Consider the following 127905-nt stretch of genomic DNA (forward strand, 5'->3'; position numbering starts at 1 on the left):
CCGATTGCAGAGGATGTTGAGTGGCGCAGCATCTGTGGGGCAGAGTCGGTCACTCAGTGGAGTCCTCTGGGTCACGTATTTGTCCTCCTACCGTAGTTTTGTCTCTGGCTTGGTGTATTTACTATTGCCCCACCTGTCCCTTTTGGGTCACCTGCCAATCACCTCAGCCAATTGCTGCCTCATTGCTGCAGGCACAGGAAGGAGTGGCTGCTCTCAAAGCTCTGTCCTCATTACCTCTCCGGTGACTACAGCCACCTGCCCCCACCACCCCACCCAGGACTCATTACTTCTTTCTGCAGAACAGTGACTTCTGGTAGGTACATCGAGGAATGAGGGAGGCCCGAGGCAGGGCATTGGAAAACAGGAATCTAGGGCAATGCCCCTGTCCCTTTGTCCTGCACCCAAGCCCAAGTTGGAGAAAGGGACCAAACAAAAGGGATGCGTCCAATTCTCACGCTGCCCTGATGCCTGCCCTCCCCATCTCCGCTCCTGCTGTGGTGTGGGCTCTTCTGTGAGCCCATGTCCCCAGAGTTCCAGATGGGGCCTTCAGCAACCCCACCTCCGGATTCATGAACATGTGGGGAGATTCTAGCCTTGCCTCCTGTCGTGGCCCGAGGAGGCCCGAGGAGGCCCGAGGATGGGGGAAGGCGCAGGTACCCCACAACTGCTTTTTCTCTCAATCCTCCTGCCCACCTGTAGTTGGGGGAATTTTCTCAAATTCTGTGAGACATGGGTGAGAGGAGAGTCTGGAATGAGTTCTCTCAAACTTGTCTGTCTCACACCTGGATGTAGATGAGACACTTGAACCTAAAATTTAAGAATTTGATGGGAGAGAAAATGGGTCCCAGTGGGTTCCAGAGATGAGGATGTTGCCCTCTGGTCCCTGCTCCTTCATCGTCAAAGCTGGAAGTGTCTTCCACTGGACAGTTTGCAAATGCCCCAACCAGATTTCCCTGTTTCGTTTCTTCTTTCCTTTCTCTCCTCTTGCCCCTGTCTTCCACTTCATTTTTCCCCACTTCCAGAGCCTCTCATTTTTTCACACTTCCTATTTTTTCTTGTTTCTTTTCATTCCTTTCTCACCTTCCATCAGCCTCCTTCAATCATTTTCCGTGGTTACTTTTATTACCTTTGAAGGGTGGGAAGATTGTGGCTGTTTCCTATGAGTCCCCAAAACGCAGTGGTGGGCCACACACTTAGCTCTCCTGAGCAGATTCACAGGACGCAGGCCTCAGTTCAGCACGCTGGTGACTTCCTCTCCTTGACTGAGTCACCAACTGTCCCAGCTCTGGGCACGCTGGACTGCCTCTGTGGCTGGAGAAGGCCATCTGTATTTTCCTTATTTACTGTCAGTGACATTGTGAGGACACAAACAGGAAGACTTGTGTTTTGGCAAGGTCATTAAAAATGGATACAATTCCTGTTAACCAGTTTTCTGGGTCTTGGGGATCCATGCAGACAGCTAGGTTAGTGGTCTTTCTATAACAGTAAGAGCAGAAAATTTTAAAAGAATGGCAGAGAAGCCAATCTGTGGCTTAAATAAAAGGCCACAGGTTTCTTCTGGTGTCTTGGGAGGCAGCAGTGTGAAAATGCCATGTAGGGGTCTGGAAAAGGCAAATGATGGGGAGAGGTGAAAAAGGAGAGGCCCCCAGCATGGATCCCTCCGGCCGCTCTGCGATGCTTCATGTGCTGGCTGGTCCAGCCCAGTCTGATTCTGTCCCCATTTCCAGCATCCTCCTAGTTACTCCTGCTGCAGCAGGCACCCTGCTGCCCAGGGCACTGGCCTGCGGGCCAAATCCAGGCCCTGTTTTTGTAGGTTCAAGTACTGAAAGCCATAATGACCTATTTAAATGGTTGAAAATAAAATCAAGTAACATTTTGTGACATGAAAAGTACATGTAATTCACATTTTAGTGTTCACAAATAAAGCATAGTTCAAACACAACCATGCCCATCACTGACCTACTCCCTATGGCAGCTTGCCCCTACAAAGACAGAGTCGAGTAGTTGCAACAGTTTTTCCCACAAAGCCTAAAACGTTTACCCACTGTCCCTTTGCAGAAAAAGTTTATGGACGCCTGCCATAACCCACAGACGTGAAACTCAGACTGCCACTATGTTTCAACTTTGAATTAGTTGCAAATTAAAAAGAAATCAGGATATGTCTTTCTGGATCTCCGACCAAATAGGGACTGCCCTCTTTGAAGGGTGCACACACGCTTACTGGTTCACCCCAGCCCTTCTAAGTTCCCGTCCCCTTCCCTTCACTAAGATGGACAGTTGGTGGCTTACACCAGTGGTTTTTCAACCGGAGTGATTTTGACCCCTATCCTCCAGACTTCAGACGTTCGGTGATGCCTGGAGAGATTTTTTATTGTCACTGCTGGGAAGGTGCTACTGGCCTCTAGTGGGTAGAAGCCGGCAATGCTGGAAATCATCCCTACAGTGCACAGAACAGCCTCAGGACAAAGAATTATCTGGCAGGAAATGTCAGCAGTGCCGAGGCTGAGAAGTCGTGGCCTGATCTACCCTCTCCCTTCTAGATCCACACACGGCATTCACATGAGACTCAGCTCTAGGCGTCCCCTCTTTTTTCTAATTTAAAATGTGTTTGACTTTACAATGATAATCCTAACAGTTTTAAGTAATAATTGTTTACATCATGCTTAATGAACTCCCGACATGATCTGTGTGCCCCTAAATGCATTTTCAGCTAATTGCAAATCATATATTGAATACATTATGTTCTCCCTTGACTTTCAGTTACTTTATATATAAAAATTCATGCATGAGCAAAGCCTTTTAAATGTCCAAAAAGAGCCCCATGGCATGTCTGCATGGTGTGATTTGCTAAAGCATCCCTTGGCTGAGAGGATTAGTTTAAAGGTCCTCCTAGTGTAGAGTACAATGCAATAAACATTTATCTTTTCTTACCTTTGTCCTATGTCTTTGGGGCTGTTTTCAAAAGTGGAATTGCTGGGTCAGAATTTTATGGTTGTCACACTTTGCCTGACTGTGTCCCATCAAAGGTTATGCTGATGATCGGGGCCGGGAGTGGTGGCTCACACTTGTAATCGCAGCACTTTGGGAGGCCCAGGTGGGCAGATCACCTGAGGTCAGGAGTTCACGATCAGCCTGACCAACATGGAGAAACCCTATCTCTACTAAAAATACAAAATTAGCTGGATGTGGTGGTACACGCCTATAATCCCAGCTACTTGGGAGGCTGAGGCAGGAGAATCACTTGAACTCAGGAGGCAGAGGTTGCGGTGAGCCGAGATCGCACCATTGCACTCTGGCCTGGGCGACAAGAGCGAAACTCCGTCTCAAAAAAAAAAAAAAAAAAAAAGGTTATGCTGATTTACAATATCACCAGACACATCTGATGGATCCTTTGTCCTTTTCCACTGAGAATCAGCTGTTTACCACTGTGAACTTGACTTTGTCAATTTATTGGGAATAGATAATGAAACTTTATAGTTATTTGTGTTGCTTTAATCCTTGTGAAGCTAAACTTTTCCCATTTTTATTTTGTTGCCATGTCCCTGTGTTGACATAACAGAATGTTCTCTGCCTTCACGCTCCTGGGGACATTGAGAGACCAGCTGAGTTGCTAGAAATAAGAGGCCCTTAGCACAGCAGGTAGACTTTGCCATGTGGTTGACTATTTAAAATACTCAGTTTTGGCAGGGCATTTGAAAAAGCAATTTCACACGGGTGTATTTTGTTAATTGGTTTTATGTAAATGTTGATTATTGACAAGGCCTATTTGTAATCAAAGTGTCGGGTATGGTCAGTGTCTTGTGCTCTTATTGTGGAGGTCCTGAAGAGTGGAGTATGACTAAGGATAACAGCAGTCCTCATTCCCTCGGGACACTGGGGTCAGTAGGGAGAGAGTTTGCCCTGAAGCACGAACAGCTCTGATCCATGCTGGAAGAGTCCCCAGACCACAATAGCCCTCGACACAGCCCTGTGCTGGTGAGAAGAATGGGGTCTCCCCCATTCAGGGAGGGGCAGAACCTGCTGTCAGCAACCCTCCTGCGGCTGTCTGGGGAAGTGAGATGCATGCGCTATGCATTTCATTTTTAGGAATAGAATTCTCTCGTCCTGCCCAACTTCAGTGTAAGTGTGAACTAAAATGCCAGTAAGGTGTCCTGTGCTCTAGACTTTAAAGTAGAAATAAAAATATGCAAACTAGAAAGGACATGCAGAGTATTGTGTCTAGGAAGACTGAATCTGTGGACCCAAGAGAACCATCTCTGAAGACTGGGTATGTCTTCAGAACCATCTCTGAAGACTCTTTTCCACAATATGGACCATGTATGGGTGCAGTCTGTGATGCACATGCATGAGAACTGTTATTATGGTAATGGGAACAGTTTTTAAAATGCTTTTGTATTTGGACCTTTCATACAAAAAAGCCATAGTACCATTTTCAGGTAATGCTATACTTCTATATTAAAGTTTTACCTACTCAGCCAGGTGCGGTGGCTCACGCCTGTAATCCCAGCAATTTGCAAGGCTGAGGTGGGAGGATATCTTGAGGTCAGGAGTTTGAGACCAACTTGGGCAACATGGTGAAACCCCGTCCCTACTAAAAATACAAAAATTAGCCAGGCAGGGTGGTGCCCGCCTGTAATCTCAGCTACTCAGGAGACTGAGGTAGGAGAATCATTTGAACCCAGGAGGCAGAGAGTGCAGTGAACCAAGATCGTGTCACTGCACTCTAGCCTGAGTGGCAGAGCAAGACTGTCTTAGATAAAGTTTTACCTACTCCGCTATCTAAAATGAGACTCCACAATGTAAATACGTGAGAAATCAGGGGAGCCTGGTGACTGTGGGAAAGGGCTCCAGGGGACCAGGACTCGGCAGGACATCACATCACACTTTTTGCTGCAGGAAATGACTCTTGTCCGCATCTGGGGCCCACGCCCCGGGCTCTCATTGTCTTCCTATTCCAGGCTCCTTCCCGCTCCTGGAGCTCCCTCCGGTCTCGGTCTAGGTCTCGGTCTAGGTCTCGGTCTCAGCTGTGAGGCTGCGCCGCGCCCGTGGAGCTCCCTGACCTGTTCCTGTTCAGGCTCCCAGGAAACCTGAGAGCGGCAGGTGCCTGCTATTTCCTGTCTCCCGCCCACCCCTCCGTGGCCTCCTCTGTACTTTCAACTTCTCCCTCTCTAGCCATTTCCTCCCCTCAGCTTCTAAACACATCTGAGTCACTTCCATTAAAGAAGAAAGAAAGAGCCCAGTAGGTGTTCCTCCCCCTCTGGCTGCCTAGGGACTCTCATCACAGCACAGGCCATGGCTTAGAGGGAACCGGGTCCACAGCCCATCTGGCAGCTTTTCCAGGCAGCTGAACTTGTTTCCATTTTTTGGTAGTGAGAGAATTGCACCGCTAGAACTTTCCAGAGGTGTGGAAAGCAGGGGGTCACTCTGAACTCATTCTGGTTCGGGACACTGACAAGTTAAAAAAAAAAAAAGGCGTAGAAAGCAAGCACTTGAGAGCAAACCATTTTGGGACAAGGAATAAGGACACCAGAACAGACTGGTAAGTACCCAAATATATGACAAACATCCACCATGGTTCTTAGAGAAAGCCTGGGGCAGGGCATATTCACATGCAGCAGCAACCCCTGTTCATCGCTAAGCTTATGAAGAACCATTTACCGGCACTGGGTACCAGGAGCTGTGCTCAGAGTGTGGCACGCACTACCGGGTAAGCCTCACAGCCACACTGTGAGTAGGTAGCTCTGGCCAGTGGCAGATGAGGAGGCTGAGCTCAGAGAGGCTAGATGACTTGGCGGAGGCTCTGGGGCTCTGAGCAGGAAGTGGGGGGTTGGAGCCCAGGCTTTTGCCTTACCTTGTGCTTTTCTTCCTCCGGAGAGTAAGATGACCAAGGGGTCAGGGAGATCAAAAGAAGTGAAGACTCCACGGGGTGCAAGGCCCACAAGGACCTCCTTTTGGTGAGAGGGGTAGAACATTCCCCACCCCCTCCCCGGGTGCCTGCAGAGCTCTTGAGACTGGCTTTAGAGCCAGAGAGGTCTAAGAGAAATGCTGACGGCAGTCACGGGGGTGGAGAGGGGCACCCTGTCCATGTTCGCAGCCCAGGTGACAAGAAGACAGAGGCCCCCAGGGACCCTGAGCTTCAGAAGGGTTTACAGTGGCTCCAGAAGCAAGCAGTCCCATGACACTGTAGCATCTGTAAGCACCCCGAGGACCTGGGCAGGGCAAAAGCAGGTCTGCAGAAAGAGTGAATGTCCCGTAACTGTTGGAATAAGGCACCATGTGGGTACCTTCCCCCTCCCCCACTCCCCCGGGCGACAAAGCGAGACTCCCATCTTAAAAATAAAAAGAAGTTACTGGCTCATGAGCTACACTTTCAAAGCATCCACAGTTAGTAAGATTCGTGTCCTCATGCCCCATAACACATTTCCATAAGCTCAATGTCTTCAACCACAGGAATTGATGATTTCACAGTTGTGCAGGTTGGAAGTCACCCTGGGCTACAGTCCAGGTGTTGGCAGGCTGTGTTCCTCTCTGGAGGCCACAGGGCAGAGTCTTCCTTGCCTCCTCCAGCTCCTCTAGGAGGAGCTGTGCAGAGCCAGCAGTGAGCATCTTTCAGTTCTGCAGTCACACTCTGCGTGCAAGGCCTGGGCCGCGCAGCATGAAGGCCCCAACTAAGGCCTCCCTCTCCATGTGGGGACTTGCTCTCGAGCTGCCAGGTTTGTCCACTTAGGAGTTCCTGGCCCATAGAAAACTGTGACCACCTAGTCTTGTGTGAAATCAGAACCCAGTGGGAGCTGGATGGGAACTGAGCCCAGAAATCCTCCAAAATCTCATCTTATTGTTGTCAAAGCTATAGGGCCAAAGGATCTAAGGCCTATAAAACCTGGCCCTAGACCTGTGGCCCAGGGGGCTCACTAACAGTGCCCCTAAATCTAGACATCCCAGGTCCCTGGCCCAGTTGGGTTCCCACTGGACTGGCCTTGCTCTGCAGGGACAGGCTCTGAGAGAGCAGGATGGGTGGGTCCCGGGGTAGAACCAGGGCCGTCTTGGCTGACTGGGCCTAGGGAGGAGGCCCCAGCCCATTAGAACCTCAAGAGCAGGCCGTGGGAAGGGGGAATAAGGGGAGGCAGGGCCGGTCCAAATGAACGTCCATCTGAGTTCAGAATTCTTAAGGATTAGCAAGTGCTGGGGTTTGCACAGGGCTCAGGGGTCCACGAAGGTGCACCCCAGTTAGTGAAAAGCCTAGGGCACTGGTTTAGTCAAAACCACCACTGCCTGTGTGTACCTCACACATCTCCCAGGGGCTTGATGATTTCACATCTTCCTTCATAGGAAACAAGCCACAGGACACAAAACACTTCCAGTTGGCCTTTTGAAAGAAATAATATGTATTTACTTAGAAACAAACTTGCAATTTTCTCTATGAGTCAGCAAATGCTAAGGGTTCTGGACATCAAACACCTCCCAAGACACCTTATCAGCTAGACTTTCTTGTCCTTCAGGAAAAAACATGAGTTCCAGGAAAAATGACAGGCTTGCGGGATGCTGATTTCCTTCCTGATGGTAAGATAGCAGCCTCCTCAACTGATGCTTTTGTGACCTCTCAGGCCGGTTCCAGAGAACACCTTACTTTAACCCCAGGGAGAATGCCGTGTCCAAAGGCATCTTCTCTTGAACCTAAAGCAAAGTTTTCCATCATATATCAGAATTTTCACTCCTTCCTAGATCCTTATCCCCTCACTACCCCTTCCCCACCAAAAATATAAAACAAGAAATAAAAACAAACAAAACCTTTTTTTCTTAGAGACGTGGTCTAACTTTGTTGCCCAGGTCAGAGTGCAGTGGTGGGACCATGGCTCACTACAGTCTCCATCTCCTGGGCTCAAGGAATCCCCCCACTTCAGCCTCCCACATAGCTGGGATTATGCCGCCACACCCAGCTGATTGTTTTGTTTTTTGTAGAGATGCGAGTCCGCTTTGTTACTGAGACCAAACTGGTCTTGAACTCCTGGTCTCAAGCAATCCTGCTGCTTCAGCCTCCCAAAGAGCTGAAATTACAGGCATGAGCTGCTGTGCCCAGCACCAAATCTTCCAAAAACAAAACGAAATGAAAGCCCCAGGAGTCCTACTGCCTGAATATCATCCTTTGAGTCCTCCCTAACCTCCTTGTCTGGGAGAGCCCTGAGTGAAGGAGCTCGGGACGGTCCCTTCCCAAGGCCTGTAGCACAGGCAACCCGTCCCTGTGCTGCCAGCAATAGAGTGGACTTGCAGGGCTTCTAGATGGGCACCGTCCCTGTAAAAGCATCTTAATGCCGAGGCTGGGCGCGGTGGCTTACACCTGTAATCCCAGCACTTTGGGAGGCCGAGGCGGGCAGATTACAAGGTCAAGAGATCGAGACCATCCTGGCCAACATGGTGAAACCCCGTCTCTACTAAAAATACAAAAATTAGCTGGGTGTGGTGGCGAGCGCCTGTAGTCCCAGCTACTCGGGAGGCTGAGGCAGGAGAATTGCTTGAACCCAGGAGGCAGAGGTTGCAGTGAGCCGAGATTGTGCCACTGCACTCCAGCCTGGCGCCTGGTGACAGAGCGAAGACTCTGTCTCAAAAAAAAAAAAAAAAAAAAGCCTCTTAATGCCTTAGGCTGAGTCCTATGTCAGAGTCAGGGCTTAGCTAACTTAACAGGTGGGAAGCTAACTTCACTCATGGCAGACCTGGCAATCGGAACCACCGTGTGAGGCCAGATGCAGTGGCTAACACCCGTAATCCTAACACTTTGGGAAGCCAAGGCGGGAGGATCACTTGAGACCAGGAGTTTGTGACCAGCCTGGGCATCATGGTGAGACCTCTCTACAAAAATAATAACAATAATAATAATTAGCTGGGTGTGGTGGTGCATACCTGTAATCCCAGCTACTTGGGAGGCTGAGGCAGGAGGATCCCGTGCACCCAGGAGTTCGAGGTTACAGGGAGCATTGATTGCACCACTGCACTCCAGCCTGGGTGACAGTTAGACCTTGTCCTAACAACAACAAAACCACAGGATCATGGTGTGTGAATTGGGGTCAATCCTCAGTGGGGCAGAGCCATCCTCAGGGTGTGTGAATACAGATGGTCACCCCAGGTTCCTCCCATTCCCTACCAGCCTTGGAGGTGGCGAGTGAGGGGCCGCAGGGAGCAAGTCAGGGATAACGTCTCTGGGGCTTTGCACACTGTCACCCTAGCTTCCCTGGCCACATCTTCATGGGATTAGGACACCCGCCCAATGACAGACCAGGAATTCTGTGGTTTATTGCTCCCCTGGAAGCCTGCGGATCCACAGCAACAGAGCCCTCTCTGCTAGGGCTGGCAGGGCCATCTGCCTCTCCCACGGCCGCTCCTGTGCCTCCCAGCTCCCTACTCTGGTGGCTGGTAGGGCCCTGACTGGCTAAAATGATTGGCTGTATGTGACTGAGGGGTTTATTGGGATGTGGGACCTACAGTGCTAAGCCCCAAAAGTTCCAGGCCAGCTGTGCTGGTGGACCCTGGTATGCAGCTCCTGGACCCACACGATCCTTCAGAGGGATGCACCAGTGCCGGGGTCATCTTGAGTGTAATGGACGGGGCTGTCCCAGGCCAGCTTGCGCCCAGCAGCTCTGCCCTCAGGGAGCCCCTGCCATGACTAGGGCACAGCTGGGGATGGAAGGGTGGCTCTCGCTGGCTGCTTCCTTGGCAGGCTTGGCCCCCAGGTCTAGCTACCTCCCCTAAGGCTCTGGGGCTCCTCCCACTTTTTATAATGCCTCTCAAGACACTCTGTCCCCCTCAGTCCACCCAGTCATGTCACAGAGAATCGACCCAGGAGATACTCCTTCCTTTTCTTACAACAGCAACCCGCTGGGCTGTGTCCTTTCCTCACTGTTCAGCTGTTGTCCATTTTAACCACTTCTCACCATAGGTGGTTGTGGGATGCAGTCTTCAGAGGTTGCTGTGTCCTGCCTCCTGAGATGACCTGAGCCTAAATGCAGGCTGCCCCATCTTCTCAAGAGGCACTGGTGTCCACACACCTGTTCCTCCCAGTGGCCCGGAGCCCGGACAAGCCCTCGGCAAAGTTGGCTGTGTCCGTTCCTGTCCTCATTTGGAGGCTCCAGCCGCCTCAGATTGGATTGGTCACATGTCCCCCAGCCCTGCTACACACTGGAGAATGGGGTGATTCCTAATGATGGCTGGCTGGTCTGCCTGGGCTTTGGCTGATGTGTAGGGCATGTGGGTTAGTGAAAGTGGGTGGGGACAGGGCCACAGGTGTCTAAAGCTGGGTCCCCTAGAGCTCATAGGCCTCAGGGAGCCTGCAGAGGGCAAACACAGTGACACTTCCACATTTCACATTCATTATACATCGTTTAGCCATACACATTTTGGAAGGGTTTTTGTGTCTGATTTTTGAAACTGTTTTACTCTATGTAACTTTGTTTTCTGATTTCTCAGCACTCATCTCGTATCTGTAGGGATCCTCATCTCATTTGCAAATGGTATACAAGTATCACATTTATAAATTCTAAAATAATAAAGCCAACTGTATTAGTCTGTTCTCACACTTCTAATAAAGACATACCCGAGACTGGCTAATTAATAAAGGAAAGAGGTTTAATGAACTCAGTTCCACCTGGCTGGGGAAGTGTCACAATCATGGCAGAAAGCAAAAGCCATATCTTACGTGGCAGCAGGCAAGAGAGAAGAAGAACCAAGTGAAACAGAAATCCCCTTATAAAACCATCAGATCTCGTGAGACTTATTCATTATTATGAGAACAGTATGGGGGAATTGCCCCCACTATTCAATTATCTTCCATTGGGTCCCTCCCACAACACGTGCGGATTATGAGAGTGCAATTCAAGATGAGATTTGGGTGGGGACACAGCCAAACCATGTCGCTAATGAACCCACTTAATTAAATATTCTTCAATTTTGAGATTTTCTTTTCTTGGTTATTTGTCATCAGTTGTTTTCTTCAGGTCAAGTATATTTTTTCAGGTCCTCAAAAAACTCACTGGCCTGGGAGCCTGCCTCTCTGGTGCCAGGTGGATAGAATATCTCTGGCTGAGTGTTGTTATGCAGATGCCCTGCTGGCATCTAATTGGAGACTGCTGTGGAGTCCACTCAGGGAACTTCTACCTACTTGGAAGCAGTGTGGTCCCAGGTGGAGAGCATGCGGTTGGGGCAGCTTGGGCTGTGGGTGGAGAGGCAGGAAGGCACCTGCAGGCTGACAGGACCCAGCTGCAGTTTCCCCTAGTCCCAATAGAGCTGGTCCTAGACTGGGTGTTAAATGTGATGCATTAACAGGTGATCCTGATGGGCCCTTCTGGATTTTGCTAAACTGAGGTCCGGTGAGTGAGTCTGACACTTTGGGTGGTTCTGCGTTCAACCATCACCTGGACCCTCCTGTGAACACCTTCCCACTGTCGCCGCAGATAGTGGACCATGCCCACAGTGTCACAATTCTGAATGCTGTATTTGTATTGGGATGGGGTTAGGAATGGAATCTTAGGTTAAGTCCCCCAAAAGCAACGCCTGCGACAAACATCCAGGTGTAACTAATTCATCAAGAGCACATTCCCAAGAGAAACAGGTGAGCAAGTAAGGGAGGCTTGAAAGGAGGGGAAGACGCCAGCAGGGTGGGGTTCAGGCAGGGTCCGGCAGGCCAGCTCCAGTCTCGTCCCCAGACGATGCCAGAGGTAAGTGACTCGGTCCTCGGTGTGTGTCCTCCCCAGGCAAGGGGCCCGGGCTGTCACACTCCTAAGCTCCTCAGTAATTACCAACAGCTATCCCCAAAGGGTGTGAAACCCCCAGCACCTTTGACTCTGTGCTTGGAGGCCAGGAGTCAGGCTCAGGTAGCCCGAAGGAAGAGCCGTGCAAAGGTAGCTGCAGGTACCCACAGGGGAAGCAAAGCCCAGGGAAGGTGGTGGAGATGGGGGCAGATCCTGCTGCGGGATTCGGCAACACAAAATGCACAGCATGTGTTTACGTAACACGCACCTATGTGTTATTCAAAGACTGTGTCATTTAACCCCAGCCTGGCCGGCTCTGGAGTGGGCGCTCCCCTTTTTTTTTTTGAGACGGAGTTTCGTTCTTGTTGCCCAGGTTGGAGTGCAGTGGCGCAATATCAGCTCATGGCAACCTCTGCCTCCTGGGTTCAAGCGATTCTCCTGCCTCAGCCTCCCAAGTAGCTAAGATTACAGGCGTGCACCACCACGCCGGCTAATCTTGTATTTTTAGTAGAAACAGGGTTTCTCCATATTGGTCAGTCTGGTCTCAAACTCCCAACCTCAGGTGATCCACCCGCCTCGGCCTCCCAAAGTGCTGAGATTACAGGCATGAGCCACTGCGCCCAGCCTGAGGTACCCCTGTTTTGAAGGTAGAATGTAGTCATTTGAAGCAGGAGCACTGGGGTCAGACTGAATTTTGAGCCCCAGCTTTGCTACCTACTCCTCTGTTGCCTTCCATGAGTTCTTCAACCTCTCTAAGCCTCAGTTGCTTTATCTGTAAAATGGGGTGAAATAGTAGCACCGCAACAATTGAGGCAGTGCAATGAAGCAATGATTCTACCACTTCATTCTACCATTGTCTGCTGCACAGAGTCCTTGGCACATAGCGTAGGTGAGTAACAGCGGTGCTTGTCATCATCACAGATGAGGTGATTGAAGAGAGAAAAGCCCGTGCTGTTTCTAAAGGTGGCTTTGCGTTGGTTTTTGTTTCTGTGTGGGTCCCTGTGTGATGGGGGAGGGGTGGACTGGGGAGGTATGAATCTGATGTGAGTGTCTGGGGCAATAGTCCCCTATTTTCCAACCCCCTCTCAGGGCCACCTTCCTGATACTGTCCACAAACAAGAAGGAGTCTGTCCAGGCTGGAGGACCCCAGAACCTCATGGCAGGCCTGGGGAGGAGAGGCGGTGGTGCTGGAATAAAGGAGGAGGCATGGAGGAGAAGCTGGGCAGAGGATCGTCTACAGTTGTCCAAAAAGAGGAAACAAGTGATTTCTCGGCTTTTTGCCTTTAGCGCTTGCCTGGAGACGCCACTGTTAGGGTCCCAGGCCAGTCCCACAATCTAGAAACCCTCCCTCCCCACGTCATAGACACAGCCAGAGTCGTGGCATGGGCGCCGCATGAGTCTCCACAGGCAACACACAGGCCTCCCCAGGCCAGGACGCTGCCAGCCCTCAGGAGGGGAGGTGCCACCTGGTTTCTGGAGCCTCAGGCCTCCCTCACCCCCTGCCGGACGCTTCCCCTTGGACATGGTGTCCCCAGGCTTGGCAGCAGCTCCCCCCTCTTCGCCTCCCTGGCTCATTGCCCCTCTCTTTCCCTGGAGCCTCCAGCTAACCGGTCACCGCATCTGGCAGCGTTGCTCCTGAGCTGGCTTTGCTTTCCTAGTTTCCTCCTGGCCTCAGCCCCCTTCAGACTTCACCCAGATCAGAGAAGCGCTCCTGAGCAGTATCCCATCCCAGGCTGACCCTCTCTTGTCTGTTCCTCCAGTTAAGTGCTACAGTAATCTCAAAGGCAAGAAATTTGAGAACTAGAATAGTCCCCATCTCATGGGCTGAGTGACCGAAAGCCCAGCTCCGCAGCTGATGACGTCATCACCAAGCAGGGCCAGGACTGGGGCGAGTCTAGGGCTCACAACAGAAGGAGGTGCTCACTCTGGGGGTCTGGCAAGGGTACCGAGGGCCTCCCAAGACTGTGTGCCCTGGGTACCTCCCTTGTCTCACCCACTGTGTTTCTTACTTTTCTTTCTGTGCTGTGGGAGGTCCTTTGACATCACCAGATTGTGACCTTTTGTTTATTGTGGAATCAGGAGAAAATCTGACACCTGCAGAATTATCTGCACAAAGATAGCCTTCTTGTTTGGAAATGGGGCTGGTTTACATTCACACCTGACTCTACTGGAGAAGACAGAAACCTGTTTGATGTTGCCTTAAATGCAGTAAAAAGGTTGTGGTTGGGCTGGCACAGTGGCTCACAACTGTAATCCCAGCACTTTGGGAGGCCAAGGCAGGAGGTCTTGAGGAGGCCAGATGTTGAGGCTAGCTGGGCAACGTAGCAAGACCCCGACACAAATTTTTTTTAAAAATTAGCCAGGTATGGTGGCACATGCCTGTAGTCCCCGTTACTCGGGGGGCTGATATAGGAGGATTGCTTGAGCCCAGGAATTCGAGGTTGCAGTGACCTAAGAGCACATCACTACACTCCAGCCTGGGCCACAGCATGAGACTGTGTCTCAAAAAAAACAAAGGTGGTGATTAGACATCCGTTTTAAACCTGTCTCAATTAAGGTCAGAGGTCTATGATTAGGTGCCTTGGGCATTCATTTCTGTCCTGGGAGTAGGAAAAGTATAAGATTACCTCCCCACTGGCACTTGAGCATGGATTGCAGATAAATGCATCTGTGCCCCTGCTGGGACCGATGGAGATATGGGACTGAGGGGTCCTCCTTACTTGAAGTCACACCTTTGGCAAAGGGGTGGAAAGAGGGCAGGGAATATCTGGGTGTTGCTCAGAGGTCAAGAAAAATTCTTCTGGCCAGTCCTGAAATATAAGTCTCATTGTAACCATAAGAATTATAGTTTAGTCTGACCCAGAGAACTGAGGCAACTTTAATTTGAAAACAGTTTGCACACACTGCTGGCTCTCCTCATCACCAGTTCATGCCTGCACGACAAAATTCTACAGAAGATGCTTTTCCTCCAGGAAGGCATCCTGGATGAGCATAGCTTTTCGCCTGAACATACAATATTTTCTGCAAAATCTTTCCCTCAAAGAGAGGGAGTCCCTTAGTAAAGTACTTACAAAGTTTCTCATATCAAAGTTTCTCTCTTATTTATTCATGTATTTATTTTATTATTTTTCTGAGACAGATTCTCACCATCACCCAGGCTGGAGTGCAGTGGCATGATCTTGGCTCACTGCAGCCTCTGCCTCCTGAGTAGCTGGGATTACAGGCACCTGCCACCACACCCAGCTAATTTTTGTTTTTTGTTTGTTTGTTTGTTTGTTTGTGGCAGAGTCTTGCTCTGTCACCCAGGCTGGAGAGCAGTGGTGTGATCTTGGCTCACTGCAACCTCCGCCTCCCAGGTTCAAGCAATTATCCTGCCTCAGACCCCCAAGTAGCTGGGATTATAGACACCCACCACTGTGCCCAGCTAATTTTTATATTTTTAGTAGAGACGGAGTTTCACCACCTTGGCCAGGCTGGTCTCGAACTCCTGACCTCATGAACCACCCCCCTCGGCCTCCCAAAGTGCTGGGATTACAGGTGTGAGCTACCATGCCCAGCCTAATTTTTGTATTTTTAGCAGAGATGGGTTACCATATTGGCCAGGCTGCCAATATGGGAGGTCTCGAACTCCTGACCTCAAGTGATCTGCCCACCTTGGCCTCTGAAAGTGCTGGGATTACAGGCATGAGTCATCGTGCTTGGCCCTTCTTCATCGTTTAAACACAAAAGTTCTGTTTTCGAAAGACCCATTCACCAAAGTGACCTCATCCAATGTTAATTTTTAATTTTGGGCGGCACATGGAGATCACCAGAAGGAATTCGCATAAAAGGAGACAAAATCATAGAACAGAGATTTAGTCATTATTCCTGGGATGTGATCTCAATATTAACTATGTTAGATTTCTGCATAAAGGTTTTTAAAGGCCATTTTAAAAAGCAAAATGGTAAGAGTTTACATTATTGGGATAAGGGGAAAGTCTCTTAAGATAAAAGTGGATACTTACAGATTTAATGCTGTTTTCTGTGACAGTGTCATGTGTGAGAGACGTGTTGTCTCACACACAACTAGATGGAAATGGTAGGAACAAGCTCCCAAAACCGGTATTGATGATTCACAAGGGGATCCGGCAGTGACAAGGAAGGACCTCGGTGTTCAATTGCAGGTGAAGAGTTGGGTGGAAAAAATCTGTTCTATATTTCTGCATTGTTCCACATTTTTTTTTTTTTTTTTTTTTTTGAGATGCAGTCTTGCTCTATCGCCTAGGCTGGAGTGCAATGGCATGATCTTCTTGGCTCACTGCAATCTCCGCCTCCCAGGTTCAAGTGTTTCGCCTGCTTCAGCCTCCTGAGTAGCTGGGACTACAGGCATATGCCACCATGCCCGGCTAATTTTTTGTATTTTTAGTAGAGACGGGGTTTCACCGTGTTAGCCAGGATGGTCTCAATCTCTTAACCTCGTGATCCTCCTGCCTCAGCCTCCCAAAGTGCTGGAGTTACAGGCATGAGCCACTGCACCCAGCCCATATCATCTTATTTAAAATATGGACCATAGGCAGACATCTGACTAATCAACATCTATAAAGCTTATACAGTTAATTTGTCTAAAAACTTTTCTTAGGATCTTCTCATTGAGGAATTGGGGGATTGTTTTATATTTGGGGCCACCTGGTGTTTGGCCAGGCGGTAAGTCGTAGCCTGGTTTGTGAGGCCTGAGTCTACTTGCACTTTCTGATGTGTTCTTAAGGTGGAGCCTGATCCTGGGTGTTCACTCCATCTTCCTCGTTAGACAGTAACTTCCCAAAGGCAGGGCTGTCCTTTTATAACCCACAAACCCAGCATTTTCTCCTGTGCTGTTGGGAAGATTTGCTGGCCTCTCTTCTCTGGACCTCATTTTCCTAGTCTCCAGGATGAGGAGTTTGGACGAAATGATTAGTAAGGATCCATCCTGACTTTCATTTTCTCTAAATTTTTGCTTTTGGATTGAGTATATATTTTGCTTCAAATGAAAGCTCTTGCCAGGCATGGTGGCTTCTGCCTGTAGTCAGCACTTTAGAAGGCTAAGGATGGAGAATGGCTTGAGACCAGGCATTTGAGACCAGCATGGGCAACATAGTGAGCCCCTGTATCTACAAAAAAGAAAAATTAGTCAGCCATGGCAGTTCTGCCTGTAGCCTGAGCTACTTGAGAGGCTGAGGTGGGAAGATTGCTTGAGCCTGGGCAACAGAGCAAGACTCTCTCTTGCAGGGAAAAAAAAACTCTTGCCTGTGGTCAGGGTGGGATGGGAATCAGGAAATGATCCCAAATTGGAGGTAGGAAGGAGGCAGATTCCTGGCTGCCCATGGCACTGTGCAACTCTGGATTAGATGAAACTTGAGACATTTTAAACATTTATTTGAAATTAAAAAAAAACTATCTATTCACCCACTTACCTCTTCATATAAGCAAGCTCTGCCAAACATGTATTACACCAAGCACTGTGCTGGGCCTGGAGAGGACTAAGCCACAGCCCTCTCTCCAGGAGTTCAGCAGTAGGTGTCAGGATACAGAAGGCCCTTAACTCAGGGGGAGGGAGAGGGGGAGAATGCAAGATTTCCCTGAAGAGGTTATCTATTTGAGTTGATTTTTGGTGAACTAGTAAGAATTTCCCAGCTAAACAGGGATTGGTGACTGGAGAACACTCTAGGAGAGGAAATCATGAGCATGGGTTAGGAGGTTAGAAGAAACAGTATGTTCTGGAAACTATCAAGTGTGGAGCTGGGGGCCTGGAAAGGTCCAGCCAGGCCCCAAAAGGACAGAAAGCAAAGGTGGGGAATGAGGTCAGTGCAGCGGGTCAACAGCAGGCGGCCCCCTCTGGGAGTGGCAGGAAATGGAAAGGAATGGCTGGTGGCACTGTGAAGGCGAGGCAAGCTGGGATGGGGGCTTGCGCTAGGTTGCGGGCCCAGGTAAGTCTGTGGACTGAACCACCTGGGGCAGGACCGTGGTCTGAGCTCTCAGGAAAGGCCCCTGCCCTAGATCCTCCTGTCACTAGCTGCCGTGGGCTGGCTTCCACCATTAGTCTTTCTTTGGCCATAAGAATGAGACTCTAGGGGTCCTGTGAGAGGGCATTCTCAGGAAAGTGGGACATAATGATCTCTCTTTTACGTGTTGCTCTATGGGGTCAGAGCGAAATGTATGTGCTAGTAGGGGGTGGGGAGCTGGCCTCAGAGTAAACCTTGAGGGCATAAAGAGAAACACTGCTCTGGGCTCAAGGCTCAGTTAGGATGCCTCAAGGTAGGCAGTTGCGGGGGTGCTGTTCAAGGGCATGAGGTGCCCCACGTTCACCAACAAGGGTGGTGGAGAGGGAGATGACAAGGGGAAGAGAACCTCAGAAGAGTTAGAAGGGTCTGGGAAGCAGGTGTGCATTCTCCACGAGTTAGCCTGTGCACGCCAATCATCAAGGATTTTGCCGAAGGTGGTTGGGTACAATTGGTGTACACATCAAAGAATGTGGACTTGGGATCAGGTTGGAGTTGGAACTCCACTGTTTGTCCACCACATGACCCTGGGCAAGTTCTTCAACCTCTTGGAGCCTGTGTTTGTAAATAGTGCTGGTATTTACCTCCTGTTTCCAAGGATTTGATAACCCACAGTAAACACTTCATAGAGGGCATGTATTTGCTCACCTTTGACACCCTGCTACAGCGTGTGGCCCCCGGCAGGTGATCAGAAAGGTCTGCTGGTTCATTTGAAGAGGTGTGGCCTCCCACCCCAGCAACAATGTCTAGTCTCGACTCTCACTGTGGCAGTTAGTTTCTTGGGGGTCCTTTCCACTGATGCTGGCCACATAGCCCTGGTGTTCCTATGTCTAGATTGAACAACTGGCAAAATCCACAGACTGTGACCTGAAGAGTGGCTGACTTCATTCTCTGAATGCTTATGCAGAATGATGGTTTCTATTGTCAGAATCTCCGTGCCTTTTTGTTTAAATATTCTCCTACGTGCCATTCATTTGAAAGTATTCTCCCTCTCATGGAATCTTATAGAACTGGAGACTTTCTTACGAATTCATTTAAAAGCCATCATTAGTCAACAGGCTCTTTCTGGCTACGGGCAAAACTGCAGGGAAAACCTTTTACTACAGGGACAGGACCCAGATGTATACTTAATAGTTGTGTCCTGGACCTGTTACTAAGTGAAGAGTGTTCTAGGAAAGTGGGCCTGGACTGAGGTATAAGACTTCTAGTCAACAGGCCGTCTCATTCAGAGTTTCAACCAGTACTCTGGTGGATAAACCACTTGTGGCCACTGAATTACTCTGGCTAGTCTGTCTCAGAAGGAGCATCCACAGCCAGGGCTAATGAGACAGTTGAAGAGAGAAATATTTTACCTGAGGCTTTTTGTTTTTTTTTTGAGTTTTATTTTTGCATGTGTGGATTACCACCATATATCTTACTGTGTTATCCCAGAAAGACTCCAATTTCATACAGAATGCACAGATGTTTAAATAAAAAGTCATTTGAGTAGATAATTCTCACTAAAAGCTAAAAAATGAGAAATGACACTTCTAGATAAACTTTTTTGACATGTAAAATGACATACCCATAGTTACAGAAAATAAAAGAATCAGCCTGGGCTGGGCGTTGTGGCTCACGCCTGTAATCCCAGCACTTTGGGAGACCGAGGTGGGTGGATCACGAGGTCAGAAGTTCGAGACCTGCCTGACCAACATGGTGAAATCCCATCTCTACTAAAAATACCAAATACATAAATATCCCGCTGTGTGTTGTGCATAATTAATAAAATCAGGTTTGAATGTCACAGGTTTCTAAAACTAAGCTCTGGCTTCACAGCTGTTGAAAATCTTCAACAGTTGGGGAAAATAGCTATATTTAAAAATAAATACTGAATTTTGAGTTGAAAAGTTGAATTTCCTCCCTTGATGGAGACAGAATTTTTAAGCTTCGGAAAACCCAAGTAGTCTTTCCATGGTCTTTCTAGGTTGTCCAACAGCCAACCCCTATCAGCAGCAGCAGGGACTCGAGCTGTTCACCCTGATTCTGAGTTGGCTGAGCTTCCTGCTGCTTTCACACGTTCTTCTACCTCAGCTCCTCTTTGCTCATATTCTGTTCACTCCATTAACTAGCCCAAGCACTGGACTTAAGTATCAAACTGCTTATACATAGTTATAATATGTTTCATATTTTAAAGTATAAAAGTTTGTATTAAAGAAAAAACATAAATGGAAAGTTAAGGAATCCTGAACAAGAAAATTGTTTCTCTATCTTTGGGATAGGAAAAGAGAATGCTCTAAAGGAGTTACATAATCTTTTCCAAAGCAGGATGGACTGTATACATCACACAAATTAGGATAAGATGACATATTCTCCTTAAAGAAATCTGGCTTGAGCCTATACAAGCCAGAACCAAATAGAAGATTTTAAACAACAGAGCACATAGCCCAAAGGTGACAGGTTATTTCTATAAACTCTGGTATGTATGTGAAGGACTTACTGTTGGCTGGCTTGTGGGCTTTTTGACTCACTGCATTTTTTTAGACAAAATCACAATGTGAAGGCACATAAATCTAATAGTTGAGATTTTCTTTTCCTTCCTGGTTGACTTGCTGACTGATTAGTTTCACATACTACTTAGTAACCTCAAGAGGGAGCAGGAGGATGCCGTGTATCAATCTGCTTCAGTCTTACCGCAACAAGGATGGAGACTCCAGCAGAGTGGGGTGGGCATAGACAGGCCACGAGATGGCGCAGCACCTCCATACTTGGGCCCTTGACAACCAAGTAGGTTTCTTTTTTAAAAAAGTCCATTAGGAGGTAGGATGCTGGGATTTCAGACCTCAGGCTATTGAATAGTAAATCTGGAAAACTGGTAAATAAATCTGCTATCTCCATTCTATGTTATTAAGGCCAAGATAGTGTATTGGTTTTCTTTTAAATTCTATTCCATTATGTCAAACATTTAAAAAGTCACAAAACCCACAAGAAACATCTGGTTTACACTAAGATGCTTATTTACCTAACACCATTCATGATAAATGCTGTTACAAATATGCATAGTCGGATGATAGTAACCACATACAGAAAAAATCTGAACAAGAATTTATTAAAATTTACTTAAAGGATTAGAGCTGATATATAATAGAACATTTAAGATAACATTTGGAGTTATGTCAATGTAAAAATGATAGCTGTGGTTACAATTAGCACATGCAATTCACTGCAAAGGTAAAAATACATACTATACTCTAGACAAGCCTTCCAAATGAAGTTAGAGTAGGTGGGGTAACACAGCAAGTGAACACGAAAGGATTGCACTTGGAAGAAAATGGGATATACCTAATGCGAATCACTGCATTGTCCTACTAGCAAATTGCACATTTTTAGGGTATAAACAATACACACATACATTGAGACTAGAGAATTTTCAAATTATCTACCTTTAAAATATCCCTTTGTTTCTGACGCATCACATTATGGTATTAATGTACCAGCACTTGAAACCTGTAGTTATCGTTCAGACAAAGCTTGTGTTCAAGAGATAAAAAAAAATCTATCACTTTCGGCCTTAAATGCATCTCATCATGATCCATCAACTTTAATAAAATGGGTAATGAAGAAGTTAAACTAACCAGTTTGTATACTGACTGATAAAAAGCCCTTTAGGAGCAGGCCAGGCACGGTAGCTCACGCCTGTAATCCCAGCACTTTGGGAGGCCAAGGTGGGCAGATCACCTGAGGTCAGGAGTTCGAGACTAGCCTGACCAACATGGTGAAACCCCATCTCTACTAAAAATACAAAATTAGCCAGGCATGGTGGCACATGTCTGTAATCCCAGCTACTCGGGAGGCTGAGGCAGGATAATTGCTTGAACCCAGGAGGTGGAAGGTTGTGGTGAGCCGAGGTCGTGGCATTGCACGCCACACTGGGCAACAAGAGCGAAACTCCATCTCAAAAAAAAAAAAAAAAAAAGGAACAAATGAATAACAGAAGGGCTCACCCTGCGCTGCCACCTTTTAATTTTTAATGCAGTGTATATGAGACTATCATGCTGATGCACATACTAGTAGCATGTATGATGGAAAAAAAAAATTAATGCAAAAGAAAGATAATACACTTGGCTTTGTAAAGTTTTGTTTTGACTTTTATCTGTCTGAATTCTGTTTAAGTCTGAAAAGGAACTGCTGCCAAGGACTAGTCCAAAGAATTAGGCTGTAAGCCTGCTAGTTCAGACCTTCTTTAAAATCTATGACAATGCCCAAGTTTAGGCTAACCCTAAAGCGCTTGCCATTTTATTATTCCATATTCTTTTAATTTACAGTAAAGTACAAACATTTTTTTAGAAAGTAATCTTATCTGAGTAATATAATCTAACAATACCTATAATAGGATATCCCAGTAAATTTTTTTAAACAATTGAGCTTTTGTCTTATGTAGCTTATAACTTTGATATTTTACTCATTTCAACAAAATAAAACTCCACTGAAACAGAAGTGTATGGTTTAGGAATATGTTCTTAATAACAACTGAGCAAAATTAGAATGACGTGGACTACAATAGAATGAAGGACAATCTCTCCTGCTTGATTTACTTGATTAATATGTCAGTAAACAGAAATATTTTAGGGAATTCTATACGATTATTCTACTTCTACATTTACATGCCATGGTTTTAACTAGTTAAGTGGGTAGAAAAAAGACATTTTTAATTGTCTGATTTCCATTTTTCAAACTAGATGCTCTACTTTAAATATGAGCTTTAATAAATGTTTTATAAGTATACTTAACTAATCTTTAACTTCACATTAACAGCTAGGGTCATTAGATGACTTCATGTGGTAAAATCCCTTATCAAGGAATAAGGCTGAAATTAAATGAACAATCAGGTAGAGAAGAGATATTAACATAAAACATATTGCTTTTTTCCCCTGCTGTTACTCAATTCCCGAGTACTGATTAATCCATACTAAAAAAAGATGATAGTATTAAAATTTTAGGTTTTAATGGTACAAAGTGTGAAGTTTTAAGTAAGTTTTCTAGTAATTATTCAGTATTATCCCTTTGAGAGATGAGGGTGGGATACCACAGACACTAGTAACTGACATTATAATATCATCAATTATAATATCATCAATACATGTGACATTTGGGTCCTTTTTTTTAAACCCTAAAGGGAGCAACTGCAGAAGCAGTAAGTGAACTAGTTTTGTCCACAAAAGGTTTTCTGATGTGCTAGTAGTATTACTTTAAACAACACTTTAGACACTGAAGATTTAAAGGGATAAAGCCACTAACTTTATTAGACTAGTTTTTACATCAATAAACCAGATTTGCCTACCTAAAATACAATTGACATGCATCAACACATAGATTATTCTAAGACATGCTCGGGAAAGTAATTTTGAATGTGAAACAAGTTTTATGATTTATTTTCTCCTTAGGGCAGAAAATGTACATTACAATTAGTGCTAAAATATATATTCATTTCCAGAATGAATTTTTGCACAGTAATCATATATCCATTTAATATATATAAAGTGCTTTTGGGGATGGGGGCATTCACTCACTGTACCATGTTTTATACAGACTTCAACATGCAAATTTGTTTCTATCATGGCCTTCAATGATCCTCCGTTCTCATTTCCTTGGATCATGAGTTCACACTGTATAACTGACCCTGAAATGTACAAACTTCACACTACAATATTCTTCATGACACTGTGTTATGAGAAAAGTTGCAGCTGAACATTACAATCATGTGACTTATTTTAAGAAAATGGAAAAGGTATATATTTCCTGACACACATAGCAAGACAAATCCAGCCCAGCCTTTGATGATCAATTTAAACGGTGGCGATGCCATTATCTTTTTGTGTGAATTTGGGTCTCTCTATCCCTATACTTCTCTGTGCCTGATTTTCCTCATCTACTTTGAATTCGTCATTCTATTAATCTACTTTTGCCTGAAGTGGGAAACTGGATATATCAGAATAAAGCATCTACTTTATTTCATAAAGAAGATCATATATGTGAAAGAACTTTGAAACGATCAGGCATTATATAAATGTAAGAATATAAAAGATAAACAGGAAGTCTAATGTGAATAATATTCTGAGAGTAAAAAGTGTAATTATATTTCAATTATAAATGTATACCAAGTTTTCTTAGCTTTTTATTCTCCAATAACCTCTAGAAACTATTCTAAGCCTGCCTGGTTTTTGTAACTTAAATATGGCTGAAAAACCTGTTTCCTCTAAATTCACTTGATAGCAGTAGTCAATCACTAATAACGCTTGTTAATTTCCTCTTACTTTCTTAGCCCCTGTAGTTAGCCTTGGCCTTCATGTCACATATGGTGATTAGGGGACAGCTTAAGTACACTAGTGGCTTCAGCAGTAAACTCAAGGCCTGGGCCACTTCTCCCCTGAAGAAAAAAGGTTTAAAAAATGCCTAAATCACAATGCAGAATTAAGTTCCACCCTACCTCAGAACTGCAGATATTAAAATACCACCTCTTTATTAAGTCTCTCTACAATAAGGATATTTGCTAAGATCAAGATGTACATTTTTGGGGGTTCTGTTGTGGTAAACATTGCTCAAGTTCTTAGTTTGCTTCAAACATTTACTAAAAAAAAATTTAATCTTTGCCTACTTAAAAATTAATTAAAAAATACTCAAAACACAATTTAAGCTAAAGATATATGCTAAATAAAGTACTTCATCTACCCAATTCTCTGAAGACTTAAGAAAGGTCAATGATGTTTATATATAAACATTAACAATTTAAGCCTTTAAAAATGGCAATTTTTTAAATGCTTGAGATAGTTTGGGGGACCCTTAGCTCTTGTCATGGCACTCTGTTGAGTTTGTAAAATGGATATTTAAAGAAGTTGTCAATAATAAGCAAATTTTTGAAAACTAGTGAGATATTACTAATTATTGAATAAAAAATGTAATCTGCCAAGTTAAAGCTCTAGAATTCCTTTTCTCCAGTAATAACTGGCAGCATCACTACCAACCAATGAAAGGGACCTACAGAATATTGTGTACATTGATACACACGAGAGACTACTACTTTTTTTTTTTGTCAGATTATGAAAATAGGGCTCATATAGTTTTGGCCTACGGACCTCTTTTTAAGTTACTTTAGCTGAAGTAGATGATCTAGACCTTGCTCCTCTAATCTTTTATATTAACTGTCCCTAAGCCACTTTGATGACTATTCTAATCAAAATCAGTATAGCTGTGCTCACTAAGCATATTCCTGCTTCTTATTTAAATACCTTCTGTTTTCTATGTAGCAAAACAAAAAGTTTTACTTTATAAATTTCAGGTAAGCTTTCTATTTTTCTTCAGTGCAAACATCCTGAAACAGCACAAAATTATTTAGCTAGTCTGAGGATAAAGTCAGTTTATGTAGTGCTTAAAGTAGAATCCCAGATATTCTGGAATGGAAATAGCTCATGTAAAAGTTCAGTTCATTTTTGTCCTTAAGGGCAAATGATCATTTTCACAGAGTGAAGACTTTTTAAAATCTGAATTCACAGATGATAAAATAATTTTAGCTTTACTCTTACAGGTACTGCTGAAGTGTAACAGGAACCGCTACTCCTTCACTGAGGCATGTAGCCGCCTTGCCGTACAGTCTGTGGTAAGTAACTTTTAGGCATTCCTTCATCAATCGCAGCCTCCATCCCAACTGTTTCAAATCTTTCTACTTGTCCCTCAGTACCTGGACCAAAAGCATCTGCTGCAGAAACTTCCTGAAACATTCTCATTTGCCCAGATCCACAGGATTGTGAAATATGATCTGAAATCTGTTGTTTAAGTCTGACAAAATCTTCCTCATTGACTGATGAAACTTGCTTTGACCTTTCAAAATGTGAAATATCTGGACTGGATTCATGCTGACTGCAGTTCTGTTTGAAGTACTGTTGCCTGGGCAAAATGCCATCACCACCATCTACATGATCTACTAATTGAAGATCTTCTGGCCGCTCCTCTGAATCTAACAAGGGCTGGGTGGACTCGGATCTTGAGAATACTTGGACTGATGGAACTTGGTGTCTGTAGCCACTGTGTACCACAGTAGAATACTGGACAGTGCTCGAAGTGTTTTGTGAAGACTCATTTTCATCACTGCTAGAAATGCTTGGCCTAGAAGATGACATGCATGAAGACCCCCCAATACCACTGCTGTGTCCTTCGGTATTAATTTTTTCCTTTTTGAATAGGTCCAGTGATTTCAGATCTTCTGGAAAAGGCTTTTTGTCATTCGCTTCTATTTCCACAACACTTACATCAGTGAAATTGCCATCTGAATACATTTGATCTTTTGAATTAAAATTGTGCTAAGAAAGAGAGAAAATTTATTATTTATGGGATATGTTCATTTAGAAACTCTCATATGTATATGGCAAATATTTGTTAAACCACAGAGCTAATGCATCTCTGAAACTTCCCAGTAATTTTCAGTGGTACAGAAATGACCTGTATTATGTCACTAGGTCAATGTCAACCACCCAAAATGCAGATACTGTAAAATGAGTCTAAGTAGTCTAAATCAATATTGTTGGTGTTACATTTTGATAAGCTAATGGTCTACAAATAGTATTTAATTTAATTTCATGCCTAGACTAGGCAGCCTAGGATTAACTGGACAGAAAACTATAAAATGTTAAGAAAATCAAACCTGAAGGATGGAGATTTTGTGGAATATAAAAATACACAACACATTTTAATCTGTTAATATAAACTTAAAGGACTATCGGAGGATAACAAATACAAACAACTTCCCCTTTGGGGCATATTTAAAATCCAGAGTTTAGCGTAGGTTCCCAGAGGTCATTTCATCAGTGTTAAAATGATAGACCTTTGAACTTAGTTGTAATATTCAATCCAAAATGCTTGCTTTGAGATAGCATCACATAGCAGTTTTAGCACCTTAAGTTTACAGCTTGCAAGTTCAACTAAACATCTATGATGTTTACTAAACAGAATTTAAAACATCAGAACAAATATGCTATGATGGTGATAAATGTCTAAAATGTGTCGTACATATTTTGATTAAAATTTTCATTTATGTACTATTTTCATTTACTTTTTGATTCAGCTTGAATATCTTTTGGTACATTTGTAGATACTCAATATATATACTAACACGTCTGTATATTATAAACAACTCAAAAGCATTTTCTCTTACCCTTGGAGGAGTGTGAGGTGACCACTGGGCAATATGACTCTTTGAAGGATCTGGAACATTAGGCCAGATGTGTTTTTTAATTCTGAAGAGAAAAGAAAAATGACCTATGTAAAACCACATGTAATAAACAATGAATAGCCCCTATTTCTAAACATGTTCATCAAAGACTCTTACCAACCAAAACAATTACCTAAATGAACAAAAATACGTACTCTACCCCAAACAAAAATTTTTCTTGTAACCAACAGAAAAATGCTGTTGAAAATGCATATGGATTGTAATGTATTCATAATGAATAACAAGGCTAAATTTAATAATCAGTGTTCAGTTTTTTAAAAACCTCTCAGAATTCTGCAATTAAAACCACTTAGAATCTTTATCCAGGCCACATGTTGTGGTATTCCAATTAAAAGACTCTATATAACAAATTAATGTTCCCACTGATACCAAATTATTTTTAATAAAAAAAGCCTAACAATATTTAAAATTCATTTAACATATCCATATACTCAAAAACCTACTGAAATATGTTTTCCTTATAGTTAATACAGTTCCTAGCTCAAAGTCAGAGGTTCATAAGTGCAGAGAAAATGAGTAATCTCGAGAATAAGTTCAAATATAAAAATCAAATTTAAAAAAGTGACCACTGAGAATGATGCTTCTGGTAAAAGAGTAAGATCCTACCAGACTGACTCTCTTTAGGAAGTATCTATGACATTTGGACGTAATATAAAAAGCAGTAAAGCTGACAACCTAGACAAACCCATGAATGCATTCCTTGAAAGACACAAATTACCAAAATAGAAGAAAAAGAAAGCTGTGATATATTTAGAAATAAATTGAATTTTTAATTAAAAACTTTCCCACAAAACTCTGGGCAAAAGGAAACAGTACTTATACTATACAAACTCTTCCAGAAAATAGAGGAGGTAACATGTTCCCATTCATTTTATGAGGCCAGTATTATCCTGATTTTAAAACCAGACAGACATCGCACACAAAACATCACTCATGAACACAGATGAAAACATTATTAAACTGAATGCAGCAAAATCCAAGGAATGCAAGGATGGTATATGAAAATAAAATTCACTATACCCATGGAAGGAAAGAGAAAAACCATATGATCATCTCAATAGATTCAGAAAAAGCATTTAACCAAATTGTGACATGCATTCATGATAAAAATTGCTAGCAAAGCAAAACAGAAATAAAAACTTCCTCCTGGAAATAGTAAAGGGGAAAAAAAAACCCACAAAGCAAAAACTTCAACCTACAGCTAACATCACGTGTGATGGCGAAAGACTAAATATTTTCCCATCTAAAATTAGGAACAATGCAATGCCCTTATCCCTTCTGGTCAACATTGTACTGGAGGTCTTAGCCAGTGCATTAAGACAAAAAAAAAAAAAAAAACTAAAAGCATAAAGATTAGACCAACTATAATTACTCGCAAGAAGCATGATTGTGTATGTAGAAAATTCTAAGGAATCACAAAAGCTACTAATAAATGAATTTATCAAAGTCTTAGTATATTTTTAAAAATCTATTGCATTCCTATATAAGAATTAGAAAATATTTTTTACACCTTCCATTTATAATAACAAAAAAAATACCTTTTGTTATGAATTTAACAAAAGCTATATAAGGCCTGTCCACTGAAAACTATACAACACTGCAAAAGTAAACTAAAACTCAAATAAATAAACCCGGTTCACAGATTCAAAGACTCAATAGTGTTAAGACTGCAGTTCTCCCCTATATATTCAATAAAATCTGACCTACAGATTCAATAAAATCCCAATTAAAATTACAGATTAAAAAAAAAAATTGATAAGCTGAATTAAAACATGTATGAAAAGGCAAAGAACCTAGACAAAATAACTTTTTTTTAAATATACTGGAAGAATTCTACCTATTTTCAAAATTTACTATACAGCTATACTAATCAAGCAGTGTGGTACTGGCATAAGAACAGATATATATACATTGATGAAAAAGAATTGAGTGTGGAAATAGATATAGACTTATAAGGACAATTGCTTTTGGCAAAAGTACCAAAGCAATTCAATGGGGGGAAAGACAGTCTTTTCAAAATAAATGACAATGGAATTAGATATCTGTAGGAACAAAATCAACCTTGACCCTGACCTCACACCATGCACAAAAATAACTTGAAATGAATCATAGATATAAGAGCTGAAACTACTGAACTTCTGGAAGAAAACATGAGAAAATATTTTCACACTGGGTTTGGTAGAGACTTATTAAACGGGACACAAAACTCAGGAACCACAGGAAAACTGATAGACTTCATAAAAATAAAAAAAAAACAACTGCTTTTCTAAAGCCACAGTTAAGACAAAAAGGCAAAGCATAGACTGGGACAAAAGTTTGTAAAACATATTTGACAATGTTGTAACCAGAACATATAAAGCACTCTTATAGCTCTATTATAAACAAATTAACCCAATTTGAAAATGGGTGAAAGATTTCAATAGACATATCACAAAAGAAAATATGTAAGTCACACATGAAAAGATCCATTACTAGTCGTCAGAAAAATGACAATTAACATGAGATAGTACTACACACCCACTAGAATGAAAGAAGTCTGACAGTGCTAAGTGTTGGTAATAACAGAACATCGTTGGTGGCAATGCAAGATGGTCGGTGTAGCGTATACTTACCATATACTTATGAACATTACCATACAACCCAGCACCCTCACTCCTAGTTATTTGTTCAAGATAAAAAAAAAATGCTCACAGTTTTGTATGTGAATATTCACAGCAACATTATTCATAATAGCTAAAAATTAGAAATTACCTAAACTTCCGTAACAGAGACGTTTTGATATATCCATACTACAGAAGACTGTTCAGCAATAAAAAGGAAAAAAGTAGCCCAGGTGCCGTGACTCATGCCTGTAATTCCAGCGCTTTGGGAGGCCGAGGCAGGTGGAACACTTGAGGTCAGGAGTTTGAGACCAGCCTGGCCAACATGGTGAAACCCCATTTCTACTATAAAAACACAAAAATTAGCCAGGCGTGGTAGGAGGTACCTGTAATCCCAGCTACTCAAGAGGCTGAGACAGGAGAATCATCTGAACTCAGGAGGTAGAGGTTGTAGTAAGCCAAGATCATGCCACTGTACTCCAGCCTGAGGAACAAAGTGAGAATCCATCTCCAAAAAAAAAAGAAATACATGCAACAACATGGATGAATCTCAAAAACATGTTAAGTGAAAGACATACACAAAAGATTACATGCTATTTGATTGTATTTATATAAAATTCTTGGCTGGGTGTGGTGGCTCACGCCTGTAATCCCAGCACTTTGGGAGGCTGATGCGGGTGGATCACCTGAGGTCAGGAGTTTGAGACCAGCCTGGCCAACATGGTGACACCCGTGTCTCTACTAAAAATACAAAAAATTAGCTGGGTGTGGTGGCAGGTGCCTGTAATCCCAGCTACTCTGGAGGCTGAGGTAGGAGTTTGAACCAGGGAGGCAGAGGTGGTTGTGAGCTGAGATTGTACCATTGCGCTCCATCCTGGGCAACAAGAGTGAAACTCTGTCTCAAAAAAAAAAAAATCTAGAAAAGGCAAAACTACAGTTACAGAAAAGCAGACCAGTGACTGCCTGGGGTTGAGCTGAGGAGAGGACAGATTACAAAAGAGAACAAGGAAGCTTTACGAGGGTGATAAAAATGTTCTATATTGTGACTGTAGCAGTAGTTATACATCTGTACGCAATTACAAAAATTCATCAAACGGTACACTTAAAATGGATAAATTTTATTTCATGTAAACTACAGCTCAATAAAGCTGGAGGGAAATGCAAAACTATAAATAAGGGTACTTACAGGTCTCGCTTATTAAAGCAGAACAACACTCCCAGAAGTGTTGTCAATAGGAATGCTAAGCAAACAGGCACGACTATGGCTTCAATTTCTCCTTGAGCTAAAAAAAATAAAAATAAAAAAAGAGGTATGATAAGAAATAATTGTTGACACATGCACTCAGGAGATATAATACAATTTCTCAGCCAGACTTACTGTTGAAAAGATAAAATACAATCTTTTTTTTTTTAAAGTCTCTTCAGACTTGATGTTTTTTTACCCTCCTCTCTCCTTGGTAAATCAATCACATCCCAACCATTTATGTCTTAGGCAGTAACCTGGCCGCACAGCATAAAATATATGTTGGTTGAGGGATAAAAATGATCAGTAAATTGGGTATTAGAGCTTTCAAACATAACCATTTGTAACATTTATGATCTGCATTCAGCAGAATCTTAGTAAAAGTTTATCTCTGAGTTCTAATACTGTGTAACAGAGAAATTATGTCAGAACAAATTAATACTGGGTAAAATGGAAAAGCTGTAAAAATATAATTGAACTATAAATTTAACCTTCTAAAAGAAACAAAAATGCAACTCTCAGAATTTTAAAGAGTTATTTACCATTTTCCAAAAAGATGATGTATCTGATACAGGGCTAAGAAATTTAGGAGATGCTCAATGGGCACAAGGAGCGGCACAAGTAGGAGTAAACTAACAAGTAACCAAGCCTAAGATTCCTAAATACCACACAAATCCTCATCTTCATTTAAAAGAGGACTTGTTCATCAAATGAATATCTAATTGGGATAATATTGGAGATTTTTTAAATCTCCAATATTAATTTTTAAAACAAACTTTCCTGATGGTTATTTCTGGTTAATTTTGCATTTTAATTAGTCTTTTACAGGAAAAATGTATGAAAGTAATGTTGCAGCCATATACTACTCAATTTTATCCTTCCACCACACACATCCCTTTGTATCTACCATCCTATGAAACTCAGTAGAAATCAAGAATTCAGATAAATGCTTGAGAATAAACTAGGGGTTGGCAAATATTCTTAAATACTAAGCATATGTACCTGTGTATGTGTGTATATACATGTATTTATGTGTGTACATATATTGATATGTGTATGTATGTGTGTATGTATATAAAATGACAAATCTAATTTAGGCAGAAACTTTTCTTTATTAACAGCTACTTTTATGTTTTCAAGCCTGGGCCTTTTTGCTCATGCTGCTCTCTAAGGTGCCACCTTCTTCCTATTTGTCCACATTTTAACTCAAGGCTAAAGTATTATCCCCATAAAACCTCCTCTGAAGGTAAAATTACCCACTACTGATATATTTAAATGCCTCTTCTATTTACTGTCTACATACTCCACTGGTTCTTTTTTTGATTTACTTATGTAAAATTTCTTCAACAAAGCTGTAAGGTCCTTGTTGGCAAGACTCATGCCATGTCAAGAAGCCATAATGGATTCATGAGACCATAGAGAACTGAAAAAAAGGTTATGAAGTAATACTAATAATTTTTTTGAAAAAAAATATACAGAAAAAAGACTAAAAGGATATATACACAAATATATTTGAGGAAAGGATTAGGATTCATTTTTCTTCCTTTCTACATTTTACTGTGCAGTCCAAACACTTTTATATTTAAAAAATTTTAGGCTGAGCATGGTGGCTCATGCCTGTAATCCAGCACTCTGGGGAGCTAAGGCAGGAGGACTGAGGCCAGGAGTTCAAAACCAGCCTAGGCAACATAGTGAGATTCCCATCTCTACCAAAAAAAAATTTTAAACTAGCTAGGCATGGTGGGCCTACCAGTAATCCTAGCTACTTGGGAACCTGATGCAGTACCGCTCAAGCCCAGGAATTTGAGGTTACAGTGAGCTATGACTGCACCACTGCACTTCAGCATGGGAGACAGAACAAGACTGTCTCAAAATCAAAAAACTTATGTGGGTTTTATGTGTGCATGTATGGATACACATAGAGCTCTGTAGCTGGTCTCCACAGAAATATATAAAATATACGTTTTTAAAATTTATTTTGAGATGGAGTCTTGCTCTGTCACCCAGGCTGGAGTGCAGTGGCACAATCTCGGCTCACTGCAACCTCCGTCTCCCATGTTCAAGTAATTCTCCTGCCTTGGCCTCCTGAGTAGCTGGGATTACAGGTGCCCACCACCATGCCTGGCTAATTTTTGTATTTTTAGTAGAGATAGGGTTTCACCATGTTGGCCAGGGTGGTCTCGAACTCCTGACCTCATGATCCGCCTGCCTCAGCCTCTCAAAGTGCTGGGATTACAGGCATGGGCCATCACACCCAGCCCTTTATTTTTTAATTTTTCTCAAGATCATGGTATAAAGTTTTATTTCAAATAATGTTAAATATATGTTAACATGCCACCACATGGGACAAACGTTGTCACAGTAACTACATTCGTTACTGGCCCTAACAACAAAGTTCAGGATCTTTTATAATTTACCACTCATTCATTTTCTCATTCAGCAACCAACAAGGCACATGGAACTTACTACTTATCATTCACTAGGGGTTGGCACTTGGGGGTGGGGGTTACAATTATGGTAAAATAAGGCAATTTTCTATAATGATTCAAAATGCAGTGGGAACAAGAAAGAATGATAACAGCCAGATAACGAGGTGAAGACCTCACTGAGGGCAATGCACTGAGAAAAGTTAAGTTAGCACAAGGAGCTTGCAGTTGAAGAACATGATGATGAAAGAGTACACACAATCAATAGGACTCGACACTCAGCTTACATAAGCGGAAAAACATGAAAACATTTACTATAATCACATCTAAATTTCTGGCTTTGGCTAAGAGTTGGATGGTTGTGGAACAGAACGAGGGAGGGGAAATGTATTTGGGAAGGAAAGAGGATGATGAAAGCCATGGACAGAGTTTGAATAGGCAAGTAAGAAAATAGGGTCAAGAACAGAGCTCTGGGGAATACAAACCATTTAAAAGTAGAGCAAAAAAAGGAGAACAGGCAAACACCAGAGAATGAGGAAACTGCGCTAGTAGAAAAATAAAAGTATGGTTAGAAAACCCAAGGGAGGAGGGAGTTTGACAGATGGAAGGCCAACAGAGTCAAAAGCTGAAAAGAATAGAAAAGGCTGGAGGCAAAAAAAAAAGTAAAAAATAAATAAAAAATTGATTTGCAGTGGCTTTGAATAAAAAGAAAGAAAGAAAGAAAGAAAAGGCTGGAGGCAGTGGCTTACATCTGTAATCCCAGCACTTAGGGAGACCAAGGCGGGAGGATCACTTGAACCTAGGAGTTCGAGACCAGCCATTTCTATAAAAAAATTAGCTGGGTGTGCTGGCACTGGTCCCAGCTACTTGAGAGACTGGAGGTAGGAGGATCACTTGAGCCCAGGAGGTCAAGGCTGCAGTGTGCCATGTTCGTGCTACTGAACTCCACTTGTAGCCTGGGCAACAGAATAAGACCCTGCCTCCAAAAAAAAAAAAATGAAAAGTAGGAAAAAGATAAAAACTAAAATGCATGCAGTAGATATGATGACCAAGAGGTCTTCTGAGTGATACCACAGAAGTTTCAGTGCAGGGGTGGGGTTGGAACCCTGATTTCAGTATGTTAAACACTAATTGGGAAGTATGAAGTGAATTTTAGATTAGTCCTTCAAGTAATCTGAGGATAGAGACCACCATACTCAAACCAGTGAAAAAAAATGAACCCACTTGGAAAGATACACAAATTCGCTTGGGATTTTGAGTATAGCTGAATTTAGTCAGAAGCAGTTAATAAAACACCAAAAAGGTGAGGAATAACACTTTTTAAGTTCTGGGGTACATGTGCAGATCATGCAGGATTGTTACATAGGTATACACATGCCATGGTGGTTTGCTGCATCCATGCCCTGTCATCTACATTAGGTATTTCTCCTAATGTTATCCCTCTCCAATCCCCCCACCCCCTGCTATCCCTTCCCTGGCCCCTCTACCCCACAACAGGCCCTGGTATGTGATGTTCCCCTCCCTGTGTCCATGTGTTCTGTTACACACCCACTTATGAGTGAGAACATGCAGTGTTTGGTTTTCTGTTCGTGTTTGCTGAAAATGTTTCCAGTTTCATCCATCTCCCTGCAAAGGACATGAACTCATCCTTTTTTCATGGCTGCATAGTATTCCATGGTGTATATGTGCCACTTTTTAAATTATTATACTTTAAGTTCTGAGGTACATGTGCAGATCTTGCAGGATTGTTACATAGGTATACACACACCATGGTGGTTTGCTGCCTCCTGCCCCTCTTCACCCACATTAGGTATTTCTCCTAATGTTATCCCTCCCCAAACTCCCCACCCCATGCTATCACTCCCCTAGCCACCCACCCCCACAACAGACCCCAATGTGTGATGTTCAACTCCCTGTGTCCATGTGTTCTCATTGTTCAAGACCCACTTATGAGAACATGCAGTGTTTGGTTTTCTGTTTGCTGAGAATGATGGTTTCCAGATTCATCCATGTTCCTGCAAAGGACATGAAACTCATCCTATTTTATGGCTGCATAGTATTCCATAGTGTATATGTGCCATATTTTCTTTATCCAGTGTATCCTTGATGGGCATTTGGGTTAGTTCCAAGTCTTTGCTATTGTAAACACTGCCAAAATGAACATATGTGTGCATGTGTCTTTATAATAGAACGATTTATAATCCTTTGAGTATATACCCAGTAATGGGATTGCTGGGTCAAATGGTATTTCTATTTCTAGATCCTTGAGGAATCGCCACACTGTCTTCCATAATGGTTGCACTAATTTACACTCCAACCAACAGTGTAAAAGTGTTCCTATTTCTCCACATCCTCTCCAGCATGTTGTCTCTGGATTTTTTAATGATCCCCATTCTAACTGGCGTGAGATGGTATGTCAATGTGGTTTTGATTTGCATTTCTTTAATGACCAGTGATGATGAGCATTTTTTCTGTTTGTTGGCCACATAAATGTCTTCATTTGAAAAGTGTCTGTTCATGTCCTTTGCCTACTTTTTGATGGAGTTGTTTTCTTGTAGATTTGTTTTAGTTCTTTGTAGAGTCTGGATATTAGCCCTTTGTCAGGTGGGTAGCTTACAAAAATTTTTTCCCATTTTGTTGGTTGCCAGTTTCCTCTAATGATTATTTCTTTTGCAGTGCAGAAGCTCTTAAGTTTAATTAGATCCCATTTATCTATTTTGGCTTTTGTTGCCATTGCTTTTGGTATTTTAGTCATTGAGTCCTTGCCTATGCCTATGTCCTGAATGGTTTTGCCTATGTTTCCTTCTAGGGTTTTTATGGTGTTAGGTCTTATGTTTAAATCTTTAATCCATCTGGAGTTAATTTTTGTATAAGGTGTAAGGAAGCAGTCCAATTTCAGCTTTCTGCACATGGTTAGCCAGTTTTCCCAACTTTCCCCATTGCTTGTTTTTGTCAGGTTTCTCAAAGATCAGATGGTTGTAGATGTGTGTGGCAATACTTTCAAGACCTCTGTTCTGTTCCATTGGTCTATATCTCTGTTTTGGTACTAGTACCATGCTGTTTTGATTACTGTAGCCTTATAGTATAAAGTCAGGTAGCATGATGCCTCCAGCTTTGTTCTTTTTGCTTAGGGTTGTCTTGGCTAGGCGGGCTCTTTTTTGGTCCCATATGAAGTTTAAGGTGGTTTTTCTTTCAGTTCTATGAAGAAGGTCAATAGCATTTACAGATTCAATGATGTGGACAGCATTGAATCTGTAAATTACTTTGGGCGGTATGGCCATTTTCACAATACTGATTTTTCCTAACCATGAGCATGGACTGTTTTTCCATCTGTTTGTGTCCTCTCCTATTTCCCTGAGCAGGGGTTTATAGTTCTCCTTGAAGAAGTCCTTCACAGCCCTTGTTAGTTGTGTTCCTAGGTATTTTATTCTCTACATAGCAATTGTGAATAGGAGTTCGCTCATGATTTGGCGCTCTTGTTTTTGGTGTATAGGAATACTTGTGATTTTTGCACACTGATTTTGTATCCTGAGACCTTGCTGAAGCTGCTTATCAGCTTAAGGAGATTTTAGGCTGAGACAATGGAGTCTTTTAAATGTACAATCATGTCATCTGCAAATAGAGACAATTTGACTTCCTCTCTTCCTAACTGAATATCTTATTTCTTTATCTTGCCTGATTGCTCTGGCTAGAACTTTCAATACTGTGTTGAATAGGAGTGGTGAGAGAGGGCATCCTTGTCTTGTGCCACTTTTCAAAGGGAATGCTTTTCCAGTTTTTGCCCATTCAGTATGATACCGTCTATGGGTTTGTCATAAATAGCTTTTATTTTGAGATACGTTCCATCAATACCTAGTTTATTGAGAGTTTTCCGCATAAAGGGCTGTTGAATTTTGTCTAAGGCCTTCTCTGCATCTATTGAGATAATTGTGTAGTTTCTGTCTTTGGTTCTGTTTATGTGATAAATTACATTTATAGATTCACTTATGTTAAACCAGTCTTGCATCCCAGGGATGAAGCCAACTTGATTGTGATGGATAAGCATTTTGATGTGCGTTGGATTCGGTTTGCCAGTATTTTATTGAAGATTTTCGCAGCAATGTTCGTCATGGACATTGGCCTGAAATTTTCTTTTTTAGTTGTCTGCCAGGTTTTGGCATCAGGATGATGTTGGTCTCAAAAAAGGAGTTAGGGAGGATTCCCTCTTTTTGTATTTTTTGGAATAGTTTCAGAAGGAGTGGTACTAGCTCCTCTTTGTACCTCCAGTAGAATTCGGCTGTGAACCCATCTGGTCCTGGACTTACTTTGGTTGGTAGGCTATTGCTGCCTCAACTTCAGACCTTGTTATTGGTCTACTCAGGGATTCAACTTCTTCCTGGTTTAGCCTTGGGAGGGTGTAAGCGTCCAGGAATTTATCCATTTCTTCTAAATTTACTGGTTTATGTGCATAGAGGTGTCTATAGTAGTCTCTGATGGCAGTTTGTATTTCTTTGGTAAGAGTGATGATATCCCCTTTGTCATTTTTTACTGCATCTATTCAATTCTTCTCTCTTTTCATTAGTCTGGCTAGCAGTCTATTTTGCCGATCTTTTCAAAAAACCAGCTCCTGAATTTACTGATTTTTTGAAGGATTTGTGTCTCTATTTCCTTCAGTTCTGCTCTGATCTTAGTTATTTCTTGTCCTCTACTAGCTTTTGAATTTGTTTGATCTTGGTTCTCTAGTTCTTTTAATTGTGACATTAGGGTGTCGATTTTAGATCTTTCTTTGCTTCTCATGCGGGCAGTTAGTGCTATAAATTTCCCTCTAGACACCGCTTTAAATGTGTCCCAGAGATTCTGGTATGTTGTGTCTTCGTTCTCATTGGTTTCAAAGAACATCTTTATTTCTGCCTTCATTTCATTATTTATCCATTAGTCATTCAGGAGCAGGTTGTTCAGTTTCCACGTAGTTGTGCAGTTTTGAGCAAGTTTTTTGATCCTGAGTTCTAATTTGATTGCACTGTGGTCTGAGAGACTGTTTGTTTGATTTCCCTTCTTTTGCATTTGCTGAGGAGTGATTTACTTCCAATTATGTGGTCAATTTTACAGTAAGTGTGATGTGCTGGGGAAGAATGTATATTCTGTGGATTTGAGGTGGAGAGTTCTGTAGATGTCTATTAGGTCTGCTTGGTCCAGATCTGAGTTCAAGTCCTGGATATCCTTGTTAATTTTCTGTCTAACTGATCTAATATTGACAATGGAGTGTTTAAATCTCCCACTATTATTGTGTGGGAGTCTAAGTCTCTTTGCAGGTCATTAAGAACTTGCTTTATGTATCTGGGTGCTCCTGCATCAGATGCATATATATTTAGGATAGTTAGCTCTTCTTGATGCATTGATCCCTTTACCATTATGTAATGCCCTTGTCTCTTTTGATCTTTGTTGGTTTAGTCTGTTTTATCAGAGACTAGGATTGCAACCCCTGCTTTTTTTTTTTTTTTGCCTACATTTGCTTGGTAAATCTTCCTCCATCCCTTTATTTTGAGGCTATGTGTGTCTTTGCACATGAGATGGGTCTCCTGAATACAGCACTCTGATGGGTCTTGACTCTTTATCCAGTTTGCCAGTCCATGTCTTTTGTTTGGGGCATTTAGCTCACTTACATTTAGGGTTAATATTGTTACATGTGAATTTGATCCTGCCATTTTGATGTTAGCAGGTTGTTTTGTCTGTTAGTTGATGCAGTTTCTTCATTGTCTTGATAGTCTTTACACTTTGTATGTTTTTGCAGTGGCTGGTCGTGGTTGTTCCTTTCCATGTTTAGTGCTTCCTTTAGGAGCTCTAGTAAGGCAGGCCTGGTGGTGATGAAATCTCTCAACAATTGCTTGTCCATAAAGGGTTTTATTTCTCCTTCACTTATGAAGCTTAGTTTGGCAGGATATGAAATTCTGGGTTGAAAATTCTTTTCTTTAAGGATGCTGAATATTGGCCTCCACTCTCTTCTGGCTTATAGGGTTTCTGCTGAGAGATCTGCTGTGAGTCTGATGGGCTTCCCTTTGTGGGTAATCCGACCTTTCTCTCTGGCTGCCCTTAGAATTTCTTCCTTCATTTCAACCCTAACGAATCTAACAATTACGTGCCTTGGGGTTGTTCTTCTCGAGGAATATCTTTGTGGTGTTCTCTGTATTTCCTGAATCTGAATGTTGGCCTGACTTGCTAGGTTGGGAAAGTTGTCTTGGATAATATCCTGAAGAGTGTTTTCCAGCTTGGTTTCATTCTCCCCATCACATTCGGGTACACCGATCAAACGTAGATTTGGTCTTTTCACATAATCCCATGTTTCTTGGAGGCTATGTTCATTTCTTTTCACTCTTTTTTCTCTAATCTTGCCTTCTCGTTTTATTTTATTGAGTTGATCTTCAATCTCTGATATCCTTTCTTCTGCTTGATTGATTTGGCTATTGAAACTTGTGTATGCTTCGTGAAGTTCTCGTGCTGTGTTTTTCAGCTCCATCAGGTCTTTTATGTTCTTCTCTAAGCTGGTTATTCTAGTTAGTATTTCATCTAAACTTTCTATAGTTTAAAAAAACAACCAAAGCCAGATAATATGAAAATCATTATGAATCCAAAGACATACTTTTTAACACAATTTTAGCACAGAGATCAAGTTCATTTTAATCTAAGTTTGAAAGAGGAAAAAAACAAACTTCTTTATTTCTTACCAAACTTTGGTGTAGTAAAAGTGAATTCTGGACCATCCTTCCCACCTTCATCTGTGTATGCTGCCATTCGAACCATGTACAATGTGTCACTAGTCAAAGAGGACAATGTATATTCTGTGTGGGAAGAATCCACATTCACAGCTGGAAGAAATAAAGAACTGTGCTTCATTCAACTATTCAATGCTTTTGCTTATCTGGGCTATATTTGGCATGTGAAGTATTAACAAAGCAAAGTATTTTTGTCAGAAAACAACTTTTTTAATGTTCTGACACAATTTTATGCTCTAAAGCACAACACAGTAGTTTTTTAATACACCCATGAAAGCAACTATAAGGCACATTCTCAGGTGTCTCCTGAGACCAATATACTATAATAAGATGTATAACATAACAAAAATAGACTTAAATTAGTACCTAAAAGCTTAAGGAAAAATGTCTGATCTAAATAACTAATACAGTTTTATTACCAGTTTCATTTCCAATGATGGTTCTATAAAATATAGTGTAATTTCTGATAAATCCATTCTGAACATCAACAGGAAGTTGGTCCCACTCTAAGACCGCTTCATTTTTCCCTACTTTTTTTGTCCGAACAGTAGGTCCTTTGGAAGGTGCTGTAAGAGAATAAACACATTTGCTAACTGAAAATCATTTGGAATTTAGTAAAATTTCCTTATCATAAAATTATTTGAACATAATGAGATATATCCTTATTTAAAAGTGATAAAATGTTTTGTTTGTATTAACAACAACCCCTAAACTTTTTTTTTTCCCCCCCAAAGAAAGTGAGCTTGGACTTACGGGCTTGTTTAAGGTATGCCTTTATGGATTCAGGACTTCCTGGTCCATCAGCATATACTGGAGTAACTGTTATTAAATAGCATTTGCTCTCTGCTAAGTTTCCTAAAACAAGAATACCAGATTAAGCATGTTTTTCTATAATGAAAAAGTTAATACCATTATTTATTTTTACATTATAATTATGACCACTTAATTTTCTTTTAAAACTGCAGTTTTCAGCCAGGCGTGGTGGCTCATGCCTATAATCCCAGCACTTTGGGAGGCTGAGGCAGGTGGATCACGAGGTCAAGAGATCGAGACCATCCTGGTCAACATGGTGAAACCCCGTCTCTACTAAAAATACAAAAATTAGCTGGGTATGGTGGTGCACGCCTGTAGTGTCAGCTACTCAGGAGGCTGAGGCAGGAGAATTGCTTGAACCCAGGAGGCAGAGGTTGTGGTGAGCTGAGATTGCACCGTTGCACTCCAGCCTGGGTAACAAGAGTGAAATGCCGTCTCAAAAAAAAAAAAAAAAACCCTGCAGTTTTCTAAGTAAGCATTGCCTTTTGTGTACTGGATTCAAGTTTAACTGGGTACAACAGTCTGTAAAAGTATTGCCAATGCAGTGAATAAAAATTATATTGTTAAGAATAATGATGGTATTTACATTTAGAATTTATAAAACAATGATCTCAAATTACTCTCGATCTTAGAGTCTATTTTTGTATGTCTTTTTTTTTTTTTTCTTGAGATGTAGTCTCGCACTGCAGCCTCCCAAGTAGCTGAGATTACAGGCACTCACCACCACACCCAGCTAATTTTTGTATTTTTAGTAGAGATGGGGTTTCACCATTTTGGCCAGGCTGGTCTCGAACTCCTGACCTTGTGATCTGCCCGCCTCGGCCTCCCAGAGTGCTGGGAATTACAGGCATGAAACACTGCACCCGGTACTTTTATGTCTTACCTCTTACCTACGAGAGAGAACTGCCTAAGGAGCAAGATGAATAAACTAGTAAGACCTAGGGGAAAGCACTAATGGCTCTAGTTTGTTGGGTGAGTTGGAAAAAAGGTATCTGAAAAACTTCCTTGGCCAGGGGCTGTGGCTCCTATCTATAATCCCAGCACTTTGGGAGGCTGAGGTGGGTGGATCACTTAACAAAAACAAAAACAAACTTCATTTTTATCTTTTTTAGCATACACCAGTAAAATTCCTTTTTTATACAGTATATTATCTGAATATATCAGAAAATGTCTTATTGAAATTTACCTTCAACAAGAATGTACATTCCTTAACTATTACTCATGAAATCACATGTTCCTTTACCTTCTTAAAGTGATTTTACCTTTTGATGATTCAATATTACCAAGAAGTGAACGGTTTTTATACTCTATTCTAATAGTGATGCTTTTAGGGTTACTGAGCTATACAGGACTACCTACCCCAACCTTAATGTCTCCACAACCTATGCTAGCTTTTTTTTTTTGAGATGGAGTTTCACTCTTATTGCCCAGGCTGGAGTGCAATGGCGCTATCTTGGCTCACTGCAACCTCTGCCTCCTGGGTTCAAGCAATTCTCCTGCCTCAGCCTCCCAAGTAGCTGGGATTATAGGCATGCGCCACCATGCCCAGCTAATTTTGTATTTTTAGTAGAGATGGAGTTTCTCCATGTTGGTCAGGTTGGTCTCAAACTCCTGACTTCAGGTGATCCACCCACATCAGCCTCCCAAAGTACTGAGATTACAGGTGTAAGCCACCGTGCCCAGCCACTTGTTTAAAAAGTTTCTATTGGCTCTGAGCAGTGGCTCATGCCTGTGATACCAGCACTTTGGGAGGTTGAGGTGAGAGGATTGCTTGAGGCCAGGTGTTGGAGACCAGCCTCTGCAATACTGAGTGTGGCAGTATGTGCCTGTAGTCCCAGATACTCCAGAGGATGAGGCAGACGATCACTTCAGCCTGGGATTTCGAAGGCTGCAGTGGGCCATGATCACGCCACCATACTCCAGCCTGGGCAATGGACTGAGACCCTGTATTTATTTACTTTTTAAGTTTCTATAGTTATTTCCAGCCTGTTTCTTCCCTAAGCTCCAAATGTTTTTAATTTGATAGGGTCAATAAACCAGACAACCAAGCTCATTAAAACTGTACACTAATAATAGGTTAATGAAGTCCAAACAGCTTGTGTTATGATTAAAGCTCAAAAACTTTATGGCAGGAATCTCTCTGCTTACGGCTTTTCTCTAATTAACTATATTATTCACAGCTGAATTCTAAGTATTAATTATCCTTCTTTATCAATAAAAGAACATATATTGAGTTTGTTTTCTCTTTAAAGTTGTTGTATCACTTTAAAAGCACTTAAGCAGCACTGTAACACACAGACTGGAGCACTATGATTCATTACTTCTGTCCTTCATTAGTACTTCCAATTGAAAGACATAAGGAAATCTGAGTTCTAGTTCTGCTTCCTCTGTCTGATGGCTCTAAGACATTCAACAAGTCATCTAGATGCTCTAGGAAACCATTTTCTTATCTGATAGATGAGGGTGTTAGGTACAGAGAACATACAACTAATCTGCAGCAAAGGTTCGACTCTTGTATTTCCCTATACTCTATAGTTTTAAGAGTTTTCCCTTGATGATAAAACTGTACTGGGGTACAAACAGAAGATGAGTATTAACCCCAGTCTGTTCATAAAGAGACTCTGTAATTCAGAGAGGTTAAGTATGAATTGCTGAAAGTCACACATTTAATAACTAGTGGGGCTATGATAAGTTGGAAGTCTTTTCAACGGACCACAACATCTATAAGCAAAAGAAAAAGCTGCCTAAAGAGTTAGAAAAAGGATATCAACTTAAATGTTTCTAGCCAGGTATACCTCTTAAATAGGTGCGATGCACGGTACCATCTTCTTGTTGCCAGTCTGTGATACAGGGTGATTTATCTGATAACACACACCACTCAAGTACATATTTCTTTACAGATTCCCTTGGAGCAGTCCATTCTACCCAAAGCATGTTATCTTTGGGGAACGCTTTAAGATCCATTACAGGGTGAGTAGCTTTAAAACAAAGTTTGAATATTGACATAATAAATACTCACAAATTTGAAATTTCCGTATTTTACAGTCATTTCTAAAACATGATTTATCAATTTTTGTAGCATATATTTCCTTGCATAAAAGCACTTTATTGTAACTTACAGGTAAAGTAGTCAATTAATTTTTAAATGTAAATGTTGCTTTCCCCACCGGGTGTGGTGGCTCCTGCCTGTAATCCCAGCACTTTGGGAGGCTGAGGTGGGCGGATCACTTGAGATCAGGGTTTGAAATCAGCCTGGCCAACATGATGAAACCCTATCTCTACTAAAAATGCAAAATTAGCTGGGTGTTATGGTGCACACCTGTAATTCCAGCTATGTGGGAGGCTGAGGCACAAGAATCGCTGGAAGCCAGGAGGCAGAGGCGGCAGTGAGCTGAGATCACGCCACTGCACTCCAGCCTAGGCAACAGAGTGGCACTCTGTCTCAAAAAAAAAAAAAAATTTGCCTCCCCTAAATTCTTCAAATGTTTGGTATTTCTAAGTTTGTAATTGCAATTTTTCTTCTTTGAAAAGTACAAATAAAGCTACAGATAAACATATTTCAGTCATATGTATATGAGGCTCCCAAAGTCTGAAAATAATATTTTAAAAACCAGGTAAGTAATCAGAATATGCTTAAATGAATTAAGTAGCTTACTGCAAAGTTTAAGCGAGCATGTCGTGATGGAAATGTTTCTTGTATCCTGAAGAAATCTGTCTGTTGACTGATTCCTAAAAATGTGTCACTGGTTATGTGCAGTGGCTTATGCCTATAATCCCAGCACTTTGGGAGGTCAGGGAGAGATCGCGTGAGCTCAGGAGTTCCAGATCAGCCTGAGCAACCTGGCGAAACCCAGTCTCTAAAAAAAAGGAAAAGAATCATTATTTATAAAATTAAAACAATTTAAAAATAAAAATGTGATTATCCCTGATACTGAGGAGATAGTCTTAGATGACTTGTGTTTTTTATGGGAGCCCTGTCCATCCCTAACCACCTTTTTTCCATCCAAGAGTCAGTCTCCATCTCACAGACACAAACCTTGAAAGTCACAGGCAGGAATAGTTAAAACAGCTGCATCTGATTTGCCAACAAGATTTCTTGCTGTTAGGGTTGCTACATAGCGATCATTTGTAAGATTTACTGTCAGCTTTGTGTCATTAACTGTGTAATTTTGTAAACGTGATTTCCATCTTGTGAGAGTCACTTCATAATCCAAGATTTTTCCATTGGCTTCAAAAGGAGGCAATGTCTGTAATAAAATAGTTTACTTTTAAAAATAATTTCATAAATCTTAAATATAAGTTAATCAGTTTTTTCCTCATATTCACAAATCATGCCATTTTGTCAAATCTCTAAATATTTAACTGTAAAGGACATACAATCTCATTTTAAATTTGGTTCTAAAATAAAACTACTACATACTAAATGAAGAGCAAAAGCATGACCTCAACTAAAAGAGGGTAAGTAGCATCATTCTGTTAGCTTTTGGTTCTGTATGCAATTCTGCATTGTGGTTATGTAGGCCTAAATTATTGAATTTATACTTATTTTTCTCTCTACCTTCTTTTTTGGTATGATCTACTCATGCACTTATCAGCATACATTTTGATTATCGTGAACTTTTATTATTTTCTGAGGTACTCTGGAAAATTCCAAATTACAAAACAACATTCCTCTTCTTATAGAACCTACACTTTCACAGAACTGTACTTAAATACCTATGAGGTATTATTTATAGTTTATGAACTTGACTTCTATATAGTAATACATACAAAGCTTTAACTTTTTAACTTTATTAAAAATAGTAATCATATGTTTTGCTATTAAGATGAATAAAAACTTATCTGTTTAAAAAACCTCCACTCATAGTACCATCCAAAATGTATTTATAAGGGTCAGGTGCAGTGGCTCACAGCTGTAATCCCAGCACTTTGGGAGGCCGAGGCAGGTGGATCACAAGGTCAAGAGATCAAGACCATTTTGGCTAAAATGGTGAAACACTATCTCTACTAAAGGTACAAAAATTAGCTGGGCATGGTGGCATGCGTGTGTAGTCCCAGCTACTCAGGAGGCTAATGCAGAAGAATCGCTTGAACCTAGGAGGCGGAGGTTGCAGTGAGCTGAGATTGCACCACTCCACTCCAGCCTGGTGACACAGCGAGACTCCATCTCAAAAAAAAAAAAAAAAAAGTATTTATAAGAGATAAAAGATTGTAAATGTGATTTTTACCTTCCACATGAGTTGTACAGTTCTATAGCCATGAGTATGGGATGGATCTATTTTATACCAGAAACTTGGTGCTTTAGATGGTCCTAAAGAAAAGACATAAACTTCTTAAAAAGTTTTTAACAGTAAAATAACATTCTGCAAATTATTCTTTTACTTTGTTCTTGCTACTCTTGCCCTCCAATTGCATGGTGTCTCTACCTCTTTATACCAGCATTTTCCCACCCCAGCATGATACACCTGGCTCTTCCTTGTCACAGTGATAGCCTGATGATTCCAATTATAATGGAACTATTTTCTAACCTCAAAATTGTAAAGGTACAAATGTATCCTGAGCAACATCTAGAGAGGCATCACTCTTTCTTATAACTTCATGTTCTTTATTCTGTGTGTGTGCTGCACTGTGTTCTTGCGTATTTATCTACTTGAATCTCCTGTACCAGCAGCCTTTTCCCGGACTTCCTGGTCTGCCTGTCCTCACTTCTGTTTTGTCATCCGTAATTGCCTCTTCATGATCAACACATCACTGCTTAGATTTTATCTGGCTCCTCTCTTATTCTATTGATACTACTTATCACTGAAAATCCAACTGGAAAATCTATTTAAACACATTCAATATTCATAGGAATATAAAACAAGATAAATGTAGTAAAATAAGTTTACTACTTTTACTACTTTATGTAGGGATGATTGAGAGTGATGGGATGTAATAAAAACAAATTCACAGTATTGTTGTGATAATCATTAACCATTTGAAAAAGCACTCCATAAAACATAGTGTGTTGTTTTTTTTTTTTCCAGAGACAGTGTTTCACTCTGTTGCACAGGCTGGAGTACAGTGGATGACTGTAGCGTACTATAACCCTGAGCTCCTTGGCTCAGGTGATCCTCCCACCTCAGCATCCCAAGTAGCTGGGGTTTGGCCACCATACCCAGCCAAAACACAAATTGTTAAATATCAGTAATTAAATTAGGTTTTTAAAATGCCTGTAGTATCAATTCTTCAAAAATTTTGTAACAGCTATTAAGTGTAGTATAATTTTTCAATTGGACTTTCAGCAATAAGTAATATCAACTGATACTATTGATACTTTTTATTGTAAAAAGTTTGTCTTAAAAAAATGAATGGCATTGACTGGTTTCTCAAAATTTTTATAAAAATAATAACAATATATGGTCGTCAGTAGAGTAAGAAATGAGTTGAATAAAATCTAAGCAGTGAGGCTGGGTGTGGTGGCTCATGCTTGCAATCTCGGCACTTTAAGAGGCCGAGGCATGTGGATCACACTACAGCTCAGTAGTTCAAGACCAGCCTGGGCAACATGGCAAAACCTTATCTCCACAAAAAATACAAAAATTTGCTGGGCATGGTGGCACGTGCCTGTAGTCCCAGCTACACTGGGGACTGAGGCAGGAAGATCGCTTGAGCCTGGGAGGTTGAGGCTGCAGTGAGCTGTGTTCATGCCACTGCACTCCAGCCTGGGTGACAGAGTGAGATCCTGTTTCAAAAAATAAAAAATCTAAATACTGATATGTCATGAAGAGGCAATTACAGACAACAAAACAGAAAAGAGAGGACAGGCAGACCAAGAAGGCTGGGAAAAAGGCTGCTGGTACAGAAGTTCAAACAGATAAATACACATGAGTACAGTGCAGCACCCAAACAGAATAAAGAACACAAAATTATTTTTTAAAAATGTATGAGCCGGAAATATTTCCTAACATAAAGAGAACCCAGAGATTTCATTCTCTCAGTGATTTGACTAAGATTATGTACCCTTGTCCCATAAAAATGCACACAGGCACTAACCACAATATTTTACCTACATTTTAAAGTATTTCATGAACTCCTCCCCATGTACCTCAGTTTAAGAATTCCTGGTCAAGACAAAGTAACCTGGCTGAGGACTCCCAAGCCAGCAATAGTAAAATTGCTTTTCTGCCTTTGACATTCTCAAGTCACATCATCTAAACCACTAGATGAGCTGTAAGTAAAGGGATATAGGTGGTAGGGGATTATTTAGCCACAGCTACTGCCATTGATAACTAAGGGGTGAATTTGTGATAGGAAGGTGTTCAAAATGAAAAATCTATGCCATCATTATTTCTTGATGGCTACACAAGAACTTAGTAACACCAGCTGCTATGCAGTGAAAATCTTACTTTAGACTGTACACTCTTTTTGTACCTTTTATATTCTATACCATATATATTATATTATCTATAGGAGAAAAAATGAAAATAAAAACTAACCAACCAAAATTCCAGGGTCAATCGTTTCCCAAGGGCTTATCAAGTGCTATTAGAAAAAAAATGAATAAAAGGTATAATACAAATATCTTTTTGATAGTGAGGATGGATCTAAGGTATAGTTGCTAGACAGTGTGATTTTAATGATTCAGGATATGATTCTCTAGTTAGGAGTATCTCTGGACAAGTCTCCCTGAATAAAATCTTCTATAGACTTATCAATACTTAAGTCAACGGTTTTCTGATAGTATCTAAGACACCAATCCATAATAATTTAATTAGGTATCAAATAGATTTATACTATCAATAATCCATATTAAATTTTACATCCTAATGTCCTAAAAATGAAAATGTAAAATACTGCAGTTTGAATAAAATGATCACAAAATAAGAAGCAATCAGGCTATATTATTAAAACCAGAACCAATCCACAGCTGGAATTCCAATAGCTTTACTTCTTCATATATGTATTTACTTACTATCTTCATAGGTGATCCCACTTGCTTCTTCACTCCAGTCACTCCAGTATCCCTTACCATCTTCCTTCATACAGCGAATCCTAAACACATATTCTGTGAAAGGTTTAAGGTCCTGGACAGTGAATGAAGATCGGGTGGATGCTGTATCTTCAGGAGGAATCTGAAACAAAGGAAATCAACCAACAGAAAACCTCGATTAGTAAGGTCTTCTAAATTTTGTTAAAATTTAGAAATTTTTTTTTGAGGTGGAGTCTTGCTCTGTTGCCCAGGCTGGAGTGTAGTGATGTGATCTAGGCTCACTGCAGCCTCTGCCTCCCGGGTTCAAGCGATTCTCCTGCCTCAGCCTCCTGAGTAGCTGGGATTACTCACAGGCACCCACCACCACTCCCAGCTCATTTTTGTATTTTTAGTATAGACGAGGTTTCACCATGTTGGCCAGGCTGGTCTCAAACTCCTGACCTCAAGCAATCTACCTGCCTTGGCCTCCCAAAGTGCTTTTTGGCTTTTGGTGTGAGCCACTGCACCCGGCCTATAAACTATTTTATTGAAACAGGACTGATACATTAAACTCAACCTCAGGAGAGAAATAAGTGTTAAGTTTTCCAAATCAGTAAAGTTATTAGGTTTGAGAAGTATGGAAACATCTGTTACCCTTCCTTTTTTCCCTTTATTTCTTCCACAGGGCTTTTAATACAACTCAGGATTTCAGTAGAAAACAGATGGCACACACCACTTAGAATTAATTCAAGGAGGGCTTCATAAAGGGACTACATGCAGAGTATATGAAATCCTTAGACAGTGCAGTTAATACTCTGGGGCTGTTTCTACTTCTAGGCCCAAAGGGATGAGGAGAGGTACCAGAACCCGAAAGAAGAGGGTCAGCTAGGGAGGGCTGTCTTGACAGGCAGTGACCTTAAGTTCAAAGACAGCTGGCTGGGTGTGGTACTTAACACCTGTAATCGCAGCACTTTGGGAGGCTGAGGTGGGTGGATCACCTGTGGTCAGGAGTTCAAGACCAGCCTGGCCAATGGTGAAACCCCATCTTTACTAAAAAAAACAAACATTAGCTGGGCGTGGTGGTGGGTACCTCTAATCCCAGCTACCCAGGATTCTGAGGCAGAAGAATTGCCTGAACTGGGGAGGCGGAGGTTGCAGTGAGCCAAGATTGTGCCATTGTGCTCCAGCCTGGGCAACGAGAGCGAAACTGCATCTCAAAAAAGCAACAACAAAAAAAGCCAGTTCCAGGGAGGAAGCAGAGAAAAATCAACATGCCAGTTTCACTTTTCTTCTGTCTTCTCTCCTGCCCAGCATTAACCAAAGTCACTAGGAAGCTAGAAAGAATGGGAACCCACAGATGAAATCCATACAGGTCAGCATGACACAACAAAGAGAAGGGTAGGGAAGAGAAGAGCGTAGATGTGGACGGGCAAAAGGAAGGTATCCAGCCCAATCAAGAAAAACAAGAGTTTTTGTGGCTTTTAAACTTGGCTTTCAGAAAAAAGAGATTAAACATAGATAAATAAGTGGTTCTATTACTCTGACAATTTAATATTAGATACAAAATAAATGTCAGTCTTTTTTGTAGCACTGAATTAAGATTTTATACTTAGTACTACATTCTGAAGAACTTCAGGTATGTACATTCTCTGTACAACATGAAGCATTAATCCAACTTTGTTTTATTGCTTTTTCTGATTGTATTCTGAGCACTTTAAGTGGGATAAAAAGAGTAGCAGTAAGGTCATGAGCCCAATTCCCTTACAAGCTGACTGTGACCACAGCAGCAAAAGCAAAGACATACTGTTAGTGATAAATGAAATCAAAACAGAGAAGAGTATGGATAGCTGAATGCTATGGTGATAGCCTTTTAAAAAGCTCCAAGTATTTTTTCTTTTGCTGACAAGCATCTTTGGGTACACTATACTTTTCAGTCTTACAAGTTCCCTACCAATCCCTTCCTTTACCTCAGTGGTTGGCAAACTTTCCATAAAGAGGTAGATAAAATATTTACTAATATTTTAGGCTTGCGGGCCAGATCATCTCTTTGAAACTACTACTCACTCTTCCTATGTAGAATAAAAATAGAGACAATATGTAAAGAAATTAGTATGGCTGTGTTCAAAAAAAACTTTATTTCCAAAAACAAGTCACAGGCTGATTTTGGCAGAGTGCAGCACACCAACCCCTACACTAGCTACCTTATCTTTATAATCTCTTTATTTTTGCTCCTCTACTTAATTTGCTTATTACCTATATTCTTTGTATCCCCCATCAAAAATGCCATTTCTAGGTTTGGAGTGGTAGCTCACATCTGTAATCCCAGCACTTTGGGAGGCCAAAGTAGGAGAATCACTTAAGGCCAGGAGTTTGAGACCATCTTGAGCAACATGGTGAGACTCTATTTCCACAAATAATAATAATAATAATAATAATAATAATAATAACAACAACAGCAGCAGCCAGGTGTGGTGGTGCACACCTGTAATGAGACTAAGGAAGGAGGATCAATCACTTAAGCTCGAGTCCAAAGTTGGAGTGGGCCAGCAGCCTGAGCAAAGGGAGACCCTGTCTCTTAAAAAAAAAAGCCATTTCCTATCAACCTATATCATTTTCATGTTGTACTTAAAGGCTACTGTATACAGCAAAGCTGTATTTTCTATCTTCCTGATTGCCCTTGTTTGAAATAAAGACCAAGAGGTGTCAAGCAAAATATTTCACTTAACCAGAAACTTAAGACATTTAGAAAATGACTGAAACTTTTTAAGGTTAGAGGGTTGAAAGAAGAAATATTTGAATAAACAGTAACTTTCAATTTACCTGGCTCCAAGTTGAGGCATCTTTGGTCCTATATTGAATGTTATATTTTAGTGTTATTACACTCTTAATACCTGGGTTGGTCCATGTCAGTTTTAAGATACTAGACAGTTCCTCTGAGTTGATCACTGATAAATTATGTGGTGGATTGGGCTTCACTGAAAAATAAATCCTAAGGCTTATTATGTTTTACAATTTCATATACAAACTCAAATAAACTCTTTATATTTTCCTTTATTTTACGATACTCATTTATCCTTACCAAATGAACTAATTTCTCTGAAAATTATGCTATGCTATAGATCTTATAATGGAAAAAAAAAGATTTCTAAAGAACCTTTAGTTTTCCTTGTCAGTTTACTACATTTATCAATCTCTTCAGGTTCATATATCAAAAGACAAACATTTATGATATCAAATTTTTTAAAACGAGAATAAAAATGGAATATACATATTGTAATTACAACGGTGTAAGATGTTTGAGAACTGGACAAATACCAGAAGATAACATTCAAAGTGAAAATAGCTGTAAGTGTGGTTGGATTATGGATATTTTTCTTTTTCCAAATTCCATTTGATATTATTGATAAAATGATGTCATAAAAATCACTAAGATAAATAAATGCTTGTTTCTACATTAATTAAAATCTAAAAACTGCTGTAATTTATAAACCACTATAGAGTCAAATAAACTCTCAAATTCAGGTTTATAACTACCTTTATATACAGGATCAAAATTGATATGATCTGATGTAACATTCCCAAGCGCATTCTTTGCTTCTACCCAGACTTCAATGTTGACAAAATACACAGTAGAATAATCAACAGTGCATGACGTAGGGGTGTCACGTTTTGCTATGCAATCAGGAAACTTGTGTGTTGCCCTAAATATAAAAAATTGAAGAATCAGTCATTAAAAACACATCTGAAAAAATTAGAGTGAAAAAAATTACTTGCAAAGAATTTGATGAGATCTAGACTGTTGTAGCAAATTTTGCAATACATTGTTGATCACTATCAAAATTTCTTAAAATATTAACCTTTCTTTAAAATTGACTTTGATCTATAGATAATTATTTTCAAATTTGTAGTCTAAAAATATTGTGCTTTAAAATTTTATGCTCCATCCCCACTGACTCCTCTCCAAAAATTATCTATTTCCTTGTGATCCCAGTGCTGTTTTTTCTTTTTCCTAAAACAGAACCCTTACTGTACCAGAAATTTCTTTAAGCACAATATGCTTTCTCTAAGCACAGTATGCTAGAAGATGACAGGAGGTTAAGGATAAGAATTTCTATCGCCCCTTAGCCTTTAGTCTTAGGGCTAAAATTCCTCTTTCTAGTCAAACTTAAGCAACCACTATCTGATTTCTAAAACCATGTTTCAAATAATATTACTATATTTATTTATATGTATATAAATTATGCCTCAATTAAAAAAAATATATATATATAAAAAACACTATTTTTAAAAATAGAAGGATAAACCAAACCCCAAATCGAACCAAAACACAAACAGCCTCTAAGGGGAAGGAGGAAATATAAGGCAGAGGATTCAGGAATATAGACTTCACTGAATATGCCTTAATACTATTAATAGATTTGACTTTGGGATTATTTTATATAATTATTAAGAAAAATTCCTAAAAATCAAAAGCAAAATGAAACACATAAACTTGTGTACTGAGTATGTGGTATAATCACATAGAAAGGAACTATTCCAAGTAACATTAAAACATAGTAATATTCCATACTCTGGCTCGGCCTTAAAAAAATATAGTGATTTGACTACTACACATCCTTCATAGAGAAAAACAATCTTAAAATCATGGCCGGGCGAGGTGGCTCACGCCTGTAACCCCAGCATTTTGGGAGGCCGAGGCGGGCTGATCACGAGGTCAAGAGATCAAGACCATCCTCACCAACATGGTGAAACCCCGTCTCTACTAAAATATGCAAAAATTAGCTGGGCATGGTGGCGCACGCCTGTAGTCCCAGCTACTCAGGAGGCTGAGGCAGGAGAACTGCTTGAACCCGGGAGGCAGAGGTCGCAGTAAGCCAAGATCATGCCACTGCACTCCAGCCTAGCGCCTGGCAACAAAGCAAGACTCTGTCTCAAAAAAAATCATTTTTAGTAATCATTTTGTTGGTGCTAATACTGGTGCTATTATTCTGCAGCTGTTGTATTAACCATAGGATAAAGCAAATGAATAATTATGTTAGTGTTGTTGTGAACTAGGTTTTTCAGTTCATAAGAAAGGAGATGTAGATGTTAGGTGAATGTAATTATGTAAAAATCTACAGTCCTAATTTTAAACTGAAAATATCAGTATGAATTTGTATCTTTTTAAAAGATGTATTATATCTCAAACCACAAAACATACTAGCTCTTTTGACTGAAAAAACCTAAAAACTATGACAACCTAGTAGTGATGAATTCTACCCAGACTGTAGTCTCTAAATGTTATTTCCCACTAAATGAAACCAGAGAGTTTTGGGAAATGGTTGATTCCAAGTCTGGGTGAAGAAATATGTAAGATGAGCCTGTAAAAACACGTTATATCAGAGAGCTACCAAGGGCTAAGGAAGTTGTGTCAAGGTGATGAATGAGCTGGGCATGGTGTCTCACACCTGTAATCCCAGTACTTTGGGAGGCAGGTGGATCACCTGAGGTCAGGAGTTCAAGAACAGCCTGGCCAACATGGTGAAACCCCATCTCTATTAAAAATACAAAAATTAGCTGTGCATGGTGGTGGGCACCTATAATCCCAACCACTTGGGAGGCTGAGGCAGGAGAATCGCTTGAACTCGGGAGGCAGAGGTGGCAGTGAGCTGAGATCATGCCACTTCACTCCAGCCTGGGCAAAAAAAGTGAAACTCTGTCTCAAAAAAAAAAAAAAAAAAAAGCCAGGAATGGTGGCTCATGCTTGTAATCAATCCCAGCACTTTGGGAGGCCGAGATGGGTGCATCACCTGAGGTCAGGAGTTCAAGACCAGCCTGGCCGACATGGTGAAACCGTCTCTAAAAAAGAAAAAAAAAAAAAAGACAGAGGCTGATAAATGCAGTTTCTCTTAAAAAAAAAAAAAAAAAAAAAAAAAAAAAAAAAAAAAAGACGAATGAGCCAATCTGAATAAAGTGCCACTGATCAAAGATGGGACAATTTAAGCATCAGTAAGAATAACCACTATAATGAATTAAAATATCAAATATGTTTAAATATAAATTTATAATGAAAAAGAAAAGTCCTCATTATCTAGGAGGATACCAGGAAATCAACTTATTATAAAACTGGTAATTAAGGAAAAATATTAACCCTATCATGTTTTTCTTATCTGAATTGTACTTCAGGGTAACTCACAATTGATAAAGGCAAGATTTTCTTTAAGTATTTCAACTAAAACAAACAAAACACAGGATACCCATTTTATAATTTATATTATGATCATTGATGACTGCTCAAAGCTGTAAGGAAAATACTAGTAGGAAAACAACATGATTAAATTTCCAAAACCTTCTGTTGAGTTGAAAAACTTTTCACAAAAGACTATACTATTCAGGGAGGACCCATACTCAGAAAAAAAAAAAAAGACTATATAATTTCATTTATATGACCTTCTGTAACAGGAAAAAATAATCTATGGTGAAGAAAATTAGGTTGTTGCTCATGGGTGGGGCAGTGGCTGGGACTGACTGGGAAGGAGCAGGAGGGAACTTTCTGGTTGCAATGTTCTATGTCTTGATACTGATTTGAGTTACACAGGTGTGTGTACTTGTCAAAACTCAGTGAATGATACACTAAGATCTGTGTTTTTGCTATATGTAAATTTTATCTAAAAACAAAATACTGAACTCTAGTTCATGTAAAGTGATTAAGAAGCATATTAATGACTGTAACTCACTATGAACTGCATAAAAAAAGAGATGAATAGATAGAAGGAAGGCATAAATAGATAATAAAGAAAATACAGTAAAATGTTAATTGTAGAATCTAGGTGATGGATATGTAAGAGTGTTCACTGCAAAATTCTTTCAGCTTTTGTGTTTGAAAACAAAATGGGAATAAGGCTGACAACACCTGAAACCACTACTCAATCTTAATTTCAGGAAAAAGAAAAACAGTGAAACATTATCTGGATGTTTCTGATAGAAGTATCCCTCATTCTACGAAATATTTTTTTGGGGAAAAAAAGCATCAAACCCAAATCTGATGAAATCTGTAAGTCTAACAGCAATTTTTTGGACATAAAAAGACAAGGGGGCTGGGCATGGTGGTTCACACCTGTATTCCCAGCACTTTGGGAGGCCAAGGCAGGTGGATCACAAGGTCAGTAGTCAGACCAGCCTGACCACCACGGTGAGACCTGCCATCTCCACTATAAAATACCAAAAAAAATTAGCTGAGCGTGGTGGTGCGCACCTGTAATCCCAGCTACTCAGGAGACTGAGGCAGAAGAATCGCTTGAACCCAGGAGGCGGAGGTTGCAGTGAGCCGAGATTGCACAACTGTACTCCAGCCTTGGCGAGAGAGCAAGACTCTCAAAAAAAAAAAAAAAAAAAAAGACAAGAGAATATGTTAAACAATGAATTGTAAGGAAAAAGTTTTAACAACTGAATTATAAGGAAAAAGAAGAAACAGAACCTATAGTTTGAGGGACAAGATATAAATTCACAAAGTATGGAGCTTACTCTAATCTTGATTCAAACAAATGTAAAAAAAATTATACATCTACATGTATTTATGAGACAATGGGGGAAATTAACACTAACAAAAAATGATGTATTTTATATCTGAGTGTAATAATGGTATGTTGTTAGGCTTTTTTAAAAATGTCCTTATCTTTTAGAGATATGTATTGAAATATTTTTGATGAAATGATATGATGTTTGAGATTTTCTCTTCAAGATAATATGGGCAAGAGTATCTTTGAAATAAGACTGGTCACGAGCTAACCATTGTTGAAGCTGAGTGATGGGTATGTATGGGTACTTATTATACCATTATTTCTACTTTTATATTTTATTTAATTTTTTGAGATGGAGTCTCACTCTGTTGCCCAGGCTGGAGCGCAGTGGTGCAATCTCAGCTCACTGCAACCTTCGTCTCCTGGATTCAAGCGATTCTCCTGCCTCAACCTCGGAGTACTTGGGGTTACAGGTGCCTGCCATCACAGCTAATTTTTGTATTTTTGGTAGAGATGGAGTTTCATCCTGTTGGCCAGGTTGGACTCAACTCCTGACCTCAAGTGATCCACCTGCCTCAGTCTCCCAAAGTGCTGGGATTACAGGTGTGAACCACCACACCTGGCCTCTACTTTTAGATATATTTTAAATGTTACAAAATAAAAAATTAAATGTTTTAAAACAGCATTTAATATTACTTGGAAAATGAATAACTTAATAAATCTAACACAAAACAAATTTAAAACAACATACCATTCAGATTTTAAAGTGAAGTTTGTCTCCAAGTGTGTTTCCCTTCCAGGATCCCACTGACACATCATTTTCTTTCCCTCATTCACAATGCAACTCAAATTTTCAGGTTTTTCTGGAGGCACTAAAAGAGATTAATTATTGTTTTTCAAAAAGCGTTATATCCACAAATAGTATGCAATTTATATACTACCCAAGACATTTACAACCTAAATTAGATGAAAAAAAACAAACCCAAGCAAAAAGTATGGACTCTATGAAAGGCTGGTAATGTTGTTAATTTCTTTTCTATCTAAACTCTTATACTTCTTTTTAGGCAATAATACCTATACATCCATCCTGTCATTAACTGGTTTGTTTCATAGTAATTTTCTATATAAAATCAACTTTCATTTATAACTGGATAAAATATCAGCTGATTTCTCCATCAAGTGCATTTTTAAAGGTAATATTTATATATGTTCGTAAGAGGAAATTACGTAGAAGCAAAAATGATTCATTTATATTTATCTTCTTATTGCATTCCCAACTCTGTTGGAAGAAAAGCAAATGCCAAAATTGTAAAGTCTGGGTGATCTACAAATTTAATAATCCACCTTTAGATCACAGTAAGTTTATTTTGTTTACTTTGTTACTCCAAGGCCAGGCAGGGTGGCTCACGCCTGTAATCCTAGCACTTTGGGAGTCTGAGGCAGGTGAATCATCCGAGGCCAGGAGTTTTGAGAACAGTCTGGCCAACAGGGCAAAACTCCATCTCTACTAAAAGTACAAAAAATTAGCCAGGCATGGTGGTTCACGCCTGTAGTTCCAGCTACTTGGGAGGCTAAGGCAGGAAGATCACTTGAACCTGGGAAGTGGAGATTGCAATGAGCTGAGATCATGTCACTGGACTCCAGCCTGGGAGACACAGTGAGAGTCTGTCACCAAAAAAAAGATTTATTCCCGTATTGATTTGCCTTCTTTTTTTTTTTTTTTGTTTTGGAGACAGGGTTTCACTCTCATTGCCCAGGCTGGAGTGCAAATGCCACGATCTCAGCTCACCGCAACCTCCACCTCCCAGGTTCAAGTGATTCACCTGCCTCAGCCTTCCAAGTAGCTGGGATTACAGGCATGCACTACCATGCTTGACTATTTTTGTATTTTTAGTAAAGACAGGGTTTCTCCATGTTGGTCAGGCTGGTCTCAAACTCCTGACTTCAGGTGATCCGCCTGCCTCCGCCTCCCAAAGTGCTGAGATTATAGACGTGAGCGTTACCATCATAGATGTCAATTCAACAATACTTTTTTGTGGTGGGAGGGAGGGTCTCATGTCAAATATTTATTTAGTAAACTGAAAACTGCTTGACTTTCAGGAAAGACAGGAGACTTGCATCACTCTTTAGGCTTTGGCACATTAACAATGGAAATGTAGTTCCTACTTCTAAGCTTATTTTTTAAAACAAACATGTCCAAGTCACTAAGTCTACAAGTTACACATTTTATAAAGATGAAAGGACACCATTAAAAATGCAGTTCAATAGTCATGACAATGCCTTAAGTAAGACAAAAACAAAACTTACAGCCTGAAATTACTGTGATTCCATAAACATTCTGTTCAAGCTGTCCAAATGTAAGAATGTTGCAAGTGAGCTGAATATTTAATGAAGCTATATCTGTAAAGGTGACACTGGATGCTGTTCTGTTTATGATAGTATATTGTTCCTTAGGAATAGTAAAATGGTTTGTTTTCCAGAAAATGTAATTCGCATTTACATGAAAATAATCCATACATTTTTCCTTTAGCACACAAACTGCAGTGAAATTAGAATGAAGTTGTACAACTGGAGATTCAGGACTGATATGACCACATGGATCTAGAAGTTCACCTAAAAAGGAACAATAGAAAATATATAAATAGACTGAATTTTTTTGGTACAACATGATATCTAGCTGGTAGCACTCAATTTAGATTCCTTCAACCTTCACTAAAATATCCCTAAAGACACAGAAAAAGAATACACACCTGAAAATCAATGGTTAGAATTTAATGCCTGAATTTGTAAAAAAAAAATATGCAAATTAGAAGGATAATAGAGCTGAATTAAGAAAAACCCATTCATGCTTTAGCCCAAGGTATAAACTGTTTCTTTAAAGAAACACAGACTACCTACAGCATAATATATACTCGCCCCATGACTATTCTGTCCCTCCATTTGGACCCCAGGTCTAAACTAAACTCTCCAGAAAATAGGCAGTGGTAGTCTCCTCTACAGTACTGAATGCTGTTGTGAAATACAGTTGGGGTCACAGACAGACAGTATATACGTCCACACATCAAAACTCAGACATCAAAAGAAACAGCAAGGGACCAATACAAAACAGGAAGAATAAAACAAGGTGGCCAAACAGTTTAGTTTTAAGAATAAATGCATGGAGCTGTGTGTGGTGGTTTATGTCTATAATCTCAGCACTTTTGGAAGGCCAAGGCAAGAGGATCGCTTGAGCTCAGGAGTTTGAAACCAGCTCAGGCAACATAGGGAGACGCCATCTGTACTAAAAATAAAAAAAAATTAGCCGAGCATGGTGATGCATGCCTATAGTCCCAGCTACTCTGGAGGCTGGAGGCGGGATGATCCCTTGAGTCCAAGAGGTCAAGGTTGTAGTACACCATTGCACTCCACCCTGGACAATGGATTGAGAATAAATGCATGGGATAAGATCCCCTATTTAGAAACAAAGAATCAGCATGACCAACAGAGTGAAACCCTGTCTCTACAAAAATTAGCCGGGTGTTGTGGTGGGTACCTGTAATCTCAGCTACTCGGGAGTCTGAGGCATGAGAATCACCTGAACCTGGGAGGTGGAGGCTGCAGTCAACTGAGGTCAAGCCACTGCACTCCAGCCTGGGCAACACAGTAAGACCCAGTCTCAAAAACAAACAAAACACAAAGAATCAGATGGGGTAAAAAAAAATTAAACTATATGCTTTACCTATCACCTAGTCCATGTTGATGGCATCTCAGTTCCCATCTCTAGCACTAACCCCTCCATGCTTTCAATAACCCATTAGACACATATCCCCCTGAGATTTCCTATAGCTATGTTTAAATGAGCATGTCCAAAACTATATGTATCACGATCTTTTCAAACTTATAATTTTTTATTCTTACTTCTCTGCCTCTGCTAACAGCGCCACTCCCATCCAGACATCTAGGCCAAATACTCTGTAGTCATCTTCCAACCTCTCTAATTAGCCTCCACTAATCTCCAACTTAACAATATTGCACTTTATTGGTTCTATATTCTTAATATGCATATCAATCTCTTCTTTCCAATGAAATAAACCTTTTGACTGCTGAAGCACAGAGCACTGTATTATTTATATCAGCCTGACCTCCTTCCAGTTTATCTTACATACTACTGTCACAGATACTGTTCTAAAATAATTATGACATTTGTCTACATTAAATGATTTAGTGACTACCTATCACCAAGATAAAATTCCCAACTATTTGACATGATTTTATTCTTTTTCTGTATCTTCAATGTCCACAATTTTAAGGTGGCTTTCCTCAGTGAATCCTATTTGCTGTGGGGTTCCTGGGTAGTTACCTGTGAAGTCTTTTTGAGATTAAAAATTACTAGTCTGGGCAACATGGCAAAACACCATCCCTACAAAAAAATACAAAAATTAGCCAGGCATAGTGGCACCTGCCTGTAGTCCCAGCTACTTCTACTTAGGGTTGGGGGTAGGGTGCTAAGGCAGGAGGATTGCTTGAGCCCAGGAGGTCAAGGCTGCAATGAGCTCCAACTGGCCACTGTCCTCCAGCCTGGGCTATGGAGAGAGATGCTGTCTCAAACAAACAAAAAACAAAAAAAATTACTTATGTAAAGCACTTAGTACAATGCCAGGTACTCAACAGACCTCCAATAAATGGCAGTCTATCATTACTACTACTTTCCAGAGACAGGTAATCTAGTCACACTGATAGGGTCTATAAGGGTCCATCAGAGGTGACTGTTTTAGCAGTTAAGGTAAAAGGCATAGAATAACATAACTGTGATAGTGCAAAGAATCTTAGAGATCATTTACTTCAACCTTTTATAGATAAAGAATGCTGAGATAACTAAAAAGTCAACCTCAGTTAACAGACTCTTCCAATTCCCAACTTGGTCCTCATCTAGGTGGCACAAAGGATAAAGCTATCTTAAAAAATTAGATAATTATTTTCTTATTCCATCTCTCAAAATCAGCAGGAAAAATTAAAAATGGTCTTTGCAGTCAAAACTGTATCCCTAAATGGAATCCTAGGACCTCTCATAAAGCCTGGAAAACCCAGAGTTGGAATGTGTATTTCTTTGTTTCAAACTTATAATGTGACCTGTTTATATCATCTTGCCATTATTTATACATGTCTACTGTAAATCTAAGTGCATACTCTCAATTTCTAATAGTATGGTCCTTCACCTTGTGGAGAATCTCTAAGTTACCCTGTGATACTGGGTCTTACGACTCCCTAGACCTCACTTTATTCTTTGGCAAAATCACTATACTTTAGAGATAGTAATTATAGGGACATTAAATATGAAATATTCTCTAAAGTATTAAAAACAAAAGATATAATTAGAGACCTAATATGATTAATTTTTAATCACATAGAATAAAAGAAATATTAAAAAATGGGCAAACGTTCTGTTTTTCAAAGTGAGACACAGCTTCACTAAAACCATCCCATGCCAAATTAACCCCATTTTATAGGGCTACCAGGTGGAAATTAAATTGTAAAAAGAAAGTATTTTAATTAAGAAAGGTAACTGAAAAGGTTATTTTTTAATGTTTATAGGGTAAGACGAAGACATGTGAATTAGCATATATTATAATCAGGTAGGATGTGGTAGCTCACGTCTGTAATCCCAGCACTTTGGGAGGCTGAGATGGGCAGATCACCTGAGATCAGGAGTTCTAGACCAGCCTGACCAACATGGCAAAACCCCATCTGTACTAAAAATACAAAAATTACCCGGGTGTGGTGGCCCACACCTGTAATCCCAACTACTCAGGAAGCTGAGGCAGAAGAATTGCTTCAACTCGGGGGGCAGAGGTTGCAGTTAGCCAAGATCCCACTGAACTCCAGCCTGGGTGACAGAACAAGACTCTGTCTCAAAAAAGGTCTCAGCTACTTGGGAGGCTGAAATGGGAGAATCACTTGAACCCAGGAGGCAGAGGCTGCAGTGTGTGGAGACTGTGCCACTGCACTTCAGCCTGGGTGGCAGACTGAGACTCTGTCTCAAAAAAAAAAACAAAAAAAACAAAACACAGCCAAAAATAAGTTAATATAGAGAAAACATTTGGGCAGTCCCTGGGCTACAATAAACATTATAAAAATGACAGTTACTGGCTATTTATTATAAATATTGTTGCCTTTGAATAAAAGGCTCTTTATGACCAGTGATGATTAGCATTTGTTGATATGTTTGTTGGCCTCACAAATGCTCATCATCACTGGTCATTAGAGAAATGTAAATCAAAACCACATTGAGATATCATCTCACGCCAATTAGAATGGCGATCATTAAAAAATCTGGAAACAGCCGGGCGCGGTGGCTCAAGCCTGTAATCCCAGCACTTTGGGAGGCCGAGGCGGGTGGATCACGAGGTCAAGAGATCGAGACCATCCTGGTCGACATGGTGAAACCCCGTCTCTACTAATACAAAAAAAAAATTAGCTGGGCATGGTGGCGCGTGCCTGTAATCCCAGCTACTCAGGAGGCTGAGGCAGGAGAATTGCCTGAACCCAGGAGGCGGAGGTTGCGGTGAGCCAAGATCGCGCCATTGTACTCCAGCCTGGGTATCAAGAGCGAAACTCCGTCTCAAAAAAAAAAAATCTGGAAACAACAGATGTTGGAGAGGACGTGGAGAAATAGGAACACTCTTACACAGTTGGTGGGAGTGTAAATAGTTCAACCATTGTAGAAGACAGTGTGGCGATTTCTTAAGGATCTAGAAATATAAATTCCATTTGACCCAGCAATCTCATTACTGGGCATATACCCAAAGAACTATAAATCGTTCTGCTATAAAGACACATGCACACGTATGTTCATTGTAGCCCTATGTACAATAGCAAAGACCTGGAACCAACCCAAATGCCCATCAATGATAGACTGGACAAAGAAAATGTGGTACACGTATACCATGGAATACTATGCAGCCATAAAAAATGATGAGTTCGTGTCCTTTGTAGGGACTTGGATGAATACGGAAACCATCACTCTCAGTAAACTGACACAAGAACAGAAAGCCAAACACTGCATGTTCTCACTCAATAGGTGGGTGTTGAACAATGAGAACACGTGGACTCAGGGAGAGGAGCATCACACACTGGGGGCAGTTGGAGGGGGTAGGGGAGAGAGCAGGGGTGGGGAGGAAGGGGAGGGTAGGGAGGGATAACATGGGGAGAAATGCCAGATATAGTATGCACTTAAAGTTAAATAAATAAATAATTTAAAAAAAAAAAAAAAACAGTCTGACTACAGTGGCTCTGATACACACACACGTACAGATAAATATTTTTTATGATACAGGGTCTTGCTATGTAGCCCAGCATAGAGTACAATGGCATGACCATGGTTCACTGTGACCTTGAGCTCTAGGGTTCGAGTAATTCTCCTGCCTCAGCCTCCTGAATAGAGACTCAGAGGGACTAGAGGCGTGACATGATTTGAATCTGTGTCCCCATCCAAATCTTATGTCGTACTGTAATCCCTAGTGTTGAAGGTGGGGCCTGGTAGGGAGGAGACTGGATAACTGGGTAACTGTAGTTTGGGGAGTTACCAAACAGGAAAGAGACACAGGAAAGCAGTCCTTTAATACTTGAAGAGCATGCAGTATGAATGACTTAAAATTTAACAAGATTTAACAGATTTTCTCCTATTAATTTACTGGAAAAAAAAAAAGCCACACATTTTCTTCCTTCCCCATTTAAAAGTTATTGTTAGTATCAATACATAGCATTTAAGATTACTGAATGACTGTTACAACTCAAATTATACGAAAAAAGACTATCAAGCATATTTTTACTTATTAAAATCATTTTAAGATATTATTCCCTCTATTATCCTAGAAAGAATATATGAACATAATTAAAGAATAATTAAACATAAGCTTCATTATATAATGATATAAAAATATACAAACCTAATTTGTGAAGTTAGAAGGTAAGAGTATTTCATGAACCTTACCTATAGATTCAGTGGTGAGGAAAATAAACAAGGCTTGCACTAGCCAAGTCTGCAACGTCAACATCTTGAGTAGCTATTTCTGCAACAGACAAATGTAATATTACTTTTAATATTTTTGTCTCTTATATACACATAATTTAAGATACAATCTTGTTTCCATTCTGTAGCTGTGTTTCTAAAAGGTGGTAAAATTCTTATGAGAATATAGAAAACAAACAAGTCTTCACGTTATTTTTCTTTATTCCCAATGAAGTTATGTCTATGGAAAACACTGCTAGAAAACATAATTTATACTTTAAGATTAAAAGAGATAACTTGTTTCTTCCTTAAGTGAAGTCCTGTATTAGTAAATAACTGTGAGATTAAGAACTTCAGAGACAAACTTCTACATGGCAAAACTCACTGTATATGTATCCTTAAAAGATACCTGACTAATGGGAAAAAAATGTAATTCATAGCATGGCCAAAAATTTTCCCTAATATATAAAGAATGCCTAAAAATCATTAAAAAATTTCTAACACCTAACAGAACAACAGGCAAAAAGATTTGAATAGTTTATAGAAAAGGAAATACAAATCAAGCATATAAGAAGATGCTTTCAACCTCACTCAAAATGAGAGATATAAATTAAAACTATTCAGATAGGAATGCAAAAGGATATTAAACACTCTGGTAAACAATTTGGTAGTTCATTACCAAGTTAAAAGCACACCATAAGACTTGGTATTTCCACTCCCTTAGAGCGTATTCCCCAAAATAAAAACACAGGCCCACACCAAGACTCATACTCAAATGTTCACAGCAGCTTTATTCGTAAGTCCCAAACTGGAAACAATCCAAATGTCCCCCAACTGGTGAATGTATAAACATATATCCAAACAATGGTACAGACACACAATAGAATACTACTCAGCAAAAAAAAAAAGGTACGAACTAGTGATACATTCAGTAGTATGAATGAATCTCAAAATCTCAAAAGCATTACACCGAATAAATGAAGCCAGACACAACAGGCTATATACTGTATAACTATTTACAGGAAACTTTTTGTTTTAGGGACTGGGGATTACAATATGACATGAGATTTGGTTGGCTGGGGACACAGATTTAAACCATATCACACCTCTAATCTCAGCTACTCAGGAGGCTGAGGCAGGAGAATCACTGGCCCTGGAGCTCGAGGTCACAGTGACCCATGGTCACATCACTGCACTCAACCAAATATCCATTAACACTAGGATAAATTACAGTATATTCCTTTTAGAGATGGCAAACTCCTAGGCTCAAGTGATCCTCTTGCCTTGGCCTCCCAAAGTGTTGGGATTACAGGCATAAGCCATTGTGCCTCCAAAATTCTTGATATGGCAAAACTAGGGTGACAAAATGCAGATTCAGGGTTGCCTAGGGCTGAGGTAGAGGAGGCACATGTAAAGGGGAATAAAGGAAATCTGGGGTGACAAAAATATTCTATGACTTGATTGTAGTGGTGACTGTAAGACTCTATACATTTGGCAGGGTGCAGCACTTTTGAGAAGCTGAGGTGGGTGGATCACTTGAGGTCAGGAGTTCGAGACCAGCCTGGCCAACATGGTGAAACCCTGTCTCTACTAAAAATACAAACATTAGCCAGATGTGGTGGCTCATGCCTGTAGTCCCAGCTACTCGGGAGGCTGAGACAGGAGAATCGCTTGAACCCAGAGGAGGAGGATGCAGTTAGCCAAGATCGTGCCACTGCCCTCCAGCCTGGCGACAGAGTGAGACTCCATCTCAAAAAAAAAAAAAAAAAAAAAAACCCCACAAAAACTAGCGGGTGTGATAAAAAAAAAAACCCACAAAAATTAGCTGGATGTCCTAGCTACTTGGGAGGCTGAGGCAGGAGAATTGCTTAAATCTGTGAAGTGGAGGTTGTAGTAAGCCCAGATCATGCCACTACACTCCAGCTTGGGCAACAGAGCAAGATCCTGTCACCAAAAAAAAAAAAAATTAGCTGGGTGTGGTGGCATGTGCTTGCAGTCCCAGCTACACGTGAGCCTTGAGGCAGAACTGCTCGAACCTGGGAGGCAAAGGCTACAGTGAGCTGAGATCGCACCACTTCACTCCAGCCTGGGTGACAAAGTGAGACTCTTGACTCTATTAAAAAAAAAAAAAAAAAAAAAAGACTATACATTTGTCAAAATTCACTAAATTCTGTACCAACTATTTCAAAGTGAGATTTTACCTCACTTTCAAACTAACAAGTCAGCCTACCACAGTGTCATGGATACTGGCAAAAGGCAAGACATTCTTGAGTCGGAGACAAAGGACTTTATTACTCATAACAGTAGTCAGAGTATCAGCATTTTCTTGTACCAGCTGCTTCAGTCCCAACTGCCACAGGGCACTGTGAAGTCAGATGACACCTGCAGAGGCTGCTTCACAGGAAAGAAAAGACAGAGCTTAAGAAACCCCGAACTTGAAAAATGTGCAGCAAGTGTGTCTGCCATTTACTCTAGAGGGGGACATTATCTCTATCTTTGAAGACTATAAGCAAACCTGCCCTCTGCCCCATGGCTCTGAGAGCCTACCTTCCAACATTCTTTAAAAGCTAAGTTGGCCATGTGCAGTGGCTCACACCTGAAACCCCAGCATTCTGGAAGGTGGAGGCAGGTGGATGACGAGGTCGGGAGTTCAAGAACAGCCTGGCCAAGATGGTGAAACCCCATCTCTACTAAAAATACAAAAATTAGCCAGGCATAGTGGCGGGTGCCTGTAATCCCAGCTACTCGGGAGGCTGAGGTAGAGAAGTGCTTGAACCCAGAAGGCAGAGGTTGCAGTGAGCCGAGATCGCACCACTGAACTCCAGCCTGGGCAAACGAGTGAGATCCGATCTCAAAAAAAAAGAAGGTTAAGTTCAGAAAAAAAGGCAGCCATCAGGATTCTGCTCATAAGAAATGCAGAAATCTAAGACCCATGGGTTTCCTATCAAGTTGTAACTAAAAACTGAAAAACTGATGAATTTTATTGTGTATAAATTAGACCTTAAAAACAAAATCTGCCCAGTACGGTATAGCCAAAAGAAATGAGCGCTTAATACCTCCAAAGACATGTACAAGGATTTTACAGAAGTTCTACCCAAAAAAGATGAAAAATAAAATCAACCAAATATCCATTAACACCAGGATAAATTATGGTACATTCAAGTAACTGAATCACAGCAATGAAAAAGAGTAACAGATGCATGCAACATGGATGAATCTCACATATACTACAGAATGAAAGAAATCAGGCAGGCTAGGTGCAGTGGTTCACACCTGTAACGTCAGCACTTTGGGAAGCTGAGGGGAAGGATTGCTTGAGGCCAGGAGTTTGAGAATACGAAAGGGGACATTCTGGGATGCTGACCATGTTCTGTATCTTGACCTGGACAGTGATAAACTCACTGAGCTGTACACTTATGAGTTCTGTTTTACAGTATGTAAATCGCACTTAGGAAAAAAAGGTAAATAAACAAACCAAAACTTATCACAATACCATTCTTACATATTAGTGTTGGTAAAAATATAAAAACCAAAAAGGTATCAACATGGTGTTGTGAGACTAAGCAATGAAGGTATTGTTACACACTACAGGTTATAGTGTAAATTGGCATAAGCTTCCCAATATTGTATACTTTAAAAACTGTCAGTTTCGTTGTTTATAAATTAGACCTCAATTAAAAACAAAGAAAAAAGCCCTACCCAAACAAGGCAGAGAGCCAGTTTGGCAATACCGATCAAAATTACAACACATACATTTGAATATAATGACTCTGTTTTATTTTATCCTATAGATATAAATAAAACACCACCATGTACAAAGTTATTCACTGCATTGCTTTTAATAGTAAAAGGTTCAAACAACCTAAGTATGATAGGACACTAGTTAAATTATGGTATACCAAAACCATGTAAAAAAAAAATGAGGAAGCTCTATATGTACAGAAACATAAAGTTATCTAAAATACATTGTTAAAGTACAGAACAATGCATTGCTATTATCTGTGGGCAAAACAATATACAAGAAAGCAAAACACACATTCATTTCTTTATATATGCATACAATATCTCCAGGAGGATAAAAGTTTGAATACTGGCTGTGATTGGGTATTTGAGAGATCAAGATGGAAGGGAGACTCTCCACCATATACTTTGTAGCCTTCCAATGTTGACCATGTGAATCTTTAGTACTTATGCAAAAAATAAATATAAATTTAAAAATACTTAACGTTGGCTAGGCGCAGTGGCTCATACCTATAACCCCAGGACTTTGGGAGGCCGAGATGGGTGGATAACCTGAGATCAGGAGTTCAAGACCAGCCTGGCCAAAATGGTGAAATCCCGTCTCTACTCAAAGTACAAAAATTAGCAAGATGTGGTAGCGCACACCTGTGATCCCAGCTACTTACGAGGCTAAGGTAGGAGAATTGCTTGAACCTGGGAGGCGGAGGTTGCAGTTAGCTAAGACTGCACCACTGCACTCCAGCCTGGGCAACAGAGCAAGACTCTGTTTCAAAAACAGTAATAATAAATACTTAGGCTGGGCAGGTGGCTCACGCCTGTAATCCAGGCAGTTTGGAAAGCCGAGGCGGGCGGATCATTTGAGGTCAGGAGTTCCAGACCATCGTGGCCTATATGATGAACCCCATCTCTACTAAAAATACTGACACAAGAACACAAAATCAAACACCGCATGTTCTCACTCATAGACGGATGTTGAACAATGGGAACACACGAACACAGGGAGGGGAGCACTATACACTGGGGTCTGTTGAGGGGGAGTGGGGGGGACAGCGCGGGGTGGGGAGTTGGGGAGAGATAGCATGGGGAGAAATGCCACATATAGGTGAGGGGGAGGAAGGCAGCAAATCACACTGCCACGTATGCACCTATGCAACAATCTTGCATGTTTTCCACATGTACCCCAAAACCTAAAATGCAATTAAAAAAAAATACAAAAATTAGCTAGGCATGGTGGTGGGCACTTGTAATCCCAGCTACTCAGGAGGCTGAGGGAGGAGAATTGCTTGAACCCAGGAGGCAGAGGTTACAATGAGCAGAGATGGCCCCACTGCACTCCAGCCTGGGTGACAGAGCAAAACTCCATCTCAAAAAATAAAAATAAATAAATACTTAATGTTGAAAAACTAACTATTGGGTACTACGTTCACTAACTGGGTGACAGTTCAATTATACTCCAAACCTCAGCATCACACAATATACCCATGTAACCTGCACATGTACTCTCTGAATCTAAAATAAAAGCTAAAATTATTAAAGACAAAATATTTAATGTCATTTTTTTTCTCCTGAATAAAACTATTAACTCTTCTTGATGAGAAATGGTTCTATACTTGGAACACAATATTCTTTTATTAAATATACCAACTAACTTGACTTTATGCACTCCCTAACATGGTTTTATTAAAACAAAAATAAAAAAAAAATTTATATGTAACAGCTTTCCAGCACGCCCAGTTAATTTTTAAAAAATTTTTCTGTAAAGACAGGAGTCTCACTCTGCTGCCCAGGCAGGTCTCAAACTCCTGGCCTAAAACAATCTCCTTGGCCTCCCAAAGTGCTGGGATTATAGGTATAAGCCACTACACCAAGCCAAATGTACTATATTCTTGCAACAAAGCTGCTCTAAAACAAGAGGTCCATGAAAGAATTTACCATTACTTCAAAGCAATTAGATTTGTTTGAGTAGTACCACGGAATACAAATAAAGGTAACCAGACAAAGTAAACTTTCCTAATTTTTAAAAGATTGTCATGGAGAGGTGATGAAGAAACATCTATTATGGCACTTGATTTCATAGTCCAAATCTAAGAGATGAAGACACAGTAACATTATATAAAATATTATATGCAATACAGTTAACTTCATTTGGGGCTTATCTTGTTTAAAAAATTGACAGAATTGACAGCACTTTGCTTATTTTTTCCCTCTTTTCCTTCTGTTGATCTAATACTTAATTTAAAATTCTATTAATAGCACTATCTCCTCACCTCTTCCAGAATTTTCTATGCATATATTATAACCATACATTGCATACACTAACCTTCCTTGATATCTGCAGGTTACTTGAGAAGCTTCTACGAAGCCAAAACCTAACTAGTAACCATAAATACAGGAAAGATGAGCTCTGAGAATCAAATGCTGTAACCATTCCTCAACTATGGTGACTTATCATGGTAGTGTGCTGAAAGGAGCTAGACGATGTATAACAGGTATTGCTACTTTTAATGTTAAAGAAACAAAGTTTATAAATGATTTACTCAAAATAGAACAAATTCAAGATTATCCCTATAGTTGTTCATTCTCATTTACTTTCATTTCCATAATTTTCTCAAGTGAGAGAAAAAGCAGTAGAGTTACAATTGATAAATATTTAATGGTTGTGCTCTTCATAAATTATTTTTGTCACTTATGGATTGTGATTTTTTTTTTCGTTTTCTAACTTAACCTAAGGATGGAATAAAAAGCATGAATATATTTGGATTTACAATGCATGTGAAGAAGAATGTCAATATAAACTGTATTACAATTGTAGAACAGTATATGAACTAAAATTGCCAAACAGAAGGCAAAATAATGATCATTGAATGAATAAGTTGAGTGGGGATCAGGATGAGGAAAATTTCTATGTATCTGTCACAGTACAGCGTTACCATGACTAAATCTACCAGAAGATGGTAACACCTACTGTAAATTAACTAATTATTAAATTAGTTTTTAAATTATCCACACACTCTGTTCTCTTCCATCAGTATCATTTATGAGTTCATAGGATACTATCTTATATTACACAAAATGTTTTCACATAAATTATTTCACTGTAGTCTCCTAACATCCTAAAGAATTAGGTGAGTGGGGCAGGGATTATTTACTGGAACTCTATTTAAAAAAAAAAAAAAAATTCAGATGAGACCAATTACTTACCCAAATCACAAAATCAGTAAGTGAAGGAGCAGGGATTTGAAGCTAAGTCCTCTGCTTCTAAATGTCATGCTTTTTCCACTGAGTTTCACTATAAAGAGAGGAGAATCTTTTTCAGAAGGCTGGCTTTGATAATTTTATTGTATGTGTACTTTTAAAATTCCTGTCTGCTCTTAGGCTTTTGGTTTTGCAGATATCCCACTTCAGGTATCTTCAGACCTTCAGAATAAAATAAACCCAAAAACACTTGTAAGAGTATTCAAATATCCTAGTGTTTTTTTTTTTTTTTTTTTTTTTTGGTGAGACAGAGTCTCACTCCCATCACCCAGGCTGGAGTGCAGTAGCACAATCACAGCTCACTGCAGCCTCAACTTCCTGGGTTCAGGTAATCCTCCCACCTCAGCCTCCCAAGTAGCTGGGACTACAGGTGGCACCATCAAGCTTACATTTTGTTTTTTCACTTTTAGTAGAGATGGGGTTTCACCATGTTGCCCAGGCTGAGCTCAAGTGGATCTGCCCACCTCAGCCTCCCAAAGTGTTGGGATTACAGGCGTGAGCCACAGTGCCCAGCCCTAGTGCTATGATTCGATATACACTTGGAAACATTATTGGCTCACCCACACCTAATGCAAACTTCCCTGATGTGTATGTAATGTCACAGAAACATGAAAGGAACATTTATGACAGTTCTTACAGTCACATCTTTTTTCTTCTACTAGCACTAAATTAAGCCTGCTAAATGTAACCAGAGATAAAAATTCATTTTAAGATTTGCTCACTTAAATTCTAGCTTAAGTACTAGTGGCTCCTCTTTGAAATACAAGTAAACTTCAAACTTAGGCAAGGTGCTGAATCTTCCATTATTGTTTCATACACATTAAGCCTTTGATATAATTTAATAACACATAAGAATTTATAAAAATATTTTTAAAATACCTAATGAAAACAAATGGAAAAAATGCCATGTGAAAGTGCACTATAATCTCACCAAGAGATAACTACTATGAACATTTTGGTGGATATTCTTGCAAAATTTCCTGGACGTGTATTATATAACTTTATATTGTATAAATATACACTTTCCTATTTTACAAAGATGGAATCATATAAGTGAGGAACATTTTATAACTTTTTTCAGTTAACACTACATAGTGGACATCATCCTAATACATAAAGAATAATTCCTTGTAGCCTTTGCTCAAATTCACCTCCTCATAGAGATCTTCCCTAATCACCCTGTGTTGCTTATGCTCCTTTCCCGTTTGTTTTTTTCCTACAATGCTTAACACCTTCTAAAATAGGCTGGCAAACATTTTCTGTAAAGGGCCAGATAATAAATATTTTAGGCTTTGCGGGCTTTAAGTTCTCTCTTACAATTAGTTAACTCCATTATTAAAGCGCAAAAGTGGCGGGCGCGCTGGCTCATGCCTGTAATCCCAGCACTTTGGGAGGTTGAGATGGGTGGATCACAAGGTCAGGAGTTCAAGACCAGCCTGGCCAATATGGTGAAACCGTCTCTACTAAAAATACAAAAAAATTAACTGGGCGTGGTGGTGCATGCCCGTAATCCCAGCTACTTGGGAGGCTGAGGCAGGAGAATTGCTTGAACCCGGAAGGCGGAGGTTGCAGCAAGCCAAGATCGCACTATTGCACTCCAGCGTGGGCAACAGAGTGAGACTCTGTCTCACCAAAAAAAAAAAAAAAAAGGTGCAAAAGCAGCCATACACAATATGTAAATAAGTGGGCATAGGTCCATTCCCATAAAACTTTATCTACAAAATGGCTGTAAGCTGTATTTGGTTTATGGGCTACAGTCTGCCAACCCCTGTTCTAAATACAATATAATTAACTTAATTTTCTTGCTGTTTGTTATGGGCAGAATTGTTCCCCTGAAATGATATGTTGAACTTCTAACCCCAGTACCACAAAATGTTGCCCTATGTGGAAAGAAGGCCCTTACAGATTTAATTAGATGTTATAGTAGGCCTTTAGTACAATATGACTGGTGTCTTTACAGAGACAGAGCCAGGAAGAATGCCATGTGACAACAGAGGCAGAAGCTGGAGTTAGCAGCTGTAAACGAAGGAATGTCAAGGACTGATGGCTACCACCAAAAGCTAAGAGAGGAAAAGGAAGATTCTATCCAGTCTCAAAAGGACTTCTAGCCTCCAAAACCTTGAGAGAATAGATTTGTTATTTTGAGCCACCCAGTTTGCGGTACAGGTTGAACATCCCAAATCTGAAAACAGAAATGCTCTAATTCCAAAACTTTTTGAGCTCTCGCATTTTGGATTTCAGATTTTAGAATTTGGGCTGCTCAACTGTAAGTATATAATGCAATTTAAAAGAAATCCAAAAACCAATATACTTCTGTCACTAAGTATTTCAGATAAGGGATACTGTAACAAAGGGATGCTCTATTATAGTAGCCCTAGGAAACTATCACATAGTTTGTGCCCCAAAATAGAAGGCAAGTGAAGAGTGGCATGGCTAGACCCCATGGCAGGTGTGTGCTTGGCTATATCTTCTTTGGTGATGTGTCTGTTCAAACATAATGATCAACTGGGTTTCCTGTTTTCTCATTAAATTTTGAAAGTTCTAAGAAGATACTCTGGGTTTTATTAGAAAATAGATTTATGCATTATTTTCTTGTATGCTTGTCTTTTCATTCTTTTAACTGTCTTTTGAAGAACAGGAGATTTAATTTTAATAAAGTTCAGTTCATCAATTTGTGTTTTTGATGTACCTAAGTAGTGTTTGCCTAATCTAAAATCACAAAGGGCCCAACGTGGTAGCTCACACTTGTAAATCCCAGCACTTTGGGAGGCCAAAGTGGGTAGACTGCCTGAGCTCAGGAGTTTGAGACCAGCCTGGGCGATATGGTGAAACTCTGTCTCTGCTGAAATAGGAAAAAAAAAAAAAATTAGCCAGGCACGGTAGTCCATGTCTGTAATCCCAGCTACACAGGAGGCTGAGGCAAAAGAATCACTTTAACCCAGGAGGCGGAGGTTGCAGTAAGCCAAGATAGCACCACTGCACTCCAGCCTGGATGACAGAACGAGATTCCATCCCCCAACCCCTCAAAAAAAAGATAAAAAATAAAGTCACAAAGGTTTTCTTCCCTACAATTTTTATAGATCACGCCACCGCACTCCAGCCTGGGTAACAAGAGCGAAACTCGGTCTCAAAAAAAAAAAAAAAAAAAAATTTTTTTTTCTAAAAGTAGATGGGCATGGTGGCGCATGCCTGTAATCCCAGCTACTCAGGAAGCTGAGGTGGGAGGATGACTTGAGCCCAAGTTATAGGAGATGCAGTAAGCTGAGAAGCCAAGATCGTGTCACTGCACTCCAACCTGGATGACAGGAGGAAAAAAAAAAAAAAAAAGAAAAGAAAGAAAATGTAATAGAAAAAACCCTACTCACAATAGTACCAGAAACTATAATATATCTAGGAAAAATTTAATCAGAACTATGTGAGAATTTTATGGAGAAAACTGCAATATCCTACTAAATGACACATTAACAGGATCTGAACACCATGGAATGGAAAAAAAAAACCCTAATATAGTACAGATGTTAATTCTTCACAATTTTTTTTCCTGAGACAGAGTCTCACTCTGTCACCCAGGTTGGAGTACAGTGGCACCATCTCAGCTCACTGCAACCTCTGCCTCCCAAGCTCAAGCAATCCTCCCACCTTACACTCCCAAATAGCTGGGACTATAGGCATGTGCCATCATGCCTGTCTAACTTTTTGTATTTTTGGCAGAGACAGGGTTTCACTATGTTGCCTAGGATGGTCTTGAACTCTTGAGCTCAAGCAATCCCCCGACCTTGGCCTCCCAAAGTGCTGGGATTATAGGCATAAGCCACCATGCTGGCCCTCTTCACAAATTAATATACAAATTATACAAATATAAAAACACAATTTTAATCCGAATGGCAAAGTGGCTTATTATAAAACTTTAAAAGCCAATTTAAAATTTCATATACAGCATCAAATAGCCAAAAGCCAATTTTCAAAGAGAAGAACTGAAGAGAACTTGTTCTACCACCCATTAAGATAGTCTAGGCCGGGTGCCGTGGCTCACGCCTTTAATTCCAGCACTTTGGGAGGCCGAGATGAATGGATACCGAGGTCAGGAGTCCAAGACCATTCTGGCCAACGTAGTGAAACCCTGTCTCCACTAAAAATACAAAAAGTTAGCTGGGTATGATGGTGTACGCCTATAATCCCAGCTATTCGGGAGGCTGAGGCAGGAGAATCAGGTGAAACCAGTAGGCAGAGGTTGCAGTGGGCCCAGATCACGCCACAGTACTCCAGCCTGAGTGACAGTGTAAGACTCCATCCCAAAAACAGAAAAAAAAAAAAAGACAGTCTAAAGGTAGAGTGAATATAGCAAATGAAAAGACAATTAAATCAATGGTACAAAACAAAACAGACTCAAGTGCATATAAGAATTTAAAATCTGATTTTTTAAAACGTTGCTCATTCACTAGGAAAATAAAGGACTATTCAATAAATAGTATTGGGACAAGAGGCTCCATAAGCAACAACAAAAAAGAATTCCATTTCATCAGACAAAAAGACACACACATACATGCACGTGCACATGCATGTATAAGCATATACTCTCTCTCCAGATTAAGGACCTAATGCAAAAGCAAAATTATAAGTCCATTGAAAAACACAAAATATGCTTATGACCTTAGAGAGGGCCTTTTATAAATGGGTATTGACTATTTTAGCCAAATGAAAAGGTTTACAGAATACTCTGATGAAAATCCATGTTCTCACCATTGCTTAAGAAATAAAAGCTCAAGCTTTTATTCAGTTTTTATTCTGTTACAAATATAATTGAAGCCATATAAACAGTTCTTGCCCTTAAGAAGTCCAAAGTTCACAGACATAGAATATGCACAAAGTGCCATGGGAGCACAGAAAATATCCAATTCAGACAGAAGCCAGGAGTACCCAGTCATAAAATAAGGGTGGGGGTTTCCTAGACAGAGAAAATAGCACACACATGAGCTATACATCATCTTTGACTCTAATTGTCAAGTCAAGATTACCAATGGCAAAATTCCAGAGCATGCCGGTCTAACCAGAGCTATGCTATCTGAAACACAGTTCTGATGAACTCACTTTGCACTGGGGGATGGGGTTGAGGGTAATATATAAAACAGAACAAAAGATTGTGCAGATCGATCAACCTTAGAGCAGAGGATAAAACTGATTACTTAAAAAAAAAATAATGAAAATTTGGAAGCAGAACATTCCAATTTTAACAGGGCAACAGATTTACAGTGCTGAAAGGAATGGATCTCCTGCTCTGGATATGTATACACAAAGCTTTAAAACAATAATCTATATATTATAGCCATATTTCAACCAATACAGCTCTCTTATTCATATCAATTAGCTAATCCCTTATTAAATCTTACCAAGATATACTAGATAGCCACAGAGTAAAAAAAGAAGAGACTGTAGCTATTTTGACTATATCACAAGTGTTTCTGAAGCCTTTCGCACACTTTCTATGTAACCAGATAATGCAGTTGAATTCTTTACTTTATCCTCTTTCTTATCTCCTTTGCCCAATTCTCTGCTAGCTTTTATCTCCCGGCTGTGAAGGTATCCAAAGAGAAAGTACTGGGCATAGACTTTTCTTTTTAAATACCAATTTCTTTGAAGACATATGACTTTAATTATTATCTTCAAACAAAATAATTTCAATAATTCTGGCTTGGATTTTTCTTTTAATTTCAGTTACATTTCATCTTCTTAGATATTCTCTGATTCATATCGATTTAAGAAGTCTAAAAACAGTACACACATATATACATGCTCATGAACACATATACACATAAATGCACATCCACTTTTTAAAAAATCACAGGGATTTACCATTTTTCCTTATCTACAAACAACTCATCCTCTTAAATTGCCTAAGTCAATGGAGTCCATCATTTCTCTCATCTACCCAGTACATTTTAGCTTTTCTCAGTTACAAATCTTATCCCGTCTTTTTTCGCATAATGTCTTCCCCACCTGTCTCTTCTTTTTACCCTCTACCACAAACTAACCTAATTTGAACATCAATCATCTCAATAATTTTAAGTGTTCCGGCTTCTAGTCTCTTTCCTTCCTCCCAAGCATTCTGAACACTGTTGGTGGATCACCATCTCTAAAACACAACTTCAAACCTGTCATTCTTTTCCTCAACAGCTTTTTAAAAGGTGAATAATAATGCCAAATATTTTAACTATTTAAGAACCTAAAATTTTGGCCTTGGCGTGCCTATCCAAACTATCTTTTCTAATATTCAAGTTTCTCTATTCTTAAAAAAAAAAAAAAATCCTTTCTTCAGACTTCTCTCAAGCTCCTCTACTACTATACTTCTAGAGAGAACTGCTTGCAGTTGGAAGCGATCTGGCTATTACTCCAATCATGCTGAAATTATTTTTGTAGTTTCCAAATTGCAAAGCAAATATTTAAGCTCCTCATTTTGCTTGACCACACTGTGCCATTCATAATTCAGTCTTATCTTTCATCACTCCCTACTAACCATCCCTACAGACTCAGGAAACCACTAGACTTCCTCTAACATACCTTGTTCTTTCAGTTTGTGCTTCTACATATGTTATTCCTTGCCTCTACAATGCCTTTCCTGACTCTGCTGTGCACTACAAACTGCTTATGAAATATCATCTCTTCTATGGAATTTCCCCCCACTTCACAAACATCTTTGCTGTCAGTGTACTCTTACATCCTTCACTAACAGGATTCAGAACACTACACAATAATTGTTTCACATATCTTGATATTCTCAGAATCTAACATATAGTTTGAGGTACCTAGTGGACAATTAAGGGTGGGTTTTCAAAGACCTTCTGGTATGATCTTATTATTCTATCTACTCACGATTACTCAAGTATACTGTATGAAGAGGCAGTATGTATCATGGTTAAGAGCTCAGATTCTAAAGCCAGGCTGTCTATCTATGAACTTTAGATCTACCACATAGCTCTGCAAATTAATTAACCTTCTTGTGCCTGGGTTTCCCTATGTGTAAAAAAAAAGGATTATCCTATTATTAGACCTACTTCGTAATATTATGAGGATTAAATGCCTTAATATGGGCAAAGTGCTCAAAACAGTGACTGGCACAAAATAAGCACTAAATATATATATTGTCTGTTTTAGTTATTAGACCTTAGTTATTGCTGCTCCTTCCCACAAGCTAGTACTGTATTATGTTCTATATTCTCTATTTCATATTATGTCCTCTATTCTCTATTATAAATGGGCTCCCTTTATTTTTCCCTTTATCCAAATCTTACCCAGGTTTCAAGGCTAACTTCTGGTAAATCCTTTGCTCATTCCAATCCTTCATAATTTTAATATCTACAGAATTTTCTGCATCACTCTGCACGTAATTAAAACTGCTTTGCACCCTTGTAGTTTTTCTCATATAAGTTTGTCTATCCAATTGTTATAAACTCTTTGAAGATCCTGATGACACCTCCTGCACCTTTGTGAGTTCCTATTGCTTAGTATTTGCTGTGTAAAATAATAAAGCACAATAGGAACCTCAACTCTGATCATTCTGCCTTTGCAATCAAGGAAAGGGAGAAGGCTGTGAGAACATTCCATGCTTCTCTAGGAGCCAAGCTGCAAATGCATTAGGGCAAGGGAATTCTGACTCCCATTAAAATTAACAGCTCTGACATGAGGGAGGGGAAACCCTCCCTGCCACTGTAGAGGATTTATGGGTAGCCCTTAAGTTCCCAAACCAAATTGTAGCACTGGTTTTTTTTTTTTTTTTTTTTAATGAGAAATGACAAAATGATTGAGAGTACAGGATTTGGAGTCATACACATATCTGGGTTTCAGAGGGGCTCCAAGCCTGTTTCCTTCTCTATAAAGTGGACATTTTAACACCTACTTCACAGGTATTTAACGTTCACCAGTATTTAACATTCACTCTAACAAAACTGAAGTGCAAAGTCTTGGAAACAAATTTAAATCAATAATACTGCAATTCACAAATAAAAGTGAGAACAACATTTTTAGTTAATAAGAATGTAATAAATGTGGTGGCAGTATTTATAATAGTGTAAATTGCGTGTGAGAAAATTAAACTAGTATTGTCAATAACACATACTTAAGATGAGGGAAAAATACCACCACAAAAGTTTGTCCTTTTTGACACTTTCTCCTTCCTGTAATTTTTTTTTTTTTTCTTTTTCTGAGGCGGAGTCAGGCTCTGTCACCCAGGCTGGAGTACAGTGGCGGGATCTCGGCTCACGGTAACCTCCGCTCCTGGGTTCAAGTGATTTTTCTGCCTCAGCCTCCCGAGTAGCTGGAACTACAGGTGTGTGTACCACCACGCAGGGCTAGTTTTTGGTATTTTTAGTAGCGATAGGGTTTCACCTTGTTAGCAAGGATGGTCTTGATCTCCTGACCTCGTGATCCGCCCGCCTAGGCCTCCTAAGGTGCTAGGATTACAGGTGTGAGCCACCGCGCCCGGCCAATATTTTTCTTTCACTTAATATTTAAAAAAAAAGTTCAACATTATCCCCAAAGAGAAATAGTTTAAAAGCACAATTTAATAGCAAGCTGGTTCTGTAAATTCATAGTTCAAAAATACCTCCAAGTAGGAATTAACATGAATTTAAGAAATTAACATAATGGCTAACAGCTGAGCTGATGATCTGTTAGTAATTTCAATTAAGAGTTGTTCCAACTTGAAGCTGGTAGTCACACACAGTCTAAAGGGTTTGTTTACAGCACTGACAAAACTAAATACTCCAATCTTTCAGAAAATTCACCCTGGCATTCTAATAACTAGTTATTTTAAGGCAGTATAACTGTTGAAATACTTCACGAACTAAGCCAAAATGCGTTTCCTTCTGAAGGCAAAAAAAAAAAGTGACAAGTCTTATTTTTGACCTGTGATTTTTTTTTTTTCAGTTTCGGATTATGAAATAAAATGTTGTTCATCCACTGAGGACATACTCGCTGCCTGGACTATCTTCAAGCTCAAGGGAGGAGGTAAAATTTTAAAAACAGATTTGTTCTCCTCGGGATACAGTAGGATGTGGGATTCGTTAGGAATGCTAAGTATTAATAGAAGAGATCAAAAGAAGGAAAGAAACGTTAATAATGTTTACAAGCATTTTGAACTTAACAGCAATGTTGAAACCTTACGATTTAAAGATGAAAATACAGCTTTGGGGGAGGGAGATCCACCTCAGGGTAGAGAACGAAGAGCCAAGCGCGGACCGAACAGAATTTCAGGGGAGATGGAAAGGGGGTTGTGAAAAAAGGAGATGGAAAGGGGATTGCGGGAGTTATGATCCTGAAGGGCGTTCTGCGGGGCGGGCGTAAGAGGGGTGCGTGCGTGCGCGTGGGTGAGGTTTGTACTCAGGGCTGAGAAAATCGAGGTGACAAAGTTGTGGAAGTAGAATTCGGAGGTGCAGGAGCAGGGAGGGGAAGGAATGTGGGGATTTCCACGCTGGGCTGACAAGTTCCGGGCGCTGCTCTCAGCGGGAAGGGAGGTCTCCTCGAGTGCCAGAGAGTCCGTCCGCAACCACCGACCCTCTCCCCGCCGCTACGCGGCCCAACACCCGGCCTCTCCTCACCTCAGGCAGCGCCGCCTCGATCCTCCGCGTCTCTACAGCACACGAACCCCTCGGCGCCAGGCTGGGCCAGACCCGTCGGCCTGGCAGGCGAGGCCCCCGGTTCAGCTGCGCCGAGGCAGCCCAGCGCGGCTCCGCCGGCCTTTTGGCTGCTCGCCCTGGCTTCGTAACGCTGGCGGTTCCTACGCCGCAGAGGTAGCGCACCGCCCAGTCCCGCGGCGGGGCGGGGCGCCTCCAATCCCACCCCGCTGTGCCTCCCGCTGCGCCCCGCCCCCGACCAGGACCTAGGCGCTGATTGGCCCCTGGGAGACCCTTTGAGCCCAGGCATTGGTCCAGCGGCCACCCATCGACGGGAGGGCGGGACTTCGGGAGGTAGCGATTCCCGTAACGCGGCTCCCCGCGTCCCGGATTCCGGTGGCTGCGTCCGCGTCTCCTCTCCTAGACAAGATCGAAGGGTTCCCCCCACCTCCCCTCTGTGGGCGGAAGGAGCGGAATGTTCCATTTTTCCGTGGAATAACGGGGTCATGAACTGAAGCCCGGGTGCTGCCCGCTGCCCCCGCCCTCCCTTCTCGCCTGGGCGCCTTCGGCCTCTTTTCACCGCCTTCCCCTTGGTACTCAGAACCGCGAGGGACCGCCTGGCTCCCTTGGGGACGGGGAAGGCATGGGAGCCTCTTGGGGAAAGTGAAGAGCTCGGTGGCCGTGACTCCACACGAGGATGCGACAGATTGTGGTGGCGGCTTCGCTCCAAGTCTTATGTAAACGAAGCTTGCCACAGTATTTTTTTTAATTAGTAAATGAATTTGGGTGCGATTGATCAGTGAACCCCAGAGCTGTTGGCCCGCCAAGCGGCTAGTGTTTCTCTGCAGCTTGTACCTCCCCGTTTGTGGTAAAAAAAAAAAAAAAAAAAAAATACCGGGTAAAAACCTATTCATCTTCCCTCCTCTGCCCGCCTCCGTCCCCCGCTTTCCCTCAGAAAATGGACCTAAAGGCTCATGATGTTTGTTTTTCCCCAAAGCAAGATGAGAAGAATTAAAAGATAAGGCGTGTGCGTGGGGTGTGTGTGTGTGTGTCTGCAAAAGTAAAAAAACACCCAAAGGTAGAAGCTTTTGTGGAAGAATGAGAGGATACAGGAAGGCAATAATGGTTAATGAACTTAAATTATATCTATAAATTAACAATTATAAGGTTCTTCATTATACTGAGGATCAGATAGAGTAAAACGTAAATCGAATTACAGTCTCTTAGTTGTTGATCCGATAATTTATAAAAACGCAAAATGGGCCTGCTAACGGAGTCCCAGGCAAACTAGATGATGTTGCAGCTAATGTGTTCAGCTCTTGCTCACCTACATACAGATCGTGACCAGATTGTATTCTAGCTTTGTCATTAATAGGGATGTTTATTTTAAAACAAACTTTTATAAAAATGTGTTAAATTGAAATTTTTGTATAGATCCACGAAACTTGATTTTTTTTTTTTTTTAATTCAGAGTCTCACTCTGTCACTCAGGCTGGAGTGCAGTGGCTGGATCATGGCTCACTGCCGCCTCAAATGCCTGGGCTCAAGCAATCTTCCCACCTCAACCTCCCAATTAGATCAGACTATAGGTGCCCCCTACCATGCCTGGCCAATTTTTAAAATTTTTGGAGAGACAAGAGTTTGGTATGCCACCCAGGCTGGTCTTGAACTCCTGGCAGCAAACGATCCTCCAGCCTTGGTGGCCTCCCAAATTGCTGAGATAACAGATATGATACAAAGGTGTATTTAGGGGAAATGTGTAGTGGTTAAATGTACCCTCTGGTCTAGATTGGCTAGGTTTAAATGCTGATGCCGTTATTTCCCATCTCTGTGACCTTGGGCAAGTCTTTTAAGTCTCTTCATCTGCAAAGTGAGAATAACAATACCAACCTAATGGGATTGTTGCAAGGATTAAATGAGTTAAAATACATAAGTGCTTGGCACATAGTAGGTGCTCAGTATCAGCTATAATCATTATTGAATGTCTACTCAGTCAACGCTTCTGAAATCTTTTAGTATCAACATATATTAAAAATGACATTTCGTGGGTGTTGAACAATGAGAACACATGGACACAGGGAGGGGAGCACTACACACTGGGGTCTGTTGGGGGAAATGGGGAGGGACAGTGGGGGGTGGGGAGTTGGGGAGAGATAGCATGGGGAGAAATGCCAGATATAGGTGAAGGGGAGGAAGGCAGCAAATCACACTGCCACGTATGCACCTATGCAACAATCTTGCATGTTCTTCACATGTACCCCAAAACCTAAAATGCAATAAAAAAAATGACATTTCACTGGACAGAGGAGGGCAGGTACACAGAAGGGGATGGATATCTCACAAGACACCAGCCTGCCTTGGCACTGTTAGGAGAACAAATGACTGAGTTAGTGCTTTTATGGGTATCTTTTTACTGGCTCAGCTCAGGTCCTGCTCCAAAGAAACTCACATTTTGTGGGGGTGGTTAAAGTCTGAGGCCAAAAGGATGAATCAATATTGGAGAAAGATTTTTCAGAACAACAGGACAGGAGACCTCTGCTGTGCTGGAATTACATGACTTTGCAGACACCTCTGTAGAGTATTGGCCTTGAAATGACCAATTTCAGATTAAGAATTTGTTACTAGAAAGCCTTGTCAAAATGCAAAGGTAAGTAGGGGAAAGTGACATATTAATGGAGAACTCTCCATTAATGTCCTGGGACTATTTGGGATTTTAGATGTGTCAAGAACAGGCCAGGCAGCGGTGGCTTATGCCTTTAATCTCAGCACCTTGGGAGGCTGAGGCGGGCAGATCACTTGAGGCCAGGAGGTTGAGACCAGCCTGGCCAACATGGTGAAACCCTGACTCTACTAAAAATACAAAAATTAGCCAGGCATGGTGGTGGGTGCCTGTAATCCCAGTTACTCCAGAGGCTGAGGCACGAGAATCACTTGAACCCAGGAGGCAGATGTTACACTGAGCCAAGATCCATGCCACTGCACTCCAGCCTGGGCGACAGAGACTTCCTTTCAAAAAAAACAAAGAGCAGAGATTGGGGAACGTGTACAGTGAGAGGATAACATGAAGGCACTGAAATTACCTGGGAGTAAGTGAGCAAAGCTCAGGAAATCATGCCATGGAACAAAGGTGATAAATGTCAAAGACAAACTTTGCCTGCATTTCTATTTCTGTAAATCTGGCCCTGAGTAGGATATCCCTTCACTTCCTTGTCTCTGCCCAGTTATGTTTCTGAAACTCTGTGTCAGCCCTGGATTATCCTCATGTTCTGCATCAACTTAATGATTTCAGCATCTATGTTCATGACTCATTAGTACTCTGACCTCATAATTTATCATTCTTTTCTTTTCCAATCATCTTCAACTTCACTCTTCACTCTGTATCAGCAACTCACAGATGGAGCCACACCTTCAACCTAGTCATTGATGAAATTACTTCCCCTTCAAAATGTTGAATTGTGAGTTTCCCTCTCTGTACTTACAGCCACCTACCTCCCTCTACCTCTATTTTGTGGTCACTCCCATTGAATCTGCAATTTGTCCTCAATGTGACAGCTAGTCTTTCTACTCATAGTTGACAACCTGTTTCCTATCCTTTTATCTCAAGCCACAGCCTCCTGAGTAGCTGGGATTACAGGCATGCGTCACCACGCCTGGCTGATTTTTGTATTATTAGTAGACACAGGGTTTCTCTATGTTGGTCAGGCTGGTCTCGAATTCCCGAATTCCCAACCTCAGGTGTTCTGCCCGCCTTGGCCTCCCAGAGTGTTGGAATTACAGGCGTGAGCCACTGCCCGGCCAAGAACGCTTTTATCAACCATTTTAACTGCACTCTCTCTAATATCTTCAATTCCCTTGACCTTCACTTATGTTTACCTTATCAGGCCATTTCCTAACTATTTCCTTTTTCCTTGAGGTATCAGCCACACCCTAATATTTCTTTTTAGTACAGAATTTTGTTTTACTATTCCATGGAAAAATCGAGACCATCATTTGTGAGCATCCTTAACTTTTCTCCAACTTAGGAGGCAAATATATGTATATCCTCCTTCTCTTTTCACTGTTCCTCAGAGGAAGAAAGGCCTCTTTTATTTTATTTTTATTTATTTATTTTTGAGACGGTCTCACTCTGTTGCCCAGGCTGGAGTGCAGTGGAGTGCACGATCTCGGCTCACCAAAACCTCCACCTCCCAGGTTCAAGCAATTCTCCTGCCTCTGCCTCCCGAGTAGCTAGGCCTACAGCCACACGCCACCATGCCCAGCTAATTTTTTTCTATTTTTAGTAGAGACCCGGTTTCACCATGTTGGCCAGGATGGTCTCAAACTCCCAACCTCAGGTGATCCGCCCGCCTCAGCCTCCCAAAGCACTGGGATTACAGGTGTGAGCAACTACACCCATACCCCCCAACTTTTTCTGAGACAGAGTTTTTGCTCTTGTTGCCGAGGCTGGAGAGTAATGGCATGATCACGGCTCATTGCAACCTCTGCCTCCCAGGTTCAAGCGATTCTCCTGCCTCAGCCTCCCGAGTAGCTGGGATTATAGGCGTGCACTACCATGCCCTGCTCATTTTGTATTTTTTTTTTTTTTAAAGACGGGGTTTCACCATGTTGGTCAGACTGGTCTTGAACTCCCAACCTCAGGTGATCCGCCTGCCTTGGCCTCCAAAGTGCTTGGATTACAGGTGTGAGCCACCGAGCCCCGCCTAATTTTGTATTTTTAATAGAGATGAGGTTTCTCCCTGTTGGCCAGACTGGTCTCAAACTCCCGACCTCAGGTGATCCACCTACCTTAGCCTCCCAAAGTGCTGGAATTACAGGCTTGAGCCACCATGCCCGGCCCCCTTTCCTTTTAAAAGGTTAATTCCTCCTCCTCTGTTCTTGGTATTACTAATAAGTTTAGTCTCTTAGTTTTATACTTTTCATTAATAGCACTAAATGTCTTCAAAATGTTTAAAAATTAAATATTAAGTCAGTGGTGAGTTAAGGACAGACCCTCTGCATGTGTTAAAACCTTTGTAACCTGATAGCACCTAATTCACCAAAATTAAAAATAACGAATTAAATATCTAAAAATGAAGCATGTTAAGCTAGATTGTAATTCACTTAACAAAATGAGGGAGAGTGAAAAATGAACTTAAATTTCCAAGCTAGAAGACAGGAGAAATTCATTTCATAGCAATAAAACTCAGAACCATTATGACTGCTATTTCAAAAAAATTTTTGAAACATAATGTTTAGGGGAGGGAGAGAGGAAAAAAAAGAAAAATAATGTGTATTCAGAAAAATGAATGTACTATGAGTACAGCCTGAAAATTTTTGACAAACTGAATACACCTATGTTTATCATCTACATCAAGAAACAGAAAGCCGGGCATGATGGCTTACGCCTGTAATCCCAGCACTTTGGGAGGCCGAGGTGGGTGAATCACATGGTCAGGAGCTCCAGACCAGCCTGACCAATATGGTGAAACCCCATCTCTATTAAAAATACAAAAATTAGCCAGTAGGGGGTTGTGTGGCGTGTGCCTATAATTCCAGCTACTCAAGAGGCTGAGGCAGGAGAATCACTGGAACCTGGGAGACAGAGGTTGCAGTGAGCCAAGATCGTGCCACTGCGTTCCAGCCTGGACAACAAAGCAAGACTCCATCTCAAAAAAAAAAAAAGAAAATTAGCCAGGTATGGTGGTGGGCACCTGTAACCCCAGCTACTTCGAAGTCCAAAGTAGGAGAATGGCTTGAATCTAAGAGGCAGAGGTTGCCGTGAGCCAAGATGGTGTCACTACACTCCAGCCTGGGTGACAGAGCAAGACTCCATCTGAAAAAAAAAAAAAGTAACAGAAAATGAGCCGGGCGTGGTGGCTCATGCCAATAATCCAAACACTTTGGGAGTCTGAGATGTGTGGATCACAAGGTCAAGAGATCGAGACCACTCTGGCCAACATGGGGAAACCCCGTCTCTACTAAAAATACAAAAATTAGCTGGGCAAGGTGGTGTGTGCCCGTAGTCCCAGCTACTCGAGAGGCTGAGGCAGGAGAATTGCTTGAACCCAGGGGGTGGAGGTTTCAGTGAGCCGAGATTGCGCCACTGCACTCAAGACTGGCAACAGAGCAAGATGTCTCAAAAAAGAAGAAACAGAAAATGACCAGTACCCCAAACGGCCCCTCCTCCCATCCAGTTATTGGAAAACCATAGCTGACCAGTACTCTAATGTCAGTTTTATGGAAACTTGAAAAGTTTGTTTGAGACAGAGTCCTGCTCTGTCACCAGGCTGGAGTGCAATGGCACAATCTCGGCTCACTGCAACCTCCAACTCCCAAATTTAAGCAATTCTCTTGCCTCAGCCTCCCAAGTAGCTGGGATTACAGGCGACTGCCACAACACCCGGCTAATTTATTTGTATTTATCGTAGTGAGAGGGTTTCTCCATGTTGGCCAGGGTGGTCTTGAACTCCTGACCTCAGGTGATCCACCCACCCCAGCCTCTCAAAGCGCTGAGATTACAGGCATGAGCCACCGTACCCGGCCTGTTTGTTTGTTTTTTGAGATGGAGTTTTGCTCTTTTTGCCCAGGCTTGCGTGCAATAGAGTGATCTCTGCTTACCGCAGCCTTCATCTCCCAGGTTCAAGTGATTCTCCTGCCTCAGCCTCCTGAATAGTTTGGATCACGGGCATGCACCACCACACCCGGCTAATTTTGTATTTGTAGTAGAGACAGGTTTTTCCATGTTGTACAGGCTGGTTCCTCCCAACCTCAGGTAATCCGCCTGCCTCGGCCTCCCAAAGTGCTGAGATTATGGGCTGAGCCACCACGCCCGGCCGGAAACCTGAAAAGTTAATGGAAATTTTTTTTTCACATCAGATGGGAAATGTGCCAACATTGTAACAAGGTTTGAGGGAGGCACATCTCACATATGCACATGAAAACCCAATCATCAGGCTTATGAACTACAAAGAATGTGACACTTGTGTCTTAATATTTTGTGCAAAAGTAATTTCTGCCATTACTTTTAATGGTGAAAACCACAATTTTGCACCAACCTAATATACTTATTTTATTTTAATTAATATACTAAGCCAAGACAGTTTAAAGTGATATAAGTACTGCTCTGTGAAGGTTAAGCACAGAGGAAGGGATCTAGCTCAGAGATCTCCATCCTCTAGCCTTCTAGGGAAAACCCTGATCAAATAGCCATGGGCTGGTCAATGATCTTCAGTTATTCTGTTTCAGAGAGAAGCTTGGCTTCAGAGAAGGAAAGGCCGATGCAGACACATGAGCAACAGTTAGGTACATCCTATTCCCAGACACATACATAGGATAAGGAAGTCAGGTATTGGGATTGTAGCTTTGGAATGGACCATACTTGCTTCAGAATATTATCATGGGGAGTTTGAAAAGCAAGGGCTTTCCTTTGTTGACTCTCCTTTCACCAATCTTCCTGGAAAGAATATTCTGCAGTTACAAAATAGTTTCCTTGGTTGCAAGTCTGATACTTATACTAAAACCAAATCGATAAAAAAGGACCAACATGAATTTCAAAAAAAATATATTGTGTGAGCTTGTATAGCTAAGAATTCTCAACCCCCTATATAGGATCTGGAGAAAGATATAGTACTTATTATATTAAATAATAGTTTAGGTAAATGTGTATCTGTCTCCCTAAGAGAGGAAGGCAGTCCATACTGAAAAGCAAAAATGAAATGGATATACTTCCTGAGAGGGCTGGAATTTTCTGAAAATTGTCCCCTCTGATTCTTCACAGGATTTAGGGAATGGCCATCTTCCATAATTAACAAATAAATTAATGAAATTTAATGTCAGGGTCAAATGAAACTAGAAACAAAGCTTATCTGGTGGTATGTCAAATTATGAGAGTCATTATTTAAAGCATAGATGAAAGATAGACTCTTAGAGGAAACACTATGACCTCCCGCTTCTTGGTTTTCCTTGTGTGATTTCCTCATTTTGAGTATGAAGGGATATGTGTCATCAGGTTATATGATAGTGCCCATCTTGCTAGTGTCTCTCATTCTCTTGTGGCTCTGAAAAATCAAGCTGCCATGTTTGAGCTTCAATATGGAGAGACCCACATGTTAAAGAACTGAGGGCAGCCTCTGCCAACAGCTAGCAAGAAACGGAATCTCTCAATCCTACAACCTTAAGGAACTGAATTTTGCCAACAAAAGCAGATCCTTCCCCAGTCAAGCCTCAGATAAGACAGCATCCTCAGCCAACAACTTGTTTTCAGCCTTGTGAGAACTGAAGCAGAGAACTCAGCTATGTTGTGCCTAGACTCCTTACCACAGAAACTGAGATAACAAATGTGTGTTATTTTAAGCTGCCAAGTATGTGATAATTTGTTATGTAGTGGAAAACTAATACAGCAGGGAAAAGTTAAAAACTATTCATATAAATATTTATAATGGATATGATTGCTACACATTTAAATCAAGATTTTCTTAAGTTCATAAGGAGATATGAATCTGGAGAAGGAAATTATATCAAGCAGAAGCTGCTCTTGAGTTGTGAAGATGTGATCCAACCATTCTAATGTATTCAATTTTTTTATTCAGTAAGTATTGAGCATCAACTATGTGCCAGGGACTGAGGTATGAATCTAAGGAAGACACATATGTTGTCCTCATTGAGGACTTCAAAAGTCTAAAGAGAGAGATGGATACATAACCAACATAGCCATGTCACAGTGCTATAAGGAAGATGTTAAGAGAATATTCTGGAAATACTCATACATGAATACCTCAGAAACTAGGCATTATAAACCTCTCTCTACCTTTAATTCTACATCCTCATACCTTGTGGTGGATTAAAAATGGCCACAAATTCTTCAATACGTGTCTATGGAGAGATTTGAGGGCTATTTCCTTTCATCTTGAATTTAGGCAGGCTTGTTCAGGGTCTAGCTTTTAAGAGGAACTTTCACCTTGGTCTGTGAAAGTCCTGAGTCACTGTGTACAAAGACCATCTACCTTGTTAGACCGTTTATAGAGAGCTGAGACTACAGGGAGAGGGAGAGTGGCCCAGCTGATCCCAGTCTCCCTAGTGACCCTATCCAGGAACTTGGCATGTGAGTAAAGCCATCCTGGAACTTCCAGACCAGACCAGCCACCAGATGAATAATACTAACTGACCCCAGTCAATGCTACATAGAGCAGAAGAACTGCCTAACTGAATTCTTCCCAAACTACTAACTCAAAAATGTGTATGACATAATAAAATGATTGTTTTAAGTCACTGTTTTGTTAGGAGCAATAAGCAACCAGAATAAAAGTCTGATATTTATCATGTACCATGCTGAAAAATCTGACCATCTCCCCTCCTTGAAACTCTCTCAGTGCCTTCCCATTACTCAATTCCCTCTTGTATGTCATTGAAGTCTCTCATTACATGACCTCTACCTACTTCTCCGGTCTTATCTCCTAACATGGCCTCCAACTCCAGGCTCTCATATTACCTATTTGCTAATGGTTCCTGGGCCAACATCCAGCATACTGTTTCCTGCCTCCATGCCAAGAAGAGACAGCTTATTCTGTTTCCTTGGCCCATCATTGCCTTCTTCATTTGTGTTGCCTAACTTGCTCACCGTGTAAAAAAATTCATCTAAGAAGTTATTTCCTCCCGGAAGTCTGCTCTAAGCCATGAGAAACTCACAGCCAAAAATGCAAATGATTCCAGATAATCATTCACTGTAGAAAAGGAATTGAGGAAGAGATTTCTAGACCACAGAGCACAAAAGGAATGGAGGAAGCCAGATAAAATGGCAGACTGAAAAAATTATTTGCTCTTTTAGTTAGTCTCTCTCAACATGCACAATGTCATGGATGCTGTATTAGTCATTTGAACAAAGTGCTATGTTAATTCAAAAGAGGGACAATTACTTTTCCCTGGAGAGATTGGAGATGGTTTCTAGAGGAAGTGTGACACTGAAGCAGGTTCATGAAAGCTGAGTAGGAGCTCACTAAGGGAGATAATGGAGGGAAGCAGTTCTTGGCAGAGGGAACAGCAAGAGGAAGCAGTGGGAATATGAAAGGACAAGGTATTACCAAGAGGTCTGGAGAGAATAGAGCAGGGAGTGTGGGGTGAGAAATAAAGGCCTCCAAGAAAGTAGACACCTTCCTTATATGCCATGCTACACAGGGGATTTGCACTTTATTTTGTAGGGAGATACTGGAGTTCTTAAAGCAGGATACTGTTGTGAACAGATTTGTGGTTCAGAAAACAAATTCTGTTAATACTGTGGAGGATGACTTAGGGGAATGAGAGACTGGAAGAGAGCTTGAACTAGAGTATCTCCTTATTTTGGAAGAGAAGGAAGAGGGTGTTCTGAGTAATGCCAGGGAGATAGACTAGCAAGACTTGACAGTGGGATATGGTAAGAAATGTATGGACAGATCTGTGATCAAAGCCTAGGATAATTATCGCTGATGAGATGTGTATTCTTAAGCAATTTGCAGCTTCCCTCCCCTCCCCTCCCCTCCCCTTTCCTCTTTTTTTTTTCTTCCTGAGACAGGATCTGGCTTTGATTCCCAGGCTGGAGTACAGTGGTGTAATCGTAGCTCATCTGCAGCCTCAAACTCCTGGGCTCAAGCGACTCTCCCACCTCAGCCTCCTGAGTAGTTGGGATTATAGGCACACACCACTATGTGTGGCTAATTTTTTTGATTTTGTGTGGAGACAGGGTCTTACTTTGTTGCCCAGACTAATCTCAAACTCTTGGGCTCAAGCAATCCTCCTGTCTCAGCCTCCCAGAGTGTTGGGATTACAGGCATGTTCCACCAAAGTTCCAAAGATGCTTGGCCTACACCATATTTGAGATTCAAATTCCTCATCTGTAAAAATGGTTAGACTTAATATTTGCATCTCAGGTTTCTGGAAGGCTTAAATAAGAACATGTGAAGGTGACTGGCATGAGATCTAGTACAGATCAGACTCTCAATGTTTATGTGCAATTTTAATTTTTTTGGTCACCATTGGAAATGGGGAATGAGATGTTAGTCCATTCTCACAATGCTATAAAGAACAACCTGAGACTGCATAATTTATGAAGAAAAGAGGTTTAGTTGATTCACACTTCCACAGGATTAACAGGAAGCATGACTGGGAGGCCTCAGAAAACTTACAATCATGGCGGAAGGTGAAGGGAAAGCAAGCACATCTTAACGTGGCAGAGCAGGACAGAGAGCAAAGGGGGAAGTGCCATCCACTTTAAACCATCACATCTCATGAGAACTCACTATCATGAGAATAGCAAGGAGGAAATCTGCCGCCACTGATCCAGTCACCTCCCGCCAGATCCCTCCTCCAATTTGACATGAGATTTGGGCACAGACACAAATCCAAACCACATCAGATGAGGAAGACATTAGGGATAATTCTGAGTTTTCTCATTGATTTCAGATTTAAACTCATTAATTTGAGTATTCTCTTTCTTCTCTCTTTTTCAGAGGGAGCTAACTTCTGGGTGAATAGCAGAGACAGCTTCTGTCTTCAGTTGTGTCCTTTGTGCTTCTTGGGTGTCATCACCCCCACATTAGGCACCTGCAGGGATGTCCTTGTCCCCACTTGGGCTCTGGATATACATTGCATGCTACTTTCCACTTTTGTGTCGCATGGTCATGACTATAAGTCCCCTTGAACCCTTTGTCAGCTAAATTATGTGTTCTTCTTTGGGACCCATGGGCACTTTAGTTTTTCCGTGCCCCTCTGGAGGCTGCGAAAGATTTAGAGAGACTGCTTCAGACTTTCCTTACCTAGGGCACTCTATGTAGCCATCTTGACCTTACTTCTGTGACAACATTGAGGTCTAGGAAACATCTGCTAGGCTGCTGCCTCCCAGGATTCCAGATGTTAATAGATTCCCAACACTGTCATGAGCCTCCACCATATCTCCCCAACTTGGAGCTAACCCCAAGGTAAGGGGCATGGTGGAGGACATTTTCTTAGATCTTCACTACCTAAAGTTATTTTGCTTAACACTCATTTCTCTACTTTTGCCCTCCCTAACTTGCAAAGTCCTTTTCTAGCCTGAGGGTAGGGGTGGGGGTGGGGTGGGGGGTTGATATTAGTGGGAGGGGCAATTAAGACGAGTCAGCAAATATCTCTCCAAATCTTTCTATCTTACTATTAAGACTTTTGAATTTGAGAGTCCAAGAGTTTGGCACCTTCATTCTCTGCTAGTCAGTGGATTTTGTCGTTGTTTGTTTTTCTTTTCTTTTCTTTCTTTCTTTTTTTTTTTTTTTCTGAGATGGAGTCTTGCTCTGTTGCCCAGGCTGGAGTGCAGTGGTGCGATCTCGGCTCACTGCAACCTCTGCCTCCTGGGTTCAAGTGATTCTCCTGCCTCAGCCTCCTGAGTAGCTGGGATTATAGGCGAGCGCCACCATGCCCAGCTAATTTTTGTATTTTTAGTAGAGATGGGGTTTCACCATGTTGGTCAGGCTGGTCTTGAACTTCTGATCTCATGATCTGCCCGCCTCAGCCCTCCCAAGTGCTGGGATTACAGGTGTGAGCCATTGCGCCTGGCTTGTTTTTCTAATGCAATCAAGGAGAGTTGTTAAGTGAAGAGTGTAGAGAGAAAAAAACAAAACAAAACACATATTCTAGAACAAATACTTAAATATATTTATATACTGAAATAAAGTTTTTGTCTCTTCCAAATATATGCACCCTCTTCTTACACCTGCCAAGACAGTCGGAGGTAAGAAACCTCAAATTAGGCCAGGCGTGGTGGCTCATGCCTGTAATCCAAGCACTTTGGAGGCCAAGGTGGGTGGATCACCTGAGGTCGGGAGTTCAAGACCAGCCTGACCAACATGGTGAAACCCGGTCTTAAAAAAAAAAGAAATCTCAAATTAGAATAAAGACTATTTCCTTAATCTGATTTCTGTGTGCAGGTAATGAGAAGAGGTGAAAGATTAACCAGATTCTGAAAACTTGGTTTGAAGTATCAGGGGCCAGAGCATAAAACTAGATATTTTCCCAGGGTTGATAGAAACTGAGCCTCAGCGGTCACATAGAAAATTTCCCAGTGACATTCAAGGAAGCCCGTACTCTATTGTGTAAGAAAAGAGAAAAACTAAAAAAGCTCCCAAACTTCTCCTTGTGTCCAGTTGTGATTCTGCCTTGTGGAGCTGCAGGAGAGGGTCACCAATGCCCAGACATTCCACTACATCTTCCCTTCTCTTGCCCAGTTTTTCATGCATTCCTCCTTTACCTTTTTATCTCTTAACATCATTCTCATGAATTTTTTTCATATACTCCCTACCTTTTTCTAAGTTTATGAAGACAGAAAAAGAAATTAAGAATGCATTATCTGTCTTGTGTGTTAGATGTCATGGCAGGAGGTAAAATGGAAACTGAGTATGTCTTTCAACCCCTGGAGCATCTAGCTACAGATGGACTAAATGGTCCAACTCAAATGCAGAAAACTCTTCTAAACCACTTAGACTGTGATTCTGATTTCAAATAAAAAGTGAGTTTTTTTTTTCCAATTAGAATATGTTAAGCGGTTTTCTCAAACGAATTACAGACAAATTTTCAATGCCTGGATAACAAGCATAACCCTAAGTGTTGCCCTTTTTTGTGTGCCAGCTATTGACAGGAACTCACTATACCAGACACTTTATATCCCAATTAATCTTTACAACAATCAGGGCACGAAGTAGCAGATGTTCACTATTCTCACACTCTTATGACCTAGAAGTGTTAATTTATATATATATGTAAATTATATATAAAAATTATACATATTTATTACATATTATAAATATATTATTTATATATTTACTATATATAAATATTAAATTATATGTAAAAACATTATATATATGTAAAGAAACATGGTCTCTCTGTCATGCAGTGACTCTATCATAGGTCACTGCAACCTCAAACTCCTAGGTTCAAATGATCCTCCTGCCTCAGCCTCCTGAGTAGCTGAGACTACAGGTATGTGCCATTTCACCTAGCTAATTAAACAAAATTTTTTTTGCACAGATGAGGTCTCCCTCTGTTGCCCAAGCTGGTTTCAAACTCCTGGCCCCAAGCAATCTTCTTGCCTTGGCCTCCTAAATTGCTGGAACTACAACATGAGCCACTACACACAGCTATTTTGGTATATTTCTAATATCTTTTAGATGCATGTAATTTTTGCTTTGTCAGTTACCATCATGGCCTAAACAATTTCCTATGTTGTTAACAGTTCATTTTACTGACTACACCCATGATTCTTTTAATAACTCATTGAAATTTTCCAATACATTTCACAGATACAGATATCAGGAGTAGACACAGCAGAAGGTGTGGTAGTCTCAGATTAGCCTGGGTGTAATCTTGGAAGGAGGCAACTGCCTGGCTGCTCCCACTACTTTTGCGTCTCCTGTAGCCAAGACTCAAGCCCCTTTTTTGCATGGTTTCTGGGGTTTAGTTTGTGAGGGAAGAAGAGGAGGATAAAGCCAACTCAGACTTCATGGCAGCATTGTGCCCATTTTGCCCTATCATTGCCATTCTCCAGTAGAAACACTTTGAACACTGACACATGCTCCCTTAAGGAGAAACTTTCTAGTTTGGGTAAAAAGACCAAAAAGTGGGAAAAAATAATAGAATTATGGAGATCATGGTGGAAGGAGCTACCATGGCATGACCCTGAAAGCCCTCAGCATACTCTGGCATGGATCTCTGAGGAAGTACAGGATGGCCTCTGTGTAAGTGTTTTTCATGTTGGTTGGAATTTTCACTGGTAAGAACGCCAGTTCCTTTACGCCTTGGCCAGAAGGTTTCAGATCCTGAATTTGTGGGCCCAAACTCATTCGTGCTTTTTCTAAGTAGAATAAATAGTCAAGTTCAACCTGTGGATCAACAGTCGACATTATGCCAACCAATATATTTCTCTTTTTGGAAGCAACTAATGAGTTTTAATAATTCTTCTTGAGTCTTTCTCACATAAGGAAACAGGGCACATAATTTAAACTGCCCTGGGGGAAATTCTATGATAGCCTTTGTAAAACTAACATTCCAGAAGGGAGGGGATTTTACCAATGCAAGGGATTATTAATAGCTATTTTGTGCCTTCAGATGACATGATGCTTTATGTGTTAGTGAATTTCAAAGGGATCACATATGTGCAAGGGGGTCAGACCCGGATCAAGGGGGTGTGTGGCCACTGGCTCTGATTTTTGTTTTGCTCGGCCTTGGTGGAAGCAACCAGTTAGGCAAATAGAGCCAGGCACACTACCTTTTCATGTATTAGACAATTGGTAATTCTTTGTTGTTTATGACAATGGGTTTGAGAGGAATCTCTGAACATGGAGATAGAAAACCAGGTAGCTCTACCACTTACTAGTTCTATAACTGTAGACAGATTACTTGTCTCACCTGAACCTCCATTTTCTTATCTGTAAAATGGAAATACAATCTCTTTCAATAAGTTATTATGAAATCTAAATAAGATAATATATGTGAAAGTCCTAAACATGGAAAAATATGTTATAATTTTTAAGGTATATTATTACTGTTGTTATGATTATTATTACTAGTAAGTTTAATCACAGAAGACTTACAGACTGACTAGTAAACTAGGATAACTTAGTGGGGATCTGTGGTTTGGGGTCTCAAAATAACAATGAAAACCTAAATGTCAGACCTTTTTTTTGTTTTTTTTTGAGATGGAGTTTCACAATTGTCGCCCAGGCTGGAGTGCAATGGCACAATCTCGGCTCACCACAACCTCTGCCTCCCGGGTTCAAGTGATTCCCCTGCTCAGCCTCCCGAGTAGCTGGGATTACAGGCAGTAGTCACCACGCCCAGCTAATTTTGTATTTTTAGTAGAGATGGGGTTTCTCCATGTTGGTCAGGCTGGTCTCAAACTCCCAACCTCAGGTGGTCTGCCTGCTTTGGCCTCCCAAAGTGCTGGGGTTACAGACGTGAGCCACCACGCCAGGCCCAGACCTTTATTTTACACACACACACACACACACACACACACACACACTATCTCTCTCGCTCTCTCTGCAGTTTATTTCATTGAAGACATTGGAACTTGTTTTCATTAGTTTCTGGTTCAAACAATTAGTTAATGGCAACATCAAAATGATAAACCACTGTTTTGACCGGGCACAGTGGCTCACGCCTGTAATCCCAGCACTTTGGGAGGCCAAAGCGGGTGGATCACTTGAGGTCAGCATGGCCAACATGGTGAAACCCTGTCTTTACTAAAAATACAAAAATTAGCTGGACATGGTGGCAGGCGCCTATAATCCCAGCTACTTGGGAGACTGAAGCAGGAGAATCACATGGGCCTGGAAGGTGGAGGTTGCAGTAAGTCGAGATCATGCCACTGTACTCCAGCCTGAGTGACAGAGTGAGACTCTGTCTCAAAAAGAAAAAGAAGAAAAAAAGATGATAAACCACTATTTCAAGAAAATGTGAAATTGGACTGAGTGTTGAAGCAGCCTGGTTCTGACATTAAATCCTATGGTGACGTATCACATGGAGATACAGAGGCTTGTGGGCAAATAACTGAAGTTCTTGATAATTAAGCTTGATGGAGGACACAGACAGATTGTTCAGGCTAAGAATCACCAATGGATTTTTGTCATTTTAATGACATTGTTCATCTATAAAAGTAGTGTTCAGAAAACATTGCCATTATATAATTCTTGTTAATTCCTTAGGATAAGAAATAATACCCGCCATTTATTATTAATCAACCATTACATGCCAGGCAGTCTACTTAAATCTTATCACTTAATCCCTTTGGCCATCTGGAAAGTGGCACTACTGTCATATTTTACAGATGTGATCAAATCTCAGAGACACTTGGGAACTTGCTCAAGGTTACACAGCTGGTAAATGTCAGGCCCTTTCCATCATTTACAGTTAATGAGTATGGATGACCCAGAGACTATGATTGTTTCCTTCATGGCCACATCTTTAATTTCTGCCAATCTGAAAACAAAACTTCTGCACAAGGATTAGCGTCCTTAACCAGAGCTGCTTGCCCAATACAGTCCACACTGGTAAGATTTTCTACTGGAAACGGGGCTTTACGGTCCTTCCCTTTTACAGTGAATTCACGCTCAGTTTGATCCCAGCTCTCCAAAGCTTTCTATTTGATATTGTTTTCTTTTTTCAATTTTCATAAGTGTGTTAGATTCCTTTCTTGAATGTGAAGGGGAGGAAAAGAATCATTATATAGGCCAGGCACAGTGGCTCACACCTGTAATCCCAGCATTTTGGGAGGCCAAGGCGGGTGGATCACCTGAGGTCAGGAGTTCGAGACCAGCCTGGCCAACATGGTGAAACCTTGTCTCTACTAAAAATACAAAAAAATTAGCTGGGAGTGGTGGTGGGCACCTGTAGTCCCAGCTACTCAGGAGGCTGAGGCAGGAGAATCACTTGAACCCAGGAGGCAGAGGTTGCAGTGAGCCTCGATTGCGCCATTGTACTCCAACCTGGGCAACAAGAGTGAAACTCTGTCTCAAAAAATAAAAAAAGGATCATTATATAGAGTCAAAATATGGATACCTTTGGCTTGAATAAACATGAGAGGTAGAGCTTAAGGCAAACACTCAGGTTAAATAGGATGTGGCTACTGCTTCGGGTTAAAGCATGACAATAAATACTTTTAGACGACTAACTGAAAGACAGGTCTGTCCTCTTATTTTCCTGAGAACCATATGCATGCTTGAACATTAAGCAATGGGTCTTGGAGAGGGAGGCAAGAAGTTTTTCACATTTCTACAATTTTGCTGAAATAATCTTATACGTAGAACATATACATTATGCGTTTCTTTTCTTTCTTTCTTTCTTTTTTTTTTTTTTTGAGGCAGAGTCTCGCTCTGTCACCAGGCTGGAGTGCAGTGGCATGATCTCAGCTCACTGCAAGCTCTACTTCCTGGGTTCAAGCAATTGTCCTGCCTCAGCCTCCGAGTAGCTGGGACTACAGGCGTGCACCACCACACAAAGCTAATTTTTTGTATTTTTAGTAGAGACAGGGTTTCACCGTGTTGGACAAGATAGTCTCGATCTCTTGACCTTGTGATCAGCCCACCTCAGCCTCCCAAAGTCCTGGGATTACAGGCATGAGCCACTGTGCCCAGCCCACATTATGCTTTTCTTTGGAAAACCTCATTCCACATGAAGGGTGTTTGGGCTGTGACAGGGTGGGCAGGTGACTAAGTCAGAGTCAGAACATCTCTATTTGAGCTCTGTAACTTCCTAACTATGCAGCCTTTGGCAAATCACGTAAATACTCTGAATTTTACTTTCCTAATCAGTAAAATGTGACAAACAATAGCTGTCCCTGGCTACTGCAGAGGGACAGTATGAGGGCCAAATGAGAGAAGAAATGGGAAAGGCCTTTCTAAACTGTAAAGTGGTGGGCAGATGTAAAGAGTCAATGTCAACTCTTGGAGAGCGTCCTAACTTTGTGTGTTACTATGTGTGAGAAGGTGGCAGTCTGCGGAGGTGGTGGTGCTGTTGTGCTAAGGAGGATACTGGTAGTTTTTATATTCAGAGGCTAAATCACAGCTGTTGGGCAGGCAGAAAGCCAGGGCAAAGCCTGCTCTCTCTGGCTGCACCTGAAACCCCAATTTCCTCTACACTATTCATTAATTGCCCTGCCTGTGGGCAGAGAAGTCTAAGGCCCTTCACCTCCCACAATCACAAAGAGGACGGCAGAAGCCAGCACTAAGCCACAGAGAGGCTGAGTCACCAATAACTACTATTTATCAAGTGCTTACTGTGTGTGAGGCACAATGCTAAGCATTTTACATATATGATCTTATTTATTTCTCATGTCAGAAAATAAGGCAGGTCTGACTATTATTCCCATTTTACAGATGAGGAAAGTGAGGGTCAGAGAAGTCAAATAACTTGCCCAAGATTATAATTAGACAAGATTCTCCACCAAGAGTCACATCCAGGGAGTCTGATTGTAAAACCCACATCCTCAAACACTAAGCTATACTGCAACCTCTGGTTGCAACCTCACATGCTCAGCTTCCTGCTGCCAAACACAACTCCATTAGTGGTATCCAGTTTCCAAAGAGAGCAAATACAGAGAAGGAGTTTGGGTGCTGATGCTGGCCTGCAACTCCTTTTCCTACTCACCACACAGATCTCCCTTTGTACAATAATGTCCTGACTGGGGGAGTGACCAGGCATTTATCTGGTAACCTGTATCTTCTCAATGGGGAAAGAAAAGGTGAGCAGAAAATGTTTGCACCTCAACAGTCTGCCTAATAGGTGTCATAAAGTTATTTAACTCTAGTTAGGCCACAGCAGAATTAGAAGGCAGGATTTGGTGAGGTGATCACAGCCAGAGGTCCCACTGTGACCTGGGAATGTGGTTGTTGCTAGCAGTGGCAGCAACTGGTGCTTCACCCTATCCCTCATCTCCGTAGATCAACAGAATCGCCATCTATAGCAAACATTTACTTAATATCAGTGGAGTGCCATGCTCAACGTCAGGTGCCAGGAACATACACATGATAAGGCACTTCGATATGAGAAAAAGCAGTAGAAAGAAGTATATAATAAGAACAGATTTGTGCTGCAGAAAGTATGTGAAACTGAATTCTGAAGAGGAGGTGATATGGTTTGGCTGTGTCCCCACCCAAATCTCATCTTGATTTGTAGCTCCCATATTTCCCATGTGCTATTGGAAGGATCTGGTGGGAGGTAATTGAATCATGGGGGCAGGTCTTTCCCACACTGTTCTCATAATAGTGAATAAGTCTCATGCAATCTAATGGTTTTATAAAGGGGAATTCCCCTCCACGAGCTCTCTTGCCTGCTGCCATGTAAGATGTGACTTTGCTCCTTCTTTGCCTTCCACCATGATTATGAGGCCTCCCCAGCCATGTGAAACTGCGAATGAATTAAGCCTCTTTCCTTTATAAATTATCCAGTTTCAGTTAGTCTTTATTAGCAGCATGAGAAAAGACTAATCCAAGAGGTGGTGACAATTTGGGATGGAGTTGTCAGGGTAACTTTTATGATGGAGGTAGTGAATTAGACTTTGAAGAATGGGTGGAACTTGACTAAATGAGAAGGAGTGGGATTGAAAGGAGAAATGTCAGAGGAGATGACATAGTGGGAGAAGGTCTAGTGCAAAGGTAGATTCAAAACAAGTGGGAATGAGCACTTCTGTGTTAGAACGGTTTCAGCTGTTTGAAATAGAAATGGCTTAAACCAATTTATTTTTTCACATAGTCCAGAGGTAAAATGGGCTTCTGGATTGCTTGATGCAGCAGTCAAAGTGTGCCATGAAGGAACCAAGTCCTTTTCTTGTCTCTGCTCTGCAGTTGGCAGAATCATCTTCAACAGTCCTTTGTCCACTTCCAACAAGAGAGAAATTGATTTATCTTTCCCAGAAATCACAAACTCGCCCCGCTCTGTATATAATTGGCTCAGACTGGTTTGGGACCTGCTTGTTCCTAAACCCATCACTGATAAAGAAAATGAAATATTTTAATTGGTTTAGATCAATGGACTAAAAGTTAAACCTGCATTGGAATCACCTGGAGGGCTTGTACAAACATATCTCTGCCTTCCCTACTCTGGAATTTCTGACTCAGTGGGCCTGGGGTTGGAATTCGCATTTATGACGCATTAATGTGTGATACTGGTGCTGCAGGTCTGCGGCCACAACTTTCTTTTTTTTTTCTTTTTCTTTTTTTTTTTTTTTTTTGAGACAGAGTCTTGCTCTGTCTCTGGGCTGGAGTGCAGTGGCACAATCTCAGCTCACTGCAACCTCTGCCTCCCAGGATCAAGCAATTCTCCTGCCTCAGTCTTCTGAATAGCTGGGACTATAGGCACGTGCCACCATGCCCAGTTAATTATTGCATTTTTACTAGAGACGGGGTGTCACCATGTTGACCAGGATGGTCTCAATCACTTGACCTCACGATCCGCCTGCCTCAGCCTTTCAAAGTGCTGGGATTACAGGCATGAGCCACCGTACCCAGCCGGTTATTTTCATATATAAATTACATGATCACCTTACCACACAGGGCTTTAAGTCAAGGTACTTTCTCTACAAGTGAACACAGGATAATGTACTAGTATTTGTCAATTAAATGTGTGATTCCAACTGGGAAATCTCTTCTTTGTTCCATGCCCAAAGATCTATGAGAGAGGGAAAAAAAGCCGTCATTAGCAATTATATTTCACATTATTGGGTCCTGACTGATGTGTCTTAAGGGCATTGCTTTTAATTTATATGGAAACTATTCTTTACTTATCATAAATATAGCTTTTACTATCATGTTATATGCTTAACATTCTTGATAGCATGATTTGTTTTATAAAAGAATTAAGGCGTTGATTGCAACTAATTAATTTTACATCTTAAGTTCATTGACTTACAGTTTTACAAAAATGTGAAACATCATATATTGAGCTAAACTATCTTTTTTTTATTTTTTTGAGATAGAGTCTTGCTCTGTTGCCAGGCTGGAGTGCAGTGGCACAATCTTGGCTCACTGCAACCTCTACCTCCTGGGCTCAAGCGATTCTCCTGCCTCAGCCTCCTGAGTAGCTGGGACTACAGGCATGCAACACCATGCCCAACTAATTTTTGTATTTTTAATAGAGACAGGGTTTCACCATGTTGGCCAGGATGAACTATCATATTTTTTAAATTTTGGTAATGGTTGGACATAGTGGCTCACACCTGCAATCTCAGTACTTTGGGAAGCCAGGGTGAGAGAATTGCTTGAGGCCAGGAGTTCAAGGCCAGCCTGAGCAACATAGCAAGACTCTGCCTCTACCAAAAAAAAAAAGAAAGAAAAAATTAGCGGGGTTCCTGTAGTCAGCTATCTGGAAGGCTGAGGCAGGAAGATCACTTGAGCCCAGGAGTTTGAGGCTGCGATGAGCTTTGATTGTGCTACTGCACTTCAGCCTGGGTAACAGAGTGAGACCCTGGCCACAAAAAACAAAAACAAAAACACACTTTGGTTATAATGCAGCTCACAGTTAAACAAAGTTCAGAAATAGTGTTTGTTGCCAAGTATTTTTGCTTCATCCAGAACTAAGAGTTTTTTTATTGAAAATTAACTACATCTGGCAATGTTAGTAGAGGCCATGTAATTTCTGAAAGCAAATGGTGAATGGATACTCCTGTTTTTCTTTCTTAATCTAGTTTATTTTTCTTGGCTTTTTCTACCTAAAGGTTACCAAAGACTAAGTTTGAAATTATCTTACATATTAGATACCTCCAATCTTGTCATGAAATCAGATTGAATCTCTTTAAGGTCTTTCTTCAGAAATTGATTGCAAGCAGTTTGGGATGTCACTTCAGAATCTGCTTACACCACTTCCTCCCAACCCCACAAAAAATCACAAACCCAAGCACAATCCAGAGGAGAATCATAAACATCTCACTGCTCTTTGCAACAGCATGAATTGTGAAATTTTAGTTAATCCAAGAATTTTTAAATGTTGTTGTTTTAAACCTTTTACTAGACTTTCTTCTTATGCCAAAATAACCACATATGGTTCCAATCCTTCAGGATAAGGACAATTTAGAGTGAGTCTAATAGAATAGCAACATTTTAAAAGTTCAAATATGGTAGAATTGTTTCGTTTTGTTTATATGGTAGAGATAAATTTTTGAGAGATAAAATTTTGAGAGATCTAGCAATCTCCTGTTCTAAACTTACATTAATTGTAGGAACCTCCTCAACATCCCTGAGAGATGGTTCTTTAAACTGAGTTACTAATTCCAGTAATAGAGAGACTGCAGCTGAGGGGGACGGGTGGCCTTAGTTTCATTGTTAACAGCTTTAGCTAGTTTTCTTATAGTGAGTCACACAGTGTCTCCCAGTACAGTTTGTGTTAGAGGACTATAGTCTATGCTATAGACTTTATTGAACCTTCCTCAAATTCATTTGTTGAAGCCCTACCTCCCAATGTGACTGTATTTGGAGATAGGCCTTTTAGGAGGTAATTAAGGTTAAATGAGTTCATAAGAATGGGATCTCTCCACGAAAAGGACGCGGGAGGATACAGTGAGAAAATGTGGCTAACTGCAAACCATGAAGAGAGCCCTCGCCAGAAACCAAATTGGCTGGAACGTTGATGTTGGACTTCTCAGCCTCCAGAACTGTGAGAAATAAATCTCTGTTGTTTATGCCACCACTATGGTATTTTATTACGGCTATATGAGTAGACTAAGATAGACTATAGGTACTGCCTTTTCTATAGCACATTTCTCAGCTATCAAGTCCATCCTAATACATCTACTCTTTAAAATTAAACTTCACAGGCCAGGTGCGGTGGCTCACACCTGTAATCCCAGCACTTTGGGAGGCCGAGGTGGGTGGATCACCTGATGTCAGGAGTTTGAGACCAGCCTGGCCAATGTGGTGAAACTCCGTTTCTACTAAAACTACAAAAATTAGCCGGGTGTGGAGGTGGGCACCTACAATCCCAGCTACTCAGGAGGCTGAGGCGGGAGAATTGCTTGAAACTGGGAGGTGGAGGTTGCAGTGAGCCAAGACTGCACCATTGCACTCCAGCCTGGGCAACAAGAGTGAAACTCCTTCTTAAAAAAAAAAATTAAACTTCCCAGTGAGTTCCATTCTTCTTTATCTGATACGATTTCCAGATTGTTCTTCCAACCTGCTGCCCACTTTGAGATCACACCAGTTTGTGTCTACCTCATCAAAATGATAGTGTCTAAAACTGGACATAATATTTTAAGTGAACTCTGATCAATGCAGAATATATTAAAACATTAGTTTCTATGAGCTGAATTCTATATCCTCTTGTGGGCCACATATAATATAGTGCTGGTTTTGCTTTTTCAGAAAACACATTATATGCAGGTTAAACTCGTCACGTAAAATATGCATATTTTTAAGATGAGCTGTTTTTTGGGCCTTGTAACCCAGTAGGCTTTTGAATTGCCAAGTATGAAACATATGAAAAAGTGTGAATGCCCAGATCTCATGAAAACTCATACTATAGTACTAAAATAAAAAATAAAAAGCATGAACATTTAAAGAAAACTGATATTTCACCATACAGATGTGAACTCCAAAAAAGAAGCAACAATAAAAACAAACAAAAAAAGATATTAATTCCAAGAGCTAGTTGGTTTGACGGTAAAATAAATTCCGTATTTGAAAGCTGGTCTAGTACACATAACTTCCCACTCAAAAATTGATGCTGTGTAAAAAACATTAGTCTGAGTATTAGAAGAGATGAATTTAAATCCCAGCTTTGTAAGTGATGAGTTAAGTGGCTCTTGGGAAGTCACCTACTCTTTCTAAGCTTGAGTCTCCTTATCCCCTTATCTGTAAGGAGTTCTAGCATACCTCTCCTAACATACAGGAAAAAACACACACACACAACCACACACCACCAGTTACCATCTACTCTCACTACCATTTTACAAAATAAAAACATTTTAACACCAAAAAAAGGAAGAATAATAGAATTTCAGGATGACAATAGGCAAATATACATGCACATTTCCTTTAAGGCCTGGTGAAAACTGTCACTTACTAAATGACCTTTTGGAAACTACTGAACTAGATAGATCATCTCTAAGGTCTTGTCCAGACCTTCGAGTTGCGTGTGGGGCTTCTGAACACTGGAGATTGTGAGATGATACATTTGGGGGTGTAAAGTTATTCATTAATCCATTCATGTGTTAAATCAACAAATATTTATTGAATACCTACTATGTGCCAGATATTTAAAAACTGGGTATATCAATGAAAAAATAAACAAAAATACCTGTCCTTTCGGTAATTTTATACTGGAGGGAAGAGACAGAAAACAAGTAATAAACATAAAACAGAAGGCAATTATAGGCTGGGAACAGTGGCTCACTCCTGTAATCCCAGCTCTTTGGGAGGCTGAGGTGGGCAGATCATGAGGTCAAGAGATTGAGACCAGCCTGGCCAACATGGTGAAACCCTATCTCTACTAAAATATAAAACTTAGCTGGGCGTGGTGGCACACACCTGTAGTCCCAACCACTCAAGCTGAGGCAGGAGGATCGCTTGAACCCAGGAGTCGGAGGTTGCAGTGAGCAGGCAGGGTAGGTAGGGAATTTGGGGACATTCTTCTGGTCATAGCACCGCAAGGAGTGCTGAATCTCATTAACATGATAGTCACTTTTTTTGGCTTCTACTTATTGCTTCAAACCTAGCCATGAGTGAATTAATTTAGAAATTTATTACTTATTTCATATATTTAATATCTCTAATGCAGGGTTGTTGTAGATTACAGTAATTAAGTCAGCTTGGGAAATTGTCACTAAGTTACTTAGAATAACGGCTTGTGATTTTATTTATTGGGGTGTATCTGATTTTGAAAATTCCTCAATTCAATCAATTGATTAATCATTTATCATTTAGCCAACAAATATTTATGGACTGCTTGTTATGCAGAAGGCTGAATTATATGTGCATGTATTAAAGTTATAGTTATGGAATTTTTAATGCTAGAATTCCTGAGTGTTTATAAAGATGGAATTAGGTGCTGTGAAGTATTATAGTTAAAAATGGCAGTATTTTTAACCCAGAGAATATAGCTGTATTCGTTACTTTGCTCTACGACTACATAAGAACATGTTAGTTGATCTCACAATACTTCTCTGATAGATAGGGTAGCATATTTTCCTTATTGTGTATGTAGGGAGACTTGAGATTCCAGGAAGTTAGATGCCTTATCCTTAGTCACTTAGGGAGTGTCAATATTGCAATGAAGACCTTAGGTTTCAGGGGTTATTGTTTAGCAACATCTGATCTTGAACCAGTTGGGATAAGAGGTCACATACTGTTGGTTCCTGATCTTTCTGGGAGATGGAACCACCTTTAAGGCACCCACCCAGAGCTCCTCCTCCTACAGCACCCACCTCTTTCTGGGTTCTACACTTTTGATGCCAAAAAGCCTCAGATTTCAAAAATCCTCTGGTGCTCCAGGTCTTCTGTCTCAACCAATGGGGTTCAGGTCTCCCTCTGGTGCAGGTGTCAGCAAGTACAGAAGGAATGTGGAGGGGTAAGAGAGGGGACAGAGGAAAAAACCAAAAGAGGGAAACTACCTTGTTCATTTCAGCCCTTTCATCTTACTGCAGCTCGCAGCTTCCTACATATTCTTCTCCTATCCAATTACAGAAAAAAGAGAAAGGATTATCATAAAGAGATTCTAGAAATGTGACCCTGCCCATTTATCTTTTGAGAATGACATGTCCAGCCTTAACTTTCAGACACTTTTAGCTGGTGATTTTCAACCTGGTTACAAAATGGGCAGGAGTGTTACTCTATGAAGGAGGGTTATTTGTTTTGTTTTGTTTTGGTTTTTTTGAGACTGAGTTTCACTGTTGTTGCCCAAGCCAGAGTGCAATGGCCAGATATTGACTCACTGCAACCTCCACCTCCTGGGTTCAAGCAATTCTCCTGCCTCAGCCTCCCGAGTAGCTGGGATTACAGGCATGCACCACCATGCCCTGCTAATTTTTTGTATTTTTAGTAGAAACGGGGTTTCACCATGTTAGCCAGGCTGGTCTAGAACTCCTGACCTCAGATGATCCACCTGCCTCAGCCTCCCAAAGTGCTGGGATTATAGGTGTGAACCACTGTGCCCAGCCAGGAGATGTAATTTATTTTTTTTGGAGGGGTTAAAGTCTAGCTCTGTCGCCCATGCTGGAGTGCAGTGGCACGATCTCGGCTCACTGCAACATCTGCCTCCTGGGCTCAAGTGATTTGAAGGAGATGTATTAAAAATGTCTGAAGGGGGCCAGGCATGGTGGCTCATGCCTGTAATCCCAGCACTTTGGGAGGCCAAGGTGGGTGGGTCACTTGAGGTCAGGAATTCGAGACCAGCCTGGCCAACGTGGTGAAACCTCGTCTCTCCTAAAAATACAAAAATTAGCTGTGTGTGGTGGCGGGCACCTGTAATCCCAGCTACTCAGGAGGCTGAGGCAGGAGAATCTCTTGAATCCAGAGGCGGAGGTTGTAGTGAGACAAAGTCATGCCACAGCACTCTGGCCTGGATGACAGAGTGAGACAAAACTCTGTCTCAAACAAATTAAAAAATGAAAACAAAATAGAAATACCTCAAAGGAAGTTGTCAAAATATGAATCTCCTCCCTTTCCCAGGAATGTGTGCTAGTGAAAGTTCCCAGCCTTTATGATGCATTAACATCATCTGGAGAAAATTCACAAAATGCCCAGGTATGGGGCCCACCTCTAAAAGGCATTCTGAGTTCACAGGGATATGATCCTGATGATATAATCCTGATGATATTGTATCAAAGTTCCAGGTACTTTTAAGGTGCAGCCAGGGTCACTGCCCTGGCGATCCTGAATTACTGACAGGAGTGCGTCCTAATCCTGGTGTGCTGCCTCCAGGTGCGTTGGCTTGTGGAGAAAAAAAACCTCAAGAACCATTAATCCAGTGTTTCTCAAAGGGTGGTCTGCAGAATACTCAGCGTCAGCATCACCTGGGAACTTACTAGAAATGCAAAGTCCTGGGCCTAACTCCAGATCTACTAACTCAGAAATTCTCAGGGTGTGACCCAGCAATCCATGGTTTCAGGAGCCCTCAGGTGATTCTGATGCACGTTGAATTTGAGAACCACTGTCCTAACCTAGCCTATAGTATTCTGAATGGGTAATCGGAATATAATTGAGTGAGATATCTTCTTTTCTGATAAAAAAGAACATTATATCTAGAAGCAGGTGCAGGGGGCTTTGTTTAGCTAAAGAAATGAAAGCGCTGCGATAGGAATGTCAGACAACAACTAGAAAGGAATCTGGAGATAGGGGCAGAGGTTGTATATGATTTTCTTTTTGAGGTACAGGATCCTTTCCAGAAAAATCATACCTTCTGGTGAGCCATATTCTCTCCTTGAGCTAAAGCTCTGTTTGTGTTGACTATGAGTTTATATTTTAACCTACTCGAAGCAAACTCTTCCCCATAATCAAATAAAGCTTTCAAAGACTGTGAAGATTAGCAAACAAAGCCTTGCATTAGACAGAAAGACTGGGAAACTCTAAAAGCAACCTTGAGCCAAGATGTCTCCCTGATAATCCAGCAGCTCCTCTACTAGGATAATAAATAACTCCGATGACATCATGGCATGATGGCGGATGACTCTCGGTCACCAGAAGAGGGGCAGAAGACTGAGGTTTTCTGATCCACTGATCCATTTGGTCCTTCAGTGACCCCTTTGGCTCTGACGGATTTTTTTTTTGGAGTCAGGGTCTGGCTCTGTCACCAAGACTGGAATGCAGTGGTGCAATCTCAGCTCACTGCAACCTCTGCCTCCTGGGCTCCAGTGAGCCTCCTGAGTAGCTGGAATTACAGGCATGTGCAACCACAACCAGATAATTTTTGTATTTTTTTTTTTTTTTTTTTTTTTTGTAGAGATGGAGCTTCACCATATTGCTCAGGCTGGTCTTGAACTCCTGGGCTCAAGTGATCTGATGGTTTTGACCTCCCAAAGTGTTAAGATTACAAATAGGAGCCTCTGTGCCTGGCTCATAGAATCTTTAGATAAGAATCTTTGTAGGTGGGTTGATAAGTGCTTCTGGACATCCTGTGAATCATATTTCCAGCTTTCAAGCATATTGGTGAGGATTTAATAATGTCTTAAAGCTGAAGTACTGTTTTATTATGAAAGAAGCTTCCTAGTTTACAAACTTTCATACAGAGTCAAACTTCATTCTAATGGCAATAATTATTGTAAGAAACTGGGAACATGTTGAATTAGCCTGAAACAAATCCAAGGAATTAGATTCCTTCAGAGCTCATCTGATAAAATCGCTCATAAAATCTCTAGGAGTAAATTACTCTTACTAGGCTTAAAGCCATGCTTCAAGTCAGAATGTGATCGTAATGATTCACTCTGGGATTTCATTTCGAGCCACAGGAACTAAAAATGCAAGTACAGTTTGCAATGTGAAACACAACCTGTAATCTTAATCCATTTAACTTCCTCAAATTGCTGTATTACTCAAAACAGCTGATTTCTTCATTGAGCATAGATGAATTTCCTCTGTGGTAAATGTCACTATCTGATCCAATGATATGTCTAGGCTTTCCTCACCACCTGTGAGCTCTCCTTCAAGGAAAGGCCATTGAGAAAGCCCAATTGGTTTAGTTAAGAGCATGTGATTTGGAATCAGATTATCTGTGTTGGAATCTACCAGTATGGCTGGGTAGGAGCATATTTTGGATGTATCTCGCTCTCTTTTTTTTTTGAGACAGAGTTTTGTGGCGTGATCTTGGCTCACTGCAACCTCCGCCTCCCGGGTTCAAGCTGCCTCAGCCTCAGCCTCCCGAGTAGCTGGGACTACAGGCACTCGCCACCATGCCCAGCTAATTTTTTTTTTTTTTTTTGAGATGGAGTCTCGCTCTGTCGCCCAGGCTGGAATGCAGTGGCACGATCTTGGCTCAATGCAACCTTTCCCTCCCAGGTTCAAGCGATTCTCCTGCCTCAGCCTCCTGAGTGGCTGGGACTGCAGGCGAGCGCCACCACGCCAAGCTAATTTTTGCATTTTTAGTAGAGATAGGGTTTCACCATGTTGGCCAGGCTGGTCTCAAACTCCTGACTTCGTGATCCGCCCACCTGGGTCTCCCAAAGTGCTGGGATTACAGGTGTAAGCCACCATGCCTGGCCAAGAGCAGGATTTTAAGGCCAAATTGTCTAGTTTGAATCCCAGTTCTGCCACTTACTTTGAAAAAGTTACCTAATCACTTGGGGCCGAGGTTGAGGACAGCTGCCTGGGAACACTGGGAAGTGCTCCAGAGAACAAAGGAGAGGCTCCAATTTTTCTTTTTATTTATTTATTTATTTATTTTTTGAGACAGAGTTTTATTCTTTTGCCCATACTGGAGTGCAATGGTGCAATCTCGGCTCACTGCAATCTCCACCTCCCGGGTTCAAGTGATTCTCCTGCCTCAGCCTCCCGAGTAGCTGGGATTACAGGCGCCAGCCACCATGCCTGGCTAATTTTTGTATTTTTAGTTGAAATAGGGTTTGACCATTGGCCAGGCTGGTCTTGAACTCCTGACATAAGGTGATCCACCCACCTCGGCCTCCCAAAGTGTTGGGATTACAGGCTCAAGCAACCGTGCCCTACAGAGGCTTCAGTTTTTAAAGAAAAAAAAGACCACTCAGGAAAAGAGATTGAATGCAAAAGTTGTTCATCAGGAATTCTCCTTAGTTTACAGGAATAATACTGATTAGTGATTGGCTAAACATTGCTGAACTGTAGTCTATGAGTTATGGTGTCCAGTGTATGACATTTTTTGGCTCCTTTGTGTCAGTCTAGAGCTCATATAGCAAGTGGCTTCAAGAAGTGATTCTTTAGCTCGAGGGAAGAGTGATACTCCTGTTATATTTCAAATGCCTCTCTGGGCCTGATAATTTAAAGGGGCTTGCATGCTTAAGATGCAAATTTCTTTTTCTTTCTCATAATACACTAGGAGAGAGTACAAATGAGGCCCACCTATTGTATTTTAAATATTTAGAAGTTGTACATCAAACTAAATGACTGTTAAATAAAATGGTTTCTGTTCTCCTAACTTGACAAATACACCTTCATAGCAACCTAGGTTCAGGTTCAAATGTAGAATATTTAGAGTCCACCCTAGAGGTTGGAGGAACACAGGGAGCCAGCCCCTGGACCCTGAGTCCTGGCCTTCAGCTACTTCTCTTGCCCAGATTCTTCCTGCACCCAGCCCTAGTGTCCAGGGCCCCCCAACCCCTGTCCCATAAACATACCTGTGGTGACAGTGTGCCACCTGAAATCTCCAGGGAAGTGCTAGGTAGATACTATGGAAGTTGGTGTGGGCTCTTTGGGCAAAAAAATTTCCAGAATCTTGGGTACCAGGAATGCATTCTGAAAAGGAGTATTATGGACTAAATGTTTGTGTCCCCCCGCTAAATTCCTGTGTTGAAGCCCTAATCCCCAGTGTGGCTGTATTTGGAGATGGGGCCTCTAAGAAAGTGAAAGGTTGAATGAGATTATAAGGGCGAGGTCCTGATCTGATAGGCTTAGTGTCCTTAAAAGAAGGGACATCAGAGAGTGGTCCCTGTGCCCAGGCACTGAGGAAAGGCATGTGAGGACAGTGAGAAGGGGTCATCTGCAAGCCAGGAGGAGGGTCCTCACCAGATATGGTCTATGCTGGCACTGTGCTCTTGGACTTCCCAGCCTCCAGAACTGTGAGAAATATATTTCTGCTGTTTAAGCCACCCAGGCTGCAGTGCTTTGTTAAGGCAGCCTGAGCTGACAGTGAGTGTGGAGCTGGCTCCTGGGGGACACACCCGGGCAGACTCCTTGGTCTGTGAGGAAGAAAGGCAACCAGAGAAAAGCTAGAGTCTCCTCTAAAGAGCAGGCCTTGGTGTGGGGACCCCCTTGAGCTGCAAGGACGGAACTGCTCTTCAAAGGTGCTCAGGGAGAAGTGGAGAAATGTTGAATTTCGTGTATACGTGGCCTAGGCAGAGAGACTTAATGTGGAAATTTAGGCCAAGAACTAAGTGGACCCAGCCAGTTATGGTCACAAGCTGTTTGTCTAGAAATTATCTTAGAGGTCATCTAGCCTTCAGACAGAGAACTGAGCTCCAGGGACTTTCCAAAGGTTGAACAGAAACTTGAGAGCATGGTTCTGTAAAATCTCAGGCACATACTTTATATGTGTTAGGTTATAAAAGTTTCCCAATTTGTGGATTAACTTTCAGAGGCCTACTGAATTTGCTAGGAGAACTTTGAAGAATGCTTTAAGAAATCTTGCGTCAGTGCAGGCCAGAGCTCCTTGTGTCTGCCTAACCAGGAGCTGATGAAGCAAAGGATCTGGTGAAAAAATTATACAGGCTGGGTGCAGTGGCTCATGCCTGTAATCCCAGCACTTTGGGAGGCCGAGGCAGATGGATCACGAGGTCAGGAGTTCAAGACCATCCTGGTCAACGTGGTGAAACCCCATCTCTACCAAAAATACAAAAAATTAGCTGGGCATGGTGGCAGGCACCTGTAGTCCCACCTGCTTGGGAGAAGGAGGCAGCAGAATTGCTTAAAGCTGGGGGGCAGAGGTTGTAGTGAGCCGAGATCACACCACTGCACTCTAGTCTGGGCGACAGAGCGATACTCTGTCTCAAAAAAAAAAAAAAAAAAAAAATTATACATAGCCACTGGTATAATTATTTGTTTTTCTTTTAACACATTAACTAAAGAAAAGGTACATGATAATATTGTTGGTAGTGACTCTTTGGATATCCACAGACTTTTATTCAACCCAATCAGACAACATATGACTAACAGAGCAAATATGACCCTATGAGTTTCACAGGCAATCTTTGTTTACATTAAAAGTCTATTCAAGTCACATGAAGGAAGCAGATTTTGAAACTGCAAAGAAGTGTCCAAGCTGTTGTTCAGATCCCTTTACATTCCTGAGGCCCAAAGGGTCAGGAGCAGGCTGGTCAGGACTTCAGAGGACTACAGTCTAAAGAAACAGGATTTGCACCCAGCACACCTATCATTCTTTTTTTTTTTTTTTAAGAAAGTTTATTTTCAAATTTATTGGGTAATATTTTTATTCCATAAAATAGGATGTGTCCGCCACCTGTAGTTGTATGTTACCTTGCCTTTGTCCCTCCTTTGACAATAGGCGACCTATTTCACCAATGGCAATGAAAGTCCTCGGCAGGGAGAAAGGTCTAATCATGACAGTTTTTTCATTTATCTAACGTATTTTCATTTTCAAATAACTCCTACACATTAGAATGCATTTGAATTGATTGGCCACGCACTTTTACTTTTCCTTCTTGAGAAGTGATAATATTAAGATTTAGAGAAATTGAATGATTGGTGCAAGTCACAAGCTAAGAGTTGAGTCCATGTCTTCTGACTGTAGTATGCCAGAAACATAATATCCAGAGTTTACAAAGCACTCAAACAACTCAATAACACAAAAACAAAATAAAACAAAACAAATAATCCTGTTAAAAAGTGGGCAACGTTTTTTTGAGAAATGACAAGAATAGACGTTTCTCAAAAAAAATACAACAGATAGCCAACACATGAACAAATGCTCAACACCACTCACTAATCATCAGGAATATGCAAATCAAAACCACACTGAGATATTATCTTACCCCAGTTAGAATGGGCATTATTAAAAAGACAAAAAAAACCCTGGGCACTGTGGCTCATAACTGTAATCCTAGCACTTTGGGAGGCCAAGGTGGACGGATCACGAGGTCAGGAGTTCGAGACCAGCCTGGCCAACATAGTGAAACTCCATTTCTACTAAAAATACAAAAAATTAGCCGGGTGTGGTGGCAGGCATCTGTAGTCCCAGTTACTAGGGAGGCTGAGGCAGGAGAATTGCTTGAACCAGGAGTCAGAGGTTGCAGTGAGCCGAGATCACGCCATTGTACTCTAGCCTGAACGACGGTGCGAGACTCAAAACAACAACAACAATAAGACAGAGATGCTGGCAGGGATGGGGAAAAAAGGAAACTCTTCTCCACTGCTGGTGAGAATGTAAATTAGTACAACTACTGTGGAAAACAATGCAGAGATTTCTCAAATAACTAAAAATAGAACTACCATAGCATCCAGCAATGGCACTACTGGGTATTTATTCAAAGGAAAAGAAATCAGTATATTAAAAAGATACCTGTACTTCTTTATCAAAGCACTATTCATAATAGCAAAGATACGGAATCAACCTCAGTGTCCATCAGTAAATGAATGGATAAAGAAAATGTGGTATATATAGACAACGAATACTCTTCAGACATAAAAAGAATAAAATCATGTCATTTGCAGCAACATAGATGGAACTGGAAGTCATTATGCAAAGTGAAATAAATCTGGCACAGAAAGACAAATATTGCATTTTCTCACTCATATATGAGAGCTAAAAAAGTTGATCTCATGGAGGTAGAGTAGAATGATAGGTTTCAGAGGCTGAGAAGAGTGCATGGGTGGGTGGTGGGGATTAAGAGAGGTTGGTTAATGGTGAAAACAGACAGAAGGATTAAGTTCTAATGTTCAACAGCCGAGTATGTAACTATAGTTAGCAACCATGTATTGCATATTTCAAAATAGCTAGAAGAGCACTTAAAATATTCCCAAGACATAGAAATGATAAGACTCAGCTGGTTGCAGTGGCTCATGCCTGTAATCCCAGCACTTTGGGAGGCCGAGGTGGGTGGATCACTTGAGGTCGGGAGTTCGAGACCAGCCTGATCAACATGGAGAAACTTTGCCTCAACTAAAAATACAAAATTAGCTGGGCGTGGTGGCACATGCCTGTAATCCCAGCTACTCAGGAGGCTGAGGCAGGAGAATCATTGAACCTGGGAGGCATAGGTTGCAATGAGCTGAGATCGCGCCATATCACTCCAGCCTGGAAAACAAGAGTGAAACTCAGTCTCAAAAAAAAAAAAAAAGAAATGATAAAGACTCAAAGTGATGAATACCTTAAATATCCTGACCTGATCATTACACAATCTATGCATGTAACAAAATATCACATGTACCCTATGATTATTATGTATCAAAAAATGATCAGAGTATGAACATATCTTACTCAGACTTTGCCTATGCTATTCAATGAAATTATTTTAAGATAGAAAGCAGGCTGAGTGTGGTGTCTCACACCTGTACTCCTAACACTTTGGGAGGCCGAGGCAGGTAGATCACCTGAGGTCAGGAGTTCAAGACCAGCCTGGCCAACATAGCAAAACGCTGTTTCTACTAAAAATACAAAAAATCAGCTGGGCATGGTGGCGGGTGCCTGTAATCTCAGCTACTCGGGTAGTTGAGGCAGGAGAATTGCTTGAAACTGGGAGGTAGAGGTTGGAGTGAGCCAAGATTGCACCATTGCACTCCAGCCTGGGTGACAGAGTGAAAGTCTGTCTGAAAAAAAAAAAAAAACCAGACAGAAAACAGATATACTTTATCTTTTCCTGGTACAGCTCTAAGTTTGTGGATGTTTTCTGCTTCCAACTTGCGCAGTCCAGGTAGTTTCCAAACCTCTCTTCTGTTTCCAGGACAGAGTTGTGGCCCTTTTCCTTCACAGCAGCTCTGCCTTCAACAGAAATGACCAAGGGCCAATGCCACTGCTCTTAGGTTTGAGTAGATAAGATTTGGGGGGTGTCTCTAACTGCTGTTCCATTTATCTCCCCAGAGGGGTAAAAGTCACTCAAAATAATGTTCCAAATAATTCTCTCCAAACAAAATAATGTTCATTGGCTTTTTCTCATTATAGAAGACATTTTGTTTGTTTGTTTGACTCCAGTCGCCAGGCTGGAGTGCAGTGGTGTGATCTCGGCTCACTGCAACTTCAGCCTTCCAGGTTCAAGCGATTCTCCTGCCTCAACCTCCTGAGTAGCTGGGACTACAGGTGGGTGCCACCACAGCCATTCGATTTTTATATTTTTAGTAGAGACGGGGTTTTACCATGTTGGCCAGGATGGTCTTGATCTCTTAACCTTATGATCTGCCTGCCTTGGCCTCCCAAAGTGCTGGGATTATAGGTGTGAGCCACTGTGCCCAGCCTTGTTTTGTTTTTGAGACAGGGTCTTGCTCTGTCGGCCAAGCTGGAGTATAGTGGCGCTATCATAGCTCACTCCAGCCCTGATTTCCCAGGCTCAACTGATCCTCCTGCTTCAGCCTTTCAAGTAGCTGGGACTACAGGCATGCACCACCACACCTGGCTAATTTTTAAATTTTTAGTAGAGAGGGGGTTTCGCTACGTTGTCCAGGCTGATCTTAAGCTGCTCAGCTAAAGTGATCCTACCTTGGCCTCCCAAAGTGTTGGGATTACAAGCATGAGCCACCATGCATGTCCAACAAATGTTCTTAATATGATTCTCTATTTCTATCTCTAATATCCTTAGGATTGATTCTTAGAAGTGGAGTTGTTATGAAAGAGCCTTAATACTTCAAGTCACATTGGTTTTCCAAGAGGCATTAACATTAATTCCAGCAGCAGCAGTGTAGAATAGCGCCTGTTTCACTACATCCTCCTGGATTGACTCTTGCCTATTAGTGTAGCACTGAGATCTGGCTTCTGAATCAGCCTGTCTAGAATTGAATCCCAACCTGACCACTTCCTAGCTGTGTGGATTGGGAAAAGTTGCTTAGCTGCTCTATACTTTGGTTCATCTTTGTTTAAATGGGCAAGTAATACTGCCTACTTCACAGAGTTATTATGAAGTTTAAAATAATATCTTACAGGCACTCAGTAAAGGCTAGTCTATTACATGAATAAAATCCTCTTCCAATTTGGCATAAGAACAACTGTACTTCATTGTTGCCTTAAATTGCATACTCTGATTACTACTAATGATAAACTTTAAAAATGTTTATTGGCTAATTTGTGCATGTACATGTGTGTGAATTGACTATTCATTTCCATTGATTCCTCCTAATTGTGGTTGGAGCTCTTTATATATATATATATAGACATTAATCTCATGCATGTCATATACACAAATAGTTTTCACAGTTTTCAATTTGCTTCTAATCTTTGTTTATGATTTTGGGGGTTATATAAATGTTTAAATTTCTATATGGTCAAAAGTGAAATCAAATATGACAATGTTTTCTTTGACTTTTTTTTATTGCTTTTTTATTTAGAAATCCAGCCCTCTTCCCATGTTAGTTTTTTGTTTTTGTTTTTGTGTGTGTAGAGACTACAACTCACTATGTTGCCCAGGCTGGTTATAAACCCCTGGCCTCACTCCTCCCACTTCAACCTTGCAAAGTGCTGGAATTACAAGCATGAGCCACCATGCCCAGCCCCAGTTTAGTTTATAATACATAATTTATCATTCATAATTGAATTTTTATATAGTCTAAGGTTTGTTTTGAGGTTCCCTGAAAGATTCCATTTTTAATCAATACAATACTACTTTAATTATTCTAGTTTTAGAATAATTAAATTGTTAATTATATAATACATAATTAGGCTGGGCATTGGCTCACACCTGTAATCCCAGCACTTTGGGGAGCTGAGGCAGGCTGATCATGAGGTCAGGAGATCGAGACCATCCTGGCCAACATGGTGAAACACTGTCTCTACTAAAATACAAAAAAATTAGCCGGGTGTGGTGGTGTGTGCTTGTAGTCCCAGCTACTCAGGAGGCTGAGGCAGAGGAATTGCTTGAACCTGGGTAGTAGAGGATGCCGTCAGCTGAGATCGTGCCACTGCACTACAGCCTAGGTGACAGAGCAAGACTTCGTCTCAAAAAAAAACAAAAAAACCACAAAATTATAAATAGTTAAATACTGTAAATTATAGATTATAGATTTATATTTTAATAATATATAATTTATTATTAATTATAATCATAAATTAAATTATAAATAATTACATTATAGTTAATTAGTTAATACCTGATAGCCTTCAAGTATTTCTTAAAAATTCTTGAATGCTTGTTCTTTCACTTTACTAAGAATTGACAAGTTGTTAAATTTTAACATCATGTCAAGTTCCCACATGTGAAAAATTTTTTTTTTTTTTTTTTTTTTTTGAGACAGGGTCTTGCTCTGTCACCCAGGCTGGATGATAAACTTTAAAATTGTTTATTGGCTAATTTGTGTGTGTGTATGTGTGTGAATTGACTATTCATTTCCATTGATTCCTCCTAATTGTGGTTGGAGCTCTTTGTATATTGACATTAATATATCATGCAGTGGCATGATCTTGGCTCACTGCAACCTCTGCCTCCCAGGTTCAAGGGACACACAAAGGATCCTCCTACCTTAGCCTTCTGAGTATCTGGAACCACAGGTGCAAGCCACCACATTTGGTTAATTTTAAGATTTTTGTAGAGATGGGGTCTTGCCATGTTGCCTAGGCTGCTCTCGAACTGGCCTCAAGTGATCCTCCTGCCTCAGCCTCCTACAATGCTGGGATTACCAGAATAAGCCATTATGCCAGCTGAAAAATCTTTTAAATTAGATTCAACTTACACCTACAAATAAATTTTGTTTTAGGAACATGGAGTATTTCTTCATTTATTACAATTTTATTGTTTAAAGTTTTGCAAGTTTGCTGTTGTTTTTGTGGCTTTGTTCACATAGGCATACTCATTTCTTGCTAGGATTATTTCTATAGTTTTAAATATTTTTGTATTGTATTTGTGCTTATTACTCCTATTATGTTGTCTAACTTACTAATGGTATTTGGAACATTTGCAGATTTCTGGATGTTTTGTATTTGATGACACTGAAGAGCTTTCTTAGGAATTCTGAAAGGTTTGTAGTTGAGCCACGCAGGGTTTTCTAAGCGCATAATCCAATCATCTGGAAATAACATTAATTTTTTCCAAATCATTATGTCTCTTATTTCTGTTTTATGGATACTTTCAGTTGCTGAAAATGTGTGAAAAGTGCACTGTCTAAAGCAACCTCTCTTTCCTGCTCTCTTCACTCCTACAACAAATACAGTGAACTGAGGATGAGGCTGGCAGAGGGGAAGGAGGAAAGGAGCAGGGCTGGTGCTTATCTGGGAAGGGCAGCAGAAGCCTTAGGGCTCTAGGCAGCAGTTTCAGCAGATCTAAGTGCTGGCCTGGGACTTCCCAAGGCAGCTGTGGTCTGAGCTCCAGATTTGCTGTGATCAGTGATCTGCCACCTTCCTTCCCCTTGTTTTCTTTCTCTCTGTCTCAGATTTGCTCCTCTCTGTCTCCTTCCTCCTCAGCCCTGCTCCTCTCTCTCCTTCCTCAGTAGGGATATGGCAATGGACACAGCCTCTGCACTGTGGAGAGAACTTGCCAACATGCTTTTGGCTCCAGTAGGAGCTCATTCATCTATGGCCAAGATCAGACCTTTGCTCAGTGGCACGCACCCCTTAATGCACCTGCCCTGATGAAATTCCTCCCTCTCTCTATCTTCCCTGCTCCCACCTTCCTTTGAGCTGTCATCAACTCTCACCTTGACTCCTGGAATAGCTTTCTAAATGGCTCTCTTCCAATTCATTCTTTTCACAGGGCAATATTTTAAAAACATACATCAGAATGCACTCCCTTATTAAAAACCTTTCATGCTTCCCATAACACTTAGAATAAACATAAACTCCTTAATGTGGCCCTGTGTGATAGGTCTCTTCCAGCGTCTGGTAGCATCTTGTACCACCTCTCCTCCTGTTCTCTGGAATAACATTCTGCCTTCTTTTCTGTCCCTGGAACACACCAAGAGCTTATTCATCCCAGAGTCTTTGGACTTGCTACGCCCTCTGCCTGGAACGACTTCTCCTAGCCCTTGGTGTGTGTTTGCCTCCTCATGATTCAGGCCTCATATCCAATGTCCATGTTCCCACCCTTTTTGCTCTCAGAGCACGCTGTTTGTGTTCTTCATGGCATTTACCATAATCTGTAATGATCTTGTTTATTTATTCACTTATTTGTGTCTTTGCCACCTGGAATGTAAACTCTATGACAGCAGATACTTTTGTCTTATTTCCTTCCGAGTTTCTGGAATCTAGAACTGTGGCACATAGAAAACACTAGAAAAATACCATTTATGCCTGGGTGCCCTCTAGAAAATAGTCTGTTATCAGGGATTGCATGTAGTTTGAGAAGTGAAACATGCAAGAGAAATGAGGTTGGGGAAGTAAAATAATGAAAGAGGAAAGGCCAGTACAGACATCTGTTGTAAGTAGTCACTGCAGCTGACCACTCAAGACCGGATCATGATGATGGGCATCTTCTGTGGAGCCATGTATCTCAGAAGTGTGCATTCCAGGGACAGTGGAAGGCATAATTACCCACCAGATTCTGTGTCAGCTCTGGTCAAGGGCTTACATTTCCGTGGATGAATGTAGGACCAGAGCGACATGATTTGCAAGGCCCAGTGCAAAATAAATTTGCAGGTCATTGTTCAAAAAGTATTCATAATTTCAAGATAGAGATAGTAGAGGCCTAAGCCAAGGATGAGGCCCATCTGAGCACAGGGTCCAGTGCCACTGCACAGGCCTAGTGCCCTTGCCCTCATGCCCTAGGCCAGGCAGTTTCCTGCAGCATCCCACTGATGTCAGAGTGTCAGAGAAGCCTCAGAGCATAAGAGCTGGAGTGATAAGGCATGGCTGAAGTCAGGTGCTGTCAGGTTACGCGTGTAGGAAGCAAGTTCACAGCAGTGGTTGGAGCAAAAGGTGGACTGAGAGGATGTCAGGCTGTCGTTTGAGGTATCAAGATACTCTAAAGAATAAATGAGTTTAGAGTTGCTACGGATCACGGTCATTTGCCTAACATTCTAGTATACTTAAATGGTAATTTTGAGAGTAATCATTCTTGCAGTTTTGATGATGTTAATGGATGGAACTCTTGTGCTTTCTCATTGAGTATGATCATGGTATTGATTTAAATGACTATTTCCTATGTGAGAAGGCTTATTATTATTTTTTGTTTTAATTGAGACAGAATCTCACTCTGTCACCCAAGCTGGAGTGCAGTGGCACAATCTTCACTCACTGCAGCCTACACCTCCTGGGGTCAAGTGATCCTTCCATTCCAGCCTTCTGAGTAGCTGGGACCACACCACAGCCTTCCAAGTAACTTGGACCACAGGTGCACACTACTACTCCTTGCTAATTTTTTTTTTTTTTTTTTTTGTATTTTTGGTGGAGACAGGGTCTCACCATGTTGCCCAGGCTGGTCTTGAACTCCTGAGCTCAAGTCATCAGCCTGCCCTGGCCTCCCAAAGTGCTGGGACTACAGGCGTGAGCCACTGCACCTGGCTGCCCTATTCCTATTGATTATAATACAATTGATTATTAGAACACTGAATGATAAAATAGTTTTGTTTTCTTCTGTTCTGGTTACTATTGCTGTGTTCCAAAGTACCCCAAAACTAAGTGGCTTAAACAACCATCTAAGGCTGGGCACAGTGGTTCACGTCTGTAATCCCAGCACTTGGGAGGCCAAGGCCAGTGGATTATGAGGTCAGGAGTTCGAGACCAGCCTGACCAGCACAGTAAGACCCTGTCTGTACTAAAAACACAAAAATTAGCCAGATGTGGTGGCATGCGCCTGTAATCCCAGCTACTCGGGAGGCTGAGGCAGGAGAATCACTCGAACCCAGGAGGCAGAGGTTGCAGTGAGCCAAGATTGTGCCATTGTACTCCAGCCTGGGCAACAGAGCAAGTATCTGTCTCAGAAAAAACCACCACCACCATCTAGGTATTTTTTCCCCAGGTAGTGTCAACTGAGTCACCTGGTGGCATTCACCTGTTGGATAGGCTAGTCTGGAGAGTCCAGGATGGCTTTGCTTGCATGTCTGGCATTTTGCCAGGGTTGGTCAGATGCCTAGGCTTAGCTGGGACAGTCAATTAGGGCACCTACCTATGTCCTCTTTAGTGTGGTAGTCTCAGTAATCAGATTTATTGCATGGCAGCCCAGAACTTCTAGAGGGAGTGTTTAAAGAGGTCTGGCTGGGCTGGGCACGGTGGCTCATGCCTGTAATCCCAGCATTTTGGGAGGCCGAGGCAGGCATAATTACCTCGAATACACCAAGATCTTGGTGTATGGCCAAGATCTATGGCCAAGATCAGATCTTGGCTCAGTGGCACGTGCCCCTTAATGGACCTACCCTGATGAAATTCCTCCACTTGAGATTGGGAGTTCGAGACCAGCCTGATCAACATGGAGAAACCTCGTCTCTACTAAAAATACAAAATTAGCCGGGCATGGTGGCACATGATTGGAATCCCAGGTACTCGAGAGGCTGAGGCAGGAGAATCACTTGAACTGGGAGGCAGAGGTTGTGGTGAGCCGAGATTGTGCCAAATATCAGAATGTCATTTTTGCCACATTTGTCAAGCGGGTCATTAAGGACCAACCTGGATTCTAAAGTAAACTAATAGACTGATCTTCTCAAAGGGAGAAATTGCAAAGAATTTGTGGCCATCCTTCATTTACCACACTCCTATTAAAGTTTCTTACTAAACCATAGAAGATGGATACAACTTGATAGAACAATTGACCCCTTTGGTATGAAATTACTGGTGTCTTCAGCAGGACTGCTAGATAAAATACAAACGTTTCATGAGACACACTTATCCTAAATAATTATCTGTTGTTTATCTGAAATTCAAATGTAACTGGCCATGTTTTTTTTTCTTTCTGAGTCTGGCAATCCAAGTATACAGTATATATGCTGGATTATCCCCTGTATGTATGAGAGAAGAGCTAAAGATCAAAGTGTGACTGGGTCTTAATATGAAGCAGTCCTAAGGATCGAACTGTGGGATAAATGACTAGTTCACTTTTCTGATCAACTGAGAACTAGCTAGAAACCCTTGTGCTTTAGACCAATTTGCAAATTGTCTGAAGTGTAGGAAAGACAACATGCAACAGTTTTTATGAGTCCAGGCCCTGGAGTTAAACAGATTTGGGTTCAAGCCCTAGCTCAGCCATGACTAGCTGTGTGATCCTGTGAAGAAACTTGACTCTTTTTTTTTTTTTTATTCTTCAGCTAAGACAGCAGAAGAGGGGATTTATTTTATGGTTGTTACACTCGGCCACAAGTAAATACAGAAGTAGTCCAGAATGTCACAGGTCCAGGGCAAAAGACCAACATGGGTAGTTTTGGTTATCAGCAAGGTGCGTCTTAGAGGTGATCGGCGATCAGATGGTGATGAAGTTCTAGATCCATTGAGACAAGCTCTAGACAGTAGCATGCAGTCCCACAACTTGTACCAGCATCATCAGCGTCTGGTATTCCATGTTTCTGCTCCTGTGTCCTCCACGGTGCAACAAGCTAGCGGTTTACTTGGACCTCTGCCTCATCTTTCTTCTTTTGCGCTTCAGCCTGCACATTCGTTTCTTCCTCTACTTGGCTCTCATGGCACAGAGGTTTCCAAAAAAAATGGCGCTAAGGCCGAGAGCAGAAACTTGACTCTTATGAATGTTGTTGCCTTATTTATAATAGAAGGGCAATAATAACTTACAGGGTTGTTGTGAGAATTAAATGAGTACTTATAAAGTACTTAGCACAGCACCTGGCATATAATGAGTACTCAATAAAGTTTCTTCTTTCCCCTCTCCTTCTCCACCTTCTTCCTCTTCTTCTTCCTCCTCCTCCTCCTTCATCTTCTAACTCTTAATAAATAAAACAACCTGAATATAATTAAGCTTTTAAAAAATTATTGAAATTTAGATGAATGTCTACTTATGCCAAGGCATATAGTAACAATTTATTTTTTTTAAATCTTAATTTTTTCCTTTTGTTTTTTTAAATGTAGTGCTTGAGGTTGGACTCAGTATTTTTATATAACTGAGCACATAGAAAGTGCTTATTGGCCTCATTTCATTTACATATAGATTATAGAGAGAAAGGGTGGTTAATGGTTCCAGTTAGTTTACTTTGAAGAAGTGAAAGACTACTCAATCTTTAGAAAATTCCCTCTACAGTATGACTACCAGATAGTGGCTAAGTGAAAGTGGCCATACCATGTCAACTACTGAATCTGCTTTGAACATGACTGACCAGCACAGGGATGGTTTGACGCATTATTCTTCAAGGATTAGACAAGTGTGCACACTAACAGAACAAATTGGTAATATAAAATATTGGTACTGTGGGCTACATATATAAGTTAGGTACTTTAAAAAATCGTTAGTATAATTTTATTTATTTATTTTTTGTGACACGTTCTCACACTGTCACCCAGGCTTGAGTACAGTAGCACAATCACAGCTTATTGCAGCCACGACCTCCTGGGCTCAAGTGATCCTCCCACCTTGGCCTCCTGAGTAACTGAGGTGTGTGTCACTATGCCTGGCTAATTTTTATATTTTTTTGTATAGACGGGTTCACCACATTGTCCAGGTTGATCTGGAACTCCTAGACTCAAGCGATCCTCCCACCCTGGCCTCCCAAAGTGCTGGGATTATAGGAGTGAGCTTTTGTATCTGGTTCACAATTTTCTAAGGCATCCTAAAGAGAAGCTCTGTCCAATAGAATGTTCTGTGATGATGAAAAAGCTTTGTCTATACAGTTTAGTATGCTAGCCAATAGGTGCATGTGTCTATTGAGAACTTGAGCTGTGGGGAGCTGTTGGTTAAATTTTATTTAATTTTAATTCATTGAAATTTAAAGCACCATGTGGCTAGTGGCTACTGTATTGCAGAGTGCAGCTATTTATGGTAAATGACACTTGTACATTCTACCAATGGTAAAATTCAAGTCTTTACTTCTGTTCAGTCTCTCTGTGAGCTCTACTAACTCAGTAAGTTATCCCAAGCCTGCTTTATTTTAAGGCAATAGATTCTAGATCCAGGAAAATAAGTTCCATTTCCCTATCTCATGTCCAAGGCAGACATGACTAATTGACCACAGCGTTTTTATTTTCTCTGAGTTTAGAAGTAGCTTTGTCATTTTTCTTACAGTGAGGCTCTGGAAAGCCACTACTCATTGAGAAGAGGTAACAATAAACTTGTACTTACTGAGGGCTAACGGCGTGCCAAGTATTTTAACGAGGGTTACTTTAGAAGTAAATCCCAGTTCCCCCAACCACACAGATCTGCATTGTCTTCTTTGTGGTGGGAACCAAGATATTCTTCCAACTGGGTTGCATGTCAACCTGCTCAGCCACCTTCATGGGACAGGCCAGTCAATCATTCAAAGGACAAAGAAGTTCATTTCTACCCTTACAATATCTGACAAAGCGTAAACTGTTGATCCTTCCATCTTCATTCCACTACAATAATTGTATGTTCATAAAGGAGGCTGGACGGGGGGAAAGCCAAGAAAAATAACATTTACTATATGTCAATGTCAGCGCTGTGCAGGATGCTTTAGACATTTTTGTCATTTAGCAGCTATAGGAACCACACGGACAGGATATATAAAGCATCTTTAGTTTGTCCTTTTCTACTGTGCCTCCCAAGAAGTGAGTAATTAATTTTGTTAGAGGGTGTTTAATTCAGTTTACTTATTTATTCATTTACTAAATCAATGATATTAATTAAGTGTGCAGTAAGTGCAAAAGCAATGCTAGGTTCTGGGAAGCCACATAAACGTCAAGGTCCTAGCTTCAAGACCTTCAGCTTTGTGGACTATAAACGCAGTAAAATGAGCCATGGAAATACAGGGAAGAGAGAGTTTGAGAAGACAAGGAAGGCTGCAAAGAGAAGGTGGCCTTTGAACTGGATGTTGATGAATAAAAAGAGTTCACCAGGTAGGAGATTCTAGACTGAGGTAAAATTATGTGTAGCATGAACACGACAAAACCGTGTGGCATATTTCAGAAATGGCAAGTGTTTTAGTGTAATTTACCAATACTAGAAATTCTGCTCTTGGAGTGATGTGTATCTACTTATAATGGTACATTGTAAATTACTTTGCCATTGCATGATGAACTCAAAGTGTGTATAAGTAAGCTGTCAAGGAAATATCAAAATATTCTATTATTGAAGTAAAATCAGAGGGAAAGTGATCTGCTGCTATCTAGCTACCTGACTTCAGGCAAGTAAGCTTGGTTACTTTAGGCTTTACATACCTTATTTATAAAATGGAGAGGTTGATGTATAATTTATTATTTATCCTCTCAACTATTCTAAGAAGCAACAATACCAAGGGCTTAGTCTCAGAATGAAGGGGAAGAAAAATCAGCAGGTATTTACTGAATCTGCCCCAAGTAAGTTGATAAACAAAGGAAAGGAGATAAGTATATTTGCACAAAAAGATTAAAAACTGCAAAGAAGATATTAAGGTGGAAGTTTGAACATCTGAATTCTAATGGCTGGGGGAGGGTGGGACATGGTAAGGAAAAGTATAAGTATGAATCTAAGAGGCTTGTTTTGAGGAAGAACTGCCAGATTTGTACAAAGCAATCAGAAAAAGGATACTACTATGCTCTTTCAATATCTTGGTCTTAAAAATTGAAAGTGATCGTTCCTGGAACTCTGATAAGAAAGGTTCCAGTAGGCAGGTCAGTGGAGGTTCAGCCAGGAAGGCTATTTATTTACTTAACATTGCTGTTGCCTGGACTGAAGGGAGAGAATCACTTTTAGTTTCAGACTCAATCTAGTCTATAACACATGGAAAAGGGATTTCATGTGTTTTCTAGGAAGAGACAGATGTTACCCATAAAAAAAAAACCCCTAAAAGTCTATATTACTGTTGTAAAATTCAAGTATGAGAACTCATGTCATATTCATACATGATAAATGCCATGTTCTTTGTATAAAGAAAGGAAAGAAAGGTAATCATGCATTTTCAAATGATTAGATAGTTAAAATAATTTTGGTTGCTCAAAACTACATTAGAAGATGAATTCTCTGAGGCCAACTGGTGACTATCTAAGGCTCCCAAACCTGTAGATTTTATGTGATTTCATCAAATATCCATGGAGTGTGGGAGAGGCACTGTGCTAGGCCAGGTATACACTGGAGGGTGAAACGGATGCAGCCCTTGTCCTCATGTGTGTCTGGTGGGAACCACATACCTACAAAATAAACACCATAACGGTGTTTCATTAATGCCTTAAAGGAAAACAACAAAGATCAGGGATGGGGGCGGGGAATAATTCAGGGCAGGGCAGCCAGGAAAGCATAGACCCTGGCTACTGTTTCCACTGCTAAACAGACCTCATTCAGCTGTCCACCAGGAATTTCTCAGAGTAATTCTCAGAGTAAGAGTAAAACAGGCTGGCCAGGCACAGTGGCTCACTCCTGTAATGCCAGCACTCCTGTAATGCCAGGCCGAGGTGGGTAGATCACCTGAGGCAAGGAGTTCAAGACCAGCCTGGCCAACATGGCAAAACCCCGTCTCTAATAAAAAATAAATAAATAAATAAAAAAATAGTAAAACAGGTCGTGCATGGTGGCTGAGGCATATAATCACAGCACTTTGGGAAGTCAAGGCAGGTGGATCACAAGGTCAGGAGTTCAAGACCAGCCTGGCCAATATGGTGAAACCCCATCTCTACTAAAAATACAAAAATTAAATGGCCATGGTGGTGGGCACCTGTAGTCCCAGCTGCTCAGGAGGCTGAGGCAGGAGAATCGCTTGAACCCCAGGAAACAGAGGTTGCAGTCAG

General features: G+C 41.0%; 1 protein-coding gene and 1 non-coding gene across 3 annotated transcripts; both read right to left on the reverse strand.

The window, feature by feature from the left end:
- Nucleotides 1–23000: 23000 nt before the first annotated feature.
- IL6ST (interleukin 6 cytokine family signal transducer) lies at nt 23001–80952 on the reverse strand. 2 transcript variants are annotated; one of them, XM_012457293.3, is made up of 17 exons: nt 80863–80952; nt 71219–71306; nt 64259–64337; nt 58597–58902; nt 57041–57161; nt 52325–52491; nt 51611–51765; nt 48794–48953; nt 46068–46150; nt 44876–45086; nt 43635–43817; nt 40780–40881; nt 40446–40592; nt 39979–40119; nt 30795–30891; nt 26931–27012; nt 23001–26079 (listed from the first exon to the last, which is right to left on the reverse strand). In XM_012457293.3, the coding sequence occupies exons 3-17, from the start codon at nt 64320–64322 to the stop codon at nt 25342–25344; spliced, it is 2757 nt and encodes a 918-aa protein (XP_012312716.1). In that variant the 5' UTR covers nt 64323–64337; nt 71219–71306; nt 80863–80952; the 3' UTR covers nt 23001–25341. The 2 variants fall into 2 exon arrangements, with proteins under 2 accessions (XP_012312716.1, XP_064232057.1); XM_064375987.1 differs by lacking the exons at nt 51611–51765; nt 52325–52491; nt 57041–57161; ... (2 more) ...; nt 71219–71306; nt 80863–80952 and adding an exon at nt 48318–48363 and having other exon boundaries at nt 48794–48947.
- Nucleotides 80953–87726: 6774 nt separating this feature from the next.
- LOC135275039 (small nucleolar RNA U13) lies at nt 87727–87829 on the reverse strand. The gene has a single exon (XR_010342759.1). It is a non-coding gene; the product is annotated as a small nucleolar RNA U13 (small nucleolar RNA).
- Nucleotides 87830–127905: the final 40076 nt, after the last annotated feature.

Source organism: Aotus nancymaae, unplaced genomic scaffold, assembly GCF_030222135.1.
Source record: "Aotus nancymaae isolate 86718 unplaced genomic scaffold, 86718_ANA_hifiasm-v0.15.2.pri h1tg000014l, whole genome shotgun sequence".
Lineage (NCBI taxonomy): Eukaryota > Metazoa > Chordata > Mammalia > Primates > Aotidae > Aotus > Aotus nancymaae.

Bases quoted from the DNA above. Each gene is read 5' to 3' on its own strand.
- IL6ST (XM_012457293.3), bottom strand. From the start codon at position 64,322: ATGTTGACGTTGCAGACTTGGCTAGTGCAAGCCTTGTTTATTTTCCTC. The intron at 48,954-51,610 runs GTAAATTGAAAG...CCTTTGTTTCAG, and splicing joins ATGCCTCAACTTGGAGCCAG to ATTCCTCCTGAAGATACAGC. The intron at 40,120-40,445 runs GTAATAAAACTG...TATTTCTTCCAG, and splicing joins CATCATTGGAAATGAAACTG to CTGTGAATGTGGATTCTTCC.